We start from the raw sequence: 101,764 nt of genomic DNA, 5'->3' as shown, positions 1-101,764 counted from the left end.
ACACACACACACACACACACACACACACACACACACACACACACACACTTCCTATATAGAAAAAACAAACAATAACAAAAAAATCTTACCTCTCCCAATTAGGGTCCCAATTAAGCAGCTGTATCACCCTCCTAAGATCTGATGAGGAGAACAGACGCAAAACTCTTCTTCTGGGCAGGTTCTCCTCCTTCCATTTTGTGTCTTATTAGTGAAGGGCATGTCTTCTGGGCATGCCCATTATGGAGGATTAGGTTTTACACAGTGAATCTACTCCAGCGTTGCAATCAACACTAAGCCAAGGGAAATCCGGCATCTCCAGCTCCTTCTCAGTAAGCCATCTTTTGACAAATTTGTCAGCCAACCAATCAAATGCTTGGCACCATTTTAACTGTATGAGCTTCAACATCAAACCTGAAATCTCTGCTCAATGATCCATATCAACAAGTTTAGACTGATTTAGTTTTATGCTCCTTCCAACATCATCCCATACCTTTAAAATACATTCCCACACAAATTCCCCAGATGTGTGCTTGAATGAGTCAAAAATTTACAAATTTTAGGTATGTAGCATGGTTTAGAGTTTTGTGTCTTAATATGGTGACACAGATCTGGTCATAGCCTTAGGCCTAGTCCCTGCCCACACTTTGGTTCTGGGATGATACGGGCCTTGTATTCTTTAGAATACCTAAGGGCATCCAACCTTGTGGTCTCACACACACCTCCTTCCCAGCAGGCACTGCTTCATTCCAGTTGAAGACACACTAGATATTCAGACACAGCAGTAGTAAAATGTTTAGTATGCCTTAAAATTTGAAACACAGGATATCAGCTGGTGACCTCTCTGTGGGGATCACTTTCCTCTGCTTCGTTTGGCAAGAAATTTTAAAACCTTAAGAAATATTCATGTTCAATATTTAACAATTAAAGATTATGCCTAAAATTCCAATTTCTAAGTCCATTTGGAGAAAACTAAGAGTACTTGGCCACCCTGAACCAGGCAGTGGGTGCTGAGTGGTGGCAGCTTCCTTTCCTTTAGATGAGCCTTCTCAAGCCCAGCGACTCTCCACCGTCTCACACAGACTTTATCGCCTGCTCCTTGACAGCCTGCTCTGTGACAACAGTAGAGTCCAGCAGCATCGACTTACATCTGATCCTCATCCCTTGGGTGGTGACAGTATTACTAGGAAGTGTGGGACCTTCAGGTGTAGAATGAACTTTAGTTATTTGGGGTGGGGGCTGTGACCTTGAAAGAGATTATGGACAATAGCTTCTTCCTCTCTTGTTTTCTATCCATACAGTAAACAGCCAATGTCAACTGGTATACCCACCAGAGTCTTAAAGCAATGGGTCCATATGACCATGGATTGGACCCTTCTAAACATGAACTAAAGTGAACCTTTTTTTCTCTTTATAAGTTGATTCTCATAGGTATTTCATTATACTAATGGAAAGCTAACTGATACAATCTCTAAAGTTCCCATCACTTATGTTCCTCTTCAACGACTCTTCTTTCAGCTTAGGATATATAGTCCCAGCTGATCTCAGCCCCTCTGTCACTGGGACTCCAGGCATGTGTCTTTAGGTCTGGTTTTTGAGGTCTTGAAAAGGCACAAGGAGCTCAGGTTCCCTCCTCCTCCCTCCATGCTGATATCTCCCCCTGGATACTAGGGGTGCTTTGCCATCTGTTTATTAGGTGCCTGATCAAGTCAGAGTTGGACACAGAATTCCTCACACTCTCAAAGCCTTCTGGCCACACACCCCAAGAACACTTCTGTTTCCATTCAGCCCAACCTTGCTTTAGAAAGATTATATGATATCATGATCTGGTACATACCAGGAACCAGTCAAGGAGAGGAGGAAAAGCAGGGGGGAACAGTGGGTGGGTAGGTGGGTGGGTGGATGGAAAAGGAAGACATGTTGATTGATGTTCGTCACTCTGTAGAATACCTCCAAAGCCTCTTTCTTTAGACCCCTTCTCTCCTTGCTCCAGGATCCTTTCTGTTTCCCTGATCCTGGCAATTTCTTAGTCTCGTATAGTGCACAAGCTAGTGAAGATCAATAAATAGTTAGACAATAAGGAGGGTGGTTCTTGAAAATATCCCGTTGAGTGCACCAACAGACCTTGTTAGTCCTATGAGAACATCGATGTATCAATCATCCATTCCTCTAGATCCTTACCGACACAGCTCCATCAATCCTCACTGGGTCAATCCACACAAGCATTGCTCTGCTCTCAAAAACAAAATAATAAATAAAAAGTGGAGCCTGCCCTGAAGTGTTTATTACGGCTCAGGATCCTTTTCTCTTACATCATGTTTAGGGAGGCCAGATTCCCTCAACAAAGCTGGTTCTTAGTTTTAGCAGTAGCTCTTTCATAGGTTAAAATGTGTCACCCCAAAACATCTGTTGAAGTCCTGGGCTTCAGCATGTCCAAGTATGACTTACTTGGTCACTGACGATGTAATTTGTTAGGATGAGGTCACACTGGAGTAGGTGGGCCCTAAATCCAATATGACTGGTGTTATAAGACAAGAAGAGGCTAGATATGTGGTCATGAGGGGACACGCTCTATGACAACAGCAGCAGTGGGCAGCTGTAGTTGCAGGTCCAGAAACCACAAAGATGAGCAGCCACCACCGGAAGTCAGCAAGAGGCAAGGAGATACTTGTCTGAGTTTCAAGGAGAGTGTGGCCCAGCTGATACCCTGACTTGAGACTTCTGACCTGTTTCTGTTGTTTTCAGGCACCTGCTTTTGTCACAGCTGCCTGAGGCAGTTTCGTCTTTGAATCTACAGGGGACAAAAATCTTTCAAATGGAATCAAATAAACCAAATAATTGATTCCAACCGGGCAACTATGAGTATTAGAAGCAAATACGTATTCTTGGAAGATTCTACAAAACGTCTGATTTCCTCTAAGTTATCTTTTTCTTATCTAAATCTAAACCAGTACTAATGAAGTCTAAGGATGAAGGGTGGGAGGGAGAAATGGTATAGGCTGTGGACAGAAACCTCACATACCCTAGGCCTGGCACATGATCAGCCCTATGGTCTCTCACAAGACTCCAGAGGAAGAGGTCCCACAGCAGAAGGCTCACAGAAAGAAAACACCTAAGGAGTGCAGCAGGGTGAGGGACGAACCAAGGAAGTGAAGTTGGCAGTGAGTCTATGGAACACTGTTCCACTGAGGGACACAGAGAGGGGCAGACACGTGACACCAACCAGGCAGGAGGGAGGAAAACCTTCAACCTCTGTCTTCTGCCAGGGCCTCCCATTGGCTGAACTGGCAGGGAGCCCAGAGGACACAGTAGCCTGCAACAAAGAGAGGGCAAAGGGCAGGGAGAAGATCCAGGGAACCAAATGGAGAATTTTTTCAGGGCAGCCAGGAATTCTTTCTGAGCTTAGTGTTCTCATCCCCACTCTGCCAACAGAGGATGAGAATGGCAACCTGAGAGAGGCCAGGAGGAGGGGTAAGGGGAGGGACACTAGGTTGGTAATGAGTCGCAAGACCCAGAGGTAACTCCTTACAAATATGAAGCAAATAAACAACCGACTGACGGAACCAGCTCTCGTAAAGCATGCAGGTTATTTTGTTTTCTCCAATGATAGACTTGGATGAGTTATGCTTCGGCTCCATGTCATAAAAAGCACAGAGGGAATTGTGCAGCATATTAGAGATAATTAACTTCAAGCCAAATCAGGGCTGCCAGAATTCAGGAAGGATTCGAGTCAATCTTATCCTAAACGGGCACCAAGGCCCACATACAGGAAAGACAATAGAAGGCAATTGATTCAAAACATTCTGTACCTCGCAGCCTCAGGAGGTTTGGATGGAGGCATGAGTGCCTGCGACTAAAATAGCAGGTTCATCTGGCAGCATGTGACAGACGGGGGAGAACTTCCTTGGTCACCGTGCAGTGGCCCAAAGTGATGTCCGTTATCTAGGGACTGTTAAACAGAGGCAGCGGGATGAAGCTTCCTTAGGGCAGCTAGGTTCTGAAGGGGAGATGACACAAGACGGACCCTCAGCCTCTCTGGGGAGCTATGTCTCAGCTCTCCTCTATCTGCAAGGACAGAACGATGGCATGTCTGCCACGATGGGCTGACAGAGCCAGAGGCCCCTGTGCTCTGCTGCGTTGCATTCTCGGAAGCAGCACAGGCAGGAGAGGAAACAGTACTCAGGAGCTTTGCCTGCGTGCCGTCTTAACTAGGAGCCAGAGAGGAATTCAGACTTAGGTTGTTCTCAGCATCCCACTATATGACTCAAGCACATTAGCCAGGCTCAGGGCATGGTCTTGCCAAGCCTTAAAGAAACGGTGTTGCCATACTATTGACAAAGATGAAGATCACCTGTGTGATGCTGGAGAAACCCACACCTTCAGAAAAGGCACCAGAGATGTTCTGCTTTCCCTTTCACACAGGTCCCCACGCCCATGGGTACCACGAGGGGACATGGTGCTGATGGAACCTGAAGGGCAGTGACACAGAGGACCCCAGAGCCTTGATGGCAGGCCTGAGCAGAGCTGTGTCCTCCCACTGCCCACCTTTCCACAGCAGCACTTCCTGCTCTGTAAGATGAAGGTGGCCTTCTCAAGGAAGCCATCTCAAGTTTGGCATCTCTGCTTCTTTGGGCGCGGGATGGTGTTTTCTTTGTGTGTGTATGTGTGTGTTGGGGGGGGTGTTCTAGCTGGTACTCAATTTCAGAGCTGTGTGACACTGTTTCTACACATGACTCCTACTGATCCTATGACATCTGCCAGGTCCAGGTCAAAAATTCCCCCTCCCTGTTAACTATGCACATCACCCATCACTCTACCCCATCCTGTCCTTTCTGCAGAGGCCTTGGGTCTCATTTGTGTGTCTTATTTGGAAATAGCAACCTAAGCAATACTAGAAGATGGGCCTGAGGGAAGGGGTGTGTCTGTCTTCTTCTCTCCGCATCTCCAGGACTTAGCACAGTACCTAGCATACAGTAGGTACTAAATAAGCCATTTCAGAACCATAGGCAGACAGCTGGGCAGAAGCTTTTCAGATCTCTTTATATGCCTCTTGGGATTCAGGTTTCTTGGCCCCGAGCAGCACGTGTTTCTGTAACTCATGGATGCAACTTACCTGGCACATGCCGCCAGCCATAAGTGTGCTTTCTTTGCACATGAATTCCTAAGAAATAGACAAGCGGCACCTCACTTCTTGGCTCAGCTTTGGAGACTATATTCTCCAGGCCAAGATCTTGGACACTGACCTGGAAGGGCCTTATCAGCTCCCTCGGTACCTCCCCTCCCTCCACCAATGCCTCTACCTAATCCGATCCCAAGAGAGTAGACTGGGGTAGCAATGACATCATGGAGCCCAAGAATTACCCAGAAAATGAAAACTGAGGCTCAGATGGAGAAGCGACCTTGCTGTAAGCCGTAAGGGGATGATGGAAGAGAAACTGAGTTTCCTTTGTATCCATATTCCACCCTCTTTCCAGTAACCTGTGAGGTGGGAACAGAGAGGACTTCAGTTTTCATTTTCTCTAGGGTAATCCAGAGTCCATCAGGGTAATTCTGTTGTCTCAGTTTTCCCATCAGAAGGTTGGGGTGCTCAGCCAGTTTCTGTATGGTGTGTGTGTGTGTGTGTGTGTGTTTGCACGCATGTATATACAGGTTCGCACTCCTTAGAAGGCTGTGTGGAAGTTGACATGAGGGTAATAAAAGCATCAAAGCAGCTTTCTCTTAACATCTAAGTTCAAAGATCAAACTGGGAGTTTTGTGATTCGATCATTATAAATACACAGATGTCTCCTTCACAGGACGCCTGGGGTAAAGCACCCATTGTCTGTTGGTTTCTCCACTAGGCCATCTATCTGTCCCCAGCTCCAGGACATCTGGTGCCTGTGGTTGATCCATTAACAGTCTTGCCTGCCCCAGAGCAGAGCAATCCAGGACACTATGAAATATTTAAGCAGTCTTGACAGCAGATAGTTCCCTTTAACTGGATTCTGTTAGGATCGTGGGTTGGGTTACAGATGAGGTCTGACCAGCTAAGGCTGAGAAGCCGAAGGCCTAGTGCAGGATTGACCATACGGAGAGAACGGGCAGAGAAATGAGCAAGAGCTAATGGTTCCCTTTTGAAAGACACATGGAGCTGGAGAGCTCAAATGTCAGTCTTGCAGACCCCTAATGGAGAGAGCAAGGACGCACAAATCCATCCCAGACTCTGGAAAATCACAGTCCCGAGTCAGATCTGGCTTCCAACCCAGCCTGGCCTATTTCTAGATTTTATGGTGAATTATTACAGTAGGCCAAGACTCAGTTTCTCAGTCTGTGAGTTGGGGAGGACCCACCTTATCTTCCAAGAATACTATGAAACTTAACTGCTGTAAAGTGTTTGGAGGTGTGTGGCAGGCACTCAGGTTTATGTCATGTCACGTCACGTCACATCACGTCATGTGTTTGCTCCTTCAATATATTCAGAGGCTCCATATTAGAAGGTACAGCAAGGCACAGCCTGGGAAGTGGAACATGACTGTGTTCAAGGTCACCTGTACTGGAACCAAACCCATGCTACTGGGCTTCAGAGCATAGTACTAAGTATATTTTATGAAACAACAAGTGTGAGGAACAGTTAATGCTCAGAGGCATGGGTTGGGTACTGTTTTAAGTGCTTTGTCCACCATGCTAAAAGAGGTGTGGTTTGGGTACTGTGTTAAGTGCTTTGTCAACCTTGCTACAGGATAAAACATCATACAGCATACTGGCAAAAGCCTGTCTGCTAAGCACTGATGGCCCTCACTGGCTTTATAGGCAAACCAACCCTGACTTCAAGTTCACGGCTATAAAATAAATTGTTTCAATGGGACAAAGGAAAGCTGGTTGGGGAGTGTATGAGAAGTACATGTGCTTTAGAGTCACAATAATGAAAATGATTTTTCCTGTAGAAATGCCAACACTGAAAGTGTTTTTATAGCTGGACGTTTATGGTCATAAAATCCAAATTCTCCTGGCTACCCTAATGTTACCTCATGTTGGGCCTTCCCTTTCACCACCCGCTCCGACACTGGGAAGCATGCTCGACAGCCTCTTCTTCTCTTTGCCATCTTTCCCAGCATGCGATGATGAAGTCTCTCCAACAAGGCATGTGTACGTTCACAGCTGCAGTCTTTCAATCTGTTGCCTTTGTGGTTTGGTGAGAGGAAGACGGAGCCTGTAAAGCCAGTTGTGTGTCATTTGTAAGACAGTCACTCAGAGTGCAGAAGAGAAGCTTATAGCTAAGTGGTCGTGGTCTCTATGAGCAACTTGGCAACTTGGATCTCCATTTAACAGCCCAGGAGGAGGTGAGAGCCTTCCCGAGTTCACACAGCAGGAAGCAGTGGAGTTGAGATCTCCTCCAGAGAATTACATCATGTTCATTCAGGGCAGGATTCAACCCAGCTCATACCAAACTCTACCACACAACCTGCTGGCTCCCACCTCATGCCAGAGATGATTGGAGATTTTAGAATATGGCAGTAAGCAAGAGGGACAGACCTGTGCCCACAAGGGGCTCGCTCCCTTTGAGAGAGAGAAGAAAGCAGGCAGGTTCTGCTTGAGATGAGTGTTGCGGTAAAAATATTCATGTCTACAACAGGCAGAAAAGATGAAAGCATAAGGCCACTGTAGTAAGGGAAAGTTCCTCTGAGAAGGTGCTATTTATGACCAGAAAACTGTGTGGTGGGTAGGAGTCAGCCACAGGGGAAAAAAAAAAAAAGGGTGAAGGTCCAAAGGTTAAAACTAGCTCACCCTGGGACAGATGTGGAACCAGGAGCAGCACAGCCAGAAGGTGATGAATGAATGCCAGAAGGGCTTGGGATGATGGTGGACAGAGGCTGACCACAGAGTAGTGAGATAGAGCACAGGCACAGAAGGTTCTGGCATGGAGGCGACAAGTCAACGTTATATTTAGACGATCCTTTGATGCTGGTGTGTCTGTATGCATATGCATCCATGTGTCTGTGTGGAAATGCACGCTTATGTGTGCTGAAGTGGAACATGGGAGAAGGCTGCATAGAGATGAGGGAAGCAAAATGACACTGCTCTAGGCATCAAGGCAAGCCAGGGTGAGCTCTGTGTCCTGAGATGGGGGAAGACGCAGGATCCATTTGAAAACAAAGCCATCTGGATTTGGAAGGCTTGGAGGTGAGCAGCAAGGGAAAAGAGACTCAGACTGGCTGCTGCACCAATGGCTCCTGTCCTGTGCCTTGAACACAACAGGTTAGATACAGAGCTGTCTGTCTGGGGCTGTTACTGTAGCACAGTGTGGGAGCACCAAAGAGCCCTGTTTCAAGACAGGCATGCCCCGCCTCTGCCCACATAGCAGGCAAGACACACTCAAGATAACACTCCTCTCTGCCCAGTGTCTTCCCGGAACACCAGCCAGCCAGGCCCTGCGGCAGCCAGGGTGCTGCGTTCTCTAGATTGGGTTCCTGGAAAAACTGTTCCATTATTGATAAGGAGCCCTCCTGACATCACGGCAAGATGAAGAGGCGTTTCCTTGCTGCCCTGCAGATCTGGGTTCTCTGGTTCAGCAGCAGGAATGTGGAGGAGGCTGGGGAAGGGACAGTGTAACCATGAAACACAGTCATCTGAAACTGCCAGAGAAACACTGCATTGTAATAACTCACATTTGCTGGACACGTCTACATCAGCTATCTCCTTCCAAAGGGCCATGATCCTTCCAAGAACTCTAAGACAAAGATCCAAGTCCTTCCCACCTCACAGACTAGAAAACTGAGGCAAGGGGATGTCAGGCAAGTTGCTCCAGGTTACCCAACCTGCAATGGGAAGGGCCAGGACTAAGCTCTACCCATCTGGCTCCAGTTTGCAGCACCCCACTCTGCTGAATAGCCTCAGGTGCTACACAGCCCTAGTCAAGAGGTGGGACAGAAGCAGAAGGCACTCTGCCTTTCCTAACTTAAAAGGAATTAGAGCTAGGGTGTTACTTGGTGGTAGAGCATTAACCTAGTCATGTACACAGCCCTGGGACCCACTCCAACACCACATAAACATGAATCTGTGAGAAGAGACGCCATGGGGAAACGCTGAGCAAAGGCCATCCAACACCAATATTAAGTGCTCATCTGCCTGTTTCACTCCTCTGAATAAGGAATCACGCCCCATACCTGGGCAGCTAGGAAGCAGAAGTGCTGGGATCTGAGCACAAGTAATGTAACCTGAGGGCAGAGACTCCCCAACTCCACTGCACATACGCCTGTGTGCAAACTGTCTACAAAACATCCAAGTTCACTGCACAGAATATTAGTGTCTCAGTGAAGAGCACACACTGCTTCTGTCCCCTCACAAGGCCCAGTCAGAGAGTCACTCTGGAGTTGGGCTCCAGCTGCTTCTTAAGTGTCTCATCCTCTGACCTGGTAGAGTGACTTGTAACCTCAGAAGAGAGGAAATGAGAGCCTAGATCCATTCCTCTAACCTGCCAGTACACTGCTTGGAAATACTTGCCTGTTTCTTCTTAGTTTGCTGGATCTCACACTTTTCACCTCTGCTTCTTTTCATTCCCCTCCCTCTCCTGTCTACTGACTGGCTGGGTACCTGCAGACTAGTGTGAGGCTGGAGAAAGTTCAAAAGGAGGAGAAGCAGGCTGACTTTCAAGGCCAGGCCCACCCTTTGCTACCTCGGTGGCCTGTTCTTTCACCCCTCTTCTCTACCTACCATGTACACCATCTAAACTGTCCTCAAAGGGAAGCAGTCATATCTCTAGCATACATGACATGCTGTGTCCTACTCGAATGTTCTAGCTCAGTAAATGTGTGGTAGAATTTGAGAGTTTGGGTCTGGAAGGGGACAAAGAAGGACTAGATATAGACCTACCTTTAACTAGCTTCCTGATTAACAAGGAAGATAAAGAGTAGCCTGGGACAAGGGTTGCCCCAAGGGGGCAGAAAAAGAGCCCTAAGGACTCAAAGGAAGAAGAAACACTTGCCATGGAAAGCCTTAGGTTTTAGAGACCAGCCTGGAAATAAGATTCCCTATCCCCAATCCCGCACCACCTACCAAGGTCAGGAAAATGCTTTTCTAGATCAGATCCGAATCTTCTCTGAATCCTTAGTAAAATAGAGCAGAAGGTGATGAACCTAGGTCTGGTCCCACCCAAGGACAAGAGTCAGACAGGCAAATATGCCCTGTGGACAGCTGCCTTACCACGGCAAAGCCTCTGCTCCACTGGGGCATGAACACCACACAGTTATTGAGCTTGCTGAGTAGGACACAGTGTATCATGTATGTCTGAGCTGCGTGTGCGTCCTCTCTGGGACAGTGCAGATGGAGTACACAGTGGGTGAGAGGAGACAGGTGAGTATGGACTGTGACAACAGAGAGCAGCTTTCAGTATTTATCCTCTCCTTATAGCTTTGAAGTGGTTTATTAGTGGTGGGAGGCAGTGCAGGCGTGTGGACCACTGCTCCTCTGTGGAGGTCAAAGGACAAAGGACCACTGTTGGTTCTTCCACTAGGGAGCCACCTCATAATCCCCAAGCTCACACACTTACACACTGTTCAGACATCTTACCTGCTCTGTTCTGCCTCCCTCCCTCCCTCCCTCCCTCCCTCCCTCCCTCCCTCCCTCTCCCTCCTCTTCTCCCTCCTCCTCCTTCTTCCTCTCTCTCTCTCTCTCTCTCTCTCTCCCTCTCTCTCTCTCTCTCTCTCCCCCTGGTGTGTGATTCTTCTAAGACAGGTGGATGTCACTGGCAAATATTCTTGGCAGCCCCATTTCAGATCACTGAAGGATGCACTTGACAATTTCATTTCAACCACTGCACAGTCGAAACTGCCAGCAATGTGTGTGTTCTGAGCTAATGGAGAAAGCCAAGTGTGACAGCGCCAGGCTCCTTGCCTCTAATGTAGAACCAAGATCAGCGCCAGCATCCACCTTGCTCAGCCACAGGCTCATGCTGCATAATGGGTTCTAGTTAGGCAGACACTGTGAACGTTCTTGTTGGCAGTGCGCTCAGAGGAGATGAGCAGTTTGGGCATCAGAGACATTTAGACAGAAGGAATAAGTGCCAGTGTTCTCCAGCACAGGGGAGGACTGCACCTCACAACGATCCATTGTCTAGTTTATGAATAAGTAGTGGAGAGGAGCTCAAAGGCCCCAAACAAAATAATGACAGACAGGGAAACAGAAACTCCTTGATCAGTTCACATGGTGTACATGTATTGAGATATCACGCCACAGCCCATTATTATGTACAACTATGTTAACTGAAATTATTTTTTTTTTTAAAAAAAAGTAGGACTACAACTGCCAGCAGGCCAGTACACTCAGTGGTAGGCTCAGAGACACACAAAGCACACTGCAGACTCCGGGGGACTCATTCATGCAGTCAGCCCATGCATATGCATGAGGTAACTGTTCAGTGACCAATCCAGAGACAGAGTCTGAGCAGAAAAGGATGGAATATTCAATCAGGGAAGCAACCAGAAACCTTGTTTAAAAAACCCACGTTCTGCCTCTTTCGTCTTTTTGAGCCTTGGTTCCTGTGTTTATGAAAGTGAGAGTAAGATAACTAGAGAAAGGTTATGAATATTAAATTAGAATATTGAGATCAGAATGGCCTGAGATAATGCTTGGAAAGTAGGAAGGGCTTAATAAATGCCTCTCAGTGGGCATCTGAGGGCCACAGAGACATGCACACGTAACAAATGCTTATTGGCATTTTACGATATGTCAGCCTTGTGCCAGGTTCTGGACATATGGAAACAAATAAAACATGCCATTGTGTGTGTGTTACAGGGGCAGCCCATACTTTAACTGGATACACTCATCCTTTTTTATCTATGGCTCCTGCATCCATGGATTCAGCCCAATGTCAAGAACAAATGAAGAACAACAATATTATTACCAAACATGTATAGACTCCTTCCCATTTTTACTTCCTAAATAATACAGCACAGTCACTATGTATGCAGCATTTATTACATGAGGTCCTGAGGTAGTCTAGATATGTACACAGGAAGATATTCGTAGTCATATGTAGGCACTACATCATCTTATGTAAGGGACTGGAGCATGTACAGAGCTTGGTATGGAGTGGGGGCTCCCAAAGAGACTAAAGAATATCACATGCTTTATTTGTGCAGATGAAATGAACACAGACAAATCAGTGAAGGGAAGCTGGTTGTGAGGGACATAAAGGACTGGCAGTCCTCTTAAGCTGTCTCTTGCATTCAAGAGCATGGCCATTCTCAGACCCATTTCACTTTGAGTGAGGTAAGAGATTTTCATATCACATATAAGGGACAGAAGGCAATGCCAGGCATCAGTTGGTATGTATGTATGTATGTATGTATGTATGTATGTATGTATGTATGTCTTAGCTACCTTTTTACACAGTACAAGAATCAGATTACTATCACTGGGATTCCAAACTTACGCTTTGCCTGGAAATTTTCAGTTCCAAAGTAACAATAGCTTCCCTGGGTACAAATGTTCCTGAGACTTCCCCGTGCTTGTCCAGATCCTTGCAGCCTGTACTCTGTTTTCCTTCTCTGTGCCCTGGGAGGCTGTTCCTTCCCCTGTAGGTCCTGGTGAGGAAACAGGATTGGGAAGTCTGATGAAATGAGGATGGTGGCTGGGATATTTACACCCCATCTTCTCACTTACAAGGCCACAATGTGTTGTGTGAGTCTCTCTGCCAAAAACCATACTTCCTGCCAGGTGGCTGCCTCCAGGGTGTTCTCTATCCCTGTACCCAAAGGCCCAGGGGAGGTGACAACACAGGGCTATGACCAGCCCCAAGGAATTGTATCCTGTCTCATGGGTCCCCCTCACCTTTGCAAATATCTTCTTTACTAAACTCTCCTCACATTTTGCTTAATTTGAATAGTGCCATCTGTTTCCTCCAGGCCACTGACTGACACCTCTAGGTACCCGGCCTGGAGGCTGCTATGCTTTGTGCATGTATTTTGCTGGACCAGTGGAAAATAAGGCCGGAAATTTGGCCATAACAAAGTTGTCCTTTCAAATCTTCACACGCCCTGTGTGTTGGTCAGCTGAGGCTGTCAATTGGAGTTGCTTTTCTTTCCAATGCTTAGGAAAAGCTCTCAGGTCTGTTCTTGGGCCAAGAACTTCAGAGGTGTGTGGGGACAGAGTTCTCACTGACCATGGGAACTGTGCACCTGTCACACATGTGGGGACAGAGTTCTCATGGACCATGGCTTATCACTCATGGTATTTCTCAGGACTCCATAGCATCATGACTGCTCAACTCCCAGCGGAGCTCCCAGCACTCAATAAGGAGTTTGGACCCTTCCTTTCTGCTTCCATAGCTGCCGGGCTTCATTTCCCAGGGACTCCATGGATACTGCTTAAAATAGCTGCTCTGCTCTGTAGACTCCTTTTTGTTTATACTTCAGCAATGTGTAGAAATGTCACTCACATTTTTTTAAATCTCTAATGCCCAAGCACCTTGAACCATAGAGAAGACAGTAGCTATTGCCATGGTAAGGAGTCTAATTATCCACTTACTAACTTTTGGGTTGAGCCAGTTTCCTAACCCACGTGTTAATGCCTCCGTTTCCTCATGTGTAAAATGCGTATATTACATCTCCTTAGATTTGCCAAGGAGAACCAATGAGTAAGGCTTGTGAGGCACCTATGCTCGTGCATGATTATACCCACTGTCCCAGTTCATCCCTAAGACAATCCTGGACACATAAGACTGTCACAACTTTGAAACTTTCTAACTACGAAGCTTGGTTTCTATAGACTGTTACTAAGGATATGTTATGTGACAAAGTCCAAGCATCAGAGTGTAAAAAATATATTACCGATGGCTGCTGGGTATTAGGTCATTACCATGTACCAGAAACCATGATAAACACTTCATATGCAGTATCCTGATTTCAGATCAAAATGATTCCACAGAGAGCCTGGGAACCCAAGGGTTAAGCTGCATGCATAGGGCCATGCATAGAAAGGGCCTCCAGTGGAACTGAAACCTAGTCTCTTGACTTGGGCTTCCATGAGCTTAACTACCAGGAAAAGACAGAGACCCCCCAGGCCCCTCCACTTCAGGGTTCCTCAGAAGTAGTCTCTGCAATATAAATTGCCATAAACCAGGCTGGCTCTCTGCTGCGACAGTGAGAAACACAGCTTAGTGCTGAGGCTGGCAAATGCAGCATCTGATGTAATCTGCTCTATTGTGGAATGTGCAATGGCTCACATTCAAACAAAAGATGGAGAAAAGCAGGAACACAGGGATGTCCAGAGTGTCAACAGCTAAAAAGTGGCAGTTAACACCAGAAAAGCTGATCACAACAGTCACCAAATGAGAGGCATGAGAGGGCCCTAACTATCCAGGCCATCATGTTCCTAGCCTGCAGAGCAAGGAAAAAGGGTGCTCTGACAAGGGCCATTCAGGCTCCCACAGCTAGGCCCAGTTGTACAAAGCAGCATCCCCGCCTCAGGGGAGCCCATCTAGGGAACAACAGTTGTAGTATGGTCATCTTTTCTGTGTTCTGTTATTCCTGGCTGTCTGAGCTTGTAGCTTGTAGCAGAACAGGGGGAGAGTCCCCATGTTCCTTTAAGAAGGTTCAGTCACTATCCTACTTTTCTTCCTGTTGCTGTGACAAGCCACAATGATGAAGAGCAACTCAGCAGGAGGAAGGATTTCTTTGGCTTCCACTTCCAGGTCACAGTCCATCACTGAAGGCAGACAGGGCCAAGACCTGAGGCAGAAACATGGAGGAATACTGCTTGCTGGCTCCTTCACCAGCTCACACTTGGCTAGACTTCTAAGACAGCTCAGGATCACTGGCCAGGGAATGGCATCTTCTACAGTAGCATGGGTCAGTCTACAACCATTAGCTACTAAGACAATCTTTCACAGACAAACCCAAAGACCAACTAGATCGAGAAATCTGCTTGTCTAAAAGTCCTTTCTCAGGTGATTCTAGGCTGTCAAGTTGACATTTAGTGTTAACCAGGACACTCGGATGGGATGAAGAGGGCGAAAAGTATTGGGGAAAGATGTGACTTAATCCGTTACAACATGGTGGAATATGGAACAACTGTGGGTCAAATGTAGTATGAAAGAGGCTGAGATGAGGATAAAAACATAGGGGGCCCAGGACAGAACACCGACGGGACCTTGAAGCAGGCAGCTACCATAACCAAAGAGCTGAAGCTTTGTTAAAAGCAGCTCCACTGTGTATTGAAGGCTTCTGGTCCAAGGGACTTCCATGACAGGCAGTCTGGATTCCTCACCTGGCTCCTCCCCGGGAACTGGCCTTTAGCCAGGGCCATGTGACTCCACCCCTGGGAATGACGATTGGATTAGGGATAGAGATCAGCTGACCATTCATAATCTCACTGGAAGTGATACCTCCAACAGAACTGGGACTTCTGTCTCTTTCTTCCCCTTTAAAATTTACACTACTATAGCCCAAGTGCCCCCACTAAAGTTTGACACTAGCAGGTGCTCTTTCTGTATGTTTTGGGCCAAAGTTTGGCCAATTAGTCTCCTAAAGAGAGAGGTGAGGTTCCTTTAACCCAGGAGTTAGGTGCCCATGCTGTGTAAAATGGATGGAAACTATCTGAGGGACAAGAAAGAGGAGAAGAAGGAGAGGGATGGAGGTCATGACAGGCTTCCAAAACACCTATCAATATTCTTATCTCCTTAAGATAGCTTGCAGGGGCCTTGATATTTAAAACCACATCACTGCAATCACAATAGCAATGTCTCTCTGAAAACCTCTCTCAAAGGGACTGAAGAGAATCCTGAGAACTCTGAGTATTTTTAGCTGAGTACACTTGGAGGCCCTAGGGACAGCTTCAGTGTTTCCCCAGATACCTTGTCTGACCTGCCTCCCGAGACAGGCACAGGAAGGTAGCAGGAGCTGCCAGCTCCGGAGCCTAACAGCCTGCTTCCAACCCTGGTTCATCTCAGTCACCCTGCAGCTAGAGACAGCTGATGCAACTGTGTTCAGTTTCCGATCCTTCCTAATAAATGGAGACTGAAGCTGTACCCACTGTGAGTGATCTTGAAAAAAAGAAAAACATTGTGGACATGCCAGTACTGGATAATGTATGAAGACGCCAAACAAGCAGGGCTTCTCCTTGCTCCCACCTTCCTTTGAAGGTGCTCACAGTGTAGCATGTGTCTCTTGCTCCTGAATGAGAATACAGACAGATCCATGCACTCTCTGATCTCTGGTAGGTAATGACAATAATAAAAGACCTGTGGCCTCTCTAAGTCAGAGACACTGCCTCAGTTCATTGTGTAATTCTTCCTCCTCCTCCTCCTCCTTCTTCTTCTTCTTGCTTGGGCTGCTGCCAGCAAGAACCTGTGGAGCTGGCATTTCTGCTCTTCCACTAGCTTGGGGACTTAGTTTCTGGTCCCTCCAAGAATCATGTGGGGGTAAGGAAGGAAGGAAGTAAAGAGGGCGGAAAGACTCTTAATTGGTTGGTACAGTCAAAGGTTGGCTTTGTCCTCTCAGAGGCTGGTAGGTGCTTTCAGCTGACATTCTCCTTCCTGGATGGTCTGTACAGTTTCTGGAGGCAGCCTTCCCTGGGTACCTGTGATGTCATCTCTGTCAATGTGGGCAGGTTTCTCGTTTGGCTAGCCCTTCTCATTTCCCAACTTGGCCTCTCCATTCAGGTACTTCCTCTTAGACAAGGTAAGTTCCTCCTAGATCCAAGGCCGGCATTGCTATTGCTGCTCTAAATATGATGTTCTTCTTCCCCTTCCCCCTCCTTTACTTGCCTTGGAGTCAACAATATAGGTCACATCCCTACTTCTTCTATGCTGCCACCAGCCACTGTAGCTTCCATAAGCAGGGACAAAACTCAACCCCATCTCATGCCCCAGCTACAAGCCCCAGAGCTCTCCAAGACCCTCCATGGACCAGAGCTGAACAAAAGAATATATTCCTTCCACAATAGTCTTCACATACTCATCCCTAGTCACCAACACTCCAATTTCAGCTTTGAGAAGCGTGTCACTGGCTTTTATATTTTTAAATTTTCTGCACTTGCTTGGCTTTCCTCCGCTAACTGTAGAGTGTAGCAGCCATGTGTTCCTAGGCCTCCTATGGCCTGGGCACTACTGATTCTGAGGATATCCCAAGAGGCCTGCCTGAAGAGGAAACAGCAAGTGAGGTGCAGAAGGGATCTTCCCTGAAGTGTATGGAGTCAGCTTGCACCAGACTGGAGCTGGATCCAGAGAACTGGCCAAGGAAGACCTTTCTTCCATTTCTACACATTCTCTACTCAGCCACCTACACTGGCGGACTCGCAGATCAGAGCTGCAAAGTCTCAATAATGAAACTGACATGGGAAAGAACAAGAGTTTTGGGGCTTCCCCCTTTTATGAACCCAAACCAGACTAAACACAGAATATTTATATCCAATGCTCATATGCTTTTAGCATTTTCATAGAGAAGGTAGAGATTTCTTGTACCAAATTTTGAGGGGCAGATAGTAAGGGAGATATGTACAAAGATAGCTTAACAGCCTATGTACACTTCTTTAATGGGCAAAAAGACAACAAGCAGCTCCTTCCTTCTCCCTGGCATGTCTTCAATATCTGCTAGCATCCATTCCTGAGCTAGCTAGATACAGTACCATGAGATAATCAAGCCCCTTCCCACTTTCCAGAGGCACCAATTCCAGTGAGAAAAGCTAACATGGAAATCCAAGGCAACAGAGTAAGGACTGGTATGGTCCGGAGCCACGGTGACATCACAGTCATCCAAGGAACCACATATTTAACAGTGATCCCACAAGGATAATAGAGTACTTGCAAGACTCCTTGTTCGTTCAAATGTAGTGTACCTACTGAGTAATGTAAAACCTACAGACCTACTGTCTGTAATGCTGCAGGCAGAACGCCAGTAGTGCATTTGGTTATGGACAGTACATAATTCTTGATCGCATACCACCACAAGTCTTGTACTTACTATTCATTTGTCATTATTTTAGAGTCGGCTCTGGTACTTATAAAACAAGTATTTACTCTAAAAGTGTACTGTTACCTCAGTAGCAACCATACATTTCATATTTGTCTCACAGCATTAAAAAGATCACACCAAGAACTTGACCTGAACTTATACATACATTTCCCAGAATATTTTGCCTCCCTGCTGTTGGGCACACAGGGCGAGGAGGGATCAGGTGAGCTCTGAGGTGATCTTCCAGCGTCTCATGACTGGTACTGCTTGACCAGGCTGAAGATTGCCTGCCCATCAGAATGGACTGCAGCTCAGTGCTGACAGAAGCAGTTTCACAGAGGACTGATGCTCGTGCCCAGTTATGACTTGTGTGCTCACTCTGCAGACCTACTTTGAATAGGAGCAGCGTTTGCTAGAGAGCCTGCAAAGGTGGAGGAGAAGCCTATTAGGGGAACGCTCTTCAATTTTGATCCACTACAGCTGAATGCAGCAGGGAGATGTCAGTTGAATTTAGAGAAGAATAACAAGTGAATGAAAGAAGAGGAGAAAGTGATAGCGAGCTGCAGTGGAGGAGGCTGAACGGCAACAATAAAGCAACAATGTAGCTTTAGTCTACTGCAGTGTATGGTGTGCCATATGCTGTAGGATTCCATCCTGCCTGCCATGGCAAGAACAGCGGCCAGGATTAGATATGTGAAGCTATAGGGATGCTTACACTAGTCCCTGCCACATATTCTTACATCGGGATTTGTCTTATCCAGAGAGAATATCAGCTTGTACAGACAGACCTATGTGACCCAGATCTCTTCTCTTAGCCCATATTCCCAGAGTGTAGTAGAGCAACTCAACTTAGGTGAATTGGGCACAGAAAAAAAAAGCTGTAAGAAAATATTTTGGATTATGTGTGTATGATTTGTATACAGCATCCAAGATGCAAATCCACTACATCACTTGGGTTTCAAGGAAACTACAATGAATTTGGGCCAGCTGTGGGAATCAAACAAGCCTTACTGTGCTGTGCACACCCATTTATGAAAGAGGATCCCTTGAGAGGTAATTTTGGTAATATGCAATGTAGTCGAAGCTATCTTTAGAAGGTAACAGACTCAGTAATTGTAACTGTGTTGCCTGTAGCCTCCTAGTTGAGGGGTGGCCAGTTGGTCTGTGGGTCAAAGGATCTTGGCAGCAATCTTGATGTGTTGGTGCCCTGTGGCCTTCAGATTCTCTCAATGGTCAAAACATCCAAATATTATCTAAAATCTAGGGGTTTTTTTCTAGCTCTGAGAACATAATCATATTTGATAAATGGCTCCTTAGTTTTTTAGATGCTATTCCCAGGCTCTCCACAATCGTGGCATTTCTGTAATTAGCTTTCAGATCCCAGAAAGGGCTCTGCAACAGCCTAGGAGCTCTGAGGGTGGGAACTTCACCCTGACAACCTGTGCATCCCAGCTCAGCCACAGAGAGTAGCTACTGCTGGGTGCATCTCTCTGAAGTACACCTGCCCCACAAGGCACCAAAATTTTACCTTGTAAAAATATTACTTTGTACAACAAACAGAAAAGGAAAGCAAACCAAGCTGATAGCTACTCCATGTGTTTCTCTTGAACACAACTGATTAATAACGCACCCTTCAAATGACGGGTGTGTTGAGGACGTGTAGAAAACCAGATTTGTGTGCATTCATTAACTCTGAAGCGTAGTCTGGTACTAATTATTTTTAACTAACTAATCATCACATTTCATTCATAAATCAGGATTTATCAGTATAGTACATGAAAGGAAAGAACATATTATTATTTTAATTTGGTTAACATGAAGAATTGCACTGTATATGGAATGCCTTGCTTTTGCTAAGTAGCAGCAGCTGGAAGCTGCAGTGGCTATTATTGAGAGCACTGGCTTCCAGGTCCCAGCAGCTCAGTACTGGACTCGTGGTTTGCACCCTGACCTTTCAGTGCACATGCATTCTCTCCAAAGCTACAGCCTCCTGTTACTTCTGCATCTAGAACCAGTTACATCTGCTTTGATGATGGGAAGTGTGGGGCAGTGAGAAAGGATCTCCCTTCCTCCCCTACCTCCCCTCTTTCTCTCTCTCCCTCTTCTTCCCATCTCTTGCCTCCAGATACTGACAAGAAGAAGGCCCAAGGGAATGTAGCTCAATGGTAGGGCACATATTTATCATGCATGCTATTCCTCACACCAAACATTTAAAAGGGGTTTGGGGAAGGGACTGGAGAGCTGATTTAGGAGCACATATTACACTTGCAGAGGACACTAGTTGCATTCCCAGAACCCACATCTGGTGGCCATTCTCATATGAAACCCCAGCTAAGGGGTATATGACACTCTGCCTTTGTGGGCACTGACACTCACATGTACACACCTACACACACACACATACACATACATACACACACATTCAGAGAGAGAGAGAGAGAGAGAGAGAGAGAGAGAGAGAGAGAGAGAGAGAGAGAGAATGAGAGAGAATTAAAATAATACAAATCTTGAACTAGGTATGATGGTTTGAGCCTTTAATTCCAGCACTCAGGAGGCAGAGGCAGGCAGATCTAATTTTGAGGCCAGTTTGGTCTACAGAGCAAGTTCTAGGACAGTTGGGGCTACATGGAGAAACCCTGTAACTACAACAACAATAAAAAAAAATGACCTTAAAGATATTTTTAAAAATGAATGACTATGGCTCAATTACATTAATAAGCAATTCTACACTAATCGACTGACTCTTCCCACGCTGTGCCTAGTCATCTCGAAGACCATCTGCTCTGCAAGTAAGTTCCCTGTTCTTATCTGCTCACATAGCATTTCTTTCATGTATGTCTCCTCTCACAGTCTGATTTGAAGACCAAACCGGACCTTAGGGTTATGCAGTCTGTAAGGAGTCTAGATTACCTTCACAGGCCCTCTACACACAATGTTTACCTCAGAACTGGAGTCCGTGTGGCTCCCTCACCAAGACAGAGAACTGCTTTGGCCTAATCTAGCAATGAAGAGTGGTGGGTCACGGTGGCCTTTCTGTGACACACTGGAGCTGGGTCTAGTCATGATCTTTCTGTCCAGCCCTGGAACCAGACTGCTAAGGTCTCTACCCTAGGGACATCTTGATGTGGCACATTCTAGAGCTAGGCCTTGCTTTTGTGTTTTAGAAGAGGCCATCTCCTCTTCTGGTTTTCTGGGAATTTTAAAACTTTTCACTGAAGAAGCTCTTTTTAAATTGTGGAATGCATGTTCGCTGGAGAAGACTAAGAAGAGCGGAAACTTATCTTCTTAAAGTCTGAAAAAAGACATGGCTGGGCATGGTGGTGCACACCTTTGATCCCAGCACTGAGGAGGGAGAAGCAGGCAGATCTGAGTCCAAGGCCAGCCTGGTCAGAGAGAGTTTCAGGACAGCCAGCACTATGTAGAGAGACACTGTCTCAAAAACAAACAAACAAACAAACACACAGGTTAGTCTGTAATTCCATTCCCAGGAACTAGTCAGCATGAACACTCACCTTCAGAGGAGCTGCTTCCTGCCCACTGTGCAGTGACAGAACTCAGCAGGAGGGAAGCCTGGACTTCCTCTATCTCTGAAGCTAAGAGGGTTTGGTGTGTATGTACCATAATAAGAGTCTCATGAAAAACCGCATGATTATGTCTGGCAATATGTACGATAGAATTCAGAATATCCCTCTGCGTTGTACAGCTGCACATAAGAAGCTATGTCAAAGTCTAAATAAATATAGGGCCTGGTCAAATGGCTCTTCTGGAATCTATCAACCCAACCCTGTATATGTACTGCTGTGTTCATCTCATCTCTGAGACCACACTATCCTCATATTTTTATGTTGTTTTAGTGTTATTTTGTGAATCAATACACAAGTCAGTAAAAATTCTTCTATAGCAAGGGTTTAATAGTTACTCAGCATTCCACCATATAAACTTATTGTTTAAACTTTCCATTATTAGACAACTCAGATGAATCTGTTCCCTTTGTCATTGTAAATAATAACCACACTGAACATCTTCCTGTAAAAATCACTATAAATAAATAAGGCTATCTTGTTTGGATAGATTCCTAAAAGGAAAATCACTGGGCCATGGATTAAAAATGTTTTCTGAATGTCATGTTTCATGTTGTTCAATTTGTTTCCAAAGAGATGGTACTGAGCTACCATGGAAATTAGGGCATTTTCATTATTTTCACTATCTTTAGTTACACAAGTGATTCATGGAATACACTCTCCTTGCAAAAAAATATTTTTAAAGAGTTATGTCTCTCTTAATGGCCTCTTCCAATGTCTTAAGCCTTTGGGACTTACCAGTTTTCAGTTACAAAAGACCTCTACTGATGAACTGGCTTCGTTGTCTGTGTCTCCTACACCTGTGTCTGTGAACTAACTGAGCATGTGCCTCTATAACTACAGACATGCAGCATTCCTATACGGGGACAGCCTCCACAAGGACAGCCTTCACTCGGGTGACCTCCACAAGGGCAGCATGCACATCATGTGTCGTGGTTCATGCCTCCAGCAGTGGGCCTTGGAGGTTTCTGCAGCGATATGGTATTTCCATACTTTTCTATGGAACAGACATCAGTCTCCTTAGTCATTCCCTATACAAACAGATTTGAAACATCCTAATCTAGTTTTCCCAAACTGTGCTGCCAACAGTACTCTTTTACAGGAACTGTTTTGTTGTATTTGTTTATTTTCCCTGCTTGAAACTAAGCGGTAGAATTTCTGAGTCATTCATGGGATAGTCACACTGTCAACTTTAATAGATTCTGTCCCATTGTACAGGGTATTTGAAACTACTTTTATCAACACCTTAGGCATAGTTACCAAGGCTGTAACAGAAGAGTTCTGTTATGTAGGTTGCCACCTAAAGGTCTCTTCACATTTTATTCATCAGCTCTCCATCCGTCTGTCCAGGTCCACTGTGGTCCCTGAGCTGTGGTTCCCGAGCTGAGCTGTGGTCTGCAGTGAATAAATGTGGGTTAGGTGCTCTCCATCCTCTCAGGGCCCCACTGGACACCTGAATCCTTTCAGCATCTGCCAAACCCGGCTCATCTTTCTAGACAGCACTCAAATATCCATTCCTGGAAGCTTTCCTTGGAGATGAGACTGAGCGAGGCGCCTAGGCTTCCCTGTCCCCATGGCACCCTTGTTCATGGGCTCATCTGGCTTCCACTTGTGCTCAACTCTAAATAGAGAGATCTGGATAATCTGTGCTTTAATGGTGCATCACAGTTGGGTGTCACCTTAAACATGTTCATGGATCACTGAAAAGAGTGCGTTGAAAGGAATGACCCAAGCACATACAGTTGTCTTCACAGACAACACAAGAAGAATATAAAAATTAAATAGCCAATAGTTGACTCTCGATGGTGCTCATGAGTTCAATAAAAAATGATGAAAAATCGGAAAGTAAGGCAAGGCAGGATCTCCCACATACAGATAAAAACGGAGCCACATCCATCCCTCCGGAAAGTATTTATAACATTCTTAGTTCACCAGATTGTCCTGAAATCTACACGATTTTAATTTGGTTTATCATTAACAGAGAATGAGAGAGAGACCTGTCTAAGTAGGTGGGATACGAAGAGCTCATTGTCCTAATGTCCTAGTGAGGGTGTCATCTCTGGAGAGAAGGGATGAGGAAAGGGGCTGGGAGTAAATAGAACAGACATCAAGGGGAGCTGCTGCTGGGGCGCCCAGGGGGGGGGCAGGGCAGCCCGGGTGGCAGGGCGCCTGGGTGGCAGGGCAGCTGCTTACATTTGCATCTCCAAGCATCCAGCCTATTCTGCCCTGTGCTTACTTTTAAACCAGAGAAACAGAAATGACCAAAACACTTTTAAAGATATTAGTCCAGTTTCTCAGAAGAAAAAGTTAGTTACATGTGTTATATGTGTAACAGGAGAGTTTAATCCCCAAATCCCTCCCTCAGATAGACAGTCACTTATTCAGTATGGGACGGAGGGTATGGTAGCAAACCAGTCAGGTACAGTTCTTCCTTTCACAAAGCCTCCAGTCTAATAAGAGCCAGCAGCTCAAATACCAGACAGGGTAGCGAGCAAGGGGATAGAGGGAACCCACCAGCAGGCAATGCAGTGCTGACATCTCAACACTTGGGAAAATAAGTTAATGGAAGCCTGTCTCTCACAGGTAGTTACCCCAATATGCAAAATACTATTTCCAAGAACCCTCCAAATATTAAAATCCATGGGTGTCCAAGCTCGTCATGTAAAATATCATGATATTTGCATATAACCTACACAATCATCTATGACATGTTTCCTTACCTCTAAAGTACTAGCACAATACATTTTGTGTAAAAAGTCTGACAAAATATAGTTTAGGGAATACTGAACGAAAATATCTTCGTATTCAGTAAAGATACAGCTTTTCCAAATATTTTTGACCAGTACTGACTGGACTCACAGATAAGAAAGGTAGCCAGCTTGTGTGTACCATCCCGGAGATATCTGTAGAAGGAAATTAAGAACTTTATTTCTATGCTGCTTCACTACTGTCTAGTTCTGAAAATGATATCCCTCAGTCCTTTAATATCGTGTGTCTGTAAGTAAATGATAGCAGGGCTCCATGACTGAGCACGTGTTCAAACCTCATGCGTCCTTTGCTCCCCAGTCGCAATCATGTACTTAGAATTCGATGTGTCCCCAGGAGCCATCACATCGAGGCGTGACGTATGAATCTGCACGTTTTCCTCTCTGATGATGACTTGGTCCATGCTCTCCTCTGACCTGCTGTCTTAGCCTAGGCACATGGCTCTCAATGCATTACACATATACTGTTGTCATTATCTCTAACGTACAGCTGTCACTTCAAAAATTATCAGCATGTCTCCAGGACCTATGAAAGAGCCTGTCAGATGTAGACACCTGGTAGACTTTGTTTGTCTCGAGGCATATTCATTGGTGTTTGGCACCCTCGAATGACACATATGTCCCGAATCAGAAAGTTAACAATAACCATAGTTGGTACACTGCTAGAGCCTACCAGCTACCCTAAGAGCTTGGCATGTCTCACTTCTTATAACCCTCTAGAAAACTGCCTGGACATCTCTGTCATTGTTTTCCAGGCACAAAAACTGAGAGTCAGAGAGACAAAAAGCCACAGAAGTCACTCAGCTGGTGACAGAGAGGGGACTTGAACCATTACCTAATTAAAACATCTGTTTTCTTACCCAGTGACCTAGTGTTTCCTGAGTGACAGTCTCTTGCTTGATTACAACATCTGTTGGACTCAAATGTGCATTTATTTCAGCATGTATTAGAAAACAGTTAATGATGGCATAATATATGCCATGTCATAGAGATCTTTTAAAATATGTATCAGTTACACAAGTTTTCTTTTAGCCTATTTACTTAAGTTCTAAAAATTATGCCCATTTGAAAATAATGTTGAATAACAGGCAGTAGAGCAATGAATACAAATTATGAATCTGTGTATCTTAAAGGAGAACTCAAAATAAACTACCTCAAAACAGCCATGTATGGATTTAAAAGAAACACACATACACATGCATTCACACACACACACACACACACACACACACACACACACACACACACACCAGGAACTAAATTTTAAATTCTCACCATGCACTTACAGGGTTATGTAATGCTGCTTAGGATTTAAGCTGTATCTCGGATGTTGTCAAGTAAGACCCCACACACTCCCTAAATTTCTGCACTTGAAGCACATTCCTTCCTTTTTCCTTTTTCTTTTTTGGAGCTTAAATAGCTGAACAGATTAAAAATGGCCTTTAAATAAAAAATGAGCTAGGGGCCCTGAGCTCTCTCCTCTGCCTCCTTTCAACTCTGAGCAAATGGTGAATTACTACACCTCGGGATGTGGTGGTTTCTAACTACCAAGCTGTCAGCAGCGCAGAGTGTGGCCATAATGCTACCTATTTTCCTTGCTAAAATATTTATGCACTTATTAGACTTTACACAGGCTGCTGGATGTGAAGGCGCTCCGGCGGGGGCTGGGTGATTTCAAGAAGCCCATTACTGAGACTCACCTCAACTACATTAGAGACTGGAGCATCCCCTTATTGGACTGGAGCATCCACTTACCTGTGATATCGCTCATTAATATTAGACGATTTCTGTCTCTGCGCTTGTTCTGAGGTGCTGACGACATTATGTATAAGCAAGCATGTGTGTAGACACGTGTTGGCTGATGGCTTCTGAGCAAGCCACTTCATTAAGAAGCAGTTTAACTCGGAGGGTGTATCAATACAGAGCAGCTTAATGCAACTGCAGCACTGTACCTAAGATGATTCAGCCAAGTGAAGCTATTATTATGTATAAAGTGTTTTACACAAGGTTGAAATGGCTTACTATTTATAAAAGAACTCTCTGGGACTTATAATGACTGACTTGCCGTGAGATTCATGGCATAGCAGAAGTTCTATGTCGATAGGACCCTCACATATGCCAGTAGGACACTGCTGTATCTCCCTTCCCTGCAAAAGCCCACTGAAAAATAAAACAAGGAATGCTGTTTGTAAAGTGTTTAAATTTGGGTTTTTTTTTTCAACCTAATGTGTATTACTTTGGACTTACTTGTGTTTTGTGTAGAACAGAAAAAAAACCCTTAATTTCAAAAATGTTCACTAAAGGCCTACCACAGGTTGGTACAAAAGGAGGGAAGACCCTGAGCTTGAAGGATGACTAGTCAGTGGGAGTCAGTGATTACACAATGGAGACTACATGCTGAACCTGTATGCCCACCTTGGAAGAGAGGCTACTTCTGCTGGTGGCCAGAGAAGGCATTTAGGAAAGGACCCTGGACCAACAAAGTAGGTGCTCTTGGCAAATGGGCACAAACGCAAAGCTGTACAGTGGTGATGGCTGGCATGGACACACCAGCTCTCTCAGGACCTCCTCTCTTCCTGTCTAGAGTAGCTCACTGTTTCAGCTTGACACTGGATCCTCTAGGTTAAGGGAAAGTACCCAGGCATATGACTCAGCTCCCACCAAAAGTCCTAACAGTGGGTTGTTAAGGGTGTGGTGGGCCTCTGGAAAAGATCCTCAGGCATGGGGATAAATTAGGCTCTTTGCAGCCCCATTTCTTATTTCTGAAAGGAATTATATGACAACTAGGCCTGGGGACTGCGATTGACATTTTATGACCTCAAAGAAAGCCAAGAACCTTGACATCACTAGCTGGCTAGCATCAGCAAACACATGTAGCCTTCTTTAGGTGTGACAGAAATCTCTTCAAATGTCATTGAGCTCTGTTGCCTGTGTGTTTTGTTGCTTGTAGCAAATGGCACTCATAGCTCAGAGTTCAGTTCCTGGAGACAAGTCTTGCCAGACAGTGTCCCAGGACAGCGGCAAGAGAGGTACTGAGACAAGTCTTGCAGGGTGCTAGGCAGTGCCCCAGGAGAGGGCAAGAGAGGTTAGGTGGCAAGTACCAAGTGATGGTCCCTTTCACCACATTGTAAGAGTTAGGCATCGGCTTTCAAACAATGAAAGACTTCCTACAGGGTAAGTGAGGTGACTGTGGTGCACAGAGAAAGGCAGGACATTGAATCACACGATGAGAAACTTCACTGTTCTTTTCCAGTACTTCCCATTACAGAAAAAAGATCCGTAGCAGTTCAGCATAGGACCTCTTTAAAACCCTCTCCCACCTATTACTCTTTGCTTCAAATATAAGATGTCAAAGCCAGGGCCTTTGACATGCAATAATAACGCCGCTTTGTACATAGAGTAGTTTTGGGGACTAACAGAGACTTGATGTAATGAGTGGTTTCAGGACTCATGAGACCCAGGCTTCCCCTTCCATGGCTCTTCTCTCCTCAAAGTCTACCTTCCCCCTTACAGCCAAGATGTGTGCTCTGCATTCCAGACTGGAAGGCAGAGAAAGAGGTGAAGAGCGATGTAAGTATTCTCTTTGAGGAGGATTTTCAGAAGTCGTAGGCATCACTTCCATTCTCCCATCAGCCACAACAGACCTCACAGCCACACCTACTTTCCGAAGGAGTTGGAAAGCATGACCGTGTTTGTGTTCCCCAGTACTCTGTTAAAAACCGGACTCTGCTGTTAAAGCAAGATGATGGGTATTTGAGGGTTGGGCTCTCAGAAGTAGCGAGCTTTAGTGACTTGCTCGCAGTCTTGCAGCCATCCATTTCATAGTTGAGGAAACAGGCCTGACAAAAGGCCTTATGTGGAATGATGCAGTTGGTTTTGCACAGGTATCTTTGCTAGGTGCTCTCACCCTGGCCCTGTGGCCCTCGGGGTTTCCAGGTGATGCTGATGTTGCTAACTTGGTGAAAACACGTTGAGAACTGGCCTGTGGGGTTTTGCGGAGCAATGGGCCCATGCAGCCCAGCAGCAGCAGCACCCTCCGTCACTCCCAGCCCTCCTCCCGTTTTCTCTAGCTCACTTAGTGGTATGGCTCATCCTTTAGCCACCTAAGCCAACCTTAGATGTCATCCCAACCTTCTCCTGACCCACCCTTGAGGTTTGGGGGTTTTTAAATTTTTCTTTCCTTACCCTTTATTTTCTTCTCTCCTCCTTTGGTTCAAGTCTGATCGCGTCTTGCCTTGCGTGTTTGTTTCTTTCTCTCATTTGTTCATTCTTTTACCAAAACAAGCTTCAGACTTAATGCCTGGCTTCGTTTACAGAATCTTTATGAGGAAGTCTAACTATATTACTGTATGATTGAAATGTTTCAGTGGCTATCATGTGTACTCAACTCCGACCAAACCTTGGTGGTTTTCATTCTGAAATCACCATTTGTCTTACTTGATATTTTTCTTTTACTTAGTCTCAATTTGGCTTCTCTGTGCTCTTGCATTATCATGAGGAAGCCTGTTCTGCCTTGTAACGTTACAAGAAGATGCTGTGAGAAAAAACTGAAGATCAAGCCAGCCTTTAATCCCATCATCCAGGAGGCAGAGCTAGGCAGATCTCTGTGAGTCTGAGGCCAGCTTGGTCTACATCCAGAGTTCCAGGACAGCTGGGGTGACACAGAGAGACCCTGACTCAACAAACAGCAAAAAAGCATGATCTCCTGTATTTTGGGGCCTAGCCTGGGAATCTGCATTTTATGAGTTCCCATGGGCTAATGTTTGCTAGTTACATATGTTCACAGAACAAGAGAGCAAGAAATTTGGACACAAAAGAATTATTTTTAGTCACCCTCTCCTGTAGATAGATGGCACTTTTTTTAAAAAAGAAAACAAAATTCAGAATTGACATTCTCTTTGCAATATAAATTCCAGACACAACCAAATCATTTGATGAGTTAGACCAGTATTTGTGAGTTTATGGATATATTAGGATGAATTGTGATCCCTGACTCAAAATTCTCTGTTCTCTAGACCCTATAGTTCCCAGCATGCTCTGAAAATCTACTGTTTTTCCTGGTGGTGCAGGTTAAATTCTACAGCCTAGCTGGGGGGGGGGGGGTGAGATGGCAGGTACTTGGCAGCACGATCATGGTTCTGATGCAAGACTAAGTGAATCTACTCAAAGCCCACATAGGGTGCCAGAGTCCTGAGAGAGTCCAAGTTACTCTGTGTGATGCCTGGCACAGAATGCAAGGGGCAACCCTGTTCTTGCTCACCTATGTCTTTGCAGGATAAGGCACTTCGTGGGAAGCATGTCTACATGCCGGGCCTCGCCTTTTCAAACCAGTTGTTTGGTAAGGATGCATTGGAGGGGCTGGCTGTTCCCACCCAAAGAGCTTGTTAATTAGCACCCTGTGCTAGCACTCTGTGGGAAGGTGGGAGGAAAACTCAGAGGCTTGCACACACTGCAGAACACCAAGCAACAGAAGAAAAAAACAACCGAGCAATTAGTCATTAAAAATGGTGTGTTCTAAGTAAATGTGCACCACTTTCCAATACTGGGTCTCAGTGAAGAGCAGAAGTGGAATTTGAGAAAAGATATGTTCTGGGGATTGGCTCCATCTCTGTCTAGCTCACCTTGTGGTAGCAAGATGCAGGCACTCCTGGAAATGAGATGGTTCAGAGTTAGCCCATCCTTTCTTTGCCTTCACAGGAGTTGCTTTCAACTCTTAAGATTTTTATACTCATTAAAAGTATATCGTGGCATTTTATTAAGAAGCTTATTAATGTTGCTAGCTATGTAGCTATTGAGTATTAATTTCCTGTGCAGTCAGACTTTATACCTGTCGAGACTTACCTTCTTACTAAAACCAATACTAAGGACACTAAGTCCTTCAATTCAATTAACAAGCTTCTGGGTTGCTGACTCTAAAAGGATCAATTACTTTAAATATTTCTGCATGCATAAATATGAGCTTATATCATTTATGGTAGTATCTGGTAGCTTCTTCTGTATACCTCTTGTGAGTCTCATTCACATACTAGTTAGTCTATGGTACCTTATGGAACTGATCAGTACATAATATATGCAGCCTTGGGTGGAGGGTATGATTGCTAAAGTCATTAGATAGGCTTCTAGGTAGCTTGGGTGTGGGCTACTTGAAAATGGCTGGCAATGTATGCTTCAAAGGCAGGAGTGAGGAGGACCTTAGAACTTTGCGGGGGGGCCAGGGTTCACCCTGTGTGATTATGGTATGAGATTTACATCATCTGCCAAGCTTTAAAAGAAAGAGGCTGGTGAAGGAGACATTAGCATTACTTCCTAGAAGGCTCCAAGTTTAGGGTATGGTTGGCTTCAAGATCTAGAGGGGTCTGGGCAGCAGCTAGCAGGGTATAGGCATTCCCTAGTCTATAGCTTCTCTAAGGATGTGTGTGTAGACTAGACAGGAAGAAAGCTGTGTAAAATTTATTTTTGAACCTGGTAGCACCTTAATGGTTGGGCAAAGGATGTTACCCTGTAACCTGCCAGCTTCCTGTTGAGCATACTTCATGGACAGGACTCCTACTGCCAGCTGAGTGCTCCATTCAGCTCTTATCTGCAACAGTAGACCCCTTTAAAGATCCTAGAGTTGCTGAACTGTTGTCATGGTTACCAGGGGACAATTGCTGAGGCCACAGTGTTTTCAAGAAGAGTAGTCTTGGGTTGAATATCCTAAGTTTCTGAGTAGACTTAAGAGAACGGTTTCTCCCTTCCTTCTCCCTTCCTCCCAGAGCCTAACCATAAACCTGACCCTCGAAGACTCAGGTATCCCAGTGATCAGCCTAGTCTCAGTCCAGACCAGACCGTAAACAAGCAGACTGAGCTAGGGTGGAAGCACTGAATGACTTTGGTATGTCTTCTCCTACAAACCAAGAGAAGTTCCTGAACACTGGCCCACGCAACTTCATCTAGGTAGAAGACGCCGCTGAAGTAACTCTCTGGACTCTACGTGTTAATAAGGAACATGCATCTTGAGCCCTGCATATGGGCACTGCACTTACACAGACCTCAAGTAATTCACTAACCTAGGAAAGGGCCTGGAGGGTACTGTCCACATGGATCTATGGGGAAGAGAGGATGATGGAATGGTGATGCCGCAGGCTGCACAAAGAGGAAGCAAGCAGAGCTGGGTTCAAATTCAGGGCTGCTTGGTCCTCAGGGCAGACCAGTTTCCTCTAAGCCACAGTTGCCATTTTAGATGCTGAGAAGAACTTATAGCTCCAACAGACCCATAACCATCTACTGGACGCAGAATATCCATCTACTCATTAAGTAAACACATAAGGAGCCTGTTCTGAGCCAGATCCTCTACTGGTCACGGGTGACATAAAGACAAATCACACATGGTCTTTGCCCTTAAGAAACTAACCTACTGACACCTGGTAGTAATTTAAAAAGAGGACGCTATAAGACTCTAGCAAGAGGAAGTTAGGGAAATCATTCTGGAAGAAATAGTACCTGGCTGAGCCAGTTCAGTCTCAAGGTATGTAAGGGGTGTGGCAGAAAAGGAAAATGACAGAGTAAGACCCAGCAATACCTTTGCTCAAAGAACTCACAGAACTGCAGAGGTCATTAAGATACATACACAGGGAAGGAGAATAACATCTCCGAATAAGATTCACATAGGCAAGCCATATAGAAATGCTGGAGAATTGAGACACTATACATAGAAGGAAGGGTCAAATGGCGGGGATGATGAGTCTTTGAGACTCATTATATAGCCCTTGCAAGCCTGGAACTTGCTCGATGTATAGACCAGGATGGCTTGGAACTCAAGGATTAAAGGTGTATGTCACCACACTGGGTCAATTTTTTTTTTCTTATTTTGTTAGAATTACTTCCGGCTCTAACCACGTTTTATTTTTCTTCAGTTTCAATTTCCAAATGAAAGGAAACATTTATTCAACGCACATCTAAAGCTTATGCTGAGGCCCCAGCAGAGGACACGATGGTAGGCCTATACAAAGGCAAAAACATGGGAGTCCTTGAGTAGACAGCAAACAAACAACATGTGAGCTCCAAACCAAAAGGTATAAGGAACTAAATGATTAATTCAGACTTGAAAATCGGACCTTTCAGAAAAGATTTCATTATTGCTGCTTTCTCCATGTATGTCTCCATTCAAGATTCATTCCCTGGTGCTTCGCATCCTCAAAGTCAAGTCTTTAGAGCAGTGGCTCTCCACCTTCCTAATGCTGCGATCCTTTCACACAATTTCTCGTGTTGTGGTGACCCTCCCCATCATAAAATTATTTTAGTTGCTACTTAACTGTAATTTTGCTACCGTTATGAATCGTAATGTAAACATATGTATTTTCTGAGAGCCTTTGGCAACCCCTGTCAAAGGGTCGTTGGACCCCTGAAAGCATCACGATCACAAGTTGAGAACTACTGCTTTAGATCAAGCACTAGTTTAGAGACATAAGCCACCAATGTAATATAATGCCATATACAAGCATGAGCCGTATCCAGGGTCATGTATGCCTGTAAAAAGAGTATTCAGAAGGCAGAGTAGGTAGTTTGGAGACTTAACTCCTCAAAAGAAATAAGAGTTTGCCAAGGGGAGACGATGGCGTGGAAAAAAGCACAGAGAGTACTGCCCACAGGTTAATAAGGCTTCAATTACGGAGTTTGGCCTTTATTCTCCAGGTAATGGACTGCCATTTTTTTTTATAAAGGTATAAGCAGAACAGGATCGTGACTGGATTTTCGTTTTTAGAAGCATCCTTCCGTTCTGCTTGGTAGGTGGAGTAGAAATTATATAGTTGGTGGCTCAGCCATGGACGTCTATAGCATCTGCATCTCAAAGGGAGGATGGGAGAGTAGGCAGTGCCGGTGGAGGAATGGAGACCGAAGGGAAGCCCTCCGGAGATGTGCGTTCTGGAAAAGGACTATGCAGTTCTAGGGACAGCAGAGATACCGGGAAAACCCGCCTCCCCTTCTATCCCTCGGGGGCGGAGCTCCGGCCAGAGCACGTGATGCCCGGGGCACCCACCTTTACTCAGGGCAGGCCTCTCAGTTATTCTCGGTTTCATGGGTTGCTACTTCGACCCCCAACACTTTAGCTCAGTGTTTCAGTGTACAAGATGCCCATTCTCTTCCGAACATCTCTCCACAGGCTTCCTAAGAAGCCTGCTTTGGGAACATAAATCGCGAAGGAATCTTTGCCCACAAAAAAGATGGCGATGCACCGCTTGCACTGGGTGCGCGGACCCGACGCCGGCCCCGCTGGGCGAGGCGCAGGCGGAAGAGGCGGCTCTGAGTTGGCCGGAGACCTTCCTGGGAGGGGCTCTGCGGCTTGGAGGCGTGGCCTAATCGGAATTGTAGTGTCGGATTGGTCTTCAGGCTGCTAGGCGTGGCCTCCGCAGCACCCCACCCCTCCCACATCGAACCGGAAGTGTCTCTGGGTCTTTCCAGCTGGTTGTCATTTCACTCGGCTCGGTCCTGAGGAGAAGGACTCAGCCGCGGCTGCGGGACCTGGGCACCGGAGGCAGTGGCGGCGGCGGCAGAGGCGGTGGAGGCAGCGACGACAGCAGAGGAAGACGAGGAGGAAGAAGGAAGAAAAAGAAGAGCCAGGCGGAGTCCGCAACGACGACAGCTGGGACTGCGGGACCGGGGAAAAGCGGCGCGGCGGCGGCCCAGCAACCGTGAGGAGAAACAAAAGCCTTCTAAATTATAGTTTCCAATCAGTCTAGGGAAAAAGAGAGCGCGAGCCCAGGGGGGAGGCTTTTCTCCTTTAGAGTAACTACGGTAGCGGGGTTTTCCTTTTTGTCCATCCCCCTTCCCCCTCCCCCCCGGCGGAGAATCGAACTGAGAGAACTGAACAAACCGCCCCTGGGTCCCATGAGGGAGAAAAATCCCGGAGCCGCAGAGAGGGGAAGAGGCAGAAACCGCAGGACCTTCCAGGTCGCCCCCTTGCTCCCCGCACCCCCGGGCCGCCAGCTCGCCCTTGTCCAGTCTCGCTAATCCCTCCTGATCGCGACACCCCCCAGAGGGAGAAACGGGTGTTTCCAACCCCTTTCATGGGGGAAAGGAGGCCGAAGGGAGCCCAAGAACAGCAAACGCAGCAAGATCTGCACCCGGAGCCCCAGGAACAGCCCCAGAGGCCCACACTGCACCCTACAAAAGAACAGAAAACAGGACCAGGAACAGCAGAAATCTCCCTGCAATCATCTTTCCTTTAGTCAAGGCTGATTTCCTCTTTGGCAACCAGAAATTCACCTCCTGCCCCAGATAACCTAATATAATCTATCTATATATAAATATATAATATATAATGTTCTTAAATTATTCCTGATTTTTTTAACCAAGCTGCCAAGAAAAGAACGTATTCTCCCCTTAATCCTATTCTAATTTTTATGTGAATCTAAACTGCTGAGGAAGACCATATGTGATTGTTAAATTTTATATATATATATTTTTACTCCGCACAATGCTTATTCTTCTATATCCATAGATGCTTGAGAAGCTGTGTTTTTGTCATTCATGTACATTTTCCTTTGGAAAAAGAAAGCGCCTATTTTACTAACCAAAGACTTGATTTTTACCTTTTTCCTTTTTATTCCCTCCTAGAAATAAACCCAATTGGATTCATATCAATATTTTAAGAGGTTTTTTTTTTTTTTAGTTTTTTTTCCATTCAGAGAGACCAGAATTCCAAATCAGAGATACGTAGGGTGATAAGCTGTGATCTTTGAGTTAGCTATAAATAAGATACTTCAAGCAAACAAATTTGAGATACAGGGGAGGAAAGACGTCGTGAGACATTAGGTTGTCTTTTTTTATTGTGAGATTCTGATCCTAAAAATAATAAATGGGGGATTACGGGTTTGGAGTGCTAGTGCAAAGCAATACTGGGAATAAATCTGCTTTTCCGGTCCGATTCCATCCACATCTGCAGCCTCCACACCATCACCAAAATGCCACCCCCAACCCTGCTGCTTTTATAAATAATAACACAGCTGCCAATGGCAGCAGTGCTGGGTCAGCTTGGCTCTTTCCTGCTCCAGCTACCCATAACATTCAGGATGAGATCTTGGGGTCAGAAAAAGCAAAAAGTCAACAGCCGGAACAACAAGACCCTTTAGAAAAGCAACAACTCTCCCCAAGTCCAGGTCAGGAAGCTGGAATACTGCCTGAAACTGAAAAGGCAAAAGCTGAAGAAAATCCGGGAGACAATTCTTCAGAAAACAGCAATGGAAAAGAAAAACTACGCATTGAATCACCAGTGTTGACAGGGTTTGATTACCAAGAAGCCACGGGTCTCGGGACTTCCACCCAACCCTTGACATCCAGTGCATCATCCCTTACTGGTTTCAGTAACTGGTCAGCAGCGATAGCACCTTCTTCCTCCACAATAATCAATGAAGATGCAAGTTTCTTTCATCAGGGAGGGGTCCCTGGCGCTTCAGCTAATAATGGTGCTCTCTTGTTTCAAAATTTTCCCCATCATGTCAGCCCTGGCTTTGGTGGTAGCTTCTCCCCTCAGATCGGGCCTCTCTCCCAGCACCATCCTCATCACCCCCATTTCCAGCACCATCACAGCCAGCATCAGCAGCAGAGGAGGTCTCCTGCCAGTCCCCACCCCCCACCTTTCACACATAGAAATGCTGCTTTTAACCAGCTGCCTCATTTGGCGAATAATCTTAACAAACCCCCTTCTCCATGGAGCAGCTACCAGAGTCCCTCTCCAACCCCCTCTTCTTCCTGGAGCCCAGGAGGTGGCGGCTATGGTGGCTGGGGAGCTTCTCAAGGCCGAGATCACCGCAGAGGGCTGAACGGTGGAATAACACCTCTGAACTCCATCTCACCTTTGAAGAAAAATTTCGCAAGCAATCATATTCAGCTCCAGAAGTATGCTCGCCCTAGCTCGGCCTTTGCTCCAAAATCCTGGATGGAAGATAGCTTGAACAGGGCTGACAACATTTTTCCTTTTCCGGTAAGATGTTGTTCCATTAATAGATGAAGATGAATTAGGAAGTAGTGTGGTGGAGTATCTGTGGAACGAAAGAATCAGACTTGTTTGTACTCACATTCGAGCTCTTAGGAGATGAATCAGTTACCAGTCTATATTTTAGCAAACAAGTGTAATCGGAAGAAAATAGTTAACTGTTTCTTGGGCCTTAATTTTTCCATTTATAATTAGATACCGGATAGTTAGTGATGTCCTAATTAATTATAATACCTTTCTTGCTTAACAAGAATTTTCCACTTGCTCGAGGAAGAATGGTAAAACAATAATGTGTAGCAGAAATATATTTTATTATGGAAACTAATGAATGTTGTCTGCCTATCTGAAGGAACTAAAAATGACCTTTTTTGACATTGTAAGGTAGGGAGTCAGTGAAAGCAGCTCAGAGTTCCAGATTTCCTCCTGGTTATATTTAGATGTGGGCCTTGCAGTCTGAGCAGTCTGAACTGATCAATTCAGCAGTTCTTCTTAGACCTCTCTGCAAACTCTGACCTTGTGTCAGTAAGGACTACTAGTTAGGGAGAAATGGTACAGATGGTTTCTTTGTCATGCTTAAAATTTATTTATCTATTTATTTTGCAGTGCTGGGTATACTCGTTTCTTTTTGAATACCATGAAGATGTTGATTTCAGAATGCCTGTATTGTTTTTAGGGGTTTATTGTTTATTTTGTTTTTTGGTATGTGATGCCTTTCACCTACTTGTTTATTTTCCAGAGTTAACACTAGGGGTGTAGATAATTAAACCATTCCTAAAAATAGGTCCAGGCAAAGATCATGTCTTTGTTGCTACTAGTATATCCTTCTTCTGGTAGGGATCACGTTGTTTGTTTTTGAACTAGTGAGCAGCCAGTTTGTCTTGTAGAAACAAGGTAAAGGGATTTCATACCTTAGCTCAACATCACTTGCCACACTCAATTTATGTACTGTAGAGCGATTGTTTCTATGTCCTTAGAAAATTTATAGAAAGTAGTAAGGTCCATTGAGCCTGTTCTCATATCAACTGCGAAAGGTAAGTTCTATCATTATCCCACTTACAGATAAGGGAAGTCAACATGGGTTTAAAGCCATGTATACATGAATGTGTCATGCATATGTGTTATAGCAAAAGGTTTTTTAGATACACTTCTGCAGGGACTAAAGTATCTTATAAAACAGTTGTAGTGTTCCTATTTAAGGGAAGTGAAAGTGATAGAGCCCTGTGTCAGACCAAGGAGTTAAATATCTCTTCATTCCTTAAGGATACAGCTGTAAGGCATCTTAAAAGATTTGGTCAAATTTAGTTTTAAATTTTTTCTTAAAAAGACTTTTATTTTTGCCTATCAAAAAGTTGCTGGCATTTTGCTTTTAGAAAGCATTTTTTTTCCTTAAGCCAAGTGCAATTGTCATTTAGTGACAGATAAATAGCTGTTTAGGACATTGACAATGGCTTTAAAAAGTTGTTATTAATATTCTTTAGAACATAAATATTACAGCAATGTAATGCAAAGGTGACTTATGAACTATTAAAGTATTGCTAATTTTAAAAAGCCAAACCTTTTAACTAAATTATGATTAGAGTGGGAATTGAGTACACTTTTCTTTCTTACTTGCTGCTTCTTATGCTAACAATAAATTTATGTGATGTTATGATCATTTCCTCATTGTGAGCATCCTGATTTATGGTAAAGATTTGTTTGGGGAAAATGAGAAGTATAGGAAATGAAATATCTATGTATGTGTGTTATTTTTTTTCCTATGGGGCTAATAGTATGTGTTGAACATGTGGAATCCTTTTGATCAGTTTCATTGGTGATTAAACTGATTTATTAAATAACAGACTAATATTGATACTAAAACCTGTTGTTAGAAACTAGCTCTTTCAGAAGGTTGGGGATGTCACTCAGTAATAATAGAGCATTTGTCTGGCCTGCAGAAGGCTTTGGATTTGATCTCCAGCACTGAAAAACAATTACTTTCCTCTTGTCTTTTCTTGTCTATTATGCCGAGGATAGAAAAAGGGTGGTCAGGAAGCCCAGTTCAAATACAGAAAAGCTAGGTGTGATAGTTAATGCCTTTAATCCTAGCACTTGGGAGGCAGCTGGATCTCTGGGAGTGAGTTCAAGGCCCGCCTCATCTACATAACTAGTTTTAGGCTAGTCAGGCTACATAGGGATACCTCATCTCAAAGAAAAAAAAAAATATATATATGTATAATTTTTCAAATATGAAAAGATTAGAAAGTAAATTTTTTCTTCTCCCATCTCCATCATTTTTGTTAGTGGGTTTAGTTTGAGGTTATAATATTCGTATACAATCAGGATAGTATGAAATTGGTATATTAAAAAGAAATTATCTGAAATATATCTAATATTAGGCAACAGGTATTTAGTTTGAAATGAACCAGAATGCTTTTTACATTCAATTATTACAGGTATGTTTATGTTCTAACTATATGCAGGTTTTAAAATTAATAATATTTAAAAATTAAAATTATGTTTGTGTGTGTGTTTGTACATTTGTAGATGTGGGGGTCAGAAGATAATTTACAGGGGCCAGTTTTGTCCTGTTTCCAAGTGGATCCAGGAATGAAACTCAGATGGTGCTTTTACCCAGCATGCCATTTGCCTGACCCCAACCCCCCCACACACTTTCTTTGTGTGTGTCCATTTTCAATTTTCTGTTTTGTCCACATTTATGAAACCTAATTAGGCATACCAGAAGCTCCCTAACTGATCAACCAAGGAGGTATATTTTGAGAAAAAAAATTGATTAAAAGTTGCTTCTGACTTTTTATTTAGCCTAAAGCTTCAAGGTATGAATTGAGAAGGCATGGCTTAAATCCTGTTTTTAGACACATTAAATTAATATGCATTTAATAATATATAAAATGCGTTTATATTTTAAGTGCTTTATATATATTAATTTACGCACTAATCCTGTGAGGTAAAAATTATTATTTACATGCAAGATTTGGCTCTTAACCATTAGTTATACTATGGTGCCTTTTACAAAATCATAATATAGATGGGGGTGAAAAGAACTTCTCCCAGAGCAAGTAAGATGAAAGGAAAAAGTTAACTATATGTATGACCAAAAACTGAGTGTAAGCCAGATATTGTTTCTGCTACCCTGGAGGCTGAGGCAGGTTGGAGATTGTAGAAGTTATAGGCAGCCTGAGAAACATAGTGAGGCTCTGCACTATACAACAAAGGTGGCTCATAGAGTTTTCAAAGTAAAAAAAATAGACCACATTTGTTTATCAACTCTAAATGTTAAACTTCATAAAGTTAAGGTCAATACTTAAAATTACATTTATTTATTATATATATATACATATATATATATATATATGGTATTACAATAATTAAAATTATTATTACATTTATTTATTTATTACATATATTTAGTTATATAGTATTGCAATAATTAAAATTATTTATTACATTTATTTATTGTATTTATGTATGCATGCTGATGCCACAGCACATGCATAGAGGTCAGAGGACAACTTGCAGAAGTTGTTTCTCTTCTTCCACCATGCAGGTCCCAGGGATTGAACTCAGGTCATCAAGGTTAGCAACAAGGGCATTTACCCAATCTCACTGGCCCCAAATCCTTTTGCTTTTAATTCTGAGTAATTACTATAAATCAGGAATGAGTGAGGTGCCCTCAGATAGGCTCTGTCACTTCCTATAATAGGATCTTTCAACCCCATGACATTTGTTGTATTGTCCTATCTTTAAAATAAAGAGACAAGGCCCATGTTCATGTGATTAAGGGTATGGTTTGACCCTTAGGTTTAAAAGAAAGCCCTATCTCTCCTGCCAAACACATCCTGAAGCTTCAATTTCCAAACCAAATAATAGATTGGGATGCCTGCCAGTAATTTTATTTGAATATAGCACCTTTTTGGAGTGATGCCTACATCTGTCCTTACAAGAAAAGTTGAGCAGAATTTCTCAGTCTGTATACTGTTATCTAAAGCTGCATTTATGTTCCCATCTGCATTAGCTAAAAACCAGGAAAGTAGCCACAAAGATTGTCCTCCATCTTGATTGGTAAAGAGAGAGTTCAGTACTTTACTTAGGGCTCCATTTGCTCTTACCTTAGACACATCACTTTTTTAAATTACACAAGTAATTCTTGTCACTATAATAACTTGCCTGGTGTTGTTAGCTTAGTATTCTTGAAATTATATCTCACACTGTGTGCTTAGAAACAATATGTCACTGCAGTGCTTCAGGTCGACAAGTCTTGGTGAATTATTAAAAATCATCATAACATACAACCTCATTCCATTTTATTTTTTTTTCTTAATGTGATTCCAAGAGAGTTTTGTTTTGTTTTTGTTGTTTGTTTTTGCATAGGAAATCTCTTGTTTTTAGAGAGAAACCAATTTGGTAATTTTGAAATATGTGCTGGATGGTTCTTTCTATGGCAGAATTGAAATCCTGGAAAACATTCTGGGAAAATCCTATGAGGTACATCTTCCTCTTTGTAGAGAGCTTCTAACTAGGTCCATTATTTCCCAACGGAGCTGAAACTAACCATTTTTTAACCCTTTCCCTTCTATGTTTTCCTCATTTTTAAAACAGAGATTTATTTATTTTTTGTGATCTGGGTGATTTGCCTGTATGTATGTCTATGCACCTCATGAGGCCTAGTGCCTGTAAACCTGAAGAGGGCCCCAAGAACTGGAGTTACAGATGGTTGTGAGGTGCCATATAGATGCTGAAAACTGAGTCCAGGTCCCCTGCAAGAGCTCTTATCCACCAAGCCTTCTCTCTAGCCACCAGGGTAGATTTTTAAACCATATTTTGAGTGTGTCTGTGTGTTCAGGGAAACCATGAAATATGATCAAAAATTGTTCAAAAACCTATCAGGAAAAGTTTACTTATTGCAAGCCTAGTGAATATGGTTATTGCTAATTAAAAGTAGAAAGGTCATTCACCAGGGCAAGTGTTTGAGAATAATCTTCAGTGGTTCTCCTGAGAAAGAAACAGTTAAAAGTACTCTTAAAATTAACTTAGGCTTATGTTTGAATTTTACAGTCTAAATTCATTTTTCTTTCAACTTCTCTGTCTTGGTAGAGTGAAAATAATCTTGAAAGCTTAAATATGTGGTCATGCTGTCATGTTGTTTCCAACACTGTACTATATATACCTGGGCTTTTGGTCTCATCACAGATAAGATAGTATGAACAACATTCTTCACTTCAAGGTCACAAGCCACACCCAGTATGACTGTTTTTCTCTTTTAACTTTTTGTAACAAATGTTCATTTTATTTCATTTGAACTATTCAAAGATGTGTTGCAGAAATCAAAAGACAGTTTTGGCCTGATCTGTTTAGGGCAGGATACATATTTTATAATTTAATTTAGTGTAGCTTTCTTCACATTTTATGTTACTGGAAAGAGATGGAGGTACATTTTCTAATTTTAGAAAATAACTGGTAGCTAGATAAGATTGTATATATTATTATCTAAGTCAGCTTCTGAATGGGAAATATGAATAACTACTGGGAAAGACTATTAATGTGAGGCTGAACTGTAGTTGGACTGAGACATAATTAAATTTGATTCTGAACCCAAACTGAATGGCCTGGAGTAAGTCCCTTAAATTTTGGAGGCTGATTCCTTATTAAGATAATAATGGTGAAGGATTATTGTAAGGCACCTTAAATATGTGGTCATGCTAAAATTGAAAATGTGCCTTTCAAATGTTGAGTAAAATTGTAAAGATAATTACAAATGTAGCTAGGGTTTCTCTGAGAAATTCTGAACACACTCTGTATTGTGTATCTTATTGTTCGTGCTTTGTTTCTCAGAACACACCTTTACAATCAGCTACACATGCAACCTGGGAGAGAGAGATCATTGAACACTTACAAATTTTCTCAAAAAAGCAACTTTTAGAAATACATATATATATATATATGTATATATATGTAAAGCTTTGATTTAAAGTTTGCCTTTAGTGATACCATTTGGTCACAGTATATATAAGAAATGTTTACAGGTATACAAAGTAGCTTATTCAAGAATTTATTTACAAATTTCCAAATATTACAAATTTCCAAATATGGAAATTTTGGAAATTTCTATTTTAGTAATGGTCACATTTACATATCACTTCTGTTATGCCTAAACTTGAATCTTTTAGTTTGCCTTAAAGTTTAATCAGTTAGCTCCTGGATTAAAATGGAATTAAACTATTAGGTTAGTTTATTATTTCCTTATAATGTTAAAAAATGCATGCTAAATATTACTCAAACATTAGAAAAGGTTAAAGAGAGATTATAAATATATTATCAAATCATTTTTATGAGAGTCCTGTACCTATTTCATAACAGTTGCTCAATAAATTTATGCTAAAAATTAAAGTATAAAATAAATTAAATTATAATAAAATAGTATAACATAATGTTTTAATATTATATATGAATATATGAAAAATATATGCAGTTTAAATCAATGATACTATTTCCAACTTCTGAAAAGTTACACATTTTCTATTAAATATATTGTTTTATTAATATATAAATTTAATTTATGAATCCTTTAATATATATATTATAGTATTTAAAACAACACATAGTAAAGTTCATTTTCATATTTTAGACAGAGTATCTCTGTATAGTCCAGGGTGACCTGGGACTTACTATGTAGCCTAGGCTTGTCTTGAGCCTGTGATCTCCTGTATCTGCTTCCCAATTTCTTAAATTACAAGCATTTACTACCATTCCTGGTGCCTAAAACTTTTAATAATCCAATTCAGTACAAACCTTTGAATAGCAGAATTCTGGTCCTGCTTCATGTCCAAAAAAAAAAACCAATCAATTATTTAAACTTTGACTAGTATTAATCAGCTTGTATCATTCAGTATTTTGAAAGATTTTTGCATAGAGTTGCTTTATTGAAAGTTTTAAGCAACAGGTATGGTGATAAATGCCTGTCTCGTGTTTATGGGCCAAATTATTAAACTTTAAAGCTATATATATACTATGTAAGTACTTCCCATATTGTACTTTTCCAAGGCTGGACAAATTTGAATTTGCTGAGTATTTTTTGATATACCAAGTCATTTTTATACACCTAAAGTAAGGTATGGTTAACCTTTTAGTATTAGTTGTTTCAAAGCCATACTTGTCTTTAAAGTATCATGTAACATTTTAAATAATAGTTCTTTCAGGAAACCTAGAAGGATGTATCTACTTAAGAGGTTCATGGTACTAGCTAGTAAAACATATAGGGTCATTTTGTTGTCTGTGACCTAAAGAATATTTCTACTCCTAAAATAATCTTAACTGTAATAAGTCAGATCTGGACTGTAAGTACTTACTAGTCATATAACCCAAGACAAGCATGCTACTTTCCTGATTCTTCCTTTTTTATTTTTTCCTCTGGCCCTTTTGAGAATAAAATGAGATTATATATAATATTTGTCTTCCAGAAGATTCTGTTATTAAGGGAAAACAAGATTTTCAATAGCAATATTAGTCAGGGCCAGCAAGTTGGCTCAGCAGGTGAAAGGACCTATAGCCAAGACTGATGATATGAGTTAGATTCCTGAAATCCATGAGGTAGAAGGAAATAGCCAACTCCTACAAGCTGTCCTCTGCTTTTCAAACATGCACCCTACTATAGCATTTGTGCATGCATGCATAGCACATGCACATACCTACATTAATTTTGAAAAATAATGACTGGAGAAAGATGGATCATTGGTAAAGAATACTTTTTACTCTTCAGAAGACTTGAGTTCTATTCCCAGCCCCCATGGTAGGTGTATCACAACTCCCTTTAAATCTAGCTCTGAGGGATCCAATGCCCTCTTTTGTTTGGCCTCTTTGGGCACCTGTATACATGTACTTGCATGCACACATATACACACACACATACACACACACATATTCACACACACATGAATATAGAATAAATCTTTTAAAAATGTACTATTTTTGTCAATAGCAATTTCTTTAAATGTCAAAAAAAAAAAAACCAGCTGGTGAGGTGGCGGCTCAGTGTGTACATGCATCAGCCACCAAACCTGGTGACCTGTTTGATCCATAGAACCTTCATGGGAGAAGAAGAAAACTGACTCCTTCAATTTTATCTTCTGATCTCTATGACGGATTCATGGCACTCATGCTCCTGTACCTATGTGTGTACACCCCCACACTAAATAAATAAATGTCATTTAAATGTGGAAATCATTGTATTACTGGTACATGATAATTAAACTTAATTTTAAAGAATATTTTTATAAGTGAATTGAAACTTTAAACATAAAATTGTTGCCATAAATAATAGTGGAACTTGGGCTAATAATCTTTATTTTTCTGAACATAAATACAGTATCTAATTGGTGACATTATCCCCCTTTTTGATAAGGTTTTCTCCCCCATGTGATTTTTAATAATTTATTATGGAAAATTTTAAACACTGACTACACAAAATAGTGTTCTGAACTCCCATGTACATGTCACATGGCTTCAGCAGTCACTGGCTCCTGGGTGATCCTTTCACCTACGCTATAAACTCTGCCATGTATCTTAAAGCAGTTCCTAGACATGGTGAGATTTCATTGTGAAAGAACACTCTTCTCAAAGATACAAAGTCTTTAGAGGATATACAAAGAGTTATCTTCCAAGGGTCTTTTAAAGATACTGATGACATTTCTGTCATGCCTGCTCAGCCTGTTTTCCTTACTTAGCCTAGTGTTTATTCCCACAAACACCAGTGGCCTCATCTGTTTCTGAGACATCAAAAAGAGTAAATAAGATAAGCTCAATTAAAGCAACAAATCAGCTACTGGTATCTGTACAATCTAGAGTATGATATTCTTTTAATTTTGGCCTTCTTCTAATTCTAGGCTTCTGTGGAATTTTAGGTATAATATCTGAGAAGAATTCAAAAGAACAGGACTGGGCTGTGCTTTGGGGATTGTTTTTCTGTGTTTATAAAAGGAATTCAGGGATTTGAGGTCTTTTGAAGGCCTGTGGAGTGCTTCAAACCTTATTCATTCACCTCTCTTTCAATATACAGGTATTCACTTTTACTGGGTTGTAGTAGAAATATTTGTCTGGCTGAAGAGGGCCTTCTCATGAAGAGTACAATCTTGGAACTTCCTATTTTGTTCTTGTGAGTTGAGGAGTTTGTTCTGCTTAGGAGACTATGAATATGGGGTAGCCTTGCTGGAAGCTGAGCATTGGTGCTTTTTGTCATCATTGTCAAGAGTCACAAAAAAGAAAGAGATATCAAGGGTTGTAAAACATAAGTTCCAGCTTAGGCATAAAAATTGTACATTTTGGTTTGTAGGCTCTCTGCTAACTGGGCCCTGAACTGGCCTGGCAGACATGGAGAAGGGAAACTCACAGCTGATTAGGGTCTTCCATGTGTCTTTATGACCCAACTTAGTCTCTAGGGCAGCATTTTAGTTTTGTTTACTTTTTTGATAGTAATGACCTCTTGTGGTGAGTAGCTTGTTAAATAGAAGAGCATTGCCTGTTATATTTTTGGATGCAGAGGTTTAGGTTTATTATGATAGCCTGTATGAAACTGGCCGTAGTAAAGCAAGGAACAACTGGACTATTCAGATATGCCAGAAGCCTGTTTCAAAATGTATCTTGTGTACTCTCTTCTCGTCTACCACAGAGAGAAGGAATGCAGGATGTATACTGAGTGTGCCTGCTAGCTGGCAGCCATCAGGCCTCACTTTCACACACCATGTCTCTTTTATTTCTTACCTGTTTTCTATTTGTGTGTGTACATGCATATGAGTGTGCAGGAGCAGATGCCCATGTGCACACATGCACAGGCCAGAGGAGGATGTTGGGGAGATAAGGCCTCTCATTGTACAGGAAGCTTCACCATTTTGGCCAGGCTGGCTGGCCAGCTAACTCCTGGGATCTGGCTACCTCACAGTGTTTGAAGTTACAGGCACATGAAGTTGTGCCTAGCTTTTTTTTTTCTTTTAATTTTATTTATAGATCCTAGATTTTTTCTTTTTTTCTTTTATTGAAAATATATTCTTTTCTCATACAATATGTCCTGATATAGTTTCCCCTCCCAGTTCCTCCTTTCCTTCCCTTCATCTGAGTCTACTCCTTTTTTTTTTTTGTCTATCACTAGAAAAGAACAGATTTGTAAGAGATAACCACCAAACATAACCAAATAAGATATAAGATAAAGGAAAAAACATCATATCAAAATTGGACAAGGCAATCCAACAGAAGGAAACGAGACGTAAAAGCAGTGTGCCTAGCTTTCCATGTGGGCACTTTGAGCTCAGGTCCCCATGCCTGCAAAGCAAGTGCTCTTACCCCAGCCATCTTCTTAGTCCCTCATCACAATCTTATAGCTTACAGAGATTGTGTGTGTGTGTGTGTGTGTGTGTGTGTGTGTGTGTGTGTGTGTGTGAAAGAGAGAGAAAGGGAGGGAGAGGGAGAGGGAGGGGGAGGGAGAGAGAGAGAGAGAGAGAGAGAGAGAGAGAGAGAGAGAGAGAGAGAAGAGTGTCAAGATTCCTTATCCAGTAAGTAAAGATTTAAAATCAAGTCTTAGAATAAACTATTTTTTTCTTCCAAGCAAGGTTAGAATGACTAAATAGCCAAGAAGGAGGAAGTCCATTGAACTAATGGAATTTAAATTACCAGTTTTGTTTTTTAATTCAAATAAGTGGCAACAACTTTTTTAAAAAATCTCTTTAAGGATTTTTTATAGTAAAAGGCAGTTTTCTCAGGCTTTCTAAAGAGATCTTCTGATTTATCAGTTCACATGGAAACCAAATGGTTTATGAGCTGAGCAAAGTGATTCATCTATAGTTTAGAATTCTGTGAGGAAATATTTAGTAATGTAAGCAAGACTCTTTACCTTTGTTGAAGGTGTTATGATGAGAAAGTACAGACTCTGAAGAAATATGAGGCGCTAGTAAGTGTCTTTACCTTGCTCCTCTTCACATTACATAATTACCTCTTTTATGTCAACCCCTGCATCCACTTACCTGCATCCAGGTCATGCAGACCCAACAAAGAATTGTATACCTTGTGGATGTCGCTAATGAACATTTTAGGTTATGAAACGACTTATTTAAATAGATTTTTAAAAACTAAGTCTTCTGAGGCTAGACTTCACACCACCTACAGTGTGACTTTAAGCTTCATAGTCCTAAAATGGGATAGCAGCAGCTAGTGACTCCACATGGTACTTGTAAGAAACTAATGCAGATAAATGATACATGGTTTGTGTGAAAAATGTAGCTCAGAGCTAGGAGGAACAAGGTGGCATCTTACTTTATTGGTGGCAGTAGATTTATAGCAAGCTGTACCTGTACTGTGGGAAGATTGTAGTCCTGTCCAGGAAGATAAGCAGCAGCCTGTCTATCTGATGCAGCCTGACAGTGTTGAGGGACTCTAGGGAAAGAAGTGTACTCTGTGCTGCGGTGAGAGGCCTTTTGGAAGCAGAGTCCTGAAGGCTAACTGTACAGTCACCTCTTTGTGATTTGTGGACATAAATAGCATTTCATCCAAGACGAATATTTATATTTTGGAAAATCTTGGATTAAAACTCCCATAGTTAGCTTTGATTAACTATGAGCTCTCCCAGAGCTTCTCAAGCTTCCTATTTGTTTTGGCAGCTGACACACTGGCATAGACTTTCCTTTTGAACCAAAATATTTTCTTTTTCCTTCTTCACTAGGGAAAATTTAAGTGAGAAAGAGAAACTTCCACAGCCTGATATGGATTAAGAGCAGGCTGAAAGTGATCATAGGAAGGGAAGGAAGAAAGTAGAGAGTTGGATTTTGGCTTGGACTTTTACTAATCTGGTTACATCCAAGTAATTATATTTTGTGTATCATACCAGTCTGGTAGCACTCAAATGCAGGGATTCATGTTTATAAAAAGAGCCAATAAAGAGTGGTGGTAGTGGTTAGCATGGGATATATTTAAATGAGAAGATTGAGTCTGAAGACAGAATCTCTGAACACAAAACAACATCCAGTACAAACTGTATAACATGATGGCCTGTTGTTCTTACCTAGTAAACATGGATTTCCCTTTAAGTAAGAGTAAAACACGAGAAAAATATGCCTTAAGGGTCTCTAATCCTAGGGATTGACAGAGGTAATAATTTCCCTCTATAACTGATTTTCAAGGAAATCCATAATGTTTAATAAGTGGTAGGTACTGATATTTTACACAAAGATTCAACTTGGTGTATGATGAGGTCACATTTGGTAAACAGTACGGAGCAGAATGTGCTACACAGCACCTTAATGGTAGGCCGTGAATTTTAACTAAAGAGGAGTCTGATGAAAGGAAATCTAAGAATCTTAACCAAAGACAAATGAGCATGTGCGCCACCTGTCTTTTTAAATGAGGATGGCTCATGGGGCATTTGACCAACAGTTTTGAGAGGAGACACATTAATTAATAAATGTCTGAAGGCAGATATGCTATGTTGTTAGGTGAAAAAGGAATGATGTGCCTAAAATAACAGATTATAGATTCCAGAGTTAATAGTGATAGTCTAGGTGCCAGGTTTGTGTTTTGTTTGCTGTTAGTGGTGAACTACCTGCTTTCTTTAAAAGCAGCTTCCCATTTGTTGAAATTGAACTTGGTTTGTATTTTCTGAAGGTATGTGCTATAGAGTTTGGGATTTTTCAGTTTGGAGAACAAAGCCCCTCTCTTTATAAGGAAACTTAAAATGTTTCTTGTAGCTTACTTAAGATGGACCATATACAGTTACTTGGGATAATAAGATGCAAACTACACCCCCAAATAGCTAAAGAAAATAATCTGCTGATGTGATTGTTTAATTAGTAGATTTTAATGTATTGTCCCTAGTCTCATATGGAGACTTGTCAGAAGTGTGATTCTTAGGCTCTAGTTGGGGTGACTCAGTAGTCTGTTCTTAAACAAGACCCCCAGGTGATGCTGAGTATAAAACACGATGGCTGAGTGTGGTAGTGTGCACTATTAACCCCAGCGCTCAGGGAGCAGAGACAGGTGGAGCTCTATGGGTTTGAAGCCAGCTTTGTCTACATAGAGAGCTCTAGGCCAGATGGTTGCATAGTGAGACCAGTTACTTACATGCAACTTAGTGTTAAGTATAACAAAGTGTAACAAGTGAGGTCTAGTGGTACTGTACCTGAAATCCTAGCACTTGATAAGCTGAGGCAGGAGGATTAAGAGTTGGAGGCTATCATGATTATACAAGACCACTCAGTAGGCAAAGGCACCTCTGTCAAGCCTGATTAATTACCTGAGTTGAAGGAGAGAACTGACTCCTGCAGGTTCTCTCTGATCTCAACATGTGTATCATGGCATACATCCCAACATGCACACAAAGGAAACAATTGAAAATGTGGTTTAAAAAAGAGCTAGAGGTCAGCGGGAGCTACTATACAAGAAGAATCTATCTTAAAAGTAAACCTATAAGATTACAAAATAAAGTGAAGTCAGAAAATTGCAATAAAGATGTTTGTGGAGCCTTGATATTGTTGGTGTTCTTTCATATTTCTGGGTAATTATTAAGTTCATAGGGTAGAGCTACAGGCCTGGATTCAAATTCTACATACCTGACATGATAAAGTCATTCTGTCACTGTAAGCTTGTTTTTTCGTCTGTGAAAGGAGATAATTGAATATACCAGATTATATAAAGCTTTTGTGAGGGATAAGTGAGAGTGTGCATCTAATATTTGAAATTAGCTGCCAGCATTATTAGTATTGGAACCAGTTCTGCTAATTTGGTTTGCAGCTGATAACCTGCCAGTTTGTTTGTCATGGATATAATGTGTATTCTTTACCTAACTGTCATCCCATGGGGAGCAGGAGAGACAGAGCTTTGTGTTCTGAAGTCTTTTCAGATTTCTGTTGCATCCCTGTCACCATTACACATTTTGTTCACTTGTTGTTGTTGCTGTTGAGCACTATTTGAGTACTTACTGTTTTTCAGACATTTGACATATGGATGCCCTCAGAGTCCTTTAAACAATCCTCCTCCCCCACTTTGTAAATAAATTTTAGTAGTCCTGTGATGATTACCTTGTCTAAGGTAGTGCCACTGGCTTTGGAATGAGGCTTGACTCATAGCTGTGCTGTTGAACTCAGCAGGGACTTGCCTATGCAGTAAATTGTATAAATTTTCCTTAGTCTTAGCTTTTATTATTATATGGGAATAACAGATTCTAACTTAGGAAGTCTCAGGCTTGTAATTAAGACAGTGCTGATGCAGTACACAGACTGATTGTGGGTACTTCTCAGTCAGAGAAGTTCAACTTTCTCCCAAGGGAGCTTGGCGAAGGTAGTGTGAAACAAATATATTTGTTGGTGGTGGGGAGTGTGTTGTTTAATTTTTACAATATATTTTATCTTCTCCAACAAATCAAATAGGTAAATTTTTAAAAAGCTTGTTATTTTGCTTTATGTTTGCATAATGGACTAGTTAACCCTGTTAAAGAGGGCTAGAGCTATAGTTCTATGGTAATTTTTTTTTCTTTCTTTTTCTTCTTAACCCCACAGGAGGCCTCAGGTTCAGTTTCTAGTATCTAAGAAAGAAAGCATTCAATTTCTTTCTCTCAATGACCTCTACCTTTTGTAGACTAAAAGTGAACTTTGAGTAGTGATTTAAATCCACATCTTTTGTTTTTAACATAGTTGTCAAAATTGATAAAATACACATCCTTTTCAAGCTCAGACAGTTACAATATTGGCAAACCAAAAGAAGAAAACTGATTGAGGCTGTAACGCCTTACCAGAACACTTGCCTAGCACATGGAAAACCTCAGATTCGATTGCCAGATCTGCAAATACAAACAATTGAAAAGCATTTTGTTCTAGGAAAAGACAGTAGACATCTAATGAAATTCCTTCTTTTTCTGGACCAGGAAAGCCTTCTGCAGGACAGCAATGTCCTGCGAAAGTTGAGGCTTCCTTGTGTCTAATACTCATTGCACTGACTTAGAATGGTGTTTGTGTTTTGGTCATTGGCTCAAGGACAATTAAAAAGAGCTGTCACTTGATAAATTTTCTATTTTACAGATACTTTCTGGGAAATAGATCCTAGAAAGTAATCAGCAATTATATGTGGTCCATTTTGTAGTTGAAAGAGGCAAAAGGGAAGAAAAAAGGAAATCAAACCCTCCTTGATAAACTCAACTTTGAGTAGGAAAAGTGACATTGTTTGCTCTGTTCCTATGTGCTGGCCTTACTAATGTATTTCTGTCATTCTACCTACTTCCTGTTAGCACAAGACAGGACTGTTAAAAAATTAAATGTTAAAAATAGAAAAGATCACCAAAGGAGAAAATTAAGAATGATAAACTTTGAATCACCATTAATAAAAAGCTAACTTGACAAAATATGTGCCTTTTGACCCCTTGAATTACCAGAGCACTAAGGAAACAAGTGTTCTATAAATGTAGCTTATAGTGAATCTCACTGTTACTCTAGTTTGACAGACTTTTCCAGTTACAGTCAGTGGTTACTAACTGTAGTAGAAGTCAGTGCTCCAGACAGGATACTTGGGGCCTGAGCAGAGATGGAGTTGTTTACTAAGTTTTTTACTTAGTAAAGTTTTAAGTAAGTTTATTAAATCATTTACTAGTGTCCCATTAGCAAACAGAAGCTTTCTTGACTTACCAGAAGTAGCTTTTATAAAAGAAGCCACACAAAACCATGGTTATATTCTGTATCAGCTGCTTCTTTTCATTTTTTGATTGGCAAAATGCAAATTCTGGAAATTCACAAAGCTGGTACTGCTTTAGTTCCATGGAAAAGAGTGAGTAAGTTGTTTGCTCTGTCATTCATTTTGTCAAATGGAAATGCACACCTGTAATGGGCAATGTATAAACAAACCTTAAGACAGAGAAAAAGAGAATAAATATTTCACATGCCTAAAGCTCACTTGAAGACATTCACCTTCATGTGGTTTTACCAATCATTTTGAGTTCCTGCATCCAGTAGATGTGCTTGATGCATAGTGATACAGAAGGATGGGCAGTGCTCCTTAACCCAGTTCACAGCATGGACACCAAGAAAATAATATTTCAACAAAGACATCAACATCGAGCCTTTCTAGGTAGCCCTGTATGGCAAAGTGGCAGGACTAACTTGGCTCACCATCACCCATTTGAGGTCAGTGCTGCAGTGGGACATATGGTATAGACATCCTACTGGAAGCATTTGATGTAAAACAGATCCTGCCCTTAGGACCTTGTCAGAGAATATAGCAGGTGAATGCTTTGCACTGACTATGGCTTTGGTAGATGACCTAGATATAGGCATAGTTCATAGTCTGCTGGAAAGAAGAAAAATCCAGCTGCTATGGATGGAGGTAGTGTGAGTTGGTGTTGACTTCCAACCCTTGCCTTATGCCTCAGATCCATTTCACTTCCAAAAGAAATTGCAGTAAAGGGTTTGATGTTGTGTTGCACTTGAAGGCTTAAAAATTTGAGCAGTCTCCCCTTTTACACATTCTGTAGCTTAGAAAATCTAATTCTGTCTGTATTCCTATTTCTGGAAGATCTAATTGATAAAGGAAGCTGAGGAGGAAAAATCAGAAAAGGGTAGACAAATCATTTCTAGAGTGAGTGGCACCCCACCCCAATTCTTATCCTCATTCTTACCCCAAATCTCCCACCCCTAGAGGCAATTCTGCAACATTCTCTCTTCTAATATTGGATTGGATCCCGATGTAACTGTACCTGGACTCCCTAAACTGCAGAGTATCAGAAGACCATTTGTTCATTGACCATTGCTGAGTATCTACATGGTAGGGGCAGGATAAGGAGGAGTGTTTCTATTTCCCAGAAGTATAGTGCAAAGTGTCACAGAAGAAGAGAGAAGAAATGCCAGGTTAATTAGAAAATCATCTTGAGTGGAAGATAGGCCCTGTTAGCCTACAAGTTAGATATCAAAGTAAAAAAAAAAAAAAAAAAAAAAAAAGGAAATGTCCCAGCAAGTGAAAATAAAATCAAGAGCAAGGCAGAACAGTCTAAGGCGCTGAATTAAAAGATTGGGGGTGAGGGGGTGTTGGTTGGTTGGTTAACTTTGTTTTTGTTTTTAAACAAGCTGAGAGTGAGTTAATAAGTAACTCAGAGCTATGTGGATTCTTAGCATTCATAAGACCTGAGTTTACTACCAAGAAAACACAGAGACTAAGTGAAAAGTCTGAGTAACTGCAGAGAGGTGCAGAGCTAGTCAGATTCCGGGGAGCAAGGGAAAGTCCTCCTGAGACTCAGTGGTCTTTGGGTCAGGGTGAGGGCTCAGATGTCTTTATTATCACTTCCTCTCTCAGTTAAAACCTTTCCATGCACTTTAACTTCTCAAGCTGAGCTTCAGTTTTCGTCATTGCTACATAATTCCCTTCATCTGAGGAACACTAGCACAGTAGAGTGGTTGTAACTTTTCTGATTTCTTACTCTGGAAGGAGACTTGATTAAGGTGGGCAGGCTCCACACTCTCTCAAACTTCAATGGCAGCAAAGTCTAGCCCAGCTTGGCAAATAAATAGGCACTGAGGCAGATTTGGAGTTTCTTGTCCAGGTACCCAGTCTACTCATTGTCCTTTGTCCTCCATCTGAAATAAGGCTAGGGTTTTTTTTAATTTTTTTTTTTGGTTTTTTTTTTGTTTGTTTGTTTTTTGTTTTTTGAGACAGGGTTTCTCTGTATAGCCCGGGCTGTCCTGGAACTCACTCTGTAGACCAGGCTGGCCTTGAACTCAGAAATCCACCTGCCTCTGCCTCCCAAGTGCTGGGATTAAAGGCATGCGCCACCACTGCCCGGCTAAGGCTGTTTTTAAAGAATAAATGCCTTTTTATGTTGGAGAGAATAAGTGGACAAGCTTCATTCTTAAAGCAAGCTCTGTCATTGCGAGGAAAGCAGTGTCTAGTGTCATTATTCTATCATAATTCGTGGAGAGGGAAGATTCTATCGAAATCACTATTTTTTTATTTGTACACGTATTTGTGGTATAGTATATGCTTTGGTTATGGTAGGAGTGTGTGTGTGTGTGTGTGTGTGTGTATCTGTGTGTCCATCAGGTTTCTTCCCCCCATCTCTCTCTTGCTTTGTTTTTGAGACAGAGTCTCTCACTGAATAAGAACCGCATTTGACTGGCTGAATCTGAGACTTATTCAGTTGGCTGTGCATTGTGTTTCAGGGATCTGCCAGCTTGATAGAGAGCTATTGGAACAGTTTAGAAAGGTTTACCCTATTAATCTAGTTTTAAGTGGTGGAGAAGATTAGCTTTCTTTTACATTTATTACTGTTCTTAAGACGAAGGCTCATTTTAATGGTTTAGGCTTTATTAATAAAAGTGATGCTTTTGTTGAATTCTTGTCAGAAATAAAATCAGTCCCTAATGAGCTCTGTGCATTTTTGTGCATCTTGATGTTTTTGGAAGTGCTAGGATATGTCCTGCTAAATGCAGCTTGTTTTCTCTTGAGTAGGTAAATGTGGGGGAGGGGATTACTTGGAACTGAGCCTCAACACATACTAGTACTCTGCTGCTGTGCTATCTCCAAAGCTTAGAATACTATTTTAAAAGTGGTCTGTGACTATTTGTATTTACAGGATCGCCCCAGGACATTTGACATGCACTCACTGGAGAGCTCACTCATTGACATAATGAGAGCTGAAAATGATTCCATTAAAGGTAAGTTAAGAAATAGAACTATTCTATTTTAGTAATAGTTAAAAGTGTATTATCTACTTATTCTAGTAAGCAATATTATTACTATGAAGTCATTGTATCTAGTAAGTTGTATCAATTCTATACATAAACTTTTTGTTAAAAAGTCATACTTATGCTGGGCAGTGTTGGTGCACGCCTTTAATCCCAGCACTTGGGAGGCAGAAGCAGGCGGATTTCTGAGTTCGAGGCCAGCCTGGTCTACAGAGTGAGTTCCAGGACAGCCAGGACTACACAGAGAAACCCTGTCTCGAAAAACCAAAAAAGAAAATCATATTTATTTGATGAGCATCTGCAGTAGAACCCATTTTGATACCAACTTAGAGTACTGAATGAGTCCTTACTGCTAAGAGTGGGCAGTTAACTAAAGACCATACACACCACTGGTGTGTGACAGACAAAAACCTTCTCAGAACCCTAGAAGTTCTAAAATGTGACAGTAACTACATAACTAGGGAGAATTTACATGTTGGTGACTTTTGGCTTAGTTTTACAACTTAAAAAATGGCCCACAATTTCTGATTAAAATCTTTTATAGTTAATTTTTTTTCTGTATATGATGATTTAAAAAAAATACTCTTCCTGCTTGAATTCTGGTCTCAAGTTTGTTAGTGATTAGCTATGTTATAGTCTGTAATAAGGCACCTAGTCTCACAAGGCCCTTTTCTTCTCCTTGCTAAGAGACTCACAATCATTTGGAGCCTTAGAAATTAAATACACAAGCATGGACCCCACCTCATACATGGGATATGGATTTATCATGTTCTCGTTTAATGTCTTAGATCATGTGACCATGTAGCCAGCTTGATAATTGTCAGAGTAGGTGTTCTCTGGACTCCTTATGAAAACTACACAAAAGGAAACCTTTTTCCTTGTAAGAATCTCAGTTTACTAGGAAGCACTGGATGCACTGAGGCAGGATAACCTGTTGCAATGCTGACTAACCTAGCCCATTTTCCCAGAGGTTAGTTAGCATGTCATATCACTGATAAAGTAAAATCTTTAAGAATAAACTTATTTTTCCTTCAGAACTATTTGATTTTAATTTTTTAAATATGGTCATATCCACCCCATCACACATACACACACACACACACACACTCACTCACTCTCTCTCTCTCTCTCTTTCTCTCTCTCTCTCTCTCTCTCTCTCTTTCTCTCTTTCCTCCCTCTTCAACAGCTACCTTATCCCCCATAAGGAATCTTTGTGTGTCCTGCAGATATTAGACATAATGTGTATATTCATCCATCTCATAAGTTGCTTAGAAATAAGGACATTTTGAAGTTGTTTAGGAATATTTTGAAGGTCCTTACTGAATGCCCTGTGGGATTCTGGGTACATGTTTTAAGATCACATTCCGTATGTGAAGACAGATGCTCTTTCAGAATTTTCTGGTTTTAGTATGACTGTAACTCAGCCTTTTCCACTTTCTCTTTTGTCATAAAAATGAGGAAAGTCTAAGGCATTATTAGCATCAGAAAATTGTACTTTTTCAAAGTAGCTCAAAGAGAAATGTTGATTTCCTACTTTTGTACTCTGTAAGAGATTACCAGTTTAGGGACATAGAATAAAGGATATATGAAGGTTTCTCTGTAGTACCTTTTGTAACTTATGAGTCTATAATCACTGTAAAAATTATTTACAGGAAAGATTTGTAAAGGACACTTTAAAAAAATTGTTTACTAGATTCTTACAGCAGGTTCTTGAGAACCTCCCTTGTACTAGATGTTGGGGAAAGTCAGTCGAACAGCAGTAGGTACAGTTTGTTAGGTTATGTTTCTGGGAAGCAAGTCTCTAACTAGGATTTAAATATAAAGAGGCTTGCACACATTGTATAATTAACTGAAAGATTTCTTTGGTTTATCAGGTTTACCCAGGATATCTAAGGTTAATTTTTCTTTTTTAGTTTGATAAATTATTGCATAAGCTTCACATTTATTTTGTATTCTATATAAAATTTATTCACACTAATACTTACTTAGGTCTCTTCAGCTGATTCTGTATGGGAAATCAAAAGTTAAGTGACAGAAAAAAATCTGTGGAGATGGTCTAACGTGGGAGCATAAGGAGGCTGTGGGGCTGTAGCAAGGTGGCATGCAAGAACAGCCCTAGAGTCAACTGTCCTTCCAGCTCTGCTGATGATAGTGGGGTTTACATGGCAGCATGTATCTGTCAGAGACAACATATGGCCTGGCTCTGGAAGACACTCAAGAATTAAAGTGGATTTTACTGTTATCTACTAAGTCTTTCATTGTCCTTATCACGTGAGGAAGACAGGTTCAGTTCATTTCAGTATTAAATGAACCTGGTAGCTGTCTTTTGCTACTTTGTTGGTTCTTCTTTATTCTACCCTGTCAAACCTCTAACACGTGATAAGAGAGAAAAGAATGAAGGGGAGAGGAGAAAGCTCCCTGAGGAGTCAGGGTATGGAAAGAGGGTGACGGTATCATTAGAGTACTTCCTGCAGATCAGGCACGTGAGGTCCTTGGGGCAAGTTTGATCTTTGCTGTCAGGATATCTCATTTCTTCTTGTTTCCTTTTTTGCACACAACAACCAACAACACCCTGCCCACTTGGAGCCCTAGCTTTTATAGACCCTCTGAAAAGTCTCCAGAATTCCAAATGTCACATAGTCGCAGAAACTCTCTGCAGCTGGCACAACCACCACAAAGAACACAAGCCAAATCCTAGAGCACAAGCTACAGACAGCTGCTGGGGACAGTCTGAAGCAGCACGGTATCTCACACCTGGGATTAGAAGGAAAGCATAGTCTTATAATATTTCTGTGTTTTTTAAAGAAACAAAATTCCAAAATTGTAACTATAAAACTTCACTTTTTTTTCTTTTAAAAAGCAAGGAAGAATTCATGGATGGAGGCATGAGCCTAAAACCAATTTATAGTTCTGCTTGGCTTTAAAGAGTCCTAAGCCTTGTGTCAGTGCAGTCTTCACTATGAAATGTGGCTCCGTCCAGAGCACTGCCTATTCTCCTGCAGCCTCCTCTTTGAGCTAGAGCCTTTCATACAGCGATGCTTGGTTCTAATAGTGATTCTATCTTAAGATTTTCTTTAAAAGTGATCATTACCTTTGCCTTAGAAACAATTCATTGTCCTCTAAGTCAGGCACTAAATCCTGCCAGCCCATATAGACAATAAATCATCCTCCTAGTGCTCCTTCTTCAGCAACAGGGCAGAAAATCACCATTCATTCTGTGAGATCAGCATACCTCTTAGAAAAATGTAAATTTTAACTTGACAGTAATGCTAAAGATTTAATCATACAAAGACATTTTGCATTTGGACTGGTTTTGTATTAGAATAATTCCATAGAACATGAATGACCTCATTTATTTATCTCTTATCTGTAGTTCCTCCTAGATATCTGTGTTTAAATCATAAAGCCTAAAATTAATGCAGGCACTATAATGTGAGTCATTGTTGCTGCATATTTTAGTTTAAATGAGGAAAAAAGTTACAAAGGAGAATTGCATTTTCTGTTTAGGAAAATATTTCTTTGGTACAGGAGTTAACATTTTTTATTTTTGCCATCAACAAATAAGACATTTGATTGTGTCTAGGGGCTTCAAAGGCAATGCTGGAATGTTCTTATGAATGTGTTGTTGATTCCAACTGGTTTCTTCAAAACAGATGTTCAGAAGGACTTAGCTTTCATTTGATCATGAGTATCAGAGCTTTGTATGGTTTTAAAATAATTTTTAAATACTGCTTTTTAAAGAGCTTTTAAGTTCCTATCATTTGCTCCGTGCCAGAGGCTTAGGTGTTTGGGGAGAAAAGGGTCCTCCGTAGGCTTTATCTTTGTGTCATTGCTGAGGTCAGTTGGCAAGTCCTTACATTATTTTTATCCTGGAAACTGTATTGCCTTCTCTGTAACCAGTGGCAGTGACAATCCACAGAATCTTGTCTCCACAGACCAATTTTGTTTTCTTCGTTCCACACCCAGTCTCATACGCCAAGAGCCTGAGTCTGTGAGTTGTGATTTCCCCACGTGGCACCTTGAGCACAGTAGTCTCTAATACTGTTAGATTATCAGGAACAAGCAATGCACGCCTATTTAGATGTCCAGGTGATACTGATATTTACTGTGCTTTTTTTCTTGCCTTCGACATTGGTACTTTTTAGAAGAGAGTAGCAGATCAGAGCCAAACCTGAACACAGCTGTTTTCAGCCTTCTGAAGCATAGGTTGGACATACGAAGTTGTCATGAAATGTGTTTCTCTCTTGTGTGTGTATAGTAAGACCTTTAACAGTCATGGAGCGTTCTCCCTCAGCATGTGCAAGGAATAAGGGGAAGTAGGAATGACGTAGGAAGTAGTTTATGGGATAGAGTCAGATGCATTGGATAAAGAGACAGAATTAGAATATGCCAGACAATTCCATTTCCTAATAGTGATTGAATATTTTAAATCTGATGTATAAAGGCAATTTAATATACAATTTGCTTCATTTCACTAGAAAGCAAATTAAACAGCAAGATTACTGCAAGAACAGGTGCAGTCCATAAGTCTTGCAACACTGCAATTGTTCTTCAATTATTAACTAAATTATGAGTCAATACCATATTTTTCCTTTGAATGTAATGAAAATGGAGTCTTTTGTATTATTTTAGAATAAATAGAATAAATTTTGCTTTGAATTTTTGGGAGAAACGAGACTTAACATACTTATTAGCAGTGATTCTTATGTGTGTGTGTCAGGCATGTCAAATGCTAAATCTGCATGTAAGCAATAATGGTTATTTGTAGTGCCTGTTGTATGAAACCTTCCGTGCCTAAGGACCCTGTTAGAAATGTATGTGATGCATGTTTCTGCCTCACTTACTTCATAATTTATAAGGATTTAAGAACTATGAACAAGAATGTTCCGCATTTTAATTCCTGATTGCCAAAGGTGTTGTGACCTTCCACTTTAAATACTGTGGATGTTTTTCTATTTCTTTATATATTAAATCTCAGGATCTTTCCCCACTATTTTCATTATTGTACATTTTTTCCCCTTAAACAAAAGATTAACTGCATGGGCAAGTGGTGATTCCACCTATGCCTCTTTTCTTTGTTGCTGAGCAAAACAATTTATAATAATCTCTTTAGGAGAAAATCATGAAATTCAGTTGAAGTTCGGTGCATAATGCTTGTTTCATTAATTTCATATGAGTGGTGGTTAGGGTAATTATGCAAATTCTTTATCTTTGTCATTCAGAGAAAGTGAATTTAGTGCTACTTTTTGGGAGAGATTAAATAATGTCTGGCAAACCTTTCTTGTCTACAGTTCTCTTAATATTTTTATGCTCCAAATTGTAGTCACTTAGTTCTCTGTTTTAGAGAATAGGTGATGTATACTGATAATGCTGAGGCCTTCGACTTGATTTCATGTAGGTTCTGATTCTGAGAGAATGCTAGACTACCTACTGAAAGCTATTGAATGAGGACTATAGTTGGTATTTATTTGTGTCATGTCTTATGTACCTGAGATAATTTGGCCATAAACAAAACTTTCAAAAATGGAGTTCCCATGAAAGCAGGCTAGGCTTTAACATAATGTTTAATTTTCAGTCTTATTATAAGTGCGTATGATGTGTGTGTGTGTGTGTGTGTGTGTGTGTGTGTATGGTATTTGCTCCTTTTTCTATTTAAATGTTGGCCTCTCTCTGTATGAAGACAGGTCACTGCCCCCTCGCTCTACCAACCATTTTAAAGTGTTAGACACTTTCCTTTAAGGGGCATATAGCAGACAAGATACAAACTGCCATGAAGAAGATCCAAAAAGAACAGGGCAAAACACAACTAATTTATCTTGGACTCACAACCAAATTCCCCTCTCAACTAGATTACTATTTATGTTATCAAATGTCTTCTGGAAAATTGGGGGAGTCTTAAACATTACATGTATGTGGAATTCAGACTCAGCCAAGCAGCCTCCTGCTTATGGGACCCAGCCTTCTGAGAACACTGGTTTCTTCTCCCCTTTGGATGATACCAAGTAACTCAAAGCAGCTGAGCAGGGGAGTGGTCAAAGTTTCCAAAGTAGAAAATAGCCTTACTTCTAAAAGTCTCCTGAGTAATGGAGTGAGAGACATAGCAAAGGGTATAGTTTCCACTAGACTACAATTAGCTTCGTGTGCAGGTGGTTTGAAATGAAGGCTCTTTCCTCCTCTACACTTTCCCTTTCCTTGCCAGGGAAGTGGAACATCCTGAATAGCCTTCTCTTGGGCTGGTGGTACCTAGGCTGGGTGGAGCCAGCAGCACTCACTATGAGGAAGAGGAGCTGGGTGGGTTTCCTTGAGTCGTTGCTGGGGTGGGCAGAACTCTGAGCAGCGCTAGTTTCCAGGGTTACTTCTGATCAGGATTTATTGGATACCTCTATCGACATGTCAGCAGAAATAGACTGTGAGCATGCTGGTTCACTCTTTCAGATTTGGGGGTTTCTATCTTTTTAAAAAAAGTAGAGGAGGAGAGACTAGGGATTGGCCTAGGTAAGAGGGACATGTGATGTTGAACATTGATTTGCGAGTGGAATTGAATTGTCACATCCCCACTGTGCTTCCGAACTGAACTAGTTGCACAGAGCACACACATCCTGTTTACCCTCAGACCCGCTTGTGTCCTGCTTGCATATACACATTGGGAGTAGTGATCCGCTCTCCTGTGCCATACGTCTGTGATAGAATATTTGATGCTTATTTTTATTCTAAAAATTATGTAATGAGTTGTCACAAAGCAGAAATTTATCTTATGTCATCCATAATGTGAGGTCAAAACTGCCTAAGGAGTCCCCTGTTTTCTTCTTGAACATTGAGCACAAAGAATCCTATTTTGAGCCTGCAAAAATTGAGTGGTCCTAGTCACCTTAGAACAATGCCACAGCTCTGACTTTAGCTGGATGGCAGGTGAGGGTAAGGAGGGTCAGGGCAGAGGAATAGTAATACTAAACCCTTTATGTTATTAGAAGGTTAATGATCATAAGCATTTTCTAAAAGTTACTTCAGAACATTATTATTTTCAGCCTCACTAGGACTCCTATGGCTGCTGTGACTTAATTTTGTTTAAGTGGAGAAGGGGGGGGGGGGTGATGCTCTGATAAAGGTACAAGCCAGATTTGGTAGACACTTTTGAGATAACAAGCACTGGTAAAGTAACACATTGCAAATAATTTAGTGTTTTTACACTGCCACCTTAAGTATTGAATGTAGCTTAAATAAGCATGGCTTATACCAGATAGATGGACAAAATAGTAGTATTCTCCATTTACAAGTGAAAACTGAGTAATATTTTAGCAAGCTTTCAGATAGTGTTAGCAGTTTGTTAGTGATAAATATGAAGACTTCTGCTGTGTAAACAAGAAAAGGGGTTCAGAATTGTACAGCCCCATGCTGCTGTCACTTCCTGTCTGCATTAATGTGTGCTCTGTACACTTTTTGATTATGACACTTATTTGTCTATTTTTTCCTTCTCAGAAGTTTCTATGAAACACTTACATAGAGGTATTCTTGCTAGTGCATTTCCCGAGAGCTAATAAGACAGTCCCGTACACACGCACCCATTTAGGAATACCTTGTTGTCTCATCTCTGACCAACAGTCCTCGGGCCTCCCTCGGTCATGGTGTATCACCCCACCTGTCGTATTGGGGGGTTTGGCAAGGGAACCATGTTGCCTGGTTCATACCGGTCATGAAAACAAGATTCCTTTTGCAGTTAACAGCTACATCAAGGAAAGAGCAGTCCATAGTACGAAGAAATTACTTCCTGGAAAGAGAGAAATGGCTCAGTGGGTAAGAGCCCTTGTCATGCACGCGAAGACCTGAGTTCAGATCTGAACCCCTGTAGCAAGCCAGAAGTAGTCATGTGCCCACTCATTAACTGTGTCAGTTTAGCTCCAGGTTCGACAGGAGACCTGTCTCTGAGGGTAAGGCAGGAGAACGAGAGAACAGGACACCTGATATCCTCCTCTGGCCTCTGTGTAAGCACCACCTGCATACACACTACACTAACGTACACACTGTGTACTCATACACACTTATGACATTTTTAAAAATGTTCCTGATCTGCTTGGGATAGTTACCTAAATATTGTGTGCAGTTAATTCTTTATCAGCTGTTTACTCCTGACTTATATTTCTTTTTTATTTCATGGTGCCCATGTACTCAGTACCAAAACTTAGGAGGAAAACAAACAACATCAAAACCCAGCAAATTGTTCCTGTCCAGCAATACAATTTGAATAAGCTTAACTAGTTTTAAATTGGTTACTACTCTGAAAAAATACATGGGGATGGCAGTGCTCCCTCCCGAGCTTCATTAATCTAGTGGGCTGGTTCTGAATTCAGTCTCACACTAGTGTATCCAACTCTAAAAGCTGGGTTTTGTTTTATTCTGAGTTGCCTGGAAAACAGCCCAGGTAGACCCTGAAGGGAAGGTAGTTCTAGAATCTTTCTGGAGCCCCAGGGTTACATAGATGTCAGGGCTATATATCAGAAAAGAGGAGTCCATGTGCAGTGGTGGCGCACACCTTTAATCCCAGCACTTGGGAGGCAGAGGCAGGCGGATTTCTGAGTTTGAGGCCAGCCTGGTCTACAGAGTGAGTTCCAGGACAGCCAGGGCTACACAGAGAAACCCTGTCTCGAAAAACCAAAAAAGAAAAGAGGAGTCAACTAACCTTTTTAGTGCCCAAGAAATTAGCAATAGAGTGCAGCCTTTGTTCTGAAAAATAGTCCTGACTAATAGAAGCTATAAATAACTTGAAACAAATCTAAAAATGTCTACTGGATATAAAATTCTGAATAATGAACGTCTGGCATGATTGAGTAAACAGACATGTTTAAGTCAGCCGATCTTACCCCGATGATCAGAAGCTGTTCACTCAGTAGTTCTCAACCTTCCTAATGCTGTGACCCTTTAATACAGTTCCTCATGTTGTGATAACTTCCCAGCCATAAAATTATTTTGTTGCTACTTCATAACTGTAATTTCACTACTGTTATATCTGCTATGCGGAATATCTGATGTGTAACCTCTAAAAGGGTCAGGACCCACAGGTTGAGAACCACTAGTCTAGGGCCAAAATCTTCACATAACTAATTGATTTAACCTTGACAAGTTTCAGATTATATTCTTTCTGCAAGCTTCTCAATGCTAAACACTGTCAAATCTTTTAATGTCATGTACAGATGGCTGATGGTAATTTAAAGATTGTTAAGTTCCACCCTTTCATTTATAAGTAAGGAAAATAAGGTCTAGAGAAAAGCCATTGACACAAGGCCTCATTACTGGTAATCAGAGAGCCAGGTCTATATGTTTCTTATTATTTCTAAATATTTCAAGAAGTTTATTATAGGCTAACACAGGAGTTCTCAATCTGTGGGTCGCAACCATCAGAAAACACAAAATTCTAATGGTCTTAGGAACTACTACTGCTCAGTAGCAAAATTACTGTCATGAAGTAGCAATGAAAATTTATGGTTGGGGGGTCACCACAACATGAGGAACTAACTGTATTAAAGGGTCACAGCATTAAGAAGATTGAGAACCACCACTTCTCTAGAAGGAAGTGTTAGTTTGGGCTTTTGCTTGAGTTTTACTAAGGTTTTAGTTGTTTTGTTTTTGTGTTCTGGGTAAGGTAGAGCTAGGAGTCTTTGTTATGTAGTGAAGTCACTATGAAATGTTTCCTTGTAATAGGTCTTAATATTTATTAAAGATTGTGAGGTAGTTCTAAAGAACTTCTCTAATTGTTGTGCTTTCTGCTTCTGCTGTTAGGATGTTCCCTAGAATCCAAAAGAGCACAGTGCTATGAAGGGAGAAAACTAGAGGAGAGGGAAGGAGAATGGGAATGTACAGGCTCACTTACCTTACATTGCCATCTCAAACACGTAGCATTTTGGAGCTTCTTCTGTATTTGAAGCAATATTTGTCATTTGAGACAGTTCTAGAAGAATGGGGACAGCTCTGATAATCCTGAGACATAGCCATGTGGCTTGGAGGTCTCCTACATTTGGCTCCTACCTCTTCCAGCTCCCAAAGATTGCACATGTTCATATTCTGTGAGATCCCTTCCACTATGTGTTTCTGCTTTGAAGTAACTTGGTCACTGTGGACAGCAGTGTTGATGTACATGCCCAAGTGGGAGGGTACTACTGGTACTGTCTCTTTTTAATTCTCTGCTCTTCGGAGAATTAATTATCTCCAACCTAAAACCTTACAGGAACTTTTTCTCTGAATTTTGTGATCTCTAGTTTATAATTGAAAACAGGTAAAGCCCAGAAGGGTAAAACAACATCTCAAAGCTAAAGTTACTCAGTTTCCCAGTAAGGGAGAGAGGGTCACTGAAAGGAGCATAGCCTCGTGCCTGAGGCTCAAGCATTTGTAGTGTGCCCGGAAAGAAGGACGTGAACATAAAATGTAAGCAAGTGTGGCTTTACGTGCTTACATGGAGTAGGCATTAATATTTCTTAGCTTCAGTTTAGGAATTCAATTTAAAATATGTATTATCATGATTCATGATAATCTTCTATAGAAGGTGTGGGCCTAACACTGTCTGACTCCCTGCTACAGAATGGAGCCTGGTGTTCTAGCCAGATTCTGATGCCTTGGGCTGCCCTGGGGCCTATGTGGCCTGTTCCCTAGGTGACTCAGACCCACTGCTTTCCCTTCCCTTGCTTGTTGGTCTGTTTTTGTTTGTTTGTTTTGTTTGTTTGTTTTTTTACTTTTCTTCCCATTAGATTATACCTTCCCCTCCTTTTTAACCAGCTATGGCTGCTTTAATTGGACAAAAAACATGCCTTTTTTTTTTAACTTAAACTTTAGTCATTAATCACTGGTATCATAACATCCTCTTAAGGCAAGTCACCCTGTTGCTGTGTCCTCTCACTGCCGCATCCAGAGTCAAGAAGGCTTCTGGCAAGGATAAAAATAGCCTTCCTGCTTGCTGGTTTGTTGTTAGCTTTCCTGGCAGTTGGAAATCTTTTGAATTCCTTAATTAGGTCAGCTCCTTGGTAGCTTCTCTGCAGACATTCCCTTCTGCCTGGAACTCTTAGTTGCTTTTAGACCTTGGAACTTTACAGCTGCCTTGAATCACAGTCGGTAGTCTTTCATTCTGTAAAAATGTATTACATTGACTTTTACAGTCTTGTTTTCCACTGTCCTATTACAATTTAAAATTGGAATTTGAGGTTTTGGTACCAAAAGGTGCCTGTTATTTATATTACTACTCGTCACTGAAGGTGAGTTTTGATGTTTCCCTTCCCTGAAATCCTGCTACTGTGCTAGTTATAATAAAAGGCAGTGCTTGCGTTTTGTCTTCTCTTTTTTCTCAGAAAAGATGTACATCCCTGTTTACAACCAAAGATGCTAGTAAACTCCTAATTCTCTGAAGCCAAAAGTTCCCTGGATTACTATTGCCTTCTCTAAAATTCCAGTTTAGTACTTGTTAGACAGAAGAAACTGCCTGGTGTCCTTTCTCGTGAAGGTGGAAAATCATTGCTTATCCTTGGCCATTGTTGGAGACGGGGAAGGAATTGCTATTAGTTGCTGAACTACTACCATACACTAGGGGTAGTGGGGTTTTATCACTCTACAGAGCTTATTTTAGGACTCTCTCACCAATGCCTATAAATGGAAATAGGGACCTCTGTGTCCCTAATATTCAGCAATATGAAGTAAATTACAAGACTGTGATTTTATCCTTTTTCCTATATCTTCTAAGGCAGAGACATCACCACCTTGTGCCCCCCCCCACACCCCCATTCACCCAGCAGCTGATTACTGAGTACTTTTCTGTGCCTGGGTTCTGTAATCTAAGACTATAAGTCTGTTTTCAAAGAGTTTGCTGCCATAGAGGAAGAGATAGCTTCAGAGAAGTGTGACAGTTTTGATTGACAGCTTGACACAACCAGAATCACCTGTGAAGGGAAGACCAATGAGCAATTATACAGTTTGGCCTGTGTGGGATTGTTACTTGAGTTAAGAGAAGAAAGAAGACCTATATCCTGAATGAGTGATGCCATTTTAATGGACTGGGCCCTGGTCTGAGTAAATGGGGGAGGGTTAACTGAGCACTAGGAAGCATGCATGCTTTCATCCTCTAGGGCTCTTGACTATGGATGTACTTAAAGTTCTTTCTGCCTTGATTTCCCCACAATGATGGATTGTAATCTAGAATTGTGAGCAAAATAAAACCTTTCTTCTCTAAGTTCCTGTCAATGATATTTTATCACAGCAGCAGGAAGTGAAACTAAGACAATCAGAACCTTGTATGAGAAGTGCTACCATACAGAGTAAACCAGAGCGTGGGTGCCATGACATTGGGAAGACTTCCATAGGAAATAAGGCCAATAGGGACCTGCCTATAGCAGCAGGGCAAGGGATGGTAGAGGGAATGGAGGTAGAGCTTAAGTGGTGAGCCATTGGGGCTCAGAGAGAGGAGGGCAATCCACAGAGGAAGTAACCAGAAATAGAGGTGATGAGTTAGCAGATCTGGACGCCTGGTGGATTTTGTAAGGGTAGGGAAATGGCTCTGTGGACAGATAGGAAAGAGCACAAGTGTAAGGATTTCTCCTGGCTCTCACACTAATGGCCACATCCATCTCATAGGATACTATGAGGCTTTTGTTTAACCTTAACTCTGTATGTATGAAATGTGTTTTAAATGTGTCTTTAGAAAGAGCAAGAATCTGTAGCTGGTATCAGTGGCATTTCTTCCTTTGTGATTTTACATAGAAAGGCTATAAACAGTTGGTTACAGGACAGGTAGATCACGAGACCAAGAAAGGGTTATGGACTTTGATTATTAAGCAGTCTTCTAAGGTACAGAGCATAGTGAGTATATTGCATTAGGTCATACTGACATTGGTTCAGCATTTGTGTAAATACAAAGTTGGTATGATAACCAGTGAATTTATAATGGGCCTTTAGCCTTTGCTATATGTTGTCCAAGTATCCATAGCACCATCTTGCTACAAATATTAGGCACTGTTGGTTAAAACCAAAAGGACATCTGTTACCCTTAATCAGAATTTCTGACAGTATAGCTTTGATTTAAATGTGAACTAAATAAAATTATCACTCTCAGAGTTTGTCTTAAACAACTTCTACAATACATCTTCGTATACAAACATATGCATATGTATGAAAGGAAATTTTAGAGTGGGTCACTGAAAGCACCTCCTTTTCTTTTGGAGTATCTAGGTTAATCTAGCTTGAGCCAATTAAAAATTAGAATTTCATGCTACTTAGGATTGTATAGGTCTACATTGGCTATGTTCTAGACAGCAAAGCTGTTATTTCTTATATAACTTGACTTGTACCATGTCACAAATTGACTATGAAGAACAGTAGATCATAACATGATATCCAGTGGTACTCTAGAACATCTTGATAGTTTTTATTATTTGTGTTTGAAGTATATACTTTTATTATATCACTTCCTGATGAATCATCTGTAACAATAATATCTGCATTTCTCCTTGGAAAATAAATCTTAATTATGAAAGTAATCTGTATATTTATTACTAATAAAATAGAGCATTACCTTTTATCTCCTTGATGAACTTGCTTAGTCCTAAAAGAATGTAATAGTACATACTGTTATAATCTTCTTACTAATTCCTAAGTCCATCGATTTGCTGAACAGTGGTTCTTTCCAACTAACAGATGCTCAGCATGGAACTGTCAAGTTGGTACACAGACCTTTTCTAGCTGTAGAATTTGGTAATGTGGTTCCCCAGAGTCACACTGTATCAGTTGCCTATATTTGGCTAGGTTGAATACTGTCTACAAATATAGCCTCTGGCTTCTGTATGAGATGTGCTAGGCTCTGGCTCCAAATGCCATAGCTGTCTCCAGAGACACATTGCATTTCTGGTGATAGTGTCCTTTAAGAGGAGTGCTGATCAGGTAGTGGTTTTTTATGTCTACAACATAGTCAATAGCAAAAGCTTTCAGGGATTGAATTTTAACCATCAAATACATTCATTTGCTTAAAATCCTAATGTCATCCTTTTTCCTTCAGGAACTAAATTTTAGATGTACAAAAAACATATTTATAGATAGATGAGTTATCAAAAAATCAACCCAGCAAGACCACAGGTACTGGATTATATTTATGTTCATCTGTCTCAATTATTTTTTATTTTATCCTTTACTCATTATGAAATACTTAATGTTTTAAGTTCAGTAGAGTGAACTCACTGTTTTCAGGAAGTATAGGGCTTTGTTTTTGTTTTTGGTTTTTTTTTAAATGTTTTAGTTTGAAAGATCATTTATTATATAAAGGAGATAAGAGAAATTTATCCACTAGCTGAAATGGTGACATGAGACTGGCTATTGCTGTGGCTAGAATTTAGAGAGCTAATTTTTAAAAAGGCTTCCATTTTGGGAAACACGTCTTGAAGAAGATGGCCCTGAAAATGATTGAAAAAGCTCCTCAAAAAGCTTGTATCCTTAACAAAAACCAACACAGAGACGTTTCTAACAGGTTAACTAATAGCTGCCATATTTAGAAGTATTGAAAATATCCTTTAGTAGTTCATATAAACAGTGTAATATTATTTGATACTAAAAGAAATGAGCTTTCAAGCTCTAGAAAAAGATATAAAAGAACCATAAATCCCCAGTAAATGAAAGAAGCCAAGCTGATAAGGCTTGGTTGGTTCTCTGGTTTCAGCCAAATGATTTCCTAGTAAAGGGAAAGCTATGAAATTAGCAAAACGATCTGAAATGTGGGTGATAGGACAGAATGAATAGGCAGACAGAGAAGTCTTAGGATAGTAAAGCTCCTGTGATTCTCTATCAATAGGTGTATGTGGATGCGTGTTGTTATTCATTTCTCTGAACAGTAAGAATAAAAGTGATAGGAACCGTGATTCTTTGCTGTTAATGAAATGCTTATTTAGATTCATCACTTATAACAATTGTACCACTCTGGAACTAACTTTTGCTGTGAATTTAAAAAAAGTTCTTCAGGGAAGAATTCTTGATTGTTTTAGAAGGATATCACATGCATATTATATGGGTCTCTGAGGATCAAAGCTGGTGCTTGCCGGCCAGTAACCTTATCAGAAGGCAAGTTAAAGCTGTTAAAGGCTCACAGTCAGTGTTCCAGCTGGGATGATGCTGACAGTGGCTCCCAATGTCATGCTGTATGTTGGATGCAGGGTAGAAAGCTAAGGAGCAGACCAGCTGTGAAATGTCACTGACCTAAAAGTAGGTACACACCTGAGCTGAGCCAAATTTTTCTATCTGTGAAGTCAAAATATTTCTCGGTTCTTCAAAAATACCCACAGTGGTGGCATACACCTTTAATCCCAGCACTTGGGAGGCAGAGACAGGCCGATTTCTGAGTTTGAGGCCAGCCTGGTCTACAGAGTAAGTTCCAGGACAGCCAGGACTACACAGAGAAACCCTGTTTCTAAAAATAAAACAAAAACAAAACCCAGAAGATATGTTTCTGGTAAGATTGAACTTTGTTCAATTGGTCCAGCCAGTATAGTAATCTGTCACTTGGATTCCCTTGTTGTTTGTAGCCTTTCTTAGCCCAAAGACATTATGGCTCATGTAGAACAGCCCCAGATTTGACTACAGTGCCAGCATCAAAGAAATTACAGCATGTCCTCAGAAATACAAAGACAGCTCTTCTCAGCCATTAATTTTAATCAACATAAATGCTTTTATTTATGTATTATCTTCTTAGTTCATCTTTTAAAGCATGTTTGATGGTGAAAGAAAGTGGTTTTGTTAATAGCTCCTGTTAACTCATTTGCTTAGAGGATGACATAGTAACAGAATCTAGACATGTTTCATTAAAGGAAAGCAGGCGAGGCTCCTCCCGCAGGTTTAATGGTTCATGTCATGCTCCTGTTTCACGCATCTCAGCTCCATTTTTTTTTTTAAGTATGCTGTGACATGAGTAGAATTCAAGCTGTAGTTAAATCAGCTCCAGTGGCATTGACCAGAGTTGAGTACTTCACCTGCACATATCAACAGTAAAGAAACGGAATATTTAGGTAGAAGTTGAAGTATCAAAATCAGGTTTCACTTTTTCCCTAGTTCCATTTCTCTGTTCACTCCCTAAATAGCAATACGCTGAAAAATCTTAATCTTAATGAGAGCAGTTAATTTTATCTAAGAGAGTCCCTTTATTTGATTTTAAATTGGTTGCAAAGTTTAAATCAGTTGTGATATGCTCATGTTGGACTCAAGGTTTAGGATGTAGGTTAGTTACAGATTCTGGCAGCAAAGAACATTCTCTTTTCCTGACATAGAGCACTCCTGTGAGTTCCCTTCAAAGGCAAGAGGCTCACATTGAAACTTCCTTCTGAAGAGTTGTTTGTACGTGGTGTTGGAGTGATGGGACCACATTAGCTCTGGTTCCCAGAGCTCTCTGAACTGAGTGAAGTCTTGCTGGTATTTAGAGAAGGCCTGGGCCAGCCTGAAGGCTTGGCAGAATCCCTGACTCTTCTCTGCTTTTCCACAGCCATAAGCCTCACTGTCCTGTGAGGCCAGAGCTCAGTGTTCTTTCCTAAAGGAACCTTTGTACTTCAGAGTCAGTTAGATATTGGCAGCTACTCCTGACCATAGTAGAGAATTAGCATCCAGATTTTTCAGCCCTTGCTGAACCTGCTGAGGCTCTCTGCCATTTCCTTTCTTTTTTCTTTTTTTGAAGATTGGTAAAAATGGGTACATGGGATATGGAGACTTTAAAATGTTGCCACCTCGATATTTACTTTATAACTTAGTGTGTACACAAGATGTATTCAATGAGGATTTGTGGTCTAGATAGCTCACTCTACATGTAGAGGTACTTCAGAGAACAGAAATATAATTTCTTAAAGGCAGAGAAACCACATTGCCTTCCCTTCCAGTTAGGGAGATAGTTCATCCAACACTTGGAATACTTTCACAAGTTCTTTTTTGGGAATATCTTAAATAGTGATTTTAGCTTCAAAATTTAAGAACCATTTCAAACTCAGAAGCTAAATGACCAGGGCATTTATTGAGTGCTCACTTTGCATGGCCCAAAACCCAAATTCAAAGCTGCTCACATGCCTTTTACCTGTGAAAACCTTTTTCCTATATCCTTTAAAAAGAGTAACAACCAACACAAATAACTGAAAAATATTGCATACTTATGGGGCATAAAATTTCAAGATTGTTTTAATAGATTGATGTTGGAACACAATGGTATAGAGGAACATATTTTGGGTGGTGATTTGGAAATGACAATGACCTTAATAGTTAGGTAGTTCATATGAGTAGTTAAATATGAGAGACACTTTATCACCTTCAGACTTCCCCTTTGGTGCATCAATGCTTGACACATCCTCTGATTAGCCATATTCCTTAGAACAACAACTCATGTCCCATAATGCAGATTTGTAAATATTTTGCATATTAGAGCCACCAACTCCACTCTGTTATTGAATAAGTTTAAACTATCTATGAAAAAAAATTAGTAACAAACGGCCTTCTTTTACCTTCAGGTCGTCTAAACTATTCCTACCCAGGATCCGATAGTTCTCTGCTTATTAATGGTAAGTGATAATCGATTCACCCTAGTGAAGTGCACAAACCTGAAGTTAGTGTCAGGTTAAGAAAGTATAGTATTTGTGCTTCAACGAGTGCAAAAGTGGCACTCAGTTGCTCTGCAGTAACACTTATTGATTGCTGTTAATCACCTTTTTTAACAATAACTTTTGTCCCTCAAAATTGTGATAGAAACTTTTCTCTAAAAATTCTGTGAGTCACTTGATTCTCCATTCTGAAGTTAATGAAGAGTGGGGATGAATCCCATAGTGACAATCCACCATCATCAAATACTAGTTAGCTTCAGTAGAGCAAACGAAAAGAGAAGGTAACCAGAAACTTAGAGCCTGAAAGGGGTAGCCCTTTCATAAAGAAACACAGTGCTTTATGCTCTAGAGAGAAGGCCGTTCATTCTTTGCCATCAAGGAAAGCATGAAGAGAGATGTGTTAGCCTTTATAGTTCCTTCCATAGTCTCCTTCCCTGACCCAAACACCAGTAATGTGCCCACAAATCCTGCCTTTATGTGTGCATACTAGAAGAATGTTAAAGGTCACAGAGAAGGCAAAGGCAACTACTCACAGAATTAAAGAACTTTAAAATGCATAGATACTTTTGGTATCACAGTTTAGAATAAATAGGATACAGAAATTTTTTTTATTTGCTAATGTGTGTGTATGTTTTTAAGATTTATTATGTGTATTTGTTTGCATGAGTATATGGCCCATGTGTGTGGGTTCCTGTGGAGGTCAGAAAGGGCATTGGATTCTTTGGAGCTGAAGCTACAGGCTGTTTTGAGCTGCTGGGAACTGAACTCAGGTCCTCTGATAGAGCAGGAATCACCCTTAACCACTGAGCCATATTTCCAGTTCCTGAGAGTTTTTTTCCCCCAGATTTCTGTTAATTTCAAATCTCTGTTAATGTCTTCTGTCCAAGAATTATTTTTGCTGTATTCTCATCATTCATCAAGCAAACAGAAACAGCAAAATACTACCTTGTCTTGATCTATGGAGACTATAGGTTTCTTAGCCACCCCTAAAAAACAACAAGAGAGCAGATGCCCTTCTGGAAGCTGTATAGTACATTAAAGCCTCACTCTTTGATCAAAGTTGGGTCTCCTTAGACTCAGTGCCAAAAATTTATCATCATTGCCATTGTCACCATCATCATAATCATCATCATCAATAAAATAATGCTACTGTACTATTCTAGCAGAAACCATCATAATATGCTCCTAATATAATATAGTAGCACAAAAGTATCTAAGCTAAAACCTACCAACCTACCACATAATGGTGATGGCATAAGGAGGACATTCCATCCACAGAGCAATGTTTACCCTTTCCTATAAACTAGATCCAGGCTCAGGTCCATGTACTGGAAATTATGGTGAGCTGAGATTTGGGATATGGCTGAGTGATCCCAGGCGAAATGGTTGGCTTTTATTTGTGTTAATTACCTCATGAAGTTGTTTAGCTGGATCAGCTGCCTCTGGAACTCATCGTTGTGAAGTGTGAAAAACTCTATAGTAGCTTTTCCTTAAAGATCAACACACTTAAATTTTTAAAATTCTTTTGTATTCCTTTCTTTTTCATATTAATATTTTTGTGAATAGTTAATTTTCAGTGACTCTTATTTGGTAGAAGGGAAAAGGAAAAATAATAAAGATGGCCTTTCCCCCAAGTATTTATGTCTTGAAATTGTGTTGGTTCATGGACAATAGAGGGAAGCCAGATACTTCATTTTCATTGTTTCTTGTATAGAATTTTTATTTATTATAAAAAGTATACTGACTGGGTTTAATATTAATATCACCTCAAACTGAAAGATATAAAGATGAAGAAAACTAAAAAGTTATTTAAAAAAAAGAAGGAGGAGGAGGAAGAGGAGGAAGAGGAGGAGGAGGAGGAGGAGGAGGAGGAGGAGGAGGAGGAGGAACAACTCTGGCTCCTTAAGCCAGACCCAAGAGTGTGAGGTCATAATTACCATGGTTTCGGGTATAGTATGTAGTTTCAGAGGGCCCAAAAAACTAGGTTTTGTCAGATGTGACCTAGAGTTAGTTTTTAGTAGGAAACCAGTAGGACCAGATGCTGATTTCTTCATTGTAGTGAAGAATGAAACTTGTGGTTATTAGACCAGATAGCAGAACTGTGAGACTCCTTTCTTCTCCAATACTGAAGTCATATATACTAGAAGACTGTTTGAGTGGGAGCAGGAGAGACGGCTTAGGGTTAAGAATACATACTGTCATTGCAGAGGACCCAAGGCTCAAAACTACTTGTTACTCTAACTCCAGAGAGATCCAACACCTCTAGCATCCTCAGGCACCTGTACTCATGTGCATAAACTAATACACATAATTAAAATATAAAGTAAAATAATTTTAAAAGATTACTTAAATCAGAGGCTTTTAGAAAAGGACAGTGAGACCTCCATCACATTGATTTAGGTGTAGGTGTTGTCTATTTCTTCAACCATTTTAATGAAACAATCTTGTGAATGGACCACTTCTATAATAAACTGATCTTACCACACTGATGCATTAGTAGCTTTATTCTTAGGTCAGATTTTGGATGTATTTATCTTTGAAATCTAACATATGGGAATAAATGTGCTTAATGGAGACAAACTCAGAATATGGAAACCTCCCATCTCGCAAGCTGAAAATTAAATAAATACAGCTAAATCACTCATCATCATACCAAACACATAGGAAGTCAAACTAAAATCATTCATTTTTTTTTAAAGCTAAGAATATGAACACTAAAATTTTACAAAAGGGAGCAACAACAACAAGGGGTTTAAGATGAGTCTGTAAAATCTACCTGAGGTAAACATTTTTTTTTTGTTACTGAGATAAATAACTCAAATGTACCTCCCTCAACTTTTCACTGTCTTTTAAAATGGATACTAAAAGCCTGATAACATGTCACCTTGTCACCAAGACTGGCCATCATAGTTTATTCTGACTTAAAACCATCAGAAATGATTCATTCTGTCTATGAAACTGTTTCTACATCTTCCAGAGCTTTATCTCAGAGTGTTGACAGAACCTTTTTCCCTTTCATTGAGATTAGAAATAAAAGCTACTTACCCCCTCTTGCACATTTCCATGCAAATACTCTAATTTTGACTGATTTTTATTATGTAACTTGTTTTTAAAATTTCAGACAATCTCAGAACTTTAGGCAAGGAAATGGATTTAAATCCTATCTAAATAAAAAGAAAAAGGGGGCAGAATCCTTTCCAGTTTGGGGTAGTTTAGATTTGGATAACACTGGAGTTTGTGTGCACAATGATAAAAAGGCTCACTCATCCATAGAGAGCATGACTTCTTGTTCTGCCTTGCTTTAAACCCGTTTTCATACTATCCAGTAACCTTCATGGACTAGAGACTTCAAAGGTGAGCTAGTGTTATTCAACCAATTATAATTAAAACCTAGGTAATACTGTTACAAACTGTTATTACACACCTTGTTTCTGTGATAATTATAGAAGCTTTGTTTTGTTTTTTTTCCTGGAGGGAATTCTTAGGTATAAATGTATTAAAAAGCCCAAGCTTTCTAGCTACTTTTTGAGTGCCATGTTAGTGTATTAGTTTGCTGAGTGTCAGTAATAAGCACACAGACTATGTGACTTAAATAACAGTTATTCCCCACACTTGTGGAGGCTAAAAGTTACGTTGTGTGGGTTTCCGAGGCTAGAAGTCTGAGATGAAGGAGTGCTCAGGAGCTGTTTCTCTGAGACATATTCTTGGTGTGCACATGGCTTCTCCTTACATAGTCTCTTATACATCTACATCCTGCTTTCTTCTTAGAAGGGCGGAGCTCATGTAGGATGAGGTCACCAAATGCCCTCACTTAACTTTACCTCTTTAAAGAACATGTCTCCAAAAGCCATCATATTTTGAAGTCCTTAAAGGTCAGACTTCAGCAAAGAAATGTGAGTGTGGGAAATTTCAACCCATAATAAATGTCTTTTACTAGTAAATTTTATGTAATAAGCACATACGTTTTACGGTTCAAAAACATGAGCTTGAAATTTGGTTTCTCAGTTAAGTAAAAGTGCTGAATGTGAGCTAGACTTACCTCTAAGCTTTTTTGTGTGACTTAGCCAAGCACTAAGTCAAATGTTGACTGGAAGATTAATTGTATTCATCTCTGTGTTGAAGATTACTTTTATCAGAGGAAACCGGTAGTAGTCACTGCCACTGCTAAAACAGAGAAGTCTGTATTTTTGTTCTATCATGTTTTCCTTTAATTTTTATTTTCAATTCTGTATTCTCCACTATCTTAGCACTTAGAATTAACTGTTTGATAGATCAACTTTGGGCACAAGAAAATCCAGAACAACAGAAGAATGGTAGGGTTTAGACTCATTTGTGTAGTTCTTTTCCTCTGATGATGTCTGTTCATTTAGAAGCATCAGGTCTTTGCTTGTTCCAGAGAAGGAGTGTTGAGACCCATCTTTTAAGGGCTACCAAAGATATGTCTCTTAATGATAGATTTTTAGAATGAAGCAGGAAGATTATTTGCCTTGAGTGTAGGCAGAAATCTATCAAAAAAGGAGTCTATAAAGATGTATAGTTTTGAATGCTACTGTACCAACAAACTAATGTGACATAAGAAATTTTAATTATCAGTTTTGTGTGTAAATTAATTTTGACAGTGGATTTATTAAATTAGAGGCTAATTGTAAAACCACTTAAAAGTATTATTTTTGCATCTTTGTTGGACTGGATGTAAACATAGTTGCATAATAACTATAAGCTTCAGGTCTTTGAATTTTATCTGTGCGCGTATATGCTGGTACATAGAAACAGTAATACTTGCACATGTTATAAAGGGACACATAATAAATGTTTTCTTTTCATAAATACATTCTAGTATGGATACTTTCAAGTGAGGAAAAAAGGGTGCTTATTAAGAAACAAATAGTAACTCGCCTTTATAATGAAAGGCGTGCTAAGAGAGAGAAACTAATTATTCTGTACCTTCTTTGCAATTCTGTCCCACAGACTAATGGAATATTTTACTAGAGGGAATTTGACTGAATATAAGTCTTATATGGAAACCATTTGTAAGCAGTCCTGTAGAGGTGCTTTGAAAATGAAGCACTAATCAATACATGTAATAGAAGCTACAGACATTTATGACCACAATTTTCCAAGCATGCTTTACTATTCTTGACTCTTGTTAACTCGGAACATTAAATCAGTAACAACTCTATAATCCCAAATATCAAAATAAAAGTAGAGACACACAAATAGTATTCATTTTTACTCTTAATGGAGACTGGGAAGGCTTTTACTTAGCAAAAATGTGTCTAAAAATCATACTGGTCGGCCCCTTAGTAATTTTGGGAAAAGAAAATTCTTAGCAGAGTGTACTTCAGCTGACTTAACTAGAACTTTCCCAAAACATGTTGGTCATTGTGAATGTTCCCCTTTGTCACTTCCTCAGTGTTTGCAAAACATCGGATGGTACATTAGACTTTGTATCATGAGATTAGACATCTGTGTGACATTTTCCCCAGGAAAGTCTGTGTTACAAGTATTTCATCACAATGTGTGTTCCAAACATAACTTGGAGTCAGTGAGGGAGAAGCATTAGAATATTTGTATATATAAAGAGGCCACATTTAGCATTCAGTTACAACATGGATCTGTTTTTGAGGACATGTTCATCAAAGTGCAGTTTGTTGATTTTTCCGTATGTCACATGTCAAAATTCACATGCACACATATACAAAATATAAGTCAAAATTAAAAAGTACATTCTCATTTTTGAGTTCCAAACATCATTATTTTTCAGTACTAGTTCACAACAATTTTTTGTTTGATTTTTTCAAGTTTTTATAATTGTAAATATTGTGCACCTACAGCCTATTTTTTCTTAATATGAGAAAAGGTATCAGATTAGTTTTCAAACATTAACTCCAGAGTTTAACCCTAAATGCCTGTACATTAGCCACTTAATTTTGTGGTATATAAATAAAGAATTCACACTTGAAGATTTTTGTGGATACTTTATTTTAGTTATTTATCTGTAGCTCTTATTATTCTTGAAGGTTTTGGTTTTTATTAATTTTTTTAAATGGGAGCCATGTGAGTTTTCATGTTGTCTGAGTAGCTTTTGAAAGCCATTCTTTTAAATAAATATCTGTTTTCCCAGGAATTGAAGTAACACCAATCTACTTTTAAAGATAGAACTCAGATTCCCAAGTCATTCTTTTCTTGAACTGCTTTGTCTTTGAAGTGGTTATCTAAATAGAATGTTCTCAGGCAGACTCCCACTTTTGTGATGTCACTTGTCTTTCTAACCTCTGTCTGGTAAGTTGGAAAGTAGCTCATTACCTGCTAGCCTTGAAGTTGCTGAAATGAGCACTTATCAGACTTTCCTGGAGGGAAGTCATAGCACTGTTGTAGGCCATTCACCCCAGCAGTTCAGTGGACTCCAGTGTTATGTAGTAATGGTAGAAAAGTATTTTCGTATGAAAACTAATTTTATTTTGCAAAATACTCACCTGGTAGTTCTGAGTTAAACTGATTTGTATTGAATCTAAAGGACTAAAAGTGAAAGTCCTGGCCGTTTTTAGAGTGACATGTAACTGAAGAGTCTGTCCCAGTGTCCTATTTAAACCCAGTCCCCAGCCAAATCTCACTCATGTTCCATACTCCTGAATACAGTAGCACCCTTGCCTGCAGCATGGCAATCCTGATACTCCTCCAGGTTTCCTTTAAGATCCCACCTAGATTCCTTCCCTGCCTCCCCCTTTACTTCAAGGTATTCTTCCTCTTCTGTCCCTGTTGCACATGCTACCTAACCAGGAGAATTGTGTTCACAGAGATATCCAAGGTTAATGGTTGTGTTATATACTGTGTTTTCTCTTATACATACACATACACACCTGTAATAAAGTTTAATTATAGATAAGGTATGTAAGAGATTAACAACAATAATGAAAAATAATTTAAATGCACTGTAATAAAGGTTATATAAATATAATCTTTCTCAGAATATCTCAGAAGTGACTAAACAGGCAGGTAGCACAGAGCAGAAACACATTGGACAAAGAGATGATTCATACCACCTTGCATAATGCTACTCAGAACTTATCAATTATATTTCTGTATTTTTTTCCATTTGATATTTTCAAATTGAGATGTACCATTGTCAACTGAAACCCTGGAAAATGAAAGTGGGTATAGAGAGGTCTGTAGCCATGGGCATGGCTCATTAGCATGACAAATTCTGTGTGGCCCTGTGGCATCAATGCTCTCTAGTTCCTTGAGGTCAAAGCCTCAGGTGGTTTTATCCACTGTGCTTAGCAAGACCACAGGGTTGGGAACTATTGAATCATGCCAAGGCCTTCGAACAGGATAAGCCTTCAGTGCCAGTTTATTTCAGGGAGAGAGCATCTCCTCAGATGTTTTTGATCTAAAGTTGATGCTCTTTCTTGTAGATTCAATTAGTTACCTTTTCTCTTCATTTGAACTGCAACTGACTTGATGACAGAATGCCAAACCTTCAGTTTTGAACATTGACTGGGACTGGGTAGAAGGGTTTCTTTTTGTTGGTGGTAGGTCGTTTGTTTATTTGACTAAAGGCCAATATATAAATTGCCTAAATTTTTCATTAGTTATGATTTTCTTCTATTTGGAATGAACATAAAAATACTGTAAATATGTATTCTGTAATGGTGAAAAGTCATAAATTCAGTACTGATATGTTTACTAAATTGTTAGCATGGAAAGCTGAGAGAAGATAAAATGAACATAGTGGCAGTTGGTATCGACATGTCACACATAGCCTTAGCTTCCTAATATCTTCGCTCTTGGATGCTGACTACAGCCAAAGATTTTCTTTAAAACAAATGAGGTTTAGTAAAGATTTATAGTGTCTTTGAAGTTCTTTTTAAAAATGCATGAAACTGACCACCACCATCTACTTCCTTGGTTTTTGATACATAGACCAGGAAATGTAAAAAGTATGGCCATCTTTCCATTTCAAAGCTCATAGATGAAGTCTCAGTGGATTCTTTGACAATGTTTGAAAGGTTGTTTTTTGTTTGTTTGTTTTGTTTTTCTTCTCATTTGACATGCAGCAAGGACTTATGGGCGAAGGAGAGGTAACATCAATGTTTCTCACTTTTGAATGTATCAATTCTATATGGAGAGGATTGGGTTGACCCCGTTTATAATCTTTGTGGGGAAGGAGTGATGGGAATTGGCTGGGTCTGACCTATATGGATCTCTGTGTTGTAGTTGGAGCTGTAGACATTCTACTTGTCTAAAAATTATCTCAGTCATTGCAGAGTCATTTATACTTAAGTAACTTACATGAGCTTGTTTTACTAAGTAAACATGATGTATGTATTTAGTTTAAGATATGATGAGCTGAATCAATGAGTAATTCTACAAATGCTTTAAAAAATGGGAGTTTAGAGACTCGTTTCTTAGATATTCCTAGCTAAACTTAATTTTCTTCTCTGTAATACTTTTGCTAAAAGACCATTAAGTCACTTAGACTTAAAATGTGATTTTTTTTTTTAGAAAAAAAAATCATTTAGAAAGTAGTCTCCAATTGTAGAGCCATTATGAATCATGATTTACTAATAGCATATAGGACAAATTTGTGACAGAAGCACTGTTGTTGTCTATGCTTGGGAATGGGACTTACAACTGTGGCAACCAAAGGGCTTGTGATCATTCCAATAAAGGAAGAGACTTGAGATCATTTCTAGAGTACCATCAACCGTTCCTCAGAGAACACCTAGAAGTTAATAACAACCTGAGCAGGGCTAAAGGTTGAAAGATGTGCTACCTGCACCTCTGTGCTTTGCTTATAATATAGTCATTTCTATTTTCCTGTCAGGTAAGTAAGGGGAGACTTATACACATTGGTGTTTTCTAGTCTTTCTACTTTCTTATGTATTCCAGATGATTGGAATTTTAGTTTTTAGAATAGCTTTTCAAAACAGATGACATCCTGGTAAGCTGATAATTACTCAGCTTTAGCATGCCTCCAGATCTTAAACACTGTAAGACTAGAAGCTGAATTGGGTATGAACATCAAGTGGGCTTTGATTATGTCCTATTAGTTAGGGTAAACTAAAATGAGTGCTCATTTAAATTGACTTGCTCATTTTAAGTACATTCTTAGGAAAGTGTGCAGAGACTACATAGTTTGGTCCATTAAAGAAATTTGTGTGACCAGCATTTTATAGCTAAATTTAACATTCCATGTCCTTGTGTAAGTTGCCATGGGGCACTTGCCAAGGCAGTGCAGTATGCTGCCAGCTGGTTTCAAAAGAGTATTCTCTTCTAACTGATCTTCCATTTCACATTCTGAAGCTTCTGTATTCCTGCAGGATTCTTGGATAGCCCTCTGTTTAACCATATATAGTCTCTCTGATGTAGTAGACTTTAAGGTGATAACAGTTCAGGAATATAAGTGAGCCTGTAGTGAACAAATAAAAGCAGCAGTTCTATCAACTCATGTCTTCTTTACTGTGTGTAGTAGTTAGTGGCAAGGAGCCTTTTCTATTAGCTTTCTGTTCTGCTTTCTGTTCCAGGTCAGTCTTCATTGTTTCCGATGGAAGATGGATTCCTGGATGATGGCCGTGGAGATCAACCTCTTCATAGTGGTCTGGGTTCACCTCACTGCTTCACTCACCAGAATGGAGAGAGAGTGGAACGATATTCTCGAAAGGTGTTTGTGGGTGGATTGCCTCCTGACATTGATGAAGGTATGTTCAGGACGGACTGTTTGGAGCCACATGCCACTCTGTGGCCCATGGGGAAATTATGTCTAGAGTTTGCTGTTGTTCCCGTCCCTGTTTTACCTGCTCTGACTCTTCAGTCTCACTCACCTTGTTCTCTTGTCCTGTATCCTATGACAATAAGCCATAATGCCATCTTATGCTAAGAAGATTAGCTGGAGGAGGAGGAGGAACAGGACTGTGAGCATGAACTGAGGGCCAAATTCAATGGAAAGGAGGGAAGACCCCAGAGAAGATTTCCCAAGGGTTCTATTGTAGACAACATGGGCTTAACTGCCATATTTTGTTTTCTCCAGTTTTATTGTTGATTTTTTTATTTCTTTTCTACCTTTCATTATTTCAAATTTTTAAACTTTAAATTAAGTGTGAACTTTTTAAAAATGTAGTCTATAGTTGTACTACAAGAAAGAGAATCTTAAAAGTGATATATATATATATATATATATATATATATATATATATATAATATATAAATGAATATATATTCATTCATTCAGCAAACATTTATGTTTTCTAAAAAAACAGCAGCCCTGTTCTTCAGCTTATTTATAGAAGTAAATAAGGTAGAGGAGTCCTGTCTGTGGAATCTACGTTCTAATGGGGGAAGGCATATCAAAAGTGTGCAAACATAAGAGAAGGCATCAGTGAACGACATTGGAAAGCAAACAGTTTGATGGTGTCTAACATGCAAGGAGTCTTCTTAAATTGAATGGCTAAGGAAACTCACTTTAAGAAAGCAGTACTTGAGCTGAGACTTGAGTCAGTAGCCAGCTATACAAGGACTTGGAGGAGGGATTAGTTATCCAGTAATATTGAGTTCATTTCTGGGTTTCAGCAACTGTAATAAAAATCACAAAGGCAGACCATCCAGCAATTATACAGTCTTGGGTACTTTGTTTCTTTTATCTTGGTTTCCTGAATGGAAATGGAAATAGACCAATTCATGTTCTAGAACATAGAATCAATTTCTGTAAAAGTCTGTCAGATCTAAAAATATTTAGTCATTTGTCACTTAGACTGAGATCAAGTTTATCAAACTTCTAGAAGGTTGACAGTTATAACAAACACACTCATTAGATATCTTGATAAAATTGCTATAATTCAATTCCATTCACTCCCATTCTCCATACCACCCTCAGAATGCAGTGCTTGAAAAATATTTAGTCTACACAATTGTGCAGAACAAAATCACATAATTTTATGGGATGTAGGATGAGAAGCAGATCATTTGAAGTTGAATAAGCTTTGTACCTGAAAAAGGAACAAAACTAGAATTAGTACATGGACAGTCCAAGCAAGTGAGGTAGCCAGCCCAGTGTGCTGTGACGGTGATCCTAAACAGCAAAGTTCAAATGCTGCTCGTAGTCTTGGAAACATGGAGAACACCTGACAGGGGGCCAGGAGCCCTCAAGGCTGGTTCCTCTTCTCTGGCAAGAGAGCCTTGCTTGTTGCATTTGGATTTAATCTTCTTAAACTGGAGCTGAGAGGGTCCCAGCCTCTCCTAACAGAGGCAGAGGCTCTCCCTCTCCTAGTGAGGGGTATGGTTACTTCTCCTCTCACCAGCTAACTCCTCTCCCTCAGGAAAAGTGACTTAGGAACCATACAACTCCCAAGTTAGCCTAGCAGCGATCTCCTGCAAGCCAGTCTCATTTGAGCTAACTTGTACTGCAGAAACAGGTAGAGCAGAGTAGACTGCACTGTTTCATACCTGGAGGGAGATTAAAACAAGGGAAGGAAGGAATAAGGCTAGGAAAACCATGAGATATTGGAGTTGCATTGGGAATATCAAAATATGTTTGTTTGCTTTTATAATACATAGGTATAAAATAGTTATAAACACATTTGTTTGCATGTATATTCATTTATTTCCTAGCTTTGTCTACTGAAGAAGACTTAGAAATAATGAATACCCTCTAGTTATGAGCATATGGAATTTCCTTTTTGCTGTTAAAAGGAACCAAGGCTACATTTTTAAAAAAGCATTCTCCAGGTTAGCATGATCTAGAGATGAGGCAAGAAAACAAGATATGGAATATCCTCCTGAGCCACAAAGTATAGAAGAGCAAATGACAGGGAAAGGCCAGAAGGTTCTGGGAGCTCCCACTGGCCCACTCAGGAGAGGAGAGAGGAGACAGAGGGAGGATAGTTGGATGAGTGAATGATAGGTAGGTAGATAGATGATAGATAGATAGATAGATAGATAGATAGATAGATAGATAGATAATGAAAATAATTAAGAAGGGAATTGGAATATTTTAACCTGCTGAGTAAAGTGTACAGATATAATAAACAACTAAAAGAAAAAGAGAGCTCTTCCATGCTGTGCAATACAGATGAGCAAGTGTAGACGGAGTAGTGGCAACAGATCATCAGTATTTGGCAGCCATTACCGTGGTTACCAATCTACCAGTGGGCACCTTCTAAGAGATGGCATGACTAATGCAGCAGGATGCTGGTAGGTAACACAGTATTCCTTGCAAAGTGCAAGTCAGATACAGAGAGGAAAATGCTTTCTTGGTAGAGAAACCAGGCAGAAGCCAGTGACCAAAATCATTGTGTCTAATTAATGATGAAGAGACACAGCATCGTTTGTGTTTTGGGATACATAGCATGAAAGTGGTCATGAGGAAGCAGGATACAGATGCAAATGAAGGCACTGCTAGATGAAAATGCCATAGACACCAGGAACTTTTCAGAGTTCTGGAGGTTGGGAAGTTGAAGTTCAAAGCATTAGGCAGCTCCTTGCCTGATCAAGTTTTTGATAATAGCTAGCATTGTAAGTCACCATGATAGAAGTGGCAAAGGAGCTTGTTGGGGCCTCTTATATGAATAAATATGCTAAACTGATACTCTTAACAGGGCTTCTACCTCCATAACCCAGTCACCTACCTAAGGCTCCTCTAAACTCTCTCACATTGGGAATCTGATTTTAGCATAAGATTTACAAGATTGAGTGTAATCTATGGTAGCCTACTATAGAACAGTGGTTCTCTACCTTCCTAATCCTGTGATCCCTTAATACAGTTCCTCATGTTATAGTAACCCCCAATCATAAGATTATTTTCATTGCTGCTTCATGACTGTAATTTTACTACTGTTATGTAATATAAATATCTGATCTGTAGAAGGTCTTAGGTGACTCCTGTGAAAGGGTTGTGTGACCCTCAAAGGGGCCGAGGCCCACAGGTTGAGAACCACTGCTGTAGAGACTGAATGTGGAGAGCTAAGAAGGGCTAGCCCTTCAGGGAAGTGACAGTACAACATGTGCTTTGGAAGGGATTCTTGCAGGTGGAGTCTCAGCACTGGAGAATAGTTGAATCCGTATTGGTTACTTGAATGTGGAAGCTACATATAGAGTTATAAAAGAAAGCAACCTTGCTCTGAGCTGATAGCAATGGTAGTATTTGGGAATTATAAAGCATAATGTCAGTAAAAGATTGTGGATGGATAAATTGATTCATATATGTATCTAACTAGAGAGAGAAAGAGGAAGAAGACCTTGAAGGCAGAGGTGCCAAGTCCTGAGTGATGAGTACATGCACGAGCTCTCTGTACTGTTGGTGGAGACGGAGGGAGCATGCGTCACGACAGGAGACAGACCGCTAACGTGTTCTAGTTTTACCTGTCATTGCTCTCTTTTTTTGTGCCAGATGAGTATATAAAAATGTGACTGACAATGAAACCGTGAAGCTCCAAGGGAAGCTGGACAGCTTCAGCATGTGTCCTGAGTGCTCATGTGTTCACTGAGACATTCAGTAGATTCTGGGACTGGGCACATACTTCTTTGAGTGACCACATTATTCTAGCTGCAGGATATTTTTATTTGTGACTTCATTACAGTAAAGTGATTTTATATTACAAAAAATATCTAAAACTAATACTACTTTTTGTTGTTTTTCCATTAGACGAGATTACAGCTAGTTTCCGTCGCTTTGGCCCTTTGATTGTGGATTGGCCTCATAAAGCAGAGAGCAAATCTTATTTTCCACCAAAAGGTAATTCTTGAGATTCCAATATTGAAGTACATTTTATTCTCAGATTGCCTAATTTGGAGTGTTTTCACAAATGTTTACTTTTACTTTAAAAGTTTTTGCTGTTAAATTTATATTTTTCTAAGTGTGTTTTTAATTTTTCTACCTTTTAATTCAATTTTAATTACACATTACAAGATGTTTCCAGGTTCTACTAAGTAGAGCTGGTGAGAAGGATCAGTAGTTGTGCTATACCTGACAACCAGAGTTCTGTCCTCCTGGACCCACGTGCTGAACAGGAGAACCAGCTCTTGAGAGTTAACCCTTGACCTTCATGCATCTCTCTCTCTCTCTCTCTCTCACACACACACACACACACACACACACACACACACAGAGAGAGAGAGAGGGCGGGAGGGGGGGGGGGCGGGGGGGGGGGGGGAGGGAGGGAGGGAGGATGTGTTTCTGTGACCTCTTAAGATTCTACTAAAAATTCTATTCTACTAAAGATTCTACTCAAATGAGGTATTGATGTGTTTCTTCCTTCCCAGGCTATGCATTCCTGCTGTTCCAAGATGAAAGTTCTGTCCAGGCTCTAATTGATGCATGTATTGAAGAAGATGGAAAACTCTACCTGTGTGTATCAAGTCCAACCATCAAGGATAAGCCAGTGAGTATGGTTTAGCATAAAATTCCCCTATGTTTATGCCTCCACTCGCTTGCTTTGTGTGAAAACTTCTTAAGATTTCTACTTAAATTTATATGTTTGAAAATTGAATATAACAGGTTTTATTATGTATTCTTTGGTAATTTCATAAATGAATACACTGTGTACCAACCCCCCCTCCAGCTTTAGAAAATATCTTCCACTACATCTTTCTCCCAGCTACATTATCTCTGTCTTTCTCCCCATCTTCTTCCTCCTCCTGGTAACTTGCTGAGTCTAATTAGTGCTGTGTGCATGGTGTAAAACCATCCCCTAGAGCATGGTCAACCAACAATGGGCCATACTACTGAAAAAACTGACTATCCCTCCCTAATAGCCAACACCTGCCAAAAGCATCAGGGATGGGGCCCTGTGAGCATCTCTCTACTCATGTTGGAGCAGTGGCTGGCTTAATCTTGTGCAGGTAACCACAGCTGCTGTGAGTTGGTAAAGACACTATTTTTCAGTATCCTCCTCAACCTCAGCCCTCACAGTCTGTCCACTCCCTCTTCCTGAGCCTTTTGAGTGTGAGGACGTGTGAGAGAGATGTCCCATTACCTGAACACTTCACAGTCACATATTCATGGCACTTCGAACAATTGTGAGTCTCTGTATTAAACACCATCTGCTGCATAAAGAAGCTTCTCTGATGAGCCGTGAGATATGCTTAGTCTACATGTATAAGGATAAATATTTAGAAGATAGTTTAAAACCTTTTGCAAAATAATAGCAGGCTGCCCTCTTATAGCCAACGACCTACCCAGCTACAGTTTCTTGGCCCAGGCAATGGAACCATGCCTGAAGTGAACCATAAGTCCAATAGAAGCTGTTGGTTACTCCATAACATTTATGCCACTGTTGTTCCAATGGGCAAGTCTGCCAGGCTGGTTGTTTTGTAGCTCACAGGACTCACAGCTGGATGAGACTGCTGACGGACTTTTCTTCCCCAGCAGCCTACAAAGCACCTTCTAGGCTATAAGTGGGAAGGTATAACTGGAAGAGAATGTGAGGAGTGCAGAGGAGGGGCTGGAGGAGGCTAACACTGAGGGTGTTTGAAAACCATATGGAAGCATATGGAAATAAATCTTTAAATATATTTATAATTAAAATGAATCTATTGAATTATTTATTAATAAAATAAATTTTAAAACATTTAAATGAATCTTTAAATTTTTGCAAATATTAGCAATATTTTTACTTTGAAATAGTTTTGAAACAATGTAATAGATTCGTTAGTATCAACAGTAAGTCTGCCTTTTCTGGAAATATGCTGAGTCCTATTTTATTTAAATTTAAATTATGTAGATCCTATAAGGCTGGGTAACTGGAAAAACAGATAATTAACTTGTAGGCAATTAAGGATGTGTGGTGTGTTCAGGGATTTGGCTTATAGTAAGTAAACACTTCACGGGGTATTCCTACTCAGAATGAAAGGCAGGGAAAGGTGCTTCTGAGCCTTGTGGTCTTACAGCTCTGTTGGTTTGTGATAAGACGGGTATTGTAAAATACTCTGCACTAACTTTGAACTTTTCTTGATGTGAGTATTTTGGTTTACACACTCTGTAGGTGCAGATCCGGCCCTGGAATCTCAGTGACAGTGACTTTGTGATGGATGGCTCACAGCCACTTGACCCACGGAAAACAATATTTGTTGGTGGCGTTCCTCGACCATTACGAGCTGGTATAGTTAAACAGATGAAATCTCTGCATCATTAGCATATGAGAACTATAAAGACCTTCAGCTGAAACACTCCATGAGCTTTGAGTTAATGTGAAAGAGAGAGTTCTAGTGTCTAAGTGTTTGGGTTAGAATTAATGTGTTTGGACAAATTTTATATTTATATATATATATATATATATATATATATATATATATATATGTACACACACACATATATATATACACACACATATATATATTTCCTAATTCTCAATTTTCTCACCTCTTAAATGGAATCAGAAGTGCATTACTTTATAGAGTTGAGGATTAAATGAGATAACAGATGCAGAGTGCCTAAATGTTGTACTACAATGCTAATCATTGTTATTGTCATTTATAGGAAATCCAAAGCCCTTTTGTGCTGAGATATGCCAGGATTTCTCTCCCATGTCCTCAATTTCTCAGCCACTGTTAGTAATACGCCTACAGCCCCAAATGGTTTTAGAATAACTACAAAGGAATTACATCCCCAATTGACTTAAATAACTTGAGGTTTAAGAGTATAGTGACATTAAAATAAAGTTTTATGTTTTTAAAAAACACATTCACTATTTCAAATTTTTAAAAGAGTGTCTTATTTATTTTCTACAATTTTCCACCCAGGCACCTCCACCAAACCCCTCCTCCCTTTATGTCATTTCCTTTTGTGTTGTTTTTCTTCTTTCTTCCTTCCTTTCTTTCTTTCTTTCTTTCTTCCTTTCTTTCTTTCTTTTTTTTTTTTTTTTGTCACCCATGGAGTCCACTTGGTGCTGTCTGCTGGAATTGCTGTCTGATCTTGTTGGCTTGATCATATGCAGGTGACCATAGCTGTGGTGACTTCATGAGTACAGTGGCCATGTCATACCCAGGAGAAAGCATTTCCTGGTGCTCTTCCCCATATGTTCTTACGTTCTTTCTGTCCCCTCTTCTGCGATGTCTCCTGAGACTTGTGGAGACAGATGGTTAGATGTCTCATTTAGGACTAAAAACTCAATAGTCATTTGTTCTTCTTTCTGTGACCAGTTCTGAATCTCTAGCCAAGCCTCTCTGGCTAGGTTGAGGGCAATACTAATTCATGTAAAGAAACAAACCTTTGAGAGGCAGTTTAACAACACTTAGGAAGACAGCAACGGTTGGTCCCCCTTGGGCCTATGACCTCCTAAGCCGTAGGCTTTTGCCCAGGCTTACAGTACCAGGCATGAATTCCCTCCTGTGCAAAGGCATCAAATCCAATCTAAAAGCCGTTGGTTATCCTTTACCCTTCTGCTACTGCTGAGCACCAGTGAGCACATGCTATCTGACAGGTTGATACAGTAGCATCCAAGGTTCACTGCAATGTGATACCATTGATGGCTTTTTCTCCATCAATCAGCCTTCATAGCACCTTCTAGTACTATGAAAACTAGCCAGTATGTTGTCTCTTTGCAATAAAATTTGCTATCTAGTTATGATGGATCACTCAAGAGCAGGTCTATATTGTTTAATAGACCTCTAGGGTATCACTGATCAGTAACTCATAGGGAGGTTTGCCAAGCCTGGTACTGAGATTTTCATTTATTAGTCATTATATTCTGCCAGAAGTGTTGTCCATCCATGCAAAGTACCTATGCTGAAATTTTTTTAAGATTTTATTTTTATCTTATGCAATTAAGAAAGCACATTGTAAACCAGCCAGCTTGCAGTTAAGCAGTCACTCAGCAGAAAAGTTATTATAATAATGATTTTGATTTTAATATTGATTATAATGATACATACTCAGAGGTCACATAAACTTCTTTGGTGAAATGTTTGGTGAGCCAGATGAGTTTTCTTGATTGTGTCTCTGTTCCTTTCTTTTTAGTGGAGCTTGCGATGATAATGGACCGGCTGTATGGAGGTGTCTGCTATGCTGGAATCGATACTGACCCAGAGCTCAAATACCCAAAAGGAGCTGGACGAGTCGCGTTTTCTAATCAACAGAGTTACATAGCTGCTATCAGTGCCCGCTTTGTTCAGCTGCAGCATGGAGAGATAGATAAACGGGTAAGTCCTGGGATGTGTTTGGAAAGTTCTAGAAATGGTGCATCATCTAATGTAAGCCTTGTGTTTGATGTACACTGGCACTTCCCTTGGACTGGGACTGGCAGCCAACACGGTGGCCTATACTCCGCAGTCTTCATCGGTTGGTTTTGATTGTGCTTTTCTCAAATCTAAGCTATAAACAAGGTCAGTGGTGTTTTATACTCACTGTTTTAGGTCATATGTACTCAGTGTCTGTGGTCCTTCTCTAGTGTGACTGCTATTGCTACAACTGACAGGGGTGGGATTTGCTGTAGCACAGTCACATGCCTGCCTGCTCCTCGTTCACACTTCCCTGTCAATTCGCAGTTCAGAGCTGGGGCCTCATCATTAGAAATGCTTACTTTTGGTTCTCCACAGTGAAATCCCTGGGTCAGTCAGTGTTCAGCCCCTCTCCAGATCCTCTGCAGTGTGGGACTTAAAGCCTAGCTGCCCTTCCTCATCTTCACAAGTTCTAGGAGGTTTCATCCCGGAGTCTCCCAAGACCAAGCATCACCCATCTTTTGTAGCTGGTGAGGTAATAACTAGGTCATTTTAATGCCCGAAAGGCTCAGGTGTCACTGGCCTGTTGAACTAGTAAAGTCACCTCTCACTTTTAGATCCAAGTGAACTACTCTGACAAAGAACAAGTGAGTGACATCCTGTTGTACAAGACTCCCAGCTTTGTGATTACAACCCAAGATGCAGACACTTAAACCACCAGCCAGGCTCAGCAACCACTCAAAAGTTCGTGGGACAGAAATCAGGCTTAGATGGTTTTGTTTAAATTATAATTTCAGTAATGATAGTTTCTGATAAAATTCTTCTTTTGTTTTTCTTTTTTGTTTGAAACTTTAACATGATAAGCATGCTAGATATGAATATCTTATGAAAAGCTATTTAAAACGAAGGATCTTCAGTTCAGTAAGTGCATCACTGCTCCTCCCTGCAGCCCCTTGGTACGAGGAGCTCTAAGCATAGCATAAAAGTGCACTTGCACATGACACCGAAAGGCCCAATCCCTCTGTCTCTCTCCAACGCAGGTGGAGGTGAAGCCATATGTCCTGGATGACCAGCTGTGTGATGAATGTCAAGGGGCCCGTTGCGGGGGGAAATTCGCTCCATTTTTCTGTGCTAATGTTACCTGTCTGCAGTATTACTGTGAATATTGCTGGGCTGCTATTCACTCTCGTGCTGGCAGAGAATTCCACAAGCCCCTGGTGAAGGAAGGTGGTGACCGCCCTCGGCATATTTCATTCCGCTGGAACTGAAGAATGAATGACTCCAGAGCTCATTTGCAGGCCTCAGAAGAAGTACCCTCTTCTGTTAATTCCGACTCTTCCTCAGCCTCTTCACGCTGGCACGTTGTGCGCAGCGGTGTGTAACTAGCAGTAGTAGGATGGAAAGAACAACGTATATCATAGGTGTTGTGTAGACGCTCGTGTCACTGCAGACAGTATGTTCAACTCCACTTCACATCACCATCATGTTGCATGCGAGTTTTAATTCTCTTGTTGTGCTGGAGGCCAAGAGGATCCAAACTTGCTGAAGCATTTTCTTAGAGGAGAGAATTATTAACAGAGAAATGAGACAATATTTTGGGGTTTTAATTGCTGGTAATGATATAACATATAAGAAAACTTTATTAAGATAATCACCAACAGTAACACTATCGTCTGTTCTGACACAGTCTCCCCCGGGGAAGTGCTCTTGACGTTTCATTTCTTTCATTCCTTCTCTGTCTTTTCTATCCCTTTTTATTCTTTAACAGCAATGGAGGAAGTTAACAGTTATTAACAGGAAAGAGTATGTCAGAGCAAGCAAATGCATGAGCAAGACTGAGCAGCGTAACCGTAAGAGCTTTGAGGCTGAGTATAGCTTGATCAGGCCTCAGATACCTTTATATATCAGAAGAAATAAAGTAGGCAGAGCTGAGTTTGTTTTCTTTGAAATAATTCTTAAAATTCCGAATGTAAGAATTGGGTGACTTTACTACTGAGGGGGAGTGCGCTTATTTATTTAACTGACTTCCTAATCACAGCCCCAGGAAACCTACCAAAGCTAGAGTTAATGATGTCTGGTGGGAAAACAGAAGAACAAATACATACATTTATTTTTGTTGTTATATATAAACTCTATATCCTAATTTACTGACAGTCATCAGGTGTCAGCCTTTGCTCTCCATTTTGACGTTAAAATCAGCATATCTAGACATACCTCAAGGATATCATTTTTGACTTTGTGTTACACTACACTTGTAGCCAAAACTGGAAGATTAAAAACAGCATAAAGATCGGCTGCCCATTGGCCTTGTTTTCCATTTGAAGTTACTTTGGAATCCTGTAATTTAGTTGTAACATAGAAAATGTGGGGGGGAAAAGGTTAAAAAAAAAAGTCAAGTAGTTGCAAAGTGTTTTGCACTGTTGAACTAAGTAATTGTGTAAATCTGTGCAAAAGTCCGTATGTTTATCTTACTCTTCCTATAAGGTACAATAACATACACTTTCCGAACTTAGCATGGGACATAGTGTTTGAAGTGCCAACTTCATCAAGTAATGCATGCTTTATTATAAATACAACCCTAGCTTTGAAAGATATTCTTACGTTTTGAACAGTCTGCTTCGGGGGTAAATTTAAAATAGTCTCTTGAAGCCCTGGTCATGGAAGTAACTTTTGATTTAATTGACATTCTCTTATTAAATGCCCTACCGTAGTTCAAAGGATTACTATCAGTGTGCAAAGCATTTAACAGCAACAGTCTAAGTGCAGTCTTTTGAGCTGTGCTGCCTAACAGTACCATCTTGGATCCTTCAGAACCAAAGACTTGCCCGCAGTGCTGTCACCGCCTGGCTGGTGACCCCTCTGCTGTCTGTAGGAAAAGCAGCCCTTTATTTTTAACACAGGCTTTAATGAACTACACCTGTTAAGTTCCAAAGGTCAAAATGGAGGCACTTGCTGTCTTAGAGTCCAATAGAAAGAGGGAGCCACTGTCAAAGAAGCCCCTGCTAACAGAAGAGCGGGGCAGCCGTGTGGTGGAGGGCGCTGTCTCGAGTGTAGCTGGTCAGGGATGGTTTTCTTTTCTCCTGAACTACATGATTCTAATTGGAATGTTCACTTGCCTCTCTCACTTCCTTCAATGCTTGTAGGTGGCTTGGGGTGTGCTATCATGCTGTTCCTACTCAGTAAACAGGTGTGATGAGCTAACACGAAATAACACTGCTTGAGAACTAGCTTTGAACAGTACTTTCCCTTTGCACAGGGCTGCTGAATTTCGGTACAGTGTTTGTAGCTAACTTACTTTGTCATGCACATGATGTATATTTGTTATGCACTACTTTTATATATCTTGTTTTTCCAACAGTGAACACTTTTAGGCACACTTTTCACTGACGGGATATCTCTTTATGCAATACCTCAATTTTTCATATTGCAAAGAGTAGCTTTTTGTACTTTTATTACTGAGAGATCTTCATATACTTCATTTTTTAATATAAATAATTTTAATAAATTTTATTTTCTTATATTCTGCTTTTTATACATTTCAGTGCTCTGCATACATTTTAAATTATGAATGTTGTGCACTGGCAATGCTATTTTAGAGTCTGCAGAGAAGAGAAAGCATGTTGCTTAAACATCCTTCCCCAGCACCAGCTACTGGTGTACCTATAATTTAAGAAATAGTCTATGTAAAGTCACAAATTAATGAAAAAAAATTCGCATGAAAATGACAAGATAACACTGTAGTTCCTAAAAAAAAAAAATTTAAATGCATAACCATAGGGTAGAAATTTAAAATAACAAAATTGTCTACAGCTTCTTACTAAGTTTTTTAAATTATTCATAAAATGCAGACATTTTGGGTGAACGTTTAATCATTTTTAATCTTAATTAATTGATGTTACATGTTTGATTCAGAGATGTCTGCTCTTTTAAATTCTATATAATAAAACAAAGTTGCCTGCCACAGGACAGGTTTGTAATGTTAGTATGCATGACTAATGTAAGAAATTGTTATTCTGCTAATATTTACTTGTGATTGTGTGACAAGCGTGTTTACAGATGATTTGGTTCCACTTCTTTACAGGGCATAAACAATGATTATCTATTACTCTGAACTTTATGATTACATGTCCTTCAGATTACATGGGATTGTAGTTGGGAGTTACCATGTAACTCAAACATTATTAACATGTAATTAGTTTACAGGTTTTAGGGTATCACTTCAATTTACCACGCATGTAGTTCTAGCGCACTAGCATGGCACCAGCCATGTATTTACAATGTAGTTACAGAGTAATTACATGGTTATTTTTGCAATGTAAAATAAAGTGTTTCTGATTATTTTCTATGTAAAGGACCCCCCCACCCTGTCCCCATCCCCTGGCTTTGGTATAATATATTTACTTCTCCATACACAGACCTCTGCAGAATGCAAAATAAAACTTGCAGTGAATGAACTTAGCATTTTATGAGAGTGCTGTTGGAAAGACTTGATAATTCACCCCTTTTGTTTTGAAGAGTTGAATCTTCTGTTAAAAGGTGATTTAAAACTTGAATGTGATGAATTGTGGCAAGCTCACTCCAGTTATGTGCAATACTTATCTCACACTTTGGAAGATCTTTGCAGTGTAATTCTTTGTTTTTAATTGCAGACATTAAAAAATGTCATTTTCTACTGTTAGAGTAATCCTCTTTCTTGCTGGTGTTTCTAAAGAAAAGAATCAGAAATCAATCTTTCTACTAATGTAAATTTGAGATTATTTTTAAAAATGGAATAAAAGAGGTTTTGGTCATTTGCTTTATTTTATTATCTTATTTTAAAGCTACTGTGATTGATAGCATTGTAAGAATTGGGACAATATTGTATTCAACTGTTTTATTTTTTATATTTTTAAAATTTAAAGTATAATTAGTTTTTATAATTTCATCAGATTTTTGTTATATTTTTTTGGAAGTGAAACTTTTAGCAAGTGGGTGTCTAGTTTTTACTAATCCCTAATTTTCCAGTGTATTGCTCATATTATCAGAAGGGAACGTTATTTAAGTGCGTCAGTTAATTGTACTACTTGGCTGAATTTCCATATAGTTTTTACTGTGTATGGGGAGGTTGTAGTATTTATTCTAGCATTTTAAATAAGGGTAATTCATTTTTTATTAAAGTCATTTTCACGTTAAGTTCCTATTTTTGTATGTTCTACTCTTAAGTTATATAACACAGTTCCTTTTTTAAAAGAGTTCATTTGTTGAAGTGCTAGTGGAAAATTAATGTTATTAAATAGTTTGCAAATGACTATTTATACCAGTATGCATATAATTTTTAAATATTTGTAATGTGAGATGTTGAATGAATAAAACTTTTAACTCAGATTTCTTTCACTATACTTATTTCTTTTTAGCATAAGTAGACTCCCTCATTGGGAATATAACATTTTAAAAACACTAGGACTGTCCTGTTGGGCCCTGACTGAACAAACCAGTATGAGAAAGTCTTTAGTCATGGGAGTGCTTGCCGCAGGCTTTCCTGGCTTCCGGAAGTTGTGGGAGCTGTCAGCTATAGTGTCTGTGGCCTTGCTGTTAGTTCATGTGCTGCCGTGTGGTGTGTGGTGTCTGGGGGTGGGGTGTATCAGCCTGCAATCTAAGTGTTCTTTCTCCCTCTTCTCCCTCCTGGAGACTGAACCCGGCACCTCCCATGTGATAAGCACATGCTCTACCACTGACCCTCATCTCCAGTTTCTAAACAAGTCTCCTTTGTCTTTGAACTCTCAGTTCTTTCAGAGACTGATGCCACAGGCTGTGCTCTCAGGGGTTATAATCCCCTAGCTCAGGAACTGTATGTGTTGCCTTTTATTTGGTCCATGTCTCATGTCAACTACTGAGTACTGTAATGTGTTAATATTTATATTTTAAGATACATTTAAGTAAGTTTTCAATGATAAATTACAACAGAATATACCCCGCGGATACTCTGTTTGGGAAGTAGGGTGTCTGTGCTCTCTTCCCATGACACACTGCTCTCAAGAAGAGGAAGGCAGGAGACAAATGGACTGCGAGATGTTTGACTTCTTAATTTTTTTTTCCCAGCATGGAAACCAGCCACTGGGAATGGTGGGGAAGTAGGCTATGCTGCATACTTTTGCCCCAGGAATTCTAGGGTGCAGGAGCTTCTGCCGAGTAGATACCACTTTCTCTTAATTGGCAATTTCTAAGATGTGCCTTCACAGTATATTGAAACTGCCCTAGGAAGCCCGTGTCCTATTAGTCACACTCTGACAGCTGCTTCCATTGTCCACCCATATGTGACAGGTTCCAGGTTTCCTTCTAAGCCAACCAGTCAATCTCCTTAATCCCATCCTCAGTCCCTACTTAGAGGACTAGAAATGAGAAACTAGCCATTTGAATTAGCTTCCACTGACGTGAACCAGCACTTACAATTGCCACAGACACAATCATACTTCCCCAGAAGCCACCAGCTTTGAATCTACCATCCTAGGTATGCTGTCTGCTTTTTGGATCATATTGCCTCCTTAAAAATTATCCTCTGAGAATCCCCTCAGTATTCCCCTTCCCTCATATTCCAAGGATGGGAACTGCTGGATTTGAAAAACCAAGGAGTCGGACTTTATGTAGCCATTCCAGGTCTCTTATTAGAGAGCATTCTGTTTTGACATGCCTTGGATCTTCTCTAGATAGTGTTAAGTCCAAATCTTACTCTAGTCCCATTGGGCGTTACCGCTGGCCATCCAGGAACATGTCTTACTCTGATTGCCTGTGGTGACAAATTACCGAAGGACAGCTGGTCTCACAGAAGTTAAAATGAGCATCAGCATCAAGTCCAGGATGCAGCCAAAGCAAAACATCCATGTTTTGTGTTGCTCAGTCTCTGATTAGGCGTCGGTGAAAGATGATGGAGGCAGATGGAGCCTGAGGGCGGTGAGCTGGGGACACAGATGCTGGGGTCTAAGCTTGAGCCTGCTTTATCCTCTGCCTTCTATTTCAGGAACTGGAGCTTTGATGCCATACAAATGTCTGTGTGGTCAAGCAAATGTCACCATTTTAAAGAGATTATTTTCAGCTCTTCTCCCACACCTCTGTGACATCAAACACAGAAGAAAAGAGAACCAGGCAGACCTAGAAATGATTCCCTAGAATCTGCCAAAGGCAACAAGGCATCTGAGCTTGTGCTAAGTTACCCGTAAAAGTAGCTAAGAAGGGGGTGGGGAGGATCAGTCATTTAAGTGTGTGAGGTGGCATATGTGATTTTCGGTAACATCTAGCAGAGACCTGATGCCTCCATCTTTGGTGGAATGGAGGCACACTTCATAGGAGAGGGCCACCTGAAGCTACATCTCACGTCGTCAGCTGTTGAAAGATGTGATGACAGTGACATGGGGCAGAATGTGGAAAGTGGTCTCTCAGCAGCCTTAGTTATCATTTGTCTCTCAGCAGTCCTGTCTCCACAGTGATCTGTGGAGATTTGGTTCTGGGAAAGAAATCAGTCATGGCCAAGCACCTGTACCCATCAGTAAGACTACCCCCTCAGAAGGTATTGGATAGGATATTTAAGTATCCTGTGGGAAGGCAGACAGTGTAGGCAATTGTTCACCACAGCTGCCACACAGTAAACCCAGATTTTCATTCTCATCTGTCAGGGGCCCATTGCTTTCCCTGTGGTCCTCAGAATCATCACTGCCACCAGATCAAGGTTAAAAAATAATATTGGGCCAGGCGTTGGTGGCACACACCTTTAATCCCAGCACTTGGGAGGTAGAGGCAGGCAGATTTCTGAGTTCAAGGCCAGCCTGGTCTACAGAGTGAGTTCCAGAACAGGACAGCCAGGGCTACACAGAGAAACCCTGTCTCGAAAAACCAAAATAATAATAATAATAATATTGGGCTGGGCAGTGGTGGTGCACGCCTTTAATCCCAGCATCCAGGAGGCAGAGGCAGGTCAATCTCTTGAGTTCAAGGCCAGTGTGGTCTACAGAGTTCCAGGACAGGCAGGGCTACACAGACAAAACTTGTCTCAAACAAAAACAAAAAACAAAATAAACAAAAAATTTAAGATTAAAAATTAAATTGGATTTTGCTTTGTTCTGCATGAAAGACTTGGAATTCTTTAAAAAGTGCCAAAGTCCTCAAATTCAATAAAATACTTTTATTAATGAAAAAAAGGAGTAACAACAGGCCACATGAGTGAGAGCACCCAAGAGCATAAATTGTTTTGGGGGCTGCCTTTTATGGGGTTTAGGAGTAGGTGATGTTTGGTTACTAAGGGTATTTGAGGGTGAATATCTGTGATTACTGCATTTGGTCATAAGCATTTTTCTATTTTTTCATGCACCTTCCCACAATGCATCTGTTTTTCTTTTTTATTTATGCTCATATATTACATCCCAACAGCCATTTTCCCCTCCCTCATTTTCCAGTGCCTCCCCTCTTTCTCCAGATCCCCTCCTCCTCCCATTTCCCTTCAGAAAAGGGCAGGCCTCCCAGGGACATCAACCAAACACGGCATAACAAGGTACCGCAAGACTGGGCACACGCCCTCATAGCAAGGCTAGATAACACAATCCAATAGGAGGAAAGGGTCTCAAAAGCAGGCAAAAGAGTCAGAGACAGCCCCTGCTCTCACAGAAGGCAGCCCCGCAAGAACACCAGGCTACATAATCATACCGTATATGAAGAAGACCTAGGTCAGTCCTATACAGGTTCCCTGATTGCCAGTTGAGTCTCAGTGCCTGTGAGCCCTGGCTAGTTGATTCTGTGGGCTGAGTCTTGCGGTGGCTTCGGTCCCTTTGGCTTCTCCAATTCTTCTCCACCCCTCTTCCACAGGATTCCTCAAGCTCCATCTATGTTTGGCTGTGGGTCTCTAATGCATCTGATCATAATCATATGCATATTCAATTATTCGTTAAGCATATGATGATGATCAATAGAGTTTTCTCCTAAAAATTCACACAGGGAATGCAGTTTGTCTTAATTGCATGTGCACTCAAAACTAGTTTATGCCAGATCAGCCCTCCTACCTGGATATAACTAGAGTACAATTGAATAGAAACTGATGATTGTTGGGAGAGGAGAATGACTCCACTGTTCAAGGTGGCGAGGCCTACAGCTCAGTCCAGGTCCTGGCTTGTGAGCAGGTTGCTAGGTATATTGTTTGGAGAGGGGTGGATGTGTGCATAGTCTATGCAGGTGAGGGTTCCAGGCTGCCAACTGCATTATTAAAACAGGGGTGTATGCGTAGCTCACACCAAGCAGAGTCCCTTGTTGCTAAACTATTCCCTATGTTTGCCTGCCTCAGTATGAACCTGTGAGAAGGTAACACCCGCTGGTGTTGAGGCAGTACTTCCCAAGCTCCAGGTCCTGTGCTGGAGATCGCTCCTTTCAACCTTCCTACCAGCTAAGAAGCTATGTGCTGTAATTATGCTCGGCTTAAGGTGAGCGAGGCCCAGATTGGTTAGGCAATCGCTAAAGCAGGCTTTCAACCAGGCACACAGATTGCGAGTCCTATCTCACCATTTTGTAAATTTCTAACCTATGAAGAAGAAGTTGCCAAAAAGTTATGCTGAAACGATGCACCTCATCTCCTGAAACTTTGGCTTGACAAGAGGACCTTTAACAATAACAGGATAGTGATTCCGTGGGAGTCAGGTCCTCCTACATCGTTCACACGTGTTTCAATTTCCCAACATCACATAGGTGCCAAGAAAGGATAGCCACCTAGTTAAGCACATTTCTGGATGCTGGTACTTAGGCAACATAAGAAAGGGTAGAGAGAGGAGGGAGAATAGTACATACGTAAGTCATGAACACTTTTTTTAGTTCAAACAAAATCCCATTGAGGAGAATTTTTCTGTAAAACTTCATAACCAAGTATCTTACACATTATATTTTGATTCTCTGGATAGTCTTTGTGATATCACAACACTAATTCTGAAATCTGCATGGTAGCGGACACTTTTGTAGTATGTCCTTGTGACTTTTTCAAGTCAGTTTTTGCTTCTGCCCTGGAATGTCAGCAGGGTCAAAATGCATTCCTTCTGGAAATTTCTAATCTTCATTTTGTATATATTCGTGAAAGAGAGAAAGTTTGCCATTTTTGGAGTAATGGGCCTTTGGAGCAGGCACAGGCTTTAGATTTGTGCCACAGCCTGAACAACTGCTGTTGAACAGATGTGCCGCTGTTGGAGCCTGGAAGAAGCAATTAGAGCATTTGCCTCTGGATTACGGCAAGACACCTTCAGAGGCAGCTGGTCACGCAAGTCCCTCAAGGTTCCAATCTGACTAAGATAAAACATGGAGCTCTAGAAGTGCAAAGGACATATGTAGGCTTTGATTTAGTCCCATAAGGGACCTTAGAAAGTCAGAATCAGTACCTTCCCTAAGGGTGATAAGGGATGTGAGGGAAGGGACCCTGGCTGGAGTAGAGAGCAGAGAGAATGAGAACGGTGGGAAGAGGAGGAAAGCGGAACACGCATGCGCATGCCGTGAATGTGCGATAGACCACCTCCACACACAGTCACACTGTCGGCTTGCCCAGGGTAATGCGATTCCACAGTGATGCAGTCACTATGCAAAAAGGGAAAGTGAGATCTTCCTTGGCTTTCCTCATACCCAAACTGCGCTTCAATATCCTTTCCTCTGAGCTCCAGACAGAGGATGAAGTTTCCTGATCGGAGCATGTTTTGATCTGTCATCTGTGCAGAAGCAGCACCGACAGCCACACCTTGCTACAGATCATGTGTCTAGCCTGTCAACCGTTGTTTCCACTAGCATTGCGGTTGCTCCTGTGACTGTCCCTCCTCTTACAGTCCCTGCTCTGTGCTGGGTGAGGGTATGGAGCGTGGCAGAGCTGCTGCTGCTGCAGGTGGGAGCACTCAGATGCCCCTTGCCCAGGTTGATTTTCTCCTGTGTATCCTCTAGTCCCCATCCCTGGCAGCCCACAGCAGTTGCTATGGTAACAGAGAGCAGTGAGACTCCAGGCTGCCAAGTTTTGCTATGCAGGACCAGCTAGTGTCTCTCTCTCTCTCTCTCTCTCTCTCTCTCTCTCTCTCTCTCTCTCTCTCTCTCCCTCCCTCCCTCCCTCCCTCCCTCCCTTCCCC

General features: G+C 40.8%; 1 protein-coding gene across 2 annotated transcripts; it reads left to right on the top strand.

Moving 5' to 3' along the window:
• Nucleotides 1–33,704: 33,704 nt before the first annotated feature.
• Nucleotides 33,705–96,026, top strand: Cpeb4 (cytoplasmic polyadenylation element binding protein 4). 2 transcript variants are annotated; one of them, XM_028756435.1, is made up of 9 exons: nt 33,740–36,232; nt 54,822–54,903; nt 72,423–72,473; nt 82,040–82,213; nt 86,152–86,241; nt 86,769–86,887; nt 88,490–88,604; nt 90,463–90,644; nt 91,703–96,026. In XM_028756435.1, the coding sequence occupies exons 1-9, from the start codon at nt 35,108–35,110 to the stop codon at nt 91,928–91,930; spliced, it is 2,166 nt and encodes a 721-aa protein (XP_028612268.1). In that variant the 5' UTR covers nt 33,740–35,107; the 3' UTR covers nt 91,931–96,026. The 2 variants fall into 2 exon arrangements, with proteins under 2 accessions (XP_028612269.1, XP_028612268.1); XM_028756436.1 differs by lacking the exon at nt 72,423–72,473 and having other exon boundaries at nt 33,705–36,232.
• Nucleotides 96,027–101,764: the final 5,738 nt, after the last annotated feature.

Source organism: Grammomys surdaster, unplaced genomic scaffold (assembly GCF_004785775.1).
Source record: "Grammomys surdaster isolate TR1022 unplaced genomic scaffold, NIH_TR_1.0 126121, whole genome shotgun sequence".
Taxonomy (NCBI): domain Eukaryota; kingdom Metazoa; phylum Chordata; class Mammalia; order Rodentia; family Muridae; genus Grammomys; species Grammomys surdaster.
The sequence above is the reverse complement of the archived record's forward strand: the minus strand, read 5'-3'. Positions and strand labels throughout refer to the sequence as shown.

What these genes read in the sequence shown, in the direction of transcription:
- Cpeb4 (XM_028756435.1), top strand. Translation starts at nt 35,108, where the DNA reads ATGGGGGATTACGGGTTTGGAGTGCTAGTGCAAAGCAATACTGGGAAT. An exon ending in ACAACATTTTTCCTTTTCCG is followed by an intron (nt 36,233 to 54,821) that starts GTAAGATGTTGT and finishes TTGTATTTACAG; the next exon opens with GATCGCCCCAGGACATTTGA. An exon ending in ATCTTATTTTCCACCAAAAG is followed by an intron (nt 86,242 to 86,768) that starts GTAATTCTTGAG and finishes CTTCCTTCCCAG; the next exon opens with GCTATGCATTCCTGCTGTTC.